This window comes from Eublepharis macularius, chromosome 2 (assembly GCF_028583425.1).
Source record: "Eublepharis macularius isolate TG4126 chromosome 2, MPM_Emac_v1.0, whole genome shotgun sequence".
Classification (NCBI taxonomy): domain Eukaryota; kingdom Metazoa; phylum Chordata; class Lepidosauria; order Squamata; family Eublepharidae; genus Eublepharis; species Eublepharis macularius.
In genome coordinates this window covers 138,703,236-138,814,088 of record NC_072791.1, presented here as the reverse complement: position 1 = coordinate 138,814,088, position 110,853 = coordinate 138,703,236, and the positions used below count along the sequence as shown (strand labels likewise).

The 110,853-nt window shown below is 42.4% G+C and overlaps 1 protein-coding gene across 10 annotated transcripts; it reads right to left on the bottom strand.

Annotated features, from left to right (window-relative positions):
- Nucleotides 1-21,730: 21,730 nt before the first annotated feature.
- Nucleotides 21,731-105,603, bottom strand: SLC25A22 (solute carrier family 25 member 22). 10 transcript variants are annotated; one of them, XM_054970391.1, is made up of 14 exons: nucleotides 100,735-101,120; nucleotides 99,576-99,634; nucleotides 98,714-98,775; nucleotides 67,831-67,924; nucleotides 66,981-67,059; nucleotides 65,302-65,412; nucleotides 61,885-62,010; nucleotides 59,559-59,614; nucleotides 48,115-48,205; nucleotides 32,837-32,955; nucleotides 29,985-30,156; nucleotides 28,295-28,449; nucleotides 26,863-26,938; nucleotides 21,731-25,354 (listed from the first exon to the last, which is right to left on the bottom strand). In XM_054970391.1, exons 6-14 carry the CDS (start codon nucleotides 65,319-65,321, stop codon nucleotides 25,201-25,203), a joined length of 969 nt encoding a protein of 322 aa, XP_054826366.1. In that variant the 5' UTR covers nucleotides 65,322-65,412; nucleotides 66,981-67,059; nucleotides 67,831-67,924; nucleotides 98,714-98,775; nucleotides 99,576-99,634; nucleotides 100,735-101,120; the 3' UTR covers nucleotides 21,731-25,200. The 10 variants fall into 10 exon arrangements, with proteins under 10 accessions (XP_054826366.1, XP_054826369.1, XP_054826370.1 ...); XM_054970394.1 differs by lacking the exon at nucleotides 66,981-67,059; XM_054970395.1 differs by lacking the exon at nucleotides 98,714-98,775.
- Nucleotides 105,604-110,853: the final 5,250 nt, after the last annotated feature.

Genomic DNA, 110,853 nt, shown 5'->3' with positions numbered 1-110,853 from the left:
TTTCTACAAAATGACTCCTGAATAATACTATTATATGTTTGAAACCAGCTCATGTTAGCTGTAGCTGCCTAGGTGATGAACAATTGTCAATACATGCCTATCTGACCAACTCTTTAAAGTATAGCCATTTTAAAAAGAATCCTTAACAGGCTTGTTTGGGCCATTAATTAGTTTTGAAAAGGAACTGGTTCAGCATCCGTTTCAGCAAACGTAGAAAATCACAGGCTTGAAGAAGACACAAAGTATCTATCTACCAAAGGACTCCCCAAATCCTTCAGCAATACATTTGCTGTAGTTTTGAACGTCCTACTCAACTTTTTTTTTCAATTCTTTAAGCGTTAGCTTAGCTAGTTGGTTGCTTATTTGAAACTGTACCACACCATTTTAGGTAAAAGCAAAATGAAGAGCATGAACATGTACAGAGTGCATATTCCTTGCCAATGTTTTATCTGAGCTGCATACAAGGCAAAAGGAAATTTTAAAAAGGCCTCTGATCTGCATCCCTACTGGTCTTGTCCGTGCAGATCAGCTTTCTCATTGCTTCAGAGAGACAGCACCCAGGCTGCCATTTTAGGAATTGTCTTTTTCTTCAATAGATACCACCACAGAATTTTAAAATGGAATGGAAATTGAAAGAGGAGCTTGGGAGTGGCTGAAGCAGCCCCCTCCTTACACACACATTACTATGAAAAAACTGTTCTCAGTCAAAGGTATATAGTCCCAACTCTCACAGCAGCAGCAAGCAAGCAAACAAACAAAACTATTTTAACAAGGAAACATAGTCCCTACCATTCCCCAGTGTTCCATTTCCAAAATACAACGTAATGATAACCTAATTGAAAAGTAAAATAAAGATACACTTTTTCCCTGTTAAAAGGAACAGAAACTGTTCCTTAACAGATTAGCATAGATTGCAGAGAAAACATGATGGGTAGTTGGAGCATGGTAATTGGTATGAGTGTGTGAGAGAAAGTAACAAATTTACACTTGCCTTAAGTTTAGAAAAGATGAAAGAATTCTTTATAGGAACTCCATACTTCAATAGGAAAGTGAAGAGATAGAATCCTATCTACTTGTCTAGTCTAAGGATGGATACAGATGGCAGGACCTGCATCCATGGTACAAGATGGAGAGAAAAGGCAGAAGTGTGACAAAGGGAGGAAGAGAAGGATGTTATGAGGAGGAAGTCCTGAGATTAGCAATCTACACATCAAAGGATAGGGCAGTAAAGGAGTAAGCAGATGCCCTAACCTTTCTACCTTTCTCTCTGGTTTGTTCCCCTCTGAAACCTGAGGAAAGTGACAGCATCAAGTCCTCCTCTTCTAACATCCCCCAAATGTAAATCAGAGCCAAGCAAGTATATTGGGCCTAACAGAGGCCTTGCAGTCCAAATCCGGTTCGGCTACATTGAAAGTCGGTGGAGCCAGTCAGGGTTAAGGGCTAAGCTACTTTGTGTGGGCCATTGCCACAGGTCCTTTAAGGCAGTATATAAATTCTTTTTTAAATATTTTTTAAAATAAATATAAACAGAACAGAAAAAAATAAAAGAAAAACAATATCACAATTATAATTACATCAAAAGAAAAGAAATAAATATATAATATAATAAACAATGATATTGTAAACATTAAAAATTATATAATAGCAACCATTTTTTACAGTCTTCTTGTAACAAAAGATTATCATTTCATGTCCATCTTCTCCTTCTGCCTTTGTTTTGTTCCCTAGTTACTCCTAACTGATTGCGATCTGCAAAGGTTTTGGGCTGTTTCTTTGCACTCTCTAGATTAATAATTAAAGTTTTTTATATCCAGCACATATCAATTCTTGAATGTTTGGTGTATGTCAGAAAAGAAAGTATAGTCTCTAGTATTCAGATTTTTGTTATATTTCTATATAATTAAACATGTTTTTGGGAAGTTTGCCTTCTTTGTTTTTTTTCCACCTACCTTTTTTTAGATCCATTACTCATTCATGTTTCTCCTTCTTGAAAATCTAAAATAGATTGGAAAACACTTTCATAATTTTTTCTCTTGCATTGTTTGAGGCATATTGTCACTAGTGTGTATATCTTGCTTTCTGGGAGCTTGATTTTCAAAGTCATATATCTTCCTTCAGAGTCTCTTAATTCTTCTGTAACATTTATTTGTAAATTATTTATCTAAACCGTGACTCCTTTTTTATTATAAATTCTTGATAAACACACAAATACATACTAGTAAACAGGAGCAAAGCCCCAAAGAATCATGGAAATTGCAATAGGATAAAACAGGAAGGGTGAGCAGTCTTGTGCTTCAGCTGCCATTGTAATTGAGTCTAGGGATGCCATCCCCCTGCCCGGGGCGGGGGATCCCCTGATCCCACCCTTCCCCCCTGCGCCCACTCACCTGAGTGGCGTGCTCCCATGCCATGAGAGCGGGTGGCGGCGGCAGAGAGAGAGCAGGCGGCGGTGGCAAGAGCAGGCCGTTCTCACCGCTGCAGCAGCTACAACCCGCTCCCTCGCCGCCACCGCCGCCGCCACCCCTGTGCAGCCCGCACCAGCAGGACAAAGGGCACGGTGGCCGCCGCCCCCTCTCTCGCCACGGCTGCCGCTGCCCCTGTGCAACCTGTGCCAGCAGGGACAAGGGGTGTGGCAGCGGCGAGAGAGCGAGCTGCCTGCTCTCTGTCCCTTCACGGCATGCGTGATATCGTCACACAGGGCGCCCTTTGACCCTGCATGATGACATCACTCCAGAAGTGATGTCGTTACACGCCGGGAGCGAGCGAGCGCGCTTTGCACGTGCATGAACAGACCCTCTGGAGCAGCCACAAGGTAAGAGCCAGCATCCCAGTCTCCTGCCAGGAGACTTGAGGGACCTGGCAACCCTTAATTGAGTCCCTCATGTGAGTTTGTCACTGGTTGCCTGGGGGGCGGGGCTTGAGCCCCTCATCCCCCCATAGTTTACACCTATTTCCAGAACTGCACACAGTACTCCAGGTAGGGCCTGGCCAATGCGGTATATAGTGGGACAATGACATCCTGTGATTTGGATGTTATGTCTTTGTTGATACACCCCAAGACTGTATTTGCTTTGCGCTCATGTTTAGCTTCCTATCCACCTGAATCCCGAGATCTTGTCCACACACACTGGAACCCAGAAGTGTATCCCTCATCCAGTATGCATGCTTTGCATTTTTGTTAACCAGGTGGAGAATCTGGCACTTATCCATGTTAAATTGCCTCTTATACAAATCTGCCTATTTTTCCAGAGTGTTCAAATCTTGTTGGATTCTAGACTAAATCAATATAATGCAGCAAGCTTCCATGGCAGAGTGGCAATTAAAACCTGTGTCTCTCAGATCCTAGTCAGGCAATGCACTGGCTATCCTATGGGCATATTGCTGTGTGGAGGGGCATAATTACAAGATAGATCCAACTGGTATGCAAGGATGAGAAAATCTGCACCTGCTGAAATTCCCTCTTACAACCTGTCCATCCTGATTTACTTTATTTCCTTTATATTCCACAGTGACTGTACCATTTGATGGAGGTTATATTTTAGAATCCCTCCTTAATTTAAAGATTTCCTGCAAATCGAAGAACAGAAGAATAAGCAAAGAGAGTGGTAGTCCTACTTGATACCAAATCACTCAAACAAAAGGGATTAATTTCTAAACTATACAACATCCTTTTATCTCTCAACCAAATTAAAACTCTAAAATGCCAAACAAATTGGCACTTAGATTGCAACATAGAGCTAACACCTGAACAATGGAGAGAAATATGGACTGCAAACATTCTAAAACCTAAGACAGTTACCTCCCAAATCCAAAATTGCAAAATCATTCACAGATGGCACATAACACCAAGAAAACTCTCACTAATAACTAAAACAAATCCTCTGCTCTGCTGGAAAGAGTGTGGAAATATAGGAACGTTTAAACATTGCTGGTGGGAATGCCCCCGAATAGAACCTTTTTGGAATGATATATTATGTTATATAAAAGAAATAACGGGCTACAAAATCCCCCTTGATCCAAAGATCATATTCTTGAATGTATGGGATACTTTCGAAATTCCACAAATAAGAAAAGATCTAATTAGCAACCTTTTGGTTGTAGCTAAGAACTTGCTAGCTTTACATTGGAAATCAAAGACGGTTCCCACAGCAGAAAAATGGTTAGAAAAAATATGGGACCACTATATACAAGAAAAAATACATGACGAATTATACAAGAGTGAACACTATTTGAAAGAAACTGATTTTATTGCAAAATGGTTACCATTCATTGAATTCATTTCCAATACAAATCACTCTCCACCTAAGCATTTACTTTTTGTTACTCAGATTTGAAGCAACGACTATCAAATAATTGAAAAAAAAATGCTAGTTGTCTTTGTTTTAACTATATTGGCATGACGTTTATTATCTAATTTCCTTATTCCTGTATAAAAACTAAAGCATTTCACAAATTTCACATCTATGCATATAATTGTATATAGTTCACTAAGACTTTGTTGTTGTTCTATTTTACTTCTGTACATTGTTTTTGTTTGTTTGTTTGTTTGTTTTGTTTTTTTAAAAATAAAAAAAATTGTAAAAAAAAAAAGAGAGTGGTAGAATCTTTCTTCTTCCCATGTTAGATTTCTATTTGCATGGAGGTGTTTTTTTTTAATTCAGAGACATCCAAAATTGGAGTCCACTATCTGCAGTCTAAAATGGTGCAGTCCGTTATTATTAAATATGAAGCTAGATGGGAAGATCTCTAAATAGAAGTGAAAAATTAAGAATATATATAAGCAAGTTCAATATATATGATTTACACTGCAATCCTAAACAGAGTTACTCCAGTCTAAGCCCATTGATAATTTATTCATTACATTTTTTCTTTATGATTTTATTTATTTTTATTTTATCGTATTTATATTCCGCCCTCCCTGCAAGCAGGCTCAGGGCGGATGTGTGAGATGTGTTTATATTTTATATTTAGATGATGTGTTTATATTTTAATGTAAGATCTAGATGATTATTGATGACTGTAATAGTGGATGTTTGTGAAGGTATGGCTTAGTTGACTATATGATTGTAGCTTATATCTTATGTGATTGAGTTTATTAATTGAAATTTTAAAAAATTAAATAAAAAATGGTGTAGTCCATTATACCACCTCAGAATCTATCATCTTCTGACCTCCATTTTTATGCATATATGAACCAACTCTTAACACTAATTTGTGTGTGTATGAGAGAGAGACATATATTGAGCATTTCAAACTGAAACTCAAACGTGTTTGAAAGCCACATCTGAAAATCATGCACTGTGGACCCAATTATGTGGGTGAATGAATCATACACTAAATGTTTTTGGTTATGAATATAACCACCACAGGGAAATGTGACCATTTTCAAGAGGTTCCGGAACTCCGTTCCCCTGCGTTCCCCCTGAAAAAAAGCCCTGGTCTTAGTACTGTTATCATAGTTACTTCAGAGATAACACGAAGGCTTTTTGTGTAGAAATAAACATCACTTTGCATCCACAGACAATAATAGCCAATGGTATTTTCAATCAAATACTGAAAGTTCAGGTTTTGTAGGATACTGACCTTTTCTCTTTCCAGGAGCAATCCTGAAATTTTTAGAGACCCCTTTTCCACCATTCAGTCAGCCCCTGGCTATAAGTTATTAATGAATAAGGAGATTTATTGCTGTGTGTAGCACAAAGTCCCTTCCCAGGTCAGATAGATTAGAACATGGGTCAAGACCTTGCGGCCCTATGGAATCAGTTACCGTTTCAAACTTGTCTTTGTAGGCCACATAGAAGCACCACAAACATTTTCTAAAAACATTTTGGCATGATCTTTCAAGTTATGCAAGATAAGTTTGAGTATCTGATACTACCTAATTGAAATCAATAAGAATAATGTTACTGAAGGACTTGTGGCTTCTTGTCTCTCAGAGCCAAGCAATCCAATCCAATCCAATCCAATTCAAATACCTTTAATGGCATACAGCCAAGCAATCCCTTGGAGCGAAAAGGAGCTACTTTAGTAAAACTCTGCCTGTGAATTCCAATTCTTAATACCCTAGAGTAATCTAATCATTTGTCTATCTGTGATCTAAAGGCACACATGGTTATACTGTTAAATGTTGAGACTCCCAGATAATTTATGGGCAAAAAGAGAGCACTATGGATTGAGCCTGTGGTGCTTTTCTTTTTTTAACTTCTCAACCGATACCATTTACCCAATAAGAAACCAACCCTACTGGGCTGCTTTAAGCTTAAGGAGGGAGGGGGACCAGGAGTCCAGATGTTTTTTCCCTCCTCCCAAGCTTAAAGTAATAATGAGTATAGATTTCTGAGCAGGGAAATGGTATGAGAGGGAAAGAAATGAAAAAAGTCATTCCTTAGTGCCCTCTGCCCTCCTGTGGCAGCCCTTTGCAGCTAAGTGTTTAAGTGGTTCGGCTGCGAATCCCACTACTGCCATGAGCTCAGTAGGTGGCCTTGGGTAAGTCACTCCTCTCAGCCCCAGCTCCCCAACTGCATTGTGGGGACAATAACAACACTAACTTGTTCACTGCTCTGGGTGAGGCACTAATCTGTCTAGAAGAGCAGTATGTAAGCGCAGTTGTAGTTGTTATTAAATTACACATCTACAGACACAGGTTGTGGATCTTGAGTCATGTATGGTTAGGTCTCAAGTTTCTCCGAGGAAGAAGAGAACATGGCTTCATTTTAAAAACATGTCAAAATGTGTCCATTTTTACTGTTATGTTCTGTGCTTGTCCAGCAAAATTTCCTAATGAATATAGCATGGCCAGCAAATTTTCAGCAGTCACTTTCTCCCTTTTTTGGTGCAGCAATAGTCCTTAATTCTTCCCATCCTCTTTTTCTCCTTTTTGACGTCTTTTTCACTGCATTTTCATGCAAAAATGTGTTTAGTCTAAAAATAACTGACAGCTTTTAGAATCAGATGATTCTCACCCCAAACATCTCAGTGATGGCAGTTCTCCCTTTCCATATGCCTCCTTAAATCCTATCTTTCCCTCAAAGCTGTTGGCTCAACCCCTTTGCCTCCACCTTCAAACCTTAAGCACTTGCTCTTGAAAAGAATGTATTGGTCTCTATACCTTCCTCCCCTCACTTTGTATTTCTTTTCTCAGTTATAGACTGCAGTCTTCTTGCAGCAGGGGCATGCAAACTGATGACATTATACAGCCTAGATATCTGCAGATGCATGGGAGGGAGGTGATTTTCACCAGTTCTTCCCACCTGAGCCGTAGAAGTCCAAAAACACACCTCAAAATTCTGCTTCTAGGGAGGGCAGGGGACCCCTAGGAATAGCTTGGGAGGGGGATTGGAGGTCTCCCATGGAAATCTAAGAGGGATTTAGTCTTTTGTAACCATGTTGCTTTTGCAAAAACAGTTCAGAGTTCCTTTCAGTATAGCGTAAAAACCCAGTATTATTCATATATACTGTAGAGATCTCTACAACTAGGACCCCATCACATTGCCTCTGCTGCATCCGTGTTCCAGCTGTATTGAGCAACTGTCTTCCAGACCCCTGCATCTAAAATCTTTCCCTTTCCCTGCTACAGCTTTTCAGGGCAGAATTAGGTATGTTTGAATTCCATACAAATGGTGTTTTGGCTTTTGGCTTATAGCATTTTATCACTGAAAATTTTGAATCACAGTAGCTGTGGACACCACAGAATTTGAAAAAAAATATTATTTTGTTTGCACCTGTAAAGATTTTATTGTTTTCTCTGAAGTAAAGTATACAAATTAGAGCAGGTGTTAAAAAATTTTTTCTTGTGATAAAAATGTACCTGACTTCCTCTAAATGTGCCAAAATGGCCAGCAGATGGCAGTCACCTGCTCTGAAAAAGCAGAAAGAAGAAGGCAGAAAAGGACCAAGGTGACCCTGAGAGTCCAGAGTTCCTTTCAACAGAGACTGAGAGTAGAGAATATTGGCATGAGGAAAACAAGTCATGTGCAGATAACCCAAGGGTGTCATTCAGCTATAATTCAAATGAAATCTATACAAGTGCTTCTGATTCAGCTATCAAAAGTAGTGGGAAGTCAAGATATAACACTGAAGAAAGGCTGTATGCATACTTTATTTTTCCACTTAAGTCTCACTAGGGAAGTGGGAGAATTTCAGAGCTATGAGTGCTTAACTTGTATGTGTACGTCTTCATCTTGGAACTGAACAATGAGCTAGATGCCCCTGGGAATATACAGACTCACTCTGCTCTGTCTTGCATACAGTTGTGTTTCCATGGAAGCAGAGTGGCCTTTAAAACACCTTTCATACGAGAGACATATTAGTAACATAAAAAGCAAGGTGAAAAAACAAAAGGAGCTAGTTCAACTTCACTGCAGCAAGAGGATCCTTGGCCGTTTCCAGATGGCTTACCTTCTGCCGCTCCACGCCGCAACGTCGTGGCTCGTCCTGGGGTGAACGTGAAATATCGCGCGAGTTTTGTGCAACATTGCACAAAACTCACGTGAGAAAACGCGATATTTCACGTTTTCCCCGGCATGAGCCGTGACGTTGCGGCATGGAGCGGCAGAAGGTAAGCCATCTGGAAACGGCCCTTGATCTTCTAGCCTAACTCCATACTTTAAAGGGAAGTTCATCTAAATGGAAAATATTTACCTAGCCTTTTAGTGTTATGCAAAAAACAATAACAAAAAAGCCCTACCTTTAAGTTCAGTGATAGACTGGAACCAGCTTGGCCACAGCTCTCAATAGAATGCAAATATTGAGCCTGTCTCTAGTTTGCTGTATCTGGAGAGTATCGCAAGAACTAAGGTTGCCAAGAAATCTCTGGTAATTAAGTTTTTAACATGCCATCCAGGATGTCAAATGTAGTCTACGTAGGGGAATCAACCAGGCACTGACCAAACCCACATCTGCCAAGGGTACTGTATCAAATCCCTTCCAACTAAGGTATTCAGACAACTGACGAAACCAAGACTGCAGTTCTGTTCACACACTTACCTGGGAGCAAAACTGATAGAAATATTGGGACTTGCTTCTGAGTAAGCTTAGGGATGTGTGGCTCGAAATGTATTAAGGGAATACAATGACTGTATATACATGTATTTTTCTACCATGAACAATGTTGTCAACAGCAGTGGCTATCGTGCCAGTTTTATTAAATATACTCATCACATATCACAGTCTAGAGGAGCATTTGAGGTACTTTTCAGCAGGGAGTGGGTGTTAGGCCATCATTTCTTGGTTGTGTTTGAGGTGAAATTTCTAACTCATGATCTTAAGACAAAATGGACCTTTGGACACTTATCATGAAGGGTCCTTCTTCTCTGAGGACAGGAGGACATCTTGGGTGATTCCCGCCATCCAATCAGGGAGGCAGGAATGAATTTTCTTCCTCTTCCTGTCTGACATGCGGGACACCATCTCTTCAGTTCTGTTCCTGCCTCCGGGAAGAGCAGTCTAGTAGCTCTACTACTTTCTCATGATGACTTCAGTTTTACTTTCACTTTCCCATTCCTACTCCAAATATTTATACTATACTCGTGATTTTAAATTGTGTAAAATTTTTAGAGTCTATGAATGTAATCTGCCCTGAGCCTGCCAGTGTGGGAAGGGCGGACTAGAAATGGAAAATAAATAAGCAAGCCAAAAATCATTGCAAAGTCAAATGCTGTTTCACTAGTTTGTAGACTGAACTGCTTCTCTTGGTCTTACTACTTTTGGGCTGCCTCTCCTAGTTTTTCAGTGCCTAATTTGTAAAATGGAATTAATACTTTCCTATTTCAGATAGTCATTGTGAAGTGCTGTTATATAAGAAAGTAAAAAGCAACCAAGCCCCACATCACTAAAGAAGCATGTGCAGTAGGATTCAGAATATTTATTTTACACAACAATACACAAAAAAGTTATCTTTAAAACTCTGCAAAAGGGAAAAAGTTTGCTCCCCTTTTTATACATATTTTAAGCAGCATTTTCAAAAAAACAGTACGATAATTGTCCAGGGTTCCTACAGCAGTAGGATACAGCATCATAATGTTGTTAGCTGGCACACAACAATCCGGGACTGTACGCTCACAAAGAAACACTGTGCACACGCACACACGATGGCCAGTGTTACAAATTCAAAACACTACTAGAAGCACCACATAACTGAACAAATGTGTTCAAAAAAGGACTGACAACAAAATCCTTTTGAATACTAGCAAATAAATAATAAACCTAAAATGAAAATTATCGTCAGATGCGCTGTCAACAGAGATTAGTACTGCTAAAAGAGACACATTATGATGGGATTTATTAGTCTGTTCTGCACTTTCTTAGATGTTACTTGCTGCTTAAGGAAATTAGAAAGAGAAGTTCTTTAGAAAAAGGGCTGTGTGAGCCCTCAAAGAACAAATGTCAGCATAGTGTGACAAACCCAGAGACTATCAAAAGTATGATGAACAATGATGAAATAATAAAGAGGGAGCTAGTTAAAGCAACAATGACAGCTGAATGCTCCTCTATGCAGTACTGCTTTGGCTGCTACAGAGACAGGAAAGTCACAAATGTGAACCAAACTAGGCCACTGAGGAAATAGCTGTGAGAACTAAGAAAGTAGAGCAAAGGGAAAAGAGAAAGCCAATGTAATAAAATAGTAAAGAGTCCATTAGCACCTTTAAGATTAACTAACTTTATTGTAGCATAAGCTTTCGAGAGCCACAGCTCTCTTCATCAGATGCATCTGGCAAAGACAGCTATGGCTCTTGAAAGCTTATGCTACAATAAAGTTGGTTAGTCTTAAAGGTACTTCTGGACTCTACTATTTTGCTACTACAGACTAACATGGCTAACTCCTCTGGACTGATGTAATAAGAAATGGATGATGGGAAAAAAGCTGCTAACCAGTGCTGCTGTCCTTCTAGGTTCCAATCAAGCTCTCTGAAGTAACTGGGCACCAATTACTTTAGTGGTTTTAAAGCAAGGCATAGCTTTAAGCTTTCTTTTAAAAGAGAAAGCAGTGTTAGACCTTTAAAACATATGTTCCCACAAGAACATTCAGTGACACACCCCTTATACAAACGTGCACTTTTCACAGAACAAATGCTTTGGATCCTTTGGTTTCCTCAAGGAAAACTATTTTCATTAGGATTTTTCAAAGTTTTAAGGTTAAATATTTAACCAAGGGAACTATTTGCACCTCATGTTCACTCACAGTATGTGTTCAACTATTAGGCTTTTGTGTCAATAGGAGAAACATTGCTCCATCCCAAAGAGCATTGTACACAAAAATAAATGGCCCCAATCCAGCAATCACCTGGCGATTGCTATGTGCACAGCAGGATTACTCTGGGAACTTCAGAGGCAGCTGGAAATCCCCGATATAAACACACATGCCTAAATATGTTCTCTGGGTTCCAGCCATTAGATTAAATGAAAGCCATTTCACAGTCCCCATTTATACTGCAAACACAAACCTGAGTGAATCTTTATTTGCTCAGGAACCAGATTTATGGCTTCTAAGACATCTATCCAGCTTTAAACGTGCAGGGGATTTTTTTCATATACAAGAACCAGAATTAAATTTAATAATCTGAGGTAGTGGAAACAATCCTTCCCGTTTTTGCAAAAGAAACCAGCAGAGAGGTTATGTGGCTTGACAAAAGATGGGGTTAAAGGAGGTTATACTTTGAGGGGCTTCTAGCTCATCTGCTTCAGCCATAGCTATTAACATTAATGGCAGTAGATGAATACCTGGCTTTTTTTCGTGGCGCATGTAGGCATGCATAGTTTAAGTGGTTGAATTGCTATTAAAAAATCACTCATGATGTTACAGACAGATACACTTTCCAGTCCAGGTCTAGGCTCCAGGAAAACCAGGGCCGATTCCAGACGGCCCTCTGCCTCCCGAAACGTTGCGCGTCGTCGCGCGTCGTCGCGCGGAAAACGCGAAATATCGCGTTTTCTCGCGCGAGTTTTGCGCGACCTCGCGCAAAACTCGCGCGAGAAAACGCGATATTTCGCGTTTTCCGCGCGACGACGCGCGACGACGCGCAACGTTTCGGGAGGCAGAGGGCCGTCTGGAATCGGCCCTGATCTGCCTGTTTGGGGCAGAATTAGGTTGTGCATAGTACTATTTACTGATACTTGTAACATCATAAACCCACACCTCCCACAGTCTCCAGATGAACTGTTGCAGGTCTTTGTAATAGATTTTCCTTTTCTATTTTAAAAATTAAAAAAAACTGTGACAAACTTTTAAGTAAGTGAATATTCATACCATACTTCAGTTGTCCTTGAGGCGAGACAGCTAGCAACCTGAGAAAAGGCTATCTTAGTTGTGATGCTGAAACTCTGGAACTCTCTCCAAGGACTTTCATCTGTATTCTTCTGTCAGTCTTCTGCCAGTGGGTGAAGACATTTTGTTTGGCATTCCCTCCATTAACTGTTATTAGCTCTCCTCCCTGGTAGTGTTATGCAGGTTTGTGTTTATATGCTTTATTAGTTCATTTTATATACACTTTAATTTAAATGCTGTTTTAATGTCTAAATGTTTTGATATTTGCTGCCACCATGGGGTCCCTATTTAGGTGGAAAGGCAGCATAGAAATGTTTTAAACAAATAAGATTGCTTTCTTTGTATAAGAAAGTCAAAACCCATGTGAAAACTGGCTGGAACTGACAGGCAACAGAGATCAGCATTTGAATAGCTAATACAAGGTTCGAGTCCAATTTCACCTTGAAGACCAATAAGATTTTCAGGGTATAAGCGTCAAAGGTCCCTTCCTTGGATACGAAGTATCTGGAGAAGGGACTTTGACTCTCAAAAGCTTGTACCCTGAAAATCCTGTTAGTCTTTAAGGTGCCACTGGACCTAAATCTTGCTGCTCTACTGGAGACCAACATGGCTACCCAACTGAATCTGAATAGCTGATAGTGTATCTACCAATGGATTGTGAAAGTGAGGGGGAAGCTGGGCTCAGTCTGAGAGAGAAAGAGGCACGATGAGTTCTGTTGAAAGATTTCTCCATATGGATCTTTAGAAGAAAAACCAAAAAGATGAGCAGATGTATTTATACAGAAGTGCCTCAGGCGGCCCAGTGGGGTTGCTCTTGTGCAGCAACAGATAGAGAAACCCAAATCAGGAAGAAACACGACCTTTAAAGATATTTAAAAATGTATGGCTTATATTCTCTCAATGAAGCTGCAACTCAGCAGTACGTCTGAAGGCAGGACTTCCAGCTGCCTTTCCAATCACGCTTCTTCTTCTGTGAAACATTATCTACGCTGTCCTGATCAAGTTAAATTTGCAACTCTGCATTGGCTGAGTTAAACAGGCCAGGGGAAAAAAATGTAAATTCAAAGAGGAAGCCATCTGGAAAAGACAATCCCAGGCATTTGAGGCCGATCCCTTCTACTTTAAGGTCTATTGAGCAGGGAAGGTAGAATATTCATGGCTAGAGTATTTTAAAAAGCAGGTGAAAGGAGAGAGGAATCCGGCAAGGCTATTTTAAGAACTGGGTTATCTTGGAGCAATAGGCTGAACTTTTTCAGCTCTGTTTTTATATTGGTCTACATATCACAATATTCAGCTTCTTCTCATCCACTCCCCAGGGCATCCAGAGAAATAATACAGGGAAAGGTCTATTTATTGTAAGTGCAGACTAGTTGCAAGTGTGAATCTATTGGGATATTTTTTTAAAAAATCAGTAAACTTAGGAACTGGGGAGGCAAATGCCCCCCTTCAGACACTCATCCTCCCAACTGTCACCAGTGACAGCATGAGTTCTAAAAACCTTGAAAATATCAGATGTGCATGCAATTTAACTGAAAACAACAGGGACTACAGCATGCAAACACAAGGCATCCATGAGAAGCGCTGATTGGTTGGTGGCTGGGCCCAACCGTCTGATTCCTCCAAACTAAGCAGCTGCCATTCTAAGAGATATTTATACCCCCCTTTTCTCCCCATGAGGACCCAAAGCAGCTTACAACATTGGTCTCCCTGCCTCCATTTGATCCAAACAACTACCCTGTGAGGTAAACTAAGCTGAGAGAGACTGATGGTGCAAAGTCACTCAGCTAGCTTCTGTAGCACAGTGGGGATTTTAACTGACATTCTAATCCCCACATCATACTGATGGGGGAGGGGAATCCAGGGGTGGCAAAGTCCACATGGGGGGAAAGTTATGCAAAATTCTGTTCAGTATGCCTTCCCCCACAAGTTCCAGTTTACAACTTTAGAACTTACATTTTAGAACTCAAGCACCAAGCTGGGCCAGAGCTTATCTCTAATCTACAGATAAAGAATTCTGGCTCAGGAAAGGATGAACATAGAATCTCAGTTACATGGAAATATTAAATATAAATATATAAATCTAATCTTAAAAGACTATCACTGTACAAAAGCTGAAATACACTTCTACTCTACTTGAGGCTGGCCATATAACTGTTATGCTAGCTACCCAGCTGTTCCCTCCCACAGAATCCTCCATTGCCCTAGTCACTTTGTCTGCAGAAAACTAGAGGCTTGAGAATGCATCAGCACTTTCACAATCCTGTCAACACTTTATGGTCTCCTTGCTCTGGTACGGTGTAGAGTGGAATTCAAATAGCGCCTCCCCCCCCCTTCTGAAGTTAATAGATTATGGGAAGCAACTGGAGTTAGCTTCCATGAAGGCACCTAACTCCATATGGTAAACTTCAGTGCACATTTCTGCATGTTTCTGGTTGTCATAAATACTTGATACTCTGCATGTAAAATTAGGACTGCTGATTCCACAAGCATATCCCATCTGCAGCCCCTTACCCCCCCCCCCAAACTGGGTCTCTGAGTTGGGAGACCTTCAAAGTAGCTTTTTGGGAATCATTAGAGAGCTGCAAATGGGGACAATTTGTAGCCCTCTTACAGGGATGGTAGTACATTCTGCTCACAAATTTGGGACTTTGGATCCAAGCCAAAGTCTGTTTCTTGTTAGACCACTTGTTAACCGCTTAGCCCCACTGAATAAAGGTGGCTGGGGGTAGGGGATTAACATCAGTAAATATTTACAGGAATTTACAGTAACATCAATAAAAAGCAGCATTGAACAGAAAATGTTCTAATAAACATCTGCCAGATCCTACAGCTAGCTAGACTTTTCCTACTGATTTCCATATGGGCTGACTGCAATGGAGAGCCAGGCTACAAATCTAGCTGTTGTGGTCCCAGTGTCACACCTGACCTGGTAAAATTTATGTATAAAAGCTATTCATAGCCTGAACACTGAAACCAGCATCTGTACGGAAACCTAAAGCTCTCAATGCTAGCCAACAGCTGTATCACTATAGTAAGATGAGAATAAGATCACACAACTCCTCTGAGGTAGGCTTGTATGATTTCCCGAATTTTAAAAAGACACAGTATGTTGTCTATATCAGAGTTCTTAGCATTCTCACTTATGTGCAGAGACATACTGGGTGCCAAAACAGGCACAAGGAGAGGACAAAAGGGGATCCTTGGTGATGGGTGTGTCTGAAGCACATGCCAGAACTACGGTTTTAAAAACAACATTGGTTTAAAAAGCCAAAACTGGGGGGGGGGGGGATCAAGTCTGTGCACGCATTCTTGGAAGATTCTGACAGCAAAAAAATGCAAAATGTTGCAGTGTGCAGACCCACATGACATCTGGTAAGGGGTTAACACAAAGCAGAATGGAATGCAAATGTGCTCAGCATGAATACACATGAGTGAGGGAAGGGAAACCCGATGTGTTGAAAAGCATTATTAAAATCAAAAGAAAAGAATGTCACCTTTCTATATTAATAAGGGATTGCACAATACACATACTGACTTTTTATTTATTCTAACTATTATAGCAATACATTACATTACAGTCTGTTTATTTTGCATTTGCACATCCATAGGGCAAGCAAAAGAGGGCAACGAAGTGTGACGGAGGAATAACCTCTGTGAGGTTGGATGCCCAGGCCTCATTTTAACCTTATCAGGGAAAGAGAACTCACCAATTCACATTACTATTTCACAGGTGAAAATTACTATGCTATAATATTTCACTTCACAAACTATCTTCTGAAAGTCACAAAGGATGACTGGGAAGGGTGCTTTCAGAAAGCCTTCATTTAACTATGTAGCAACAGAGAGGCAAAACTATTGTACAATTACTTTCCTTTCCTAAGGGTTAACTAGAGTAATAAGAGCCCCCTGCATGGCCAGAGCTGCTGATTCTTTCTTTGTGTACAATTTAAAGGCAAACAGATGAGATCTATGGCGTGCATCTCTCATCTTCAATCCTATTCTGTGACAGCTAGCCAGGTTGGTACAATGCACCAGATCAAGGAGAGCTTATTTTAATGAAGCAGTAATGCAAGATAGTGAGGACACAAAGGATCTTGCTCTGAGAGTTATGCAAGAGGAACAAACTCAGATGAAACACTTCTACCAGCATTTTCTTCAATTACACTTAACTGCCTCCCTTAACCCTGCTATCAAGAGAATAAAAGGAGCAATGCAACACACAATATGGGTAGGTCTACTGACAAGACAATCTGGATCAACAGCTACAGCATAAATATCTTCCAAGCAAAGGTCCTCCAAATCAGGGAGGTTCTGAACTGCAAAAGCAGTTGATGTGAGAGAAATCCGCATGAATCCTTCAGCTTACCAGTGTCTCAAGTGTTTGGTGGTTTCTTCCTGCTCCATGGATTTATGTTGCTCTGTAGCATCAATCCCTTTTCTCATGACTGCAACCTTGAGCCCATACATAGAAGAAAAAGTTCCATCTCACAATACATTTGCTAGCTTAAGAATTCTTAAAAAGGAAAATGTTCAGGATAGCAAGGTCCAAGATTTGACCTCTGCTTTCTAGGATTCTGAAACAAAGCACATGAAGCAAATGTATTATGAACTTACTATTTCTGTAGCAGAAATAAAAAGCCAGATACAATTTACTGCCTGCTTCTGTAAATCCAGAGTGTCACATCAAAATGGGGCTTCGGTTGTAAGAAAAGGCAATAAATATAGGCTGCAATGCTAAGAACATTAAGTAAGCCCCACTGGATAAAACTGGATCTCTTCCCAAGACTTGCTCAGGGTCACTCCCACAGTGTTCTTTTTAGTTCTGTAATACATATTTTACAAGGAAGACATATATATTTCACATCTTCAGAGGGAGTCGTCTCCAGAAAATATGAATTACAGACAAGAAATAGCTTTTGTGCAAAATAGGAATTTGCTTTTTAAAAGTGTTCTTTTTAGGAACAAAATATGTGTCAGAATACTACAAAGTTCAAAAATTGTCCATTCAGAGAAAACGATTTCTGTTAAACATTGCCTATTAAAAGCTCCAGGATTCATAAAATCTTTGAGATAATTTCTAATAAAACAAAAATAGTTTTAATTGGTTGCTTCCTCTAATAGTTTATCCTAGTGATAATTAGCTGATGACAATCAACTCTATACATAAAATGCAACACTTCTTTACGATATCTGGTTGCCACATTCAGAATTCAAGAGAACAAGCTATATATGACTGCTAAGAGGCAAGCCAGACACAGATGGGTTTTGAATACATTTATTAATTTGTTGTATTTACTACTGTATTAAAATTTTAATAATAAATTAAGATAAAAAATGTTCAACATACACACAAGAGGTAGAACTCAGCTCTGGGTGGCTGGATTTTTTTAACCTCACAAATTAACTTCTATACAAATCTCTTGCCTGGGACAAAACATTGTGCTGAAACATGGCTGGGTCAGAATTCTCAGTTTATGAGCATCAATACTATCATTTATGATAGGAAAATATTGCCACAGTGACATTTCCCCTGTCATTTTCATATAGCCAGATCTTTATTTAACCAAATTTTGAAGAATGATAAAAAATGAACTTTCTTTGCAATATGCTGCAACATGAATCTGAACATTGCAATATGACAACACTGGAAAGTCACATGACGACCTTTTCCTCTCATAAAATTATATACATTCCCTCTCAGTGGCACATATAAATCAGGCTTTGTGAAGATGTAAATCATGTGCTTAAACTGCAGCTCCAACTAAATTCAAACTACCATTTTTTAAATTAAAATTACTGAGATTCATTAATGTGCTTTTTGTGAAAAGTGTATCATTCAATATCTATAATTTGTTGAATTAAAAAACTATTAGTGCTGCCAGGGCTTTTTTTCTGGGAAAAGAGGTGGTGGAACTCAGTGGGTTCCACCCAAGTGGCCTGGCTGAGCATAGGATGCAGACTGTGGGGGCAAATCCACTCATGCCCCTGCAGCAGCCAAGCCCATGTCCCTGTGCCCAATCAGCTCGTGTCCAATCAGCCAGGGCACTCATGACCTCTGGTAAGTGGCCTCAGTGGCCAGAGGCTCTGATCGGAAGCCCCCTGCCGTGGGGACTTAGAGAGCGAGGCAGGAGAGGGTGCTTGCTGTGGTGGGGAAAGAGGGTGCAGGGGAGACTGAAATTTGGGGCATTCCTTGCACTCACATATGGGAGAAGTGCCTCATCCAGAGTGCCTGACTACCACCTGAGTTCCCCTGCAGGTTACTCATCTCCTGAGTCCTGGCTCAGGGAGGGCCACGGGGTTTCAAGCACTGACAGGTAAGGAGCTGTAGGGGCAGCTGTCCTGGCTTCCTCATTCACACCAGCCTCCTCTCCCCCCTTACCTGTTCCCCCCTACAAATGCCGGCCTCTGCGGTTGAGGCTTGCTGGGTGTGCATGGTCCCTGCCTGTCAGCTGGCATGGCTCATGCCTGCAACAGAGGCAGTTGCCCAGGGAACCATGCTCAACACAGCTGTTTTTTTGGCGGGGGGTTCCAGCAACTCATGTCGGGCCCCATTGAGACTGCCTTGGCTGGGCTCCCTCCTCAGGCAGAGAAGAGAGCACAGCTGTGTGTCAGGATGACTGGGTGTTTGCTCCCACAACCCCCCACCCGATGGCAGGCGCGCAACCCCAGGACTGTCTCCCTCACAATATCAGAGCTCCAAGCAGCCACGCAGCAGCAGAACATCCAGATGCAGACAAGGAGCATTTTCTTGCCAGAGGGCTTCCCCCATCTAGCTGCTGGCAGTATCTGCAATGATGGAGCAGCGGCTGTCCTTGGCCATGGACACTTTCCCAAGACATGGCTGACCCAGCTGTGGCTTGCACAATGCCAGACCTGTTGCCACACTTGTCTATGTTTCCTTTTCAGGCAGATCGCAACATGACTGCTCCAGCCCCCAGTAATCCCTCTTGACTGCTGTTCAAGCCACCCCAGGAGCGATTCCCCAGGCAGCCCATGAGTCAACCCTGCTCCTGAGAAAACAGCGTAAAGAATGGCTCTCCCAGTCCTGACTGCTGCATTAACAGGTGCAGCTCCCTGCCCAGGTTAGGGAAGTTGGCAACACATGTCCAGACATCTTCACTTTTGGCAGTTCAATAAAGTCTGTGCCAAACAACTTCCTCCCTGTCTGTTTGCTTGCCTGTGCGTGAGAGTAGCGCCCCCCCCCCCCGTAGGGCTGCCCTTTCACATATTCCAGCAAATGGTCTCTGGCTCTGGGCTCATATAGATGAAGTGGCCCCAGAGAGGCTCCAGGCACGTCCGTGCCTTTGTGTGGCTCTACTACCAAAAAAAGCAGGTGTCCAGTGGCACCTTGGAGGCTCCAGCCCTGCCCAGCTTTCCCTTCCTCCATCAAATTCACTGCAAGCAGCAGGGTGGGACTTGGAGTGTCGCCTGTGTGAGAGCCAAGCTACAAGTGACGCCTGACACAGGTTGGACACTTGTCAGCTTCCCTCAAGTTTTGATGGGAAATGTAGGCGTCCTGGTTTTACAGCTTGGCTCTCCATTACAGCTGCAAGACCAGGATGCCTACATTTCCCATCAAAACTTGAGGGAAGCTGACTAGCGTCCAACCTGTGCCAGGCGCCATTTGTAGCTTGACTCTGAGTGGGAGACCCCCAGAGGACTCATTCTCCGACAGTGCTCCTAGTGTCTGATAAGCCAGGCAGAAGACTGCTGAATGGGGGGGGGGGCAAGGCTGATGCTGGGATGTAGGGATGTGTGTGGAGTGACATCTTGGGACCTCCGGGGCTCCTCCCCTGCAAGGACTTATCACTCTCCCTTTTGCTGTTTGCGGAGGCAGGGATAGACTTTGGGAGTCTTGTGCTTGGGGATGGGATGACACCCCCCGGTGCAGTGTCTTTGGTCACAGAGACTGTCATCCCACTCTGGGAGCTGTCATCCCGACACCCGAGCTTGGCTCTCAAGGTCCACCCTGTGTTCCCCTCACATTTTTTCGATGCAGTGATGTATTTTGATGGAGCCACTGCAAGTTGATGGCCATTCATGGCTCCTATCATATCCAATGGGCCTTCCAGCCCCTCCCATTGTTTCCAATGGGAATTCTTGTCATTCGTTTCAAAACCCGCCCCCGCTTGCCTCCAAAGAACTGCATCTCCAAGACTTTGGGGGCTGATCCTGGGTGCCAAGGGCTGCGGGTGCAATCCTCATTGGGTCCCACTGCCTTTCTGGTCTTATTTTTCAAGGAGGGGGTGCATGTTTTTTGGAGCAGCAGCAGCAGCAGCAGCAGGGGAGTTTGCAAGCAAGTGGTGCTTCAGCTGCCAACCTGGCACTTGTCAGGAATGGGGGTTGGGCAAGTGGTTGGGCAGCTGCCCTTTCTGCATCTTCAGCTTACCCCCCACCCCCGACGGGGCAGGCCTCCTTTCGAGGCAGGCGCCTCTGTTGGGATGCAGCAAGCCTGACTGTGGGGAGGTCTTTCTGCCCTGTGAACCCACTCTCTGAAGGGTGGGGGGGACTAGTATTGGCAGCTAGTGACATCAAACATGGCCTGGCCGTGGTCTAGGTATGTGTTTCCCTGCCACTCACGACGCAGGCAACTGCAGCCACCCTGCAATTGGTGGATTCTGCTAGCATTGCCAGGACAACGAAAGGTGCATTCTCTCCTGGCTATGTCTTGCTGAGCTCAGTTGCCAGCGCAGCTCTTCTGCCAAAGTCCTTAGGGAGAGGTTTGGTGGTGCCGCAGTTACACAGGAGTGTGGGCACCACCAGCCCAGAGGGATTGCGCTGACAGTATCCTAAAACTACCACAGTTAGCATGGAATGATTATGATGTTTGTACATTTGGAGAGGCATGTTGCTCCCTTGACACAACTTAACTACATTTTTATACAATCAAGGTAATTAAAAAGAAGGAAATTTTATACAAAGAAATTATATAGGTTGTGACTAGGGGTTGTATCTTGCAAAGACAAAGTCGTAATAATAGGATGGGATCTTGCGCATAAAATCTGAGATGCTCAGAGCAGAACAGCAGGATAAGTACATGGCATAATTGTTGGAGATCGCAGTGCAAGGCGCCACGAGACTGAATGTAGGCATCAGTGTCAGGGGTGTCCAATTTAAATTAGTAGCTGAATTCACCGCGCAGATACCCTGGGGCCATGCCTATCATTTCCCACCAAAAATGCTAGTTCCACATCAGTTCAAATAACATCAGTTCCCCTTTTCCCAGTTATTACTCTCATTGCAGATAGGTTCACTACCCTTGTCTGGGAGCAAGCAGTTGTCTCTATGAGGAGGTGTCCCATCTATTGTTTTAAATGGCCAGACTCTACGCCCCCTCCATCCCAGCACATCTACTTGCAAATATGCAAGAGGCCGAGATATATTTCCTATGCTGCTTTTTTCATGTGAAGAGTGCAAAACATTCAAATAATAGCACTGGGTGGGATAGAGAGACAGAAACAAAACTGAAACAAGTAAAACATCAGGCTCTGTTGTAGTCAGTCTTAATTCTAGCTGCACATTTCTAGCCAAGCAATTTAGAACTCAGCAACACAAAGCAAAGTTAGAAGGAATGATGGGGTGATACCATGGAATGTAACAGTGGCATTTTGAAGTCATTATTTTTGCTCTATTAAAGGCAATCTTGAAAGCAGCTGCACTTGGTACCATGAGCCAAACTGGAGACCCCCTCAGGCCTAATAATGTCCCCTAAGGTCTGAGAAAAACTCCAATACTTATTATCACCTCTTTGATAGTGCACACCTCCAGCATTCACAGGTCATACATCTGACATAACTTCAGAATTAAAAAAAGAAGAAAACATTGATGTTTGTAAGTTATATAGTAGATCCTTTGGGGACTGGGTAACTTAGGAAGCTTCAATTTTAGAGCATCTCTATACTACTAATGTAAACCAATCACGGCCTCCTCACCTTGTGAACTGCAGGGATCTCTAACACAATACCTACACAAAACCGCATTCCCCATGACTTCTTGGGAGAAGCTGTCTGGCTATGAACCCTGTTGGAATTGTTAATCAAGCTCACGCAAAGCTAATGTCAGCAGTGCTGAAATAGCTTATTACTACAGCAGTGAAATCCTGTCAGCATTAAGTATTTCAACTGGCAGAGAGCATCAAGAAGTGAGAAATAATATTACCATATCTGACTAAAATTGGAATATTATTCTTTATGCCAAAAAGTTGTCCTTTCCCCCTTCACTGACAGCACTGCTGACCCATCTCTCAGCAGGAAACCATACCAGTAAATAAGCATTATGGCAACATAGTTAACTGGATCGTATTTTAGGTATTTCTCATAAACCTTTGATTTCATCCTGGCAAAGGTTCACATGTAATTAAAATAAAGCTTCAAACCATAAATATCAACATGTATGGTTCTGGTTATGTTTAGTGTTGCATTTGTATTTCATTTCCTTCCCCCACGCCCACCCCAAATAGTTTTAGAAGATTTCTGGCGAGGGCTTGCTTCAAAATGAGGTTTCAACTATTCTTATCTTTTTAAAGTGCATAAATTAACCCTGAAGATTGTGCTTCTTCACACACCGGATTCACTTGATTTCTGCTTCAGAAACACTAAACACATAATAGCAGCTGGTTCCTGGCCTAGGTAGGAAATTTGTGATTTCATGCTGAACTCAAAAAATATCATCCTATTGGATGGGGGTGGCAGCACGGGGGTAGTAAATCAAAGCTTTTCTACTCCAAAAATGGGTATTTGGCCATGTGGGTGAGATAGGAATTGCAAAACAAGCTGGAAACACTGATTGGACACTAGAGTGAACAAAGCCCCAACAGCGATGAAAACAGCAGCAAGGAATAAAGAAGTCAAATTGTTACCTTTTGTTCCTATAATAAACCAGTCCTAGTCATTTTTCTCAGTTCATTAGTGGGTCACTTCCTGAACAGTTCTAAAAATCAGCCTTCCAGAACATTTAAGAGTTTAACACTTAAACATCTGAAAGGCAAGGAGGGAAATAACCTCATATTTGTCAGGACATATTTACATACCATGGAAAAGCAAAGAGAGAGAGAGAGACACATTTAAAAAGATGTTTCCGATTGCTGTTCAGAGGATCAAAGAGAGCCATGGACACTACTAATATTTAAGACATCATCAATGGCAGTTGTGATTAGTCATCTCTGCACAAAAACTCCTTTTTATGGAATGGGATTCAGAGAATGTCACTTAAAACAGGTTGCAGAGGCAAAGCAACAAGGAAGTAACTTCCAAAATGGATACAAAACATGTCTTAAAGCATACTGTCCGAAAAATAGACTTGTTTTTCCAGAACAGAGGGTGTTGCAAAACTTTAAGTGAAAGATTTTTTTAAAAACAAAAACCAGTGCTGCTGGAAATTCAAGCAGCAAAATTCTAGCATGAGAGAAGCAGGAAGAAATAGTAATTGGAATCGGTTGGAGACAGCATAAAAAATGGAAATGGCCGTTTTATGCTACTACTTCTAAAAAAAATGAAAACCAAGTAAAAGGTGGCACTAATGGAAGTAACCTATATGCAAGATATGTCTGGCTGCCCATTTTAACCTGAATAAGAAAACTAACTAGCAACCCTGAAATCTAATTCACTTGACTAGAATAAAGAACTGGTAAGCTAGCTATGTGAAAAGGGCAGGCCTGAAGTTCCTGCGAGCAGATGTAGTTTGGGGTAACAGATCTTTCCAGCTTTCCCCTTCCTCCAGCAGCCCCTAAGCTCATGGAACGAGGGAAGGTGTTTTATCCAATTCCCCCTTCTTGCTGAAGCCCTTCCCCACCCCCTGCCACCTGGCTACATGTCATGTTTTTCTTGAGGTTCCTTGGCCTTTATCAGCAGTTTTACAGGGGTGTAAGGGGTTACCAGGTGAAAGGCAGAAAAGATTCACTTCCACAAATTTCCTCCAGTGGCTGGAGATGAATCCAAACTGTTGTTCTTTTGACCTCAAAACACCTGAACATCAAGAGATGTAAGATGACCAACCGTCACAATTCTGGCTGAGCTATGTTGCTCTGTGCCACCTAGCATTTTACGTTATTTACAGCCATCACAGAGATCAATTCTTTCTAAGTTACCCTTTGGGATATTTGTACTCCCAAAGAAAAGCAGGAGAAGAATACACATCTGAGGCACAAGTCAAAAGAAACTTACAATTGACACACTAGATACGACAGCAGCATTACCAACATCAGCCAGACCGGCTGAAAGGAATGTGTGAGGGGTTGGGATATTTACCCAGCATAAATTTTAAAAAATGATCCCGTTATTCATTTCTTCCTCACCCCAACAGCTTACACCTAGTCCATGGCATGCCTCTAGGACAATGAGTGCGTTCCCACAGAAATGCTCCTTTCAGAGACTGATAGCATAATTGCAAGGAATACACTTCTTACCCAGGCAGACACATTTAGGAAGTTTGTTAAAATCAAAACAGAAGATGAACTTTTCCCTTTCCCCCCTTCTTCAGCATCCAGAGTCCAGCACATTTTTAGGGCATGTTGGATGTAGATATTTAAGAGAGCTACGTAAAGATAAGCATTTTGATGTCAGCAATTACTTGCTTGACAATCAGTCCTCCCTTTTTACAAGTATGATCCCTGATCTTCCTTAGAGGCCTGATACCAAGACGGAAGGAAACAGGCAAATCCTTTTGCTCCATGGGTGGCTTACTTCCCCCTTGCCAAGAGAAGCAGCAGGCTTGCAAGACTGGACCCTGTATTTGAGGCTGATAACTGAAAAGGTGATACGCATAATTAAGTATTCTCCCTAGGGTAATGGTGAGGCCCATGTTGACCAAAGGAAAAAGAACTTTGTTGGGAGACAACATTCCTGCTGTTACTGCTGTAACCCTTTGTGCTGTTGCTCTGACCCAATGATGACAAAGAATACTACGATGAATTCCAACTAGATGAGGAGAGGTGTAGAGGGTTAATCTCGTCGTTTTGGGATCATATCTAGGATGAATTCAGCAATACCGATGAAATAGACAACTTGTGCAATACCAAACAATGGGGCGATGACCAGGGCTCTGCAATAAGCCCCCTTGAAAAAGGCTGTAGGACCTTCATTCCGCCAGATTTTCCTAGAGAGAGAGACAAAGAAAACATTAGAATCTGTGTATTTCTCTTCCTTCTTTTAGTTATGCCAGCTGGAGCATAAATTAATTCAAAAACTCTGTTCTATTCCCATCATGCTTTAGTGCACACAGTTCTCTCTAGAAAACAGGTTTTTACCCATGATCAAATTAAAACCAGCGGCTCGTCAGAGCCCATTTCTGACGAACCGCCACGAACTTTAGGCTGGTTCATTTTGTTTATTTTTTGGTTCATCACTGTAGACAGCCTGGCGCCAATCAATCAGTTTCCTAGGCAACAGGGGATGGACTTCCTGCAGACCTTACGCTGACCTGGAAGTGGCCTTCTGCTGGCCCCGAAGTGATGATCTGCTGACCTGGGTGTGATGTTTTCACGAACCAAACGAACTGGTTCGTGAATCGGGGCAGGTTTATTAAAGTTCCTGATTCGTGAAATGTGACGAACCATGAACCGCATGGTTTGTTTTTTTCTGGTTCGTGCCCATCTCTACCCAGGACCTTTCCCCCACTCTCTTCTAATCCCCTCTCTGTCCCTGTCTCCTCTCCAGCCATTTTCATTCTCACCCCCTTCAGCTATTTGTCTTGTTTATACTTCCCCTTGCTCTCTCTCTTCTTTGCTCTGTCAGAACTCCATTGAGAGTCTCCTCTTTCTCCCTCTGCCAGCAATATAGTTCCTTTTCTCTCTTGAGCTTTTTACTGCTCTCCCACCCCCATTCTAGCCTCACTCTAAAATCCCATTCTGTGCCTTTACATCTTTCCTCCCTCACTTCTTAAGCCCAAACTCTCTCTCCTTCCCTGCTAAGGAATTGCAATGACACGTTTCCCTCTCTCTTTTCCACATTGGATGTTTCTGCATGAACTAGCTGTGGCTGGATATATAGCTTAATGGGAATATTTGCACTAAGAACTCTTTTCTTGATTTTATTGCACTTCCCAATTGAAGTCACTTCTCCACTGCATTCCTTGATTTTGGTGTGTTCATGTATTGCATTGCCTTCCATTTCTCTTTTTGTATGTTCAATGAATGATCAAATGGAGTCAAATTAAAAGGTAGCTTCTCTTTCTGCTACATAACACCCCCCAAATATTGCCCCAAGATTGTGCCTGTGTATACTCTGACTTCAGATTGCATCTGGATATATCTCATAGAGGGTCAGGAGGTACACATGTAAAGGTCACACAAGTATATCCCCCCACCCCCATTTGCCTTGATTACATTACATTACTTGGCCTTCCCAAAGATGCCTTGTTGGCATTTAACAAAGGATGAGTTTCCATGCTTGCTAATCCTATGGTTTTGAGAAGAATGCAAAGTAAGGAATTGGGGTTGGATGAACAGGGGGAATATTCACTTCAGGATTAAATGGGCCTAGTTAGAGCTGCTTCAATACATTTTAATAAAGGCACACACAATTTTATTTTAAGTAGCTTTGAATAAGTTTTGAAGAAATGTGGTTAACATATTCATACTCATGATCACCAAAGAGATCATTTACCTGGCACAATCTGTGATCCCTGAGTATGAATCCTCATTGACTCCCCTCTGCAAGGACTGCAGTCTTGTCTTGATTACTGAGAAAAGAAGACAGCAAAGGTTCATAGAACATCCCAACAGGGTCACATTTCTCTAGTCAGAAGTGCTGATGTCTATACAAGAACTTTGCAGAAGAAGATTTCTTCTGTATCAGACCAGTAGGGATATCTAATCCAGAGGTCTGTTTCCCACAATGACCTCCTACCCACAAGAGCCACCCAGTCCCTACCTACCCCAGAAACTACCATTCAGAAGTAGACCAGATCAGAACATGAGGATTCCATGGAACCATCTTGACTAACAGCCTTTCCTCTATGAATTTGTTCAGCTAACAGACTATCGCGGATGCATAGCAATGCTTTATACTGAATCAGACCATTGGTCCATAGAGGAGAGTACTCGGCCTAGCAGCAGCTCTCCCGGATCTCAGGTGGAGGTCTTTCATATCACATCCTCTATGAATTTGTTCCATCATAGCTAGTGACTGTAGTTATCACCACTTCTTGTGGCTGTGAATGCCATAAAATAGTGCAAAAAATAATTTCTATCCTAAACAATTTCTTTAGATGACTCTGAATTCGTGTATTAGGGTGAAGAGAGAGTCTCTATCCATTTCTTTTTTTTCTTTTTAAAGTTTTATTTGAAGAAATAAGAAAAACAGTTGATAGTGCATAGAACCTTATACATAAAAATATTAAATACATTTGAAGGATTGTGCTTAAATAAGTTGATTAATATATCTGAAGTGAAATGAATACAAAATATAGTTAATATATATAAAAATATATAAAAACAAATACTAATTGTACTTTCCAGCTATTATTAGAAGCTAACAAAAGTAAAACTGTCCACTTTAAATTCTATGATATTAATCCCATTATTCAACTTAAATAAGTCAATATTGGTGTAATCTCGAATTAGTAGATTTGCCTCTTTTATATATAATCTGTTAATCCGTTGAAACCCTAAATTGGAAGAATTAATAAAAACATAATAATATGGAGTCTTATTTTTTTAAAAAAAAGGAATAAGAAATATAAAATTCAAATTGTTTTGAGTAACCAAATATATAACCTACTAAAGAAAATTTCCCCCCTACATCAACAGTAAATTAGTTCTTTTTAATTTGATAGATAAAAGAAAAGGTACTATATAATAACTGATAGACTGAGATTAGTCTAAACTTAAATAAGAAAATTAACCTATTATTTGATATGTTAAACCTTAATAAATAGGAGTAATAAGACAATAATAGAAATATAATAACTCAACAACAACAAAAAGAATAGTGAACTTCAGAAGAAAAATACTAATTATATAAGAAGATATATAATTGCCAACAATTCCCACACATCACACATAACCCCCCGAGCCAGCTTCACCACTATGCATACCATCACAAGGGTTGACTGCAACAGCTGCTGTGCTGCCTGCCAGGCACCCAGAGAGGAAGGACACGTAGAACGGAGCCTTGACATCAGGGTTCTTCTGCCCCAACTTGTTCAAGTTTGCAAACAATGGGAAATAAACAATGGAAAATGGTACATCCCTGCACAGGAAGAAACAAGATGCTGAGCAGCAACGAAAGAGCTGTTTGCTTCAGTCTTTTAACAGAAGACTGCTTGGCACCAAAGAAGATTACCCTCTCCCATATGGTACGGAATCATCAAGTACCCTCATTCTGTTTCCCTTCTCAGGCCCACATCCTCATTTGATATTTGAAGTATATGTGCAGTACTGCACCTTTAGCATCCATTGCAACAGAAATGAAGCATAAGAATATGAAGTTGAATTTGTTCATAAAAGTTGCTTGTTTCAGATACTTATACTCCTCTTTCCCCCCCCAAAGAGACTCCAGGAGCTAAACAACAATCCTTGAAGTAGGTTAGACTGAGAATGTGCAACTGGCCCAAGGCCAGCCTGCAAGTTTCTATGGAAAATTGAGGATTCAAACCCGTCTTCCAGATCCTAGTCTGACACTCTTAACCACTACACCACACTGGTGTGATCCTTGCCTTTCACTTTTCTTCCTTCATTGTCTTCCCTGCTTTAAATTTAGATGAGAACTCCTTGGACTTTAGAGCTATCTATTTTGCTTGTGTTACTCTGTAAAACTGTGAAGCACAGGTCTCTTAATGGGGCCTTTCCCCATCATATATTATTAAAGAATGGGGGACCCATAAGAAACTAACAGAGGAGGGGGGATCCTTGTGGTAGTGGCACCTGGCTGCTGCCCCTATTGCTCACTGACTTGCTCCCTCCCCCCGCCACTCTTCTGGCTGTCCATCGGATTGCTCTTGTGTCTGTTCACCTTAGCATCAGTGGGGGCGGCTCCTAAGTCTTCCAGCTATCCTCCCCTTCCTTCCTGCAGCTCTGCCCTGGTGGTAAACTGTGGCAGCTTAGGGGGTAGGGGAACTGCATCCTTCACTCCTCCCTTTGCTTGCTCATCTGTAACCCAAATCTCCAAAAATGTACTGAGATTACTTCCAGTTGCATGGAGATCAATGTCAGCGTGTCGCTGGCAATGTCATTACGACACTGGCAAAGCCCCTTCTCCAACCTGGAGAGTCACCCACCAGTTGCCAGTCTTGTGCTGGCAATCCTATCCAGGATACCTAAGCTTGTTTTTGCCCGGTTAAGCCCTATATCTGTAGCTTTTCATCTCTTTGCACACCAAGCCATATCGATGGTGCTGACAACCTTTCTCTGCCTCGAAAGCTCCTCTCCTTCCCCATCTTCCAGAGGTTCCACAGCCTCCATTGGTTCATGCCACCAGGAATTAGCATACTCCCCCTGTAGGAAGAGGTTTGCTGTGATGCCTAGAGGGTGGAACCATCACAAAAGCACAAGAAATCTTGATGGCATTATACTAACACCAAATATCATTTGTTGAAATATTTGTTGACAGACAGCAATACTAATTTACTTATAATAATGGGTATGGGAGGAGCCAAAAAGTAAAGTCAAACACTCTACTGCAAGGCAGAATCCTCCATGCATCAGCCCCCTGCAAATAGATACACAAATCATGTAATCAAGACTGTTTAGATTTTCAAAATTACCTTCTCTAGAGGACTACCCTACCTTAGTAATGTAGCCCCAAGTCCCTTATAAAGTCCGGCAATGCCTTTGTTCCGAAGCAACTCCCTTGTGATTTGCATAGCTGTTGTTCGTGCCTCCACTACAGACTCTGCTGCCCCAGCACCAGTGGACGGGCTTAACTGAGCTTGTGCTGCCATAAGTTTCTTCTGAGCCGCTGTAGAGGAATCAAGAGAACAGGAATCAGGAGGAATGAGGAGAACAGCCACTAGGCTGTTGCTGCAGTGTGAATATACGACGTCTGAATAAAGAGGACAGCCACAAAAGCAGGGAACAAAGTATTGTCTAAAGTCAGCTCTGACCAATATATTACATGACCTGAAAATAATCTTGTCCAGTTTACCTTTGTTGTTCTGTTTAAGCAAAATATTTTGAGGCCATTTGAAGGTTATAGTGTTTGAGCAACTCATAACATTAATATTCAGGGCACACAATTTATATCTTGTATGAAAAAGACACAGATGCTTTTCTTATATGACATAGAAAATAATTATTTGCTATACACCCAATGACTGACAAGTGAACTGGACATAACGTGGCAGGCCAGTTTTTTTTTTAAAAAACTCCCAGAAGACAGAGGGAGTGTGTATGTATGTATGTAAGAATAAAGAATAGGTGTCTGAATTTTAGAGCAAAAGGGGTTTGTCAAGAAACAGAGCCTACCTACCCACATTCTACTTTTCCCCCTGCAGTTTCCCCACCAAATTTAACCTTTCTAATAACTAAACTCACTTCCAGTTTCAGAGGTCAGCTCAGAAGAAAAGTGCCTTGGGAGGAGGACAGACTTTTGGGAAAGTGACCCAGACGTACCGTGTGTGGGGAGAATTTAACAACAAATGGGACATACAGATGGGAATACTGAAATCAGACCTATTTACATTATTGGGTCAGTTAAGATAACACATTAGTTTACACCACAGCATCTTGTATAAGAAGTGCGCTGAATTTGTTCCCACAATGCTGGACTTCTGTATCAGTTGCTGAAGCATTCACAAATGTCCAATGGCAGCCATTCTGGATGTAATCTTTCCCTTCTTCCCATACATGGCTTTCTCCTGTGTGCATTCCAGTTTGTTTCTTAATCAGAAGTGATGAAAAATAATACTAGCAAAATGGTGACCATAGCTCTCATACCATTCAGTATGGATCAGGTCACACAACCCAATAGTTGAAGAGCAAATATGACTCCTAAACTAGCCATGGTTATATTTCAAGGGTGTTTCTGAAACTCTGTACTCTCTAAAGCATCTTGGAGATCTACACATATTTTTCTTTCTCCCAAACTACTCCTAGTGCAGTTCTCTCAATCTATCAGGAGATGGCGTTCATGTCAATCCTCTGGGCTGACACATTTGCTATATACTGTTGCAACTGAGAACCTTTTCTCAACATCCTAATTTAACATATTTGCATTACAATTGGAAACAGGAGGGGCAGATAAAGAGGGGCAAAGGTGGTCACAGTTCTGCAGGCAAAAGCACAAGGAGATAGTAAGAAATCCCAGCAATGAACTGGCGCTTACTGACAACAATCTTGCCTGATATGCAATACCCTCACCTGTGTGTTTTATGTGCTTTCAAGTCACTTCAGACTTGTGGTGACCCTATGAATTAATGACCTCCAAAATAACCTATCATTAATAGCTTTGCTCAGATCTTGCAAACTAGAGGCTGTGGCTTCCTTTATTTAGCCAAGTCATGTCAGGTCTTCCTCTTTTCCTACTGTCTTCCACCTTTCCTAGCATTAGTCTTTTCCAGTGAGTTTTGACTTCTCATGATGTGACCAAAGTATGATAGCCTCTTGATAATCAGTCAAAGATTCAGATGGTAAGCAGAAGTCCTTTCCTGCATAGTTCCACTATGCTAAGCAATAAGACATCCTTACATCGTTATTTTTATTTATTTATGTCATTTATAGTCTGCCTTTCTCACTGAGATTCAAAGTGGATTACACAGTACGAGATTTGTACAGTCAATATCACGGACATTTCCATAAACAATCCCATGGGTAAATAAATACAAGTTTACAAAGACATAGCATTAGCAAGGATCCAATACAGAGGTAAAGAAATGCTGAAACAGAGCATAAGCAATTCTAGGACTGACATTAGACAACATGTAACTAACCAGTAGGATTATACTTGAAGCACAGGTAGTGCATACTTAAAGCAACAGGCTATTTCCCAGGGTAGTAGTCACCACAGAGAATGCCCATGGTTATAGTACAGCACTAAAATCATCCCCCGTCTTTTCTTGCCTGTACCCCACACCTGTCTAGAGCAGTGATCTAGTATTATGGATTTTTTTTTCTTGGCCAGGGAAAAATAATCAAGGCAGGAAAAGAGGAGACAGCATGACTATGGTAGGGAAAGATTGCCTAGAGCAAAAATGTTTGTGAAACGAATGACTTAATGAGGTGGGAGAGTAAGAAGACATCCCAGAAAAACAAAAAGGGGCAAGGAATCCTCCTTCCCTTCTGCATTATTTATCCAGTTATAATCATATGTAAGCTGAACACAGCTATTCTTTTACCTGCTTCCTCTCTCTTGCACAGATACCTACAGATCATTTTCAACCCCTCTCCCACATCAAAATAATGAAAAAGTGAGGGAAACATTTTTGACATACCTGAAAGTGGAGCCCATATCTGGTGATACAACTGATCAGGGGAAGAAAAGCTCAGCTGGAAAAAACCCTCTGGGCTGGCTCACTATCCCTCATCCTTATTTTTCTCCCAACAGTCTCTCACTACCCTTCCCCATTACTTGGGACACCACAGGAGGCCCTTCCTGTTACTGCACAAGTACTGTGAAGAGAGAAGAGAGATGAGCAAGGTACCAATTCGGCCTGCATCCTGCAGCTGGATTTTCAGCATCTCCATGGGAGTGGTGACAATCACCTGGCAGGTCCCAGCCCCACAGCCAGCAAGCATTTCCTTCAGCAGCGTCAGCTTCTTCCTGGCAAAAGACAGGAGAGGAACACACAGAAAAGGAAGTTAGCTGAATGACTCATCTGCATTAACCTGGCTTTGGGCAAAACAGCCAGACCTGGTATTCTTGTTGAGATGTTCTTCTCCATTGTTTACGGAGCACAGAAGGGGGAAAACCCTGTGCAGTGCTGGTCACTGATCATGTTTGAGCATGATGTTATTAGAACTGAGTACAATGCAGTTAATAGCACAGAGCTGACCAAAAGGCCTGGGGGAGGGGGAGGGATATGAAATCATGTTGGACATCCAGAAGTATAGGGCTTAATGTTAAAATACCAGAAAGGATGGAGCCTTGGGTTGGTGGAAAAAGCATCATTGGAAGTATAGAGACAGGAGCAACTCCAATCAGCATATGTGTGAGTTAGTCACTGTGCCCTAGAGAGTAACACAAAGAAACCTTAATGTGTACATAAGCAAAATGCAATTGTGAATGAAAGACAGAGTTCTAGAGAAACAGTAGCTGTGTTGAAGTCAAAGAGTTGACCTGGGACTCACCTTGGAACCCAAACCATTTTTGCCCCAGTTCTCCAGTAAATTGCAGTGAATATATAACTGCTTTCATTGCCATGTCATGTGTGAGCTAGATCAAAACTAACCACAGACACAGGGCCAAAAATAGCCATTGTGGGTTCCTAAAGACTCCCTTTGGACCCTCCTCAGGTCTAATCTAACCTTCTAATCACATGACTTATCAAGTTCTATGGACTCCCATTTTCTGCCTCCTTCCTGGCTTCCATGCACAGATACTGTCAAATTAAAAGCCATTGGGCAAGGGAAGATAGCAGGAATAGCATTTAGTCATTTTATTCAGGCAACTCTTTGGAGAAAAATGTGATTTACAGCAGGAAAATGGTATGAGCTATTATGGAGAAAAGCAGGAACGTAATTAAAGGCTGCAACTAGGCTATAACCAGGCTAACAACATAGCAGCTGTAAGAAACACAACCTTGAGGCAATGGCGGAAAATAGATAAGACTATGACAGACACAGCTTTGCCTATCTCTGAAAATTCAGCACCACATGGGTGGATTAGATGCAGGCTAAATGCAGGATTTTGGCTACAAGCTGCATGATGAATAGGCAAAAGGCAAGCACACAAAATCCAGAAAAGTTAGAGGGTGAAATTGCATTTCATCCAAATAATAATCTGGCTTGTGGGGAGGGAAGTATCAAGAAACTGTTTCACAGCCTTTAAAGCAGATTTTAACAGCAGATGTTACTGGCTAATAATATACTTCCCTTTCCCACACCTCCTAAAACCATTGCAATTTAAGGAATTTAAAATTATCTTCTAGAAATATCCAAGGTTTTCAGTTCTTTTTCAGAATCTCAATTTGAAATCGCAAGCTAAAAGGGTGCTGGAAAGATTAGGTCAATTCTCAGCACTTGCTATATATGTATATTCTGTTCCTCAAAGGAGCCTCAGATTGGGCAAACAAAATAATCAAGTATTTGCCCAAGTCCAATGGCCAACCTAATCAGAAAAACTGATATGAAATATCAGTGACACACTTTTAGTCCTTATTATACACTGCATGTTAAAAATCTAAGGGCTCAAAAATCCAGATTCATAGCACATGGTGGCAACAAAAATAATTACCTGTACCAATATACTTGTACCGAACAGAAAATGACTGAAATCCAGAAAACCATATTTGCACAGACCTCCCATTGCTGAGGTCAATGACAAACCACTTCTGTTAGTCTCTTGCCATGAAAACCCCACCAGGGGTTGCCGTAAGTCAACTCTGACTTGAGGGCCAGATTTCATTTCAAAGCCAAGGTTTATACAGATTTTAATAACTATTACCTGAGGCATGCTTTGTTGAGAATTTGGAACAAATACAAACCTAAATTCTATCCAAAAATACCTATGTGGCTATTACCATAAGAACCATATTATAGAAGGGAGATGGTAAGTCCTTTGAATTGGTTAACTTATGGAGATATGCTAGTATTTTCACAGGCTGATGTCAAAATAAAATAAAGAGAGGACTTTTTAACAGAGGGATATACTTGTCAATGGTTTAGTTATATGCAAATGGTGGAAAGAATTAAAGCAGGTAAGAGACAATAGGACTTTGAACAATTTAAGACTAAATTTGACACAGAATTATGTAGAAATGATGAACGTATTATTGTAAAAATGTATAAACTTGTGTTGAAAAACTGGAGATAGAAGAAGAGCAAGTCAAAGAATGTATGATTAAATGGGCTAAAAACTTTGGGTCTGATATATTAATGGGACAATGGGAAAATTTGTGGTTAAAAGGAATGAAATTTTCTAGTCTTTAGGAGAATTTTTATAAGATGGTGTATCGATGGTATATGACTCCTGAGAAATTGGCAAGAATGTATAAGGCTACACAGAATATATGTTGGAAATGTACTCAATATGAAGGATCTTTCTTTTATATGTGGTGGTCTTGTAAGTTAGCAAAAACCTTTTGGAAACAAATACAATTATTGATACAGAAGATTTTAAAGATTAAAGTACAATTGAAACCTGATACCTTTTTATTGGGAATGATGGACTTTCAGTTTGAAATAAGTGTCGGCACTCTCTTTTTATATATGATTACAGTGGAGAAACTACTATGTACTCAAAACTGAAAGAATGTCCTACGATGTAGGAATGGTTGACAAAGGCAATGGAACTGGCTGAGATGGCAATGCTTACTTCACTGATTAGGAAAAAGTCAGTAAGTTCATTTGCTGATGAATGGAAACCCTTCATAGACTATTAATATGAAATAGATAACAATGATTTGATGATTTCTGTATTTACGGATGAAGGGATTTTGACATTAGAAAAAAGAGAGCTGTTAACCATTACTTAGCAAAAGTGTAGATTTGACATTATACGAATATTTGTTTTGGAAAAAATCAGAAACCTTTTAGTTTAGATTGTTTTTCTGTATTGTTGCCAAGTAGGCCCCCTCTCCTGCTTTAAGGCCTGCCATGAACTGTGTTAAAGTTTCCTGCATTGCTGTTTCACTGCCGCTACACAAAGACTGCTTTGCACGTGTGTGCTCTAATACACGTGTCAGTTTCCTGCCTGCTTGTTAATTACCCTGCTGCTACAAGAGACTGTGTAGTTCCCTGACTCCATGTTCGGTTAAACTGCACAAAGGACTCTCTTCCTGGGCAGCCCTGCCCAGACCTGTATCTGGACTTCCCAGTGTGTGTTTGGACTTTATTACAAGTGTGCCTGCATTGCCATCTGCCACGGACCGTGCCTGTTCCCTGCTTTGGACTGTGTTTTACGTGCTGTTCCCCCTGCCTCCATGGAAGCCTGCCTCATATGGGCCCAAGCCACTGCTAGCAGCCGGGCGCGTGCCGGGGAAACCTCCAGCGAGCCTGGCTAGGTGCTCCCTGGTCAGTTCCCGCCTGGAGCCTCCCGCGGGTCGATCCCCGAGCTTGCCCTCGCTACCGGGCAGCCTGCTATCCAGCCCCAGCCATGCCCAGCCGGCATCCATGTTCTTAGGAAGCCAGAAGACCCTGGGAAGAAGACTGCTTTGGGAAGCCATTTCGGCAAAGCGGGCACACCACGTCCGCAGCGAGAGTACCTCGCCCCGCTCTGCATATCTTAGGAGCCGCCCCGGAGAAGGAACTAAGTGCCAACCATCCCAAGCACTTAGGGAATGCATCTCAAAGAAACCTCTGCATTCCAGAGCTGATGACATCAGGACAAGCCCTGTCCGCTGGAACATCCATTCGGCCCACTTGGATTTCCCCCTCCCTCTTTTGTCCCCTCTTCCTGAGGTGTCACTTATCACAATCAGATTACCAAAGTGGCCCATCCAAGCCATTCAGTAGCCCATTAGAACCTTTGTTCTAATCTGTGAGAACCACCAAGTACAGCACCAGCCCCAGGGTACGTTTTGGGGTATTTAAGCCGGTCCCTCAGACCGCATGGTGCGCGTGCCATCCTATCCAGAATCCCTTGCTGTCCGTCTGTGGTGTCAGTGCTGGCATTGGGCCACCTCGCTGTTGTGTCTCTGCTTCGCTCCAGGATTGTGAGTATTCCCCACCATCGTTGGGAACCAGCTAATGCGAAAGTCTCTGCATTTCCTACTCTGTATTTCTTAGATCTTGTGTGTTCTCTTGTATGCTTGTGCAAGTTTAGGCTTACGCCACATTGTTAGCAAATACACGTGATTGAACCTATTTTGTAGTCTGCCTCTTTTTCACTAGAGTGTCTGGGATCGGGACCTCCGTAAACATAGGTTAAGATCCGCGCTAATTTTAAGTTACAGACTGCTAAAGCTAACTTCCCCCATTAATAAAAGCAGTTCTGGTAACAGTATTATGTATGTTTTTGAATGTTGATTAGTTGTTTTTGTTTGTTTTATTAGTATATTGTAGTCGTTTTTGTAGGTTTGTTTTTAATTATATAAAACTTTTAACAAAAAAAGAAAAAAAGTTTTGTGTTTCTCCCTGTTAATTCCAAGCATTATGCCAGAAAGGAGTAATACCAAACACATACTATACGTCAAGGACTTAAAATTAAACTTGTGCTTAATTCGGTGAAATAAAGCAGTACAGCTACTTATCTAGGATTTTTTCACTCAGGCAATCAAGAAGTCAATAATTCCATCTAGTGATAACAGAAGCTGCTTTATACTGAATCAGTAAATTGACCAGCAATTTCAGCTTCCACAGGTCTCAACCCATTTCTTTCAGAGTCACTCAGGAAGAGCTGTATTTTCCGTCTTGCTAACTGAGATCTTAAGAGATCTAGGAATTGCCACAGCAAAGATTATCAAGTTGCTAAACATAGATTTATCTTTTGATAACACAGGAAGGCATTTTTACTGACTTCCCCTTTCAAAATTGCATTGCTATGAAAAGAAATAATTGAATTGGTGACTTGCTTCTCAATTCATCAATTACTGCAATTGACTAGCTTAGAACTTGGCTGAGAATTTGTTTTTCTAAGGCTTCTATTTTCTAGAATCTTTCTTCAAAAGTTCTGAGCTCTCACGAGCAAAAAATTTCAACATTTGCAGGTATGTTACTGCTTGAAGATACCAGTTACAAGGGGACATTGGTTGAGAGAGTTAAAACTAGACACATAAACACACACACTATTTGTTTAACTGGATATTTTGATACAATGTTTGCTCCTAGACCTCCAAGGACCAATTCACACATTACAAAGTCTACGTGTCCCCCACAAGGACTTTCAACAGATGTGTTCTTGGAGTTCCTCACTTGGGAACTTAATTCCTAGGCATGCAGGGATATGATTCGGATTGGGACCATGAGGCACAAGAAGAAGGGGATTAAGTGCCGCCACACTCTTTTTTCTGACCTGAAACAGACAGTTTTCTTTGGGAAGCCAATATTTACCTGTTGCGGAAACTACATGTACTGATTGCTACACATGGGTCTCTCCAACAAAGAGTACCTCCCTGAGTCCACAGAAAAATAGTGCATGGGAGAAGGCTGAATCCAAATGGAACCTGTGAGCACCTCAGAAATTATGTTCCTAGCAAAAGTCCTCATGACCATGTGGACTTTATCATGTGTGAACTGGTCCTAAATGTATCACTGTTGCTTTTTAAAAGGAGCATAACCCTATTTTTTTAAACCAGGGGCAGGCAGAAAGCAGACTGCTGCTCATCAGTGGTTCACTGGCTAGTTTCTGGAAAACACACTGAGTGCTGGTTGGTAGCAAAGATTCTTACAAATAATGTTGAACCAGATGGCTCTTAACCAGATCAGAAAAGTAGAATCACTTACCCATTCTTCCTTTGAACATTTAGCCAAATGCAGGGGCAGCGCCAGGGTTTCTGGCACCCGCAGCTGCCCCTACAAGCGCGTGCATCCCCGGACTGCATGATGATGTCACTGTGTGTGACGTCATCACACAGCAAGCTGGTCCCATTGGCTGGTGAGCGGCTGGGACAGCATGTAGAGGCAGTCAGGCACAGCAGGTGGCTGGAGAAGTTCTGCACGCCGCCCCAGACGCCTGCTGCCCCTGACCCGTGGCTGCTGCGCCAAGCCAGGGGCATATGTTGGCGGCAGCAGAGGCGGTGCAGGGCTGGCTGCAGTAACTGTGGGCCAGGTGCGCCAGCTCCGCGGCGCGTGCCCCTGCCCCCCAGCACCCCCTCCGGCTCCTCAGCGCTCGAGGCGGGGGCTGTACCTGCCTCAGTGGGTGTGCCAGCCCTGGCCAAATGGTGTTTTTTTAAAAATCATGTAAGACTTGACAACTTGTCAGCAGTGGAATTCCGGATCAGGTTCAAGGTTTGGGTTCTAACCTTTAAGGCCCTTTGTGGACTGGGACCAATGTACCTGCAGGACTGCCTCTCACCACATGTTCCCCGGAGGCTGCTTCATTCCGCAGACAAACGTCTACTAGTGATCGTCAGCCCTGCCTTAACCAGGGCCAAGGCTTTCTCAGCCCTGGCACCAATCTGATATAACTCTCCGTCTGCAGCAACCCGAGCTCACTCGGACTTGCTATTTTTCCCTGAACCTGCAAGACAGAGATGTTCCACCAGGCATATGGTGAATGATGAGGGTGAGCTGTCCAAACTGTCCACACCAGCCTCCTGCAGTGGGGGGCATGCATCCCCCCCCAACTCTGTATCCATCTGGAACTGACTACCCTGCCCCATGGGCTTGTTTAGATTGAATGGGTGGGTACACTATGTCCACGTCTGTTTTATATATTGTATGTAAATTGCTGATTTTATGTTTATGCTGCCAAGTTTTATTATTGTATATTTTATACTGATAGGATCTGCTCTGAGCCCACTTGTGGGGAGAGTGGAATAAAAATTTAATAAAATAAAATAAATAAATAATAGATTAAATAATCAGCTATTGACATACATTCTCAAACAAAATAATAAATTATATTCTTTAGCTTTCATACAAACATAAAAGGGTCCTGCTAATTCGGACTTATGGTCCATTTAGTTCAGTATTCCCCCCCCCCAAAAGGGATCTTCTAGACGCCCACCACACCACAGCACAGCACACAAAGGACGAAAGCTTCCCCACCCAGGTTGTTGCCCAGAGTTCCAGCTCCTGCAACACTGCCTCTGCATATGGAGGTTCTAACCATCATGACTGTTGATAGACCTATCCTCCATGGATTTGTTTAATCCTCTTTTAAAAGCCATCTAAGCTAGCTGCCACTGTCACAACTCATGGCAGCAGACTCGTTTAAATTATGCATAGTGTGAAGAAATAATTATTTTGGTCTGACTTAAATCTACTATTGCTGGTTGCAAAAGTCTTAGATTCCTCTTTCGACCTTTGTTCCTCAGGACAGATGACAAATTCAGAAACTTTGACAAACTGCAAACTACTGGGTAAAGAACACCTTCTGAAGCTAATCGTCTTTCAAGCAAGCTCCGAGGACTACTTTAAAACCTCCTGGATTCAGCACAAGACTCAAGTGTGAAAAGTCCTTAACAAAAGCCAGAGCTTGACCAAATGCTCTTGAGCATCTGGCACTGCTGCAGCCATAGGAGAGAGGACTTGAAGAGTAAAGTGTCTCTCATTTCTGCTCATGAAGCAAAGCACCACCACTTACACAAGGCATGTAAGGGAGGGGGTAAAGATATCCATTTTCCTAATGCTTCTGATTGCATCAGCAAAGAGACAGCTAATGCAATAATGCCTGGTGACTGGGAAGGGAGAGAGCAAAAGTCAGCACAGCTCTCCCGCCCCACTCCAGAACAACAAACAAAGCGAAGGTCAAGATAAAAGGGGGGGGAAGAAACAAGGCTATGCGGCACTATGGGGAGATAAAACACCTTGAGGCAAGAATATGATTTTTAAAAAACATATCCAGAACTTTGAGAACAGTTTGCCAGAAGGCATTTTTTTAAAACTAGTGATGCCTGAGACGTAGTGTAAAATCAACTGAGGCAAATGGGGCAAAAGTCAGGGTTATGTTTTAAAGTGGAGTACACTGCAGGATTGGAGGCATAAAGCTGTGCAATGCAATGAAAAACTGGAGAAGAAATAGTTTGCTTCTTTTAGTGCTGTGCCATTAAAAGTGCTCTACAGGTAAGAACACCCATGGGGAATTTTTTACAGTATTAAGAACCTGAAAATAGTTAGTTATTCCAGAGTTTTATACACATTCCTAAGTTCTAGTGAATCATATACTTACATGTATAATATTGAGAAGACTAAATAGTGGCTGCCTTATCTCCAGGTGGGCTTTGTGGACTTCCTTGACCCTGATAAAGGAAAGCAAGAGCGGCTACTGCAGAAATAAAGTTTATCTCCATGACCTGAGGTGGTTTGCAGAACATGAAAAATTAATGAAGGATGCCCAGGCTTACTGCCACACTGGAGAAAGCAGGAGGAGCTGTACATTTCATGTCACACTCAGTATTTAAGAATCCATTTGTTTATTTAACCGAAAATGGATTATGTACAATATTCAAGCCACAGCTCAGCAAAGCAACCATAGGAGAACAACAGTGCTAAATATATTTGCAGGACTCCTGTGAATTACTGGCACAATTTTATCCAGTGTTAATTACAGCTCTTAAGCCAATTAACTCTACCCCTTCAAAAGCTCACAAAAAATCCCCCAGCCTGTGCCACTCCCCCTAGTTCCTCAAAAAAACAAGGCACCAAGTGGACTCTGGAGGAACTAAAATGGGTTTTAGGAGCAATCATGTAAATTGCCTAGAATATCTTTGTATTTCAGAGTCAATTAGAAGCACCAGGAAACTCCCCCTAGGGCAGTTAGCAATCTAGCCAGATCTAACAACAACATTCGATTTATATACTGCTCTTCAGGACAACTTAACACCCACTCAGAGCGGTTTCCAAAATATGTTATTATTATCCCCACAACAATCACCCTGTGAGGTGGGTGGGGCTGAGAGAGCTCCTAGAAGCAGTGACTGACCCAAGGTCACCCAGCTGGCTTCAAGTGGAGGAGTGGGGAATCAAAGCCGCTTCTCCAGTTTAGCATCCCGTTGCTCTTAGCCACTACACCAAACTGGCCCTCAAACTATCAGGGTGAATAATTTGTTATAAATCCCCACCCCTGCAGAGATTACCTCAAGTCATCAAATAGAAATTCACCAAATAAGATACCCTTGGGGCATTGTCATGGCAAGAGCCTATCCTCCATTCCTGCCTTGGACTTAATGACACAGGGATTTGGAGGGGCACAGAATCCATCTCTAGGAATGCACTGTATTCCTCCTGGGTCCCTATAGCACATAAACCTGCATATACCCTGCCTTTTCTTGACAACAGATATTTGCTCATCCTATATATAAAAAAATCATATCTATAGGTTCGGCATGAACAAGAGACCAAAAGGAAAGGGCTACACTTGGCAGGGGCACTCATCATGCACCCTGCCTATGAAAATGATGCATGGTTAGCTACTTCCAAGATAAAAGGCCGCCACATTTATGATGTACAAGTGTGTCTAGACATACATGGCAAATACAAAACAATCAACATCTGGAGTCTCACAGATGCACATACTAAATCCAAGTCCTATCAACCTGTTCTATCCCATCTTAGCTCACAAGCGTTCTCCAGAGAACCCCTGCCATTTCTACGTCCTGTGGACACAGAGAGCTCTAAAAAGTAGAACTGTGGGAGCAGCAGCACTGTTTGTTTCTTACAAGCTGTGTTCCTGGTATTGCTGGGACTTGAAATCATGCTGAACATTTAAAAAAGAAAATAAAAACAACAGCAAGCATCAAAAAAGAACCCACCAGTTGCAATTTATTATTATTTTTCTTTTTTGAAATCACATCGTTTTTCAGGACTGTTATGTAATGCTTAATTGAGGCATTAACATTCAAATTGCCACAGTAGAGAGCTACTGTAGTCACTTCATTTTGCAAAAGCAGCAACAGCATTAACAGGTTGAGTGCTAAGGAATTCTCTCTCCTGCCAATTCTTTCTATACACCTATAATATACAAAAACAGGAAAAAAATAATAATGCAGTTCTACATTTTTCCAAGGCATATATCTACATAATGCGGCAAGGAGAATGGAGCCACCAGATGTCTGTACTAGGTAAAACCGGCTCCACAAAACTCATCTTGTGTTTAAAAACAAGCCACTTAATAGCCATAACACATTAATTGAGTTTACCAAGAAATAAACTTGAATTCATTCTGCCAGCAGTTTGATCCTGGGGCCTATCTTCAATGATCATATTTCTGTAAATAAACAAGCCGTGACACTTAAGAGCTTTGTGAAAGACCTGTGGATTAACTGCCACCAGAATTGCACACAAGTATCTACATTTGGGAAGCAGTTACAATACCAGAATTACTTAATGCAATCACTCCTGCCCAGGCAAATAACTGTGCCAGCAATGCACAACTACTGCATTCCTTTTTGGATACTTTCCCATGTTAATGCCAGAGGCTAAGAACGCAGGCTGCTTCTGGAAGCTGGGAAAGAATTCTGCAAGGACAATTTTTACTTTAATTCTTTGTACATTATGAGAAATGTAGGGAATGAGTCTACCCTCTGCTATATAAAGTAATGTGGAAAAGGTCTCTCTATTGGTTCAAGAAAGCAAATGGTAGGATTGTTATCTCTAGAAAGCTGAGTTCACAGTTCTATGGTTAACACATGCATATGATCCAAGGGAATCCACAAGAGGGTGGGATTCAGCGACCCCAACAAATAGGGAATCCCCTATTTGTACAGGTTAATGTTATTACTTTGGGATGATAAATCTCTATATTGTGACTATGAAAAATAAACTTTGTGATGTTGCGTTATTTCTGTTACAGCTGGTTCTAAAATACTTTAAACCTAAACCTCAAAGTCATAGCTCTGGGCTGGGCCACAGGAAATTTAGCTAAACAGGATTTAATCCTCGATGAGAGAGCATGGATCACTGAGACTTGGTTGAGGGAGGGCAGAAGGGTTAACCTCTCCCAACTGTGTCCCTGGGGTATTCGGTGATACATCAGCACAGGCCTGGCAGACAGAGCAGGCAGTATCACTGTAGTCCATCCCCCAAGCACAGTGTCCCACCCAAACACTTCTGGTTTTGTGGCTGTGTTGGGACTGAAAGACAGGACTGAGATTCTATTGGTGTACAGCCTACCCAACTAACAGTCGCCCTGCCTGAGCTGACATAGGTGGTCTTGGGGGTGAAGTTCAAGCAACCCTGGCGCCAGGGTTACTGGCGCCTGAGGCCATCCTTGTGCGCACGCTCTGTGCGTGCCCTCGGACTGCGTGACGATGTCATCACACGATGACGTCACGCAGTGATGCCAGGGCCATCGGCCAGCGGGTGGCTGGGGCAGTGTGAGCAGGCCGCCTGCGCTCCGCATGCCGCCCCAGCCACCTGCCGTCCCTGGCCCGCAGCTGCTGCGCCCACCCGGGGGCGTGTGGCGGCGGTGGCGCAGGGCTGGCCGGTGGCAGTGCGGCGCGTGCCTCCACCCCCAGCCCCACAGCACCTGCGGCCCCCGCCTCACCGCCTCAACGGTGGCACCGGCCCTGAGTTCAAGACTCCTAGGTTACTAGTCCTATGGGATTTCAACATGCATGCTGAGGCTGCCTTGTCAGAAATGACTCAGGATTTCAGACTTCATGACAACCGTAGCCCTGTCTCAGGTAATAACTGGTCCTACACATTGAGCAGGTTAAACTCTTGATTTGGTATTTTGTTCTGCCTGGATGAATGAGATTTGAAAGTGAAGGAATTGATGATTGTTTCTTGTTGTTGAGTTTTGCAAGTGTCATCCCTTCTGCCATGAAAGAGTTAAGCAGATGTTTGTGTTAGCTAATGATGGCAAGTTTAGCATAGGGCCAATTAGTTGTAGAGCAGACTGCCCTCCAGAGAAGGGGAGGTATTATTCTCAATGAAATAAACCTCGGATTGACTATTGGCTGATCAATATACTGGTGGGTAATTAAGTTATCCTGCATGTAAGCTAGGGACCAGTTACAAAGATGAAAGTGTAGAAAGAGAAAGTGAGACAAAGAGAAAGAACAAGAAACAAGATGGAGTTTAGATAGGCTTTTATTTTTTTCTATACATATTGTAGTAGTAAACCTTTTTATTAGAGTTAAACACACATGTATCTGTGGCTGCCTTTATTCTGCTGTGATTTACTCTGCTAAACCAATTTCCCCAATACTTGTTAAGGACAGACAGGGCTGGATCTAGGGTTGCTGGCACCCAGGGCAACCCTAGTCTGACCCTTCACATGCGCGCACAGTGTGCGCGCGCTCCCGGCACAACGTGATGATGTCACTTTTGCGACACCATCACGCAGGGTAGAGCGTGCCACCTGCGCGGTGTGCCGGCGGAGGCAACATGAGGGGCTGGGAAGCCGCCCGCACCATTCACCTCCCTGCAAGACAGGGGGTGGCCGCCTGCCCCCCATCCTGTGGGGCAGGTGAATGGCACGGGCGGCCTCGCAGCCCCCCGTGCTGCCTTTTGCCTGCCCTGCAGGACAAGGGCTGCGCGGCAAGCCAGCCGCCCCCTGTCCTGCTGGGCAGGCAAAAGGCACTGCGGGGGGCTGGGAGGCTGCCCGCGCTGCCGCCCACGCGCTCCCGGCAGCTGGCAGCTGCTCCTGGTGCCCCCTCCCTGGCGGTGCTGGGGCAGACTACCCCTGCCCCCCCTCGATTCAGCCCTGAGGACAGATTACTATTTGCTTGAGTTTAGACTTACAGAGATACCAAAATTTTGCAGAGGTGGAGGAATCTATTAAAATGATCTGCCCCGGGAACCAGATGGAGCCAAATGGCTTTCTGATAGCTCTAGGGGATTTTCCTGTTGATATGGTTGGTATTCCTGTTGATGTTTTGCTCAACCTCTAGAATGAGGGAATGATGCAGACGATGAACATGATTGCTCTCAGACACCCTCTCTCAGGTGCTGGGGCCCAGGGGCTGCAGGCAATGAAAAAACAAGAGAGGCAGCTAGAATGACAGTCAAGGAAGACTCAGGATGAATCTGATAAGACACAGGTGAAAGTTTATTTTGAAGTATATTCCATGGCAGTGATGGTGTCAAAGAAACAACACTTTCCCACCACTGTCTGCAGAGTACAGGACAGCGGTGTTGTTCTGGGTAGTCAGAGATCTGTTGGGATCTGGCCTGCAGGAGGAGATGGACTGCTCAGTGGCTACCTGTGACCATTTTGCTCAACTCTCTGCAGATATAATCTCTCGCTTTCAAATTGTGCTAGAGTGCCAACCTGTCCAGCTGTTTGGGATACTGTTCAGTTTATTCAGTCTAAGGAAGTGGACAGGGAGGTTTGGGAACTACCACCTGTTTGTATGACCCTGGCTAATTAAATCTGGGAGGGGGCTGGTTGACTGGGTTGGAGAGATAGTTAAAGCCTACTTGAAGGAAGGGGTGGTCACCTCAGCCTTGAAACAGGCTGCAGTGCATCTACTATTAAAGATGTCTATCTTGCATCCAGGAGATTTTAATAACTATCCACCAGTCTCAAATGTTCCATTCTTGAGCAAAGTGATTGAACAGGTGATAGCTGAACAACTTCACACCATCCTGATTGAAGCGGATTGTTTGCAACCTTTTCAGTATGGTTTCTGGCCTGGTTGTGGGACAGCCGTGGTCCCCCTAGCAGATGACTTGCACCAGGAGATGGACAGAGGGAGTGGAACCCTATTAATTCTCCTGGACCTCTCAGTGGCTTTTGATACCATCAGTCATGGTATCCTTCTAAACTACCTTTCTGAACTAGGACTGAGAGGTGCCTTTTTGTAGGGGTTCTGGTCATCCAGAGATCTGGGCTGGGTTGTCACCAATATGTAGATGACATTCAGCTCTATCTTGCACTTCCAGCTGATCCTGGAGAAGCTGCAGAAACCCTGAATTGGTGCCCTGGAGGCAGTTTTAAAATGTATACAGGCTAATAAACCAAAACTTAATGCTGATAAGATGTAAAGGCTACTGGTGAGCAAAAGGTTTGACTGAGGAATGCAACTCATTCTGGATGTGGTTACACTTCCTTTGAAGGACCAAGTCCATCATTTAGGGATGTTCTTTTGGGGCCCAGGTCTACTGCTGGATAAGCAGGTGGTTGCTATGGCCAGGAGTGCCTTTTATCAGCTTCAACTTGTTAGTCAACCATGGCTTTTCGTAGGCAGAAAAGATCTGGCTTCTCTGGTGCACACCATGGTTACATCTAGATTAAAGTAGTACTCGTGTGGGACTGCACTTGAAAAGTGTTTGGAAACTTCCAACTGTGCAGAATGCTGCAGCCTGGATGTTGACTAAAGTGAGTCATAACGTCCATATCACTCCAGACTTGGCCCATCTACACTGGCTCCCAATCTGTTTCTGGACACAATTCGAGGAGCTGGAGTTGGTATTTAAAGCCCTATGAGGCTTAGGAATCAGCATAACTAAAAGACTGCATAATCCCTGATGAAGTTACCCGACTACTACAGTCATCTTCCAAGGCCCTGCTTTGGGTGCCCCCACCTGCTGAGATTAGGCAGGCAGCAAACCAGAAAAGGGCCTTCTCTGCCATGGCACTGAAACTGTGGAACTCTCTCCCCAGAAAGACTCGACTTTCCTCTTCTATTGTTATCTTCCACCAGTGGGTGAAGACTTAAAATTTTTTTTAATCTGCCATTCCTTCAGTGATCCCTCCTTCCTGTCCTGTTTTGTAACTGTTTTAATATGTATGTATTTTACTGTATTAAATGTACATTTTAACTTATTTTTAGTTGTTTGAATGATGTTTGTTTGGTTTAAATGGTTTTTAAGGTGCGTTTTTCTTATTTATGTTTTTTAATTTGTTAGCTGCCTTGTGGCCCTGATGTGGGCAGAAAGGCAGGGTATAATTTTTTTAAAATAAATACAAAATAATAAACATAGCAACCAATCCAGACATTCTACTGATTTTCAAAGAACTAAACTGAACAACAGCTATCCTCTCAAGGGGACACAGGGAAAAAAGAGTAACTCTTAATCACCTCCTCCCTCACCAAATATGGAAAAGTCACTTCATAATCTGCAATTCTGTTCATTTGCCGCCCTCCAAAGGTATAACTAGACGAATCAATGCAGATACCAAGCACACCATTCAGTTGTCCCACTGCATATCTCAAGACAAATACCACACTGATTCTAGCCATTTTGCCCAACTCCACTCTACTCCACTCACCCATCCTTAGAAAGATGATGACGGAAGAAATCATTAGCTGCTAGCTTGATGGCTTTTTCTGGAGTCACTAGCGTCAGATTCACTGCAGCCCCTGGGCAAGAAACATGAAGAATAAATTATACATTCTTTGGCATTCATACTTGCCCCAAAATTTGAGCCTGGAAGAGAAGATGCACTACAGATCATCTGTGAGAATTATATACCTTTATTCTCAGAGATTTGCCACAAGCAAAAAGTAGTGCCATGAAAGCAGCTGGTGCTTAAACCCACTTCTATTGACACTAGTATTAGTGGCTGTTACATCGGTGCATTTTCCCTGCCTTGTTACATGTAGAAGCACCGATTTTGTGGTTGAGATGAGTAAACCATGGAAGAACCCCATTATGATCAAAGCAAATGCAATTTTGTACTAACAAGTTTGGGGGAGAAGTTTTGTTTCAGACAGGGCAGAGCCAGCCAACTGCGTGCGATCATGTGCTGCTTTAGATGCAGAGGCTCAAACCTCAACTTGACGCATCAACTAAAGCATTCCCATGGGGTCAGACTAAGAAAGACAAATATTGTCATAAGAGCAATGGATTTCAGGGTCATTTTCAGAAAGTGCTTTCTGAAACCTCCATTCGAATTATCTTTATGGACTTCTCACATGTCACACAGCAAAACTGATCCGAATTCCAGAAAGGTTGAATGATCAGTTTCTACAGTATACTTGAATACTTAAGTTTGCTAGCCCATTCTATCTATCACAAAAAGTTAAAAGGGGCTCATTGTTTCTTTTAACAATGGGGATTTTAACAAAGGCAGATTAATGGGGAGCTCCTCCATCTTAATTCAGAGCAAGGGCTGGAAATCCCTGATTCTCATCTCTGCCACAAACTCACAGAGTGGCCATAGGCCAACACTTCTTTTACTCATTCCTTCTTCCCAGTCTGTGAGATTGAAATGTTATGTGACCAGATCACAAATCATATATGTGAAGCCATTTGCTAAGCATTTATTATCTTTATGAAACTCTGGATAAGCATTTCCAAGGAGCAGTAAAACTTTCCATCCACCATTGACCTTATTGAGAGCTCAAGTTCTGTTTGCTCTGAGTGACATCTTGCTCAACCACCCCAAAACATCAGGCCCAATTCCACCCAGTTCCATCCTCTGGAATGTAAACAGCACTTGACATGCACATGGTGAATGTAAGTACTCTATTATTGAAAGCAACTATCAGCAAATCCCTATACTGCAGAGACCATTATGAACTGTGCTGCACTGGAGAACAAAAGAAAACAGTATTAGTGTCACAAGGGTGCCAGCACTGTTATTTAGGGAAGGGAGGGCAGCACTGCCACTGTCTTTTCCCATAATAAACTCCATTCTGGACTTGTGGGGCCCTCTGCATCAGAATGAGCCATCCAGCTCTGATGTACTGGAGTAGAGTAAGAGCTATATTCTGAACAACTCCTTTGAGGGCTTCTTTACAGATAGCCTTTGTCTACCTAAGCAAAGAATTCCTGGATTTTTTCTGCCTCCATACTTGCCAGCCCCCTCTGGGTCATTTACAAGTCACTGAGTTTCTCTCCGGACCTGTGAACTCTACCCAGCAAGAATAGCATCTCTGCTGCTAATTTGCAATTAATTTACAAATTAAGATACTTCAGAAACTATTAGTAGGAGAAGACTAGAGGAAGAGCACAAAAGCTTGGAGAGGGTCAGGTACATTGTCCAGCCCCTTAAACCTTCTGTTTGAGTCTTCAGGCACTACCAATGTTTTGCTGCAGCCGCTTCTTCTCCTGATGCTGTGGTCTCCTTCCTTCTCCCCACTGCCCTGGCTGACTAAATGGAAGTCCTACTGGCTGGGAGAGCCAAGAACAGCAACTCTCTTAAAGCTCTGCGGCAATGCTCCTTGAGTTCCAAGGGGGCCATGGTACGGGAACAAAAGATAAGTGATTCATTAGCTTAGGATAGGGATTTGACCACAAGAAAGGTCAGGGGCTTTAGCAGGATTGATAAGCCCTTCAAAGCTGCACAATTGGGAGAACTGCAACATGAGCATGTAGATGGATGGGTTGGGATAGCTTTATCAGCTGAGATGCCTGCCATTCATACTGCTGTTAAAAGCAGATTCTGTGCTTATTCTGGGAGATCCCTCTGAAGGGTTATGAAAGGGCTCGCAGCTCCAGCACTAAACAGCACATGTCACCTCCTCCTGTCACAGCGCAGTTATCAGTCCTATGTTTTTTCTCTCGAATCCTGTCAGAAGAACAGAGACCCATTCAAAAAGAGGACCAGACCACTGTTTGCAACCATCTACATTTCAACACAAGACTTTGGGATGGCTCCACAGTGGGCACCACTTATTGTTTAGCCCTCTGCTCCCTTAAATGCTACACCTCTAGCGCCCTAGTTAAATTTTGCAAGCTGTGTATCTGAAAACATGCTGAAGCATTTCTACTTCTAAATGTTTCGATCTTATCCTATCAGACGATTGAAAGTTGACACTATGGGCTTGCAACCCCAACTGGGGACATAGCACTGGAAGAAATTAACCACAAACAATCCATTAGGAAATCTGCCCCAAACGGGCATAGATATGGAGAGGTCCCACAGCCCTGAAGCCACACGCACTATATAGCTCCTTAACATTCATTCCAGTAAGTTCAGTAGGGGATGTATGGATTTAAAGTATAATCCTAAAAGCACTTTCCAGGGAATAAACCCTATTGAATAAGCCTGAGTAGGATTCTGAGTAGATCTGCTTAGGCCTGCTCCCATAGTTCAACCATTTAGTATGTAAAATCAATACATCCCTAATATCTAATTTCTATCAATATATTCTTCCAATTTTGTTTTTAAATGTAGAAATCTGTCTTTCTGCCAATAATCCGAATGCAAAGGGTATAACAAAAACAATCACAAATTAAAACAAAAACAAAACAAACATCTAAAACGAACAAAAAGAATCAGTAAATCAGTTGGTAAAAACAAAATACAAAACAACATCCTTCCACCCATCTGCCCAACTGAGAATCAAAATCCATGTACGACTTCCAATCTTATACACTATTAAGAGGCGCCAAAGCCGTCCTAAAGAGCTCTCTTTTGCAGCCCCTTTGAACTTCCACTGAAGCAGAAACCACTATTGTCTCTTCCAGAAGGCTCTTCCACAGAACAAGGGGCAGCTTCCAAAACCACGCGCGAACAGGCAGCAGCTGACTGCACAGAGATGGGTTGCCACATGTGCCCATACTAGGAGAGAGAGTCCTGATACAGTGGACATTTCCAATTTCCCTGTTTAAGTCCTTTTGGAATCAAACCAGGAAGTCTGATGAATCACACAGCATAGGAAAGCTGAATATGCCTGACCTCGTACCAATTAGGAAGTTTTTGGCTCAGTTTTGTTTTAACTCAAATAAATTAAAGATAGGAAAAAAACATGCAGCAAAACAAAAAGTCAATCTTGTATTTCCCCTTCTAATCTGGTATTTTCAGAAAAACTGGTTGATAGAAAAAATACATAATCCTTGTCCCCAGTAACCCTCAATGGTTGCAAACCACTGAAGAAAGATTGAGAGGCTACCTCTATCTTGTAATACATGGCTTTTGGCATATAGTACCTAATGGGCTGGTGCTATAAGCAGTTTAATTTACTAGCATTCAAATGCAGAAGTGCTCTGTGGAATATAAATAAAATTCAAATGCCAACATAGGACAAGGAGGCAGAACCAACAGCGGCCATAAAATTAGGTTTTAACAAGGTTTTACTGAAGGCTCCATAAACCTTTGTGAGCTTGGCTACTGCTAAGATTAACCACCTGTTTGATTTGTTGCTCTATTAAATTATTGTCTGGTCTTTTCCATTTAATAATGTTGCTGGAGTTTCTCATTAAAATCTCTTGTTATAAGCTCTTGCTTTCTACACACCTATACTTCTACACACATACGTCCTATTGTATTTAATGTCATAATAATAATGACAACAACAACATTCGATTTATATACCGCCCTTCAGGACAACTTAATGCCCACTCAGAGCAGTTTACAAAGTGTGCTATTATTATCCCCAGAACAAAACACCCTGTGAGGTGGGTGGGGCTGAGAGAGCGCCAGTGAGCTGTGACTGACACAAGGTCACCCAGCTGGCTTCAAGTGGAGGAGAATTTGACATTACTTGGGAAAATTCTACTAGTCATCAAAATACTTGTCCAAGCCAAGCAGCAAAAGACTCTTATGCTAGCCAGGTCAGAATATTAAATGGGACAACGCAGTGGCTTCTATCACTAGAAAAGAAAAACATTGTCACAGCAAAAATGGGGGGGGGGGGAGGGCGGAATAAACCACACCATTTACTGATCTCAACCATGAAAGTATAAAATAAGAGAATGTGACTTTTTTGTTTGATTTCTGCTGCATCATCTTGACTTAGATTTTCCCCCTGATTTTTGAGTTATAGGATACACTAACAATACCATCCTAAGTCAAACTACACTGATCTAAGCACACTGAAATTAACGGACTCAGATCCTGCTTAGGATTGCACTGTAAAAAAGCCAATATAGTGAAGCATGTCATAGACAATTATTAGAGAACGCCTTTGCGATTACATTACACTTCATATAACTTACGCTTTTGGAGGCACTCCTTAACTCTTGGAGCACTGCATTATGAAGAGCTCTGCATAACCTGAAAATCTGCATGTTACTGAAGTCAGTCCAGAGGGCCTCTTCCTAAGAAGAAGCCATGGCTCACAATCTGAAGGTTCAGGTACAGTCTCTGCCATCTCCTTGATCCAATACCTGACAGGCAGCAGTGCAGTGATCAGAGTGTTGACTAGAATCTGGGATGCCCAGGTTTGAATCTCCGCTCTGTCATGGAAGCTGACTGGGTGACCTTGGGCCACTCCAACACTCTCAACCTAACCTACCTGACAGGAGTGTGGTGAGGATAAAATGGAGGAGAGGAGAATGATGTAATGGGAGGGAAAAGCAGGGTGTAAGCGCAGTAGCAACTGAAATAAATAAGGATCAGGGAGTAGGTGATGTGAAAAATCTCAGGAACAGCTGCCAGTCAGAGGAGATTTGAAAGATCAATGATATCATCCACCTATTTTATGTTTATTGTTTTGGAGCCAACTGGCAATAATTGGTTATAACAAAACATTGCTTGAATGCAAAAATGTACTAGCTCTCATCTCTCTTTTTTGGAGTGAACAGAGTCTTTCAGGGAGAGGAGCACAGATTGCTTGGAGTTTAATTTTAAGTTTTGGGCTTCCAGCTGGTGGCAACTTGCTTCATAATATAATGCCATGGCTGCCATGTTTCTTCCTTTGTCATAATAGGCAGCTAATATGAACGCTGTATTGGAAATCTGAGGTTACCAAGTATTTAGAGCCATCATGAAAAGAAAAGGAAGTGAGCCCCAGCTGGCCCGGATCAGGCACCTCACCAACTAAGTGCTATCTGACAAGCAGGGCATCTTGGTGATGTACTTTCCTTGCTTGTGAAGGTAGGCAATACTTTAGAAGCCCAACGTAAGATAAACCTAGGGCTTATAATACATTTTTGACCATTTATCTATATTAAATTGAACCTGGTGCAAAAATCATAGCCTGGTCCGGCTTTAAGGAAGGGGTGTGGAGGAGAGATGGATAAAAAATGAACAGGACAGGACAATTATGTTTCTAGGTCCCACTAAGACCATTCTAGCTAGAAGCTCAAAAATATGAGAGCTCTAGGGATGGCTTTCTTCCACTACATTCAGCCATCACAAAGCACTGTAGTATGAGTAAACCATGAATTGTACAACAAACTTTGGTTAGTATGCTACACCTAAGCAACAAATCTTGGTTTATGCAAAAAGCCTGATTTGTCTGCTTTCTGTCTCCTCTGTCAGCTTCCTGCCCAGCAGAGAGGATTGTAAGATCATTTGCATTCAGATATCACAACTAACCATTTGATCAAACAACAATTTATAATGATGCCAGAATGCAGCCCTACTGACCAAAACACAGGAGGCAGGCACATTGTCCCAACCCTTGACTGTGCCTCACTGTATGTCATGTATACCTTCTCTCCTCATTATGTTTCACGTACACCTTTTTTCAGTAACTAATTCCCCGCCATATGTTTTTAGATCCAACAAAATCTTCATTTATGCAATTAGAATTAACCAGATGCATTTGTGTAACTTCCTGATTCACATACTGTTCTAGTCACAAAATGTGGGAAGAGAACAGTGCAATTTTCTACTTGCATTTATCAAGCAAGCAGTGGGAAAAGAAATAAACCCCAGTAGACCCAATGTACAGTGGATCAACATCAAAGTACACCAATATGCTGCTGGAGGATACAACTGGAGAGGTTACAGAGCAGCCAGAAAAGTGTATAAATAAGCTCACACCGGAGTTAAATAAAGCTCCATTATGTTCTCAGGAGCCAGGAATAGTTTGCCTGTTACAGTGCAATTAAAGGGATGCTATTGAGGGTATTTTTAGTAAGAAGGCTGCCTGTGGTCTACACTGCTCTAATTCTGTGCTTAGAGACAGCTTGGCAAAAGTTTGGCAGGGGCACATTCAGAATGCAAAGTGAGGCAGAAATAAAGCATGCTAGAAGGGAAGCTTCGTGCCATCACTATTCAAGGGCTAATCTGAACATTAAGTCCCTGGAGCTGCCATCCAGGAATTGAGCTGGGATCCATAGAGGCCTGCAAAGAAATCCAGTTTTTCCATACTTACAACATCTCAGCCGTCAGATTTCTTCCTGTATAGCATAGTGGTTGGGTTGCAAATCATCACGCAGCTGGTTTGAATCCTACTACTGTCATGAGCAGGTGGCCTTGGGTGAGCCACTCCTCTCATCCCCAGCTGACTTTGTTTGCCGCTCTGACTGGGCACTAATTAGTTAAGAAGAGCGGTATATAAGCACACTGTTATTACAATCTCCTGTCCCTTGAGGCAGGTAAACAGACAACAATGAGTCTAGTGTCCAAATACATCTGAATGCATCACGTATATTACAATGGATTTGCAGAGGCTGAGACAACAACAAAACCAGAGAGTTGTATTTGCATAGTCTGTTTTAGTCATTTGCTTTACGGTACAGGGACTGCTCTCTGCCAAAGTGCTGAGCCAGCCACTCCCAATGCAGTATCTATTCATTGTGTCTCTCCTCCTCAGCAGTAAACTAGCAACAACAGTTTGCCCCTAACAGCCAAGCAGCTATTCCCATGGCCACAAACCATCATGGGTTCCTGGGCAACAACAACATGTGCTGGTAGGATACTGTTTACTTGGGAGCAGCAAGCTTCATCAAAGACCATTGTACTAGAACTTGGATTTATAAAACTGGTCTCAATTATCAGTAGTAAGTTTTTTCTGGGGTGCCAAAAGATACGAACACACATGCTTCTAAGAAATAGATTAATAAATGCACACCGTTGTATATTACTATAAATGAATGAGGTTCCAATTGCCAACTACACCCTTCTAATCATATGAGTAATTTCATTGTTTACAACTGTTTGAAAACAAAACATGTGCTTCTGGTTTTTGACCACACACAATAAAACCCAGTTTCCTAAAACAGATAAACCAAAAGGTGAGTTAACTAATTTCAAACACAATTTTTGAACTAATTTCAAACATGACTTTTCCAGTCTACTAAGGTTACCAGGTCCCCCAGGGGTGAAAGCAGGGGTTGTGGGGGTGAGTAGCATGGGGGCACTCACCTTGCACATGCACAGTAGGCTGTGGAGCGCCACTGCATGACATTGGGAATTATGTCATTCCCAGTGTGATGCAGAAGTGATGTGTCACACTGGGGATCAAATTGACCCCAAATACTAAATTGGAGGGCAATTTTTAAAAATCGCGTCATTCCTGACATGACATTGGGGCACTCTGGAGTGTGCGAGAGCATTATTTGCCTCTCCATTGCTATTTTCCCACACCTTTTCTCCTCACTAACCATGTGAGAGGTGGCTCCTGTCCCATCAGGGGACTGGCAAGCCTAGGTTATCAATTTTATTCCTGATAAGGCCCTTGTGCCTTTAACAGCTACAATAGAAGCACACACAGCAAATGAAAAAGGTTTTTATAATGGGGAATGCTTCATACACTGGATCTCCATTTCGTAGGCAAGTGTTTAAAAACACAGGAGTCCTGCCAGGAAAAAAACAGCAATCCGAGCACCAAAAGTTAACCAGGGGACCTGACTGCTACAATAAAATCACTGATGAATTCTGCAGGACTTATAAGGAAATTTAGGCACATAAAAAACTGCAGTGTTAAAAACACAGCTGCTGAATATTCCCATTCTGAATTTTAAAAATCTGTCTTTGATTTCTTTCCCCTTCTCCCTCTACTCAAAAATGGAATAAAGATTCATAGCAGTAACATTTTTCAGAGAAAGAAATTCCAAACCAAATTGACCCATAAAAGTTATTCAGATATAAAGAGTGTGAGTTCATTAGGTAAACACAGCCAAATATTTGCCAATGTGAAACGTTAGTGCAAGCAGTCTTGTGTCAAAGAAATATCTGCTTTTGATGCATTGTCTTCCTCCATACAGGGACAGGAGTTCGTGGTTTGCCCATTGCTGGTGTGGCTTCAGATTAGGCACAGCAGCAATGGGGCTTCCCCATGGCAGCTTTCCTCATAGTTTCCCTGCCCCAATCCCCTGGGCCACCAAGGGGATTTTTAAAAATTTTTTTAAAAAAATCAGCACTAGAATATCTTATATTGATAAACTATACGTCTCTATGCTTTGTGGAGATATGCCTTTTCCTTATATATCTGCAAAGTATGGGGCTAGAAACTTACTTTTTTAAAAAGAATGAAAGCTGAGAATTCAAAGGAACTGCTGCACCTATTGGTACAATGGTATATTAATACAATAATATTCTAGTACCAAAAAAGCTCCTCTGCAATCTTTCCCAAAACTTCAGAGCAAAGCAGGTTTGAGAAAGATCAGATAAAAGCCAGAGGACCTCCTTAGAGGTGCATAAATGCACCCCAATGCTGTGAGGAAACAGGGAAAAAACCCTCTTCCCAAAAGCATTGAACTCAGGGTAAATAACTCATCTGGAAGAAACTACTATCTTTTCTCCCTCCAGAATCTGGCTGATTGAGGCCCAGAATAAAAAGAATCTCTCATCCAGGGCAGAATTCAAAAGGAGAAACAAAACAGTGTACTAGCCAGCAGGTACTTCTGTCAAAATAGACTGGGAGGAGTCCATGCACTGTGAGCTGCGAAATGCACACAGACCACAAAATCTGCATGAGAAATCCAGGTTTGCAAAAACCTACACATGTGGAAGAATTTTAACAGTATGCCACATATGCACCTGTAAGAACAGCTACATGTCTAAAGTCCTGCCCAAATTATTTAGAGTGGGGAGGAACTATCCTAGGCTATTTCTGGAGGACCATGAAAGAGATGCTGCCAAAGATATTATCCAGTTCCCTCACTTTTTTTACTCTTTTTGTATCAGCAAGTGTAACAAAATTTATTTGCAGTAGAGGAGTTCCACAATGCATTTCTAGACTGTTGCCCAGTTAAACAAAACTAACTGTTACCAGTTTTAGCTATTTAGTCAATTGAGCTTAGTCAACTGAGCTACCATGAGCCAGGTTGGCACTGTGATTACAATACTGAACTCTGAGTGAGAAGACTTAGGTTAAGATGTTCACTCAGCAACAAACCTTATGACGTGATCTTGGGCCAGTCACTCTCTCTCAGTCAAACCCATTTTACCGGGTTGTTGAAAGGATAAGATGGGATGGGGGGATCACACTGTCCTGAGAGCCAAGCTACAAGAGACAAATTACATGAGGAGGAGCATGTGAAGGAGTTGCAATGTTAGCCGGGAAGCTGAGTTTTAAAAGAGATCGGAAGGCTCTGTTAATTTCCCCTCTCTACAGAGCCAGGGAGATCTTGCTCAGACAGTTTGTTAATTTCCTCTTTGCCTCCAGAAGGCTCTGTCAGTTTCACCTCCCCTTATAAGAGGCAAAGAGGAAATAAACAAACCTTCTGAGCAGAGATCTCCCTGGCTCTCTAGAGAGGGGAAATTAACAGAGCCTTCTGATCTCTTTTAAAACTCAGCTTCCCGGCGAACGTTGCAACTCCTTCGCATGCTCCTCCTCATGTAATTTGTCTCTTGTAGCTTAACTCGAGTCTCATGGAAGAAGGCCAGGATAAAAATGGGATATATTGACTAAATCTGTATCAGAAATAAAAACAGAATAGGAAAGAAGTACTTTTTTTCCTATAATGAATATATATGCTACAGCCAGCATATATATATTCATCATAGAAGAGGCATTCCCTCATGAACAAGACAGAAAATATCAAGCCTATTCTAAGATGGTACCAAGCAGACACAGCCTGGTTTTGTAAGTACGCTTACTGCCAGTGTATTTTTAAATTTGGTTTATTGATAAAAGAGTCTGAAGTGATTAATCTAGCCAATTACCTGTATATTACTAAGCAATCTAAGCAATACAGTAAAATCCATATCTTCTTACCAAAGGTTAGCAACCATCTTCTCCACACCACCTCCATGTCACCACAACACTCTCTTCAAACCCACTCCATAATGCTTTAAGCCATTTAGAAAAATGTATTTGTACTTGTATTGCACTTGTATTGCACTTCATGAAGAATAATGTGTGTTGTATTGTCGAAGGCTTTCACGGCCGGAGAACGATGGTTGTTGTGGGTTTTCCGGGCTGTATTGCCGTGGTCTTGGTATTGTAGTTCCTGACGTTTCGCCAGCAGCTGTGGCTGGCATCTTCAGAGATGTAGCACCAAATTCAATTCAATTTTGGTGCTACACCTCTGAAGATGCCCGCCACAGCTGCTGGCGAAACGTCAGGAACTACAATGCCAAGACCACGGCAATACAGCCCGGAAAACCCACAACGACCATCAATAATGTGTGTGTTGATCACACTCAGATCCTCAGAGCCACAACAGGATCCCCAACCTTTTTTTTTTTAAGGTAGGGCACCTGCATCTTTTAATAGCACTCAACAAGAATAAATCCCACAGATAAAGCTATCCCCATTACTCTATGCTAGGGCTGCCGACTCTGGGTTAGGAAATTACAGATCTGGGCGGGGTTGAGGCTAGAGAAGGCAGGGGTTGGGAAAGGGAGGGACCTCAGAGAGGTATAGGGCCATAACGTCCACCCTCCAAAGCAGCCATTTTCTCCTGAAGAATGGATCTCTCTCATCTGGAGATCAGCTGTAATTCTGGAAGGTCTCCACCTAGTAGTTAGTAACCCCCACCTGGTAGTTAGTAACTCTACTCTATGAGGAGAAAAGTTTCAAGGCACAACAGCTCTACACCAGAAAAGTTGGCATTGTTGATCAAAATATAACAACCTTACTTCTTTCTCCAATAAGGTTTTCTACTACAACTTACAAATTCATAGGAACATAGCCCAACACTTACCCCTATACATGCCAAAATAACCTTCAGAACGGATTGTCTTAATGAGGCAGTCAGACCTACAATCAAGAGACAGATACAAGAATTGAAAAGATGGGTGGAGGGAGAAGGAAGTGAAAAGAGCAGCAGTAACTATTATTGAAAGTCAATAATACTTCCATCTCCAATAAATGGACAACTCTTCAGGTCGAACAGAATTTACCGGGGGGGGGGGGGGATGGAGACACTGCAGTGATGGCACCATGCAGGTTGTCTCATAGGAGACAATCAAAGGAAATTTCAAGGAGTGCTTGGTCTGGCCATACTGTTCAGATAACTCATTTTTTATTTCTTATTCTTTATTTCTCATCTTGTTGCAGATGAGAAAACCAGCAATTCACACACCTTGCCAGTCTTCATAAGGAAAGCAGTCATAAGAAAAGAACCTATCCAGATTTATACTGGTGGGGAAAAGCCATCTCTCTCTCTCTCTTTTTAAGAAAGGGCTCCCACACACCCATGGAAACAGTTCCCTTAGGAAAACTAGGAAGAATTTTTCATAAGCAATTTTTTTATAAATGAGAAATAAAAACCAGGTGCAGCACAAAATAGCAGCACAGCCCTACTGCCTACAGCATGTATCTGAATACCCAGGGCTGATTAAAACAAAACAAATCCAGAAGCCCATCCAGTTGGTGTTATGCATTTTGGTCCTTAATATTTTCTGCTTGTGCCAACTGGACAAACAATAGCCAAGAAAACCCCATAAATTAAGTGTGATTATTTTTAATTTTTTTCTTTTAAAAAGTAGATTTAATTCTAAAACAACAGGCTCCATCCACACTCCAACTTGAGAACTCTTCTCCCTAATCCCAAAAGAGTAAGAGTTTATTGGGGTTCATCAGTGGCAAGGGAAAGCAGTGTACGCAAACAGAAAAGAATTCTCTTCTTAAGTACTATGTGATATGCTCAAGGCTAATCCTGAAACTGAAAGAAACCTCCAGGCAAGACCAAGTGAAAAGCCAAAACTATACCGGCTAGACACCCAAACCACTAGGGGGGGGGAGGGGTTTGACAAAGGAAAGGCAAAACAGAACTGGAAGACAGGGAAGAAAGGGGCCTCTTCCTCAAGTTCTTGGGGATCACTCAAACAACTGGGATATCCGCAAATTAGTATTACTTTTTTTATCCTGCCTTTCATGGTTTCCCATCCCACCTCCTTTTATCTCCACAGCAACTATGTGAGGCAGGTTAGTGAGCGTTAATAACTAACCCAAGGTCACATAATAAACTTCATACTTCAGTTGATAAGAACCTGAGTCACCCTAGACCAAATCAGAGCAAAATTATGGCCAAATTAGATGTGATGGCATCCTCATGTCCACTGCAGGAATGTTGTTGCCATTTAAAAGAGATTTAAAAATTCAGTGCAGCTGGCTGCGGCCCTTGGGGGCCCCCCTCTGCACCTTTTCAAGGGCCAAAATTGCTGTCTCCTTCCCCCCTTGGTGCTTTGGCACTTGAAAAGGAAGTGGGGGGAGGGGCACAAGAGAGCCTCAGCCTACCATACTGTGGGGCCTTTGCAGCATTATTAAATCACTTTAAAATGGCAGCAGAATTCCTGTGGACACCATCACATCTAGTTTGCTCCTTAGATGTGAAGCAGGAGGCCTAACATTAGGATCTCCCTAGGTTTCCGCCCCAAACAAACTAATTAGCAGCCCCCAAGTAACTGCTTTGAAGATAAGGGACTAAGGTTTTCCTTTCGTGCCTGTTCCTTGATTTAAACATCCCTCCCCCTCGCCACATTTAGCTCTGCAGGAAGAAATAGATAAGTACTAGGGAGGAAAGAATCTTCAGTTCTTTCCTCAACAACTCCAATCTTCAAAGTGTAGCTACGTTAATTAGCTTTACCTAGTTTGGCCCTCATAGGCTCTATCCAATATTACCACCCTAGCTCACCAGAATGCAAGGAGAGTTACCTGGGCTAAATGATAACTAAAGTAATCACATGAGTAACATACATGTGAAAACAAATCTTTCAGTACATATCAGAACCCTGGTGCATTAAAGATACCTTTCATAAGAATTACAAGCACCACTGTGAGTCAGTGCAAAGCTTAAGCATTTCAAGTTCAAATCTTTATTCCCATTATAGATATACTGATTGGCCTTCGGCAAATCATTAAAACTTGGCTTTTGCAGCTAATAGGGACCCACCTCACAGGGCTGTTGTGAGGAGAGTCAAGATAAAGATGCAAAACAGTTCACACAAACATGCTATGCAGAATGATAACCAATAATAATCAGTCATTTTAGTTAAGACTTTTTCAAATAGCAGGACAGTACTTACATGCTGGAGTACATCCTCTGGCCATTCTGCTGGTTCTGGAGGCGAGTTTTTGCCAGGTCAATAGGAAATACGCAGGTAACCCCAATAAGCCCAGCTATCCCTCCATTGATCAGCTTGGCAGGTAAACTGTGTGGGGAAAAAAAACACAGAAGCAGAGCGTCAACAGGACATCAGAGGAAAAAGAAAACACACAGCAAGACCATAAAGCAACATAACCTGAAAGAGTCCTGTGGCACCTTAAAGACAAGTAGATTTATTATGGCATAAGCTTTTTATTGACTAGAGCCTGTTCCTTCAGATGTATGAAGTGACAAAGTGAGCTCTAGTCTGCAAAGGCTCTGGCTGCAATAAATCCATTACTCTTCCAAATGCTACAACACACTGCTGTTACAGCTGCATCAGCTGTAAGCCTGATTTTTATGTGATGCTGGTGCAACAAAAGTGTTTCCCAGAGCTACACTATGCAACAAGAGCCCGAGCTACATCACACAGAGAAGTTCTTTGCCTCACATTTAAACTGGGCCTAACACAGCTATCCTGCTAGAATTTGTCAGCCCAACCCAAAGGCCCTGGGTAAATCTTTTGTTATTCTGTGTACACTAGATCATTTCCCTTAATATTTTTCAGACATGTGGAAGGGTAAGCTTTCAAGTCTCTCCTTTTGCAAATGAAAACAAAGCCCCGGCTCTCACATTCATTTTCATAAACCTGAACAGTGATCCACTGTCAAGGTTTTGTGAGGTTTGCAGCCCAATCCATGTATGTGTCTGTTTGGAAATCAGTGCTGCAGAGTTCCCCAGTACTTACTCAAGTAAGCATATGGGGACTGCACTGTTCAAATACTACAGAATTCCATGGTTACAAGAAATCAGAGAAAAATTATTCATGAAAAATGGTACAGAAACAGACGTGTGGAACAGATTGGGCTATCCCTACTCTATACATCACTGTTGACTTCTTGCTACAAAGGTGGTCTAGAAAGGCTTTCTGAAGAGGAGGGAGCAAAAAAAACCCCAACCCACACATTTACTTTGGTACTGAGGGCCAAGCTACAAGTGATGAATGACACTTGAACGGCAAGTGAACAGACTCTCATGCATTCCTCCCTATTCACTTGTGCTCCACTTGCACTCCACTCGATCACAGGAGCGCAAGTGAACAGGGAGGAATGCATGAGAGTCTGTTCACTTGCCGTTCAAGCGTCATTCGTCACTTGTAGCTTGGCCCTCTGTCTTAGACAAAACAGCCCAAATGGTGCTCAGTGTTTAGCCTGCATCAGAACAGACAGCAAAGGGGTGGGCAGGAAGAATAAGCAGGGAGGAGGCTCTGTCAGTGGGCGAAAAGAAGGTTTTGAGAAGAAAGGGAAGCTGGGCACTTGGTCTGAGAAGTGGAAAAGAAATGGCAGGCAGACACTGTATGTCAAAGCTGGTATTCCTAATGCATTGTTATGATTTAGAAAGCAACAACTATTTACGATCCTTCAATCGTTCTAGGTCCAAAACTATACTAAATCAAGCTTTGGTCACCACAGAAATCCAGTGGATTAGGAATGCTTTGGATTGCAGCCTGTAATGGGAATTTCATTCTGTGGCTCAAGTTACGTCAAGTCAGATTCAGAAATCATTACTACAAACAAGTTTAAGCTACAAGTGTGTGCGTATGTGCGTGTGTGCTGTTACTATTATCAGCCAAGTGCAGCTGCCTAGCTATTCAAAACACAAATCCAGATGTTTTCGACAATAAAAAGAAACAAAACATTTTAAAACACTTCTGCATCTTTCAATGTGTCAATGTTATCATATAGCTAGCAAGCTCTCTGTTCAGTCCACCTGGCCTTCCTACGCTGCATTAAAAAGACCTCATCCCAAACCTAATGTGCCAGTAAGCAGATCTCTTTCCACTGCAAGCATTTCAATAATGAAATTACAAATGCTCTTTTATAAAGCAACATTCATTCAGGATCTTTCCTTAAAGTTTCTCTTGGGAGACAGTGACTATGGAAATCCCTTGTGATGAAGGAGATCACATGGCTTTGGACATAAGAAGAGCTGAAGAATCAGAAGGCTATTTAACAAAGGACACCAGCAAGTAGAAACATTCTCAGAAGCTATTAACTTAGACTTTAATTTTCAGAGTGTCTAGTTCTGTACCTACAAATGGTTCACAAGGAGCCAGCAGTAAAGCCGAAGCATCAAGCCACATGCTGACAACTCACTCAAATGTGACATACCACTGCTATAGCGCCCCATGTTAGAATGCTCACATACTCTTAGTAGATTTCATTCCAAACTTTTTAGAATGGACACATTTTAACATCATAGACTACTGTGATGAGATTAACATAATATTTAGCAAGCCATCACAATTCACTTTCTAACATCTCAAAGTTTATTACCTTTTTGTTAACTGTAAATTCACTAAACCCTAACTAAGGGTTAAACTTCATGTAACACTGTGGATTTGTTATTTGATCTCCTATTGTGCAATTTAGCAGGGTGGGAGAGAGGGTGGTATGAGATATGGATCAAGGTTACAGCACTGGGGAAGGAACAGTTAAATGCTTTCCCTATGTTGTTACCTCAATCAAAAATGGCCTCTCTGAGCCCTGGGAAGAGAAACATGACAGATTTGTGATATGTTTTGCCAAGGGGCATGACTTTTGTCAGAGGTTATAAGCCAACATGTGACACCATTCAAAAACAAACAGCCAAGTCACACACAATATTGGGAGAACCATGAATGGAACTAGTGTGGAAAGGAGGGCTGACTGTTCCGCTACGCCATTTTCCCAACCATTAATTCTCCCTCAGTTGCTCTTCATCTCACTGAGAACAGACGAAGGGAGCTTGACTCTCAAAAGTTTACACTCTGGAAATCTTGTTGATCTTTAAAAGGTGGCACTGTACTCAGATCTTACTGTTGTATTATAGACCAACATGGCTAGTCCTCTGAAACTATACGAGCAACCCATGTTTTCCCCAGCAAGGCAAGTAACATCTCTTGGAGATCAGGAATATAGCACTGGAGGAGGGTTAAAACCCACTCTCCCCTACCTTGGCCTGCTAAGAATGCAATCATGGATTTGTCAAAATCTGCTAGACAAATACACCCTTCCTGAGATATGTGATATGGAGCATGATTTTTGAATTTATTTATAAAATACTGGGGTACATTTTTATGCTTCCAATATTTTGCAATACACCATTTTAGTGGTGCTGTCATACAAAAATAACTTCTCTTTCTTCTTTTTTAAAAATATCTAGTGCAATAATCTCACAGTCTAACAAAAACAATGTGACTCTGCCTCTGGTTAAAACAGTCCTGTGCACAAATGCAAAGTCCGCCTGGGTGCTTACTGAGGTTGCCAGTTTCCCTCCTGAGTACAACAGCTAAGAGTGAATGAAGAACAGCCTTTACCTGATCTGTTTATCAGCCATTTAATTCAGATTTGAGCTTGTGGAAACTAGATTTGTTCTTCTCAAAATCTTTCAAATGTCTTTCATTCACCTTTTCCAAACAACTTGGTTCCTAGGAGGAGATAACAGAAACAACAGCAAAATTGTCATTCATAATTATTGCTACAAGCACTTTGCAGGCTGTGTCATGCTCAAAGGAATTCTGCAAATTAGACCACTCTAGAAATAACCATTTGACAGATGGAAGAGCCAAGGCTGATTGACTTGTCCAAGGATGCCTAAAACTGAGAAAAGTAAAAGTAAGCTCTCTTCAGCAGCCAGCAGTTAGTGATCAGTGTCAGACTAGGTTCAAATCCCTATTCTACCATGGAGGCTTGCCAAGTGACCTTGGGCCATTCACTCTCTCTCAGGCTAACTTATAAAACAGGGTCAGAGAGAAAAACGTGTAAACTGTTTTGGGTCCCCACTCCGGGGGGGGGGGGGGAAGCAGGGTAGAAATATTTAAAATTCTTTAAAAATGTGCCAAGTGCAATTTAATATCTGTGAAGTACTAAGTGACATCTTAAGAGAAAATCTTTCTCTGAATATCTTTTACTGAAATGCGGGGCTGGCTATGCATCTCTCAACAGTGAGGGAAAGGCATTCTTGCACAGGCTCATTTTGTTAAGATGTGATATGCGAACTGAGCCCTGCCACCTTCACATTTTCCCTTCTCTGAGTACTCTTGTGCATTCGCGTGAGAGTGCTGCTGTCCATTCACAAGGAAGACCAGAAGGGGCTGTCTACTCATCCAACAGGTTGACATGTAGGAAAGAGCATACATGGTTGAATACTTGTCATAAATTGGGCATGCCAGCTTACTGAACTCGTGCCAGTGATGCGATTAAATCCCATTACCATCTGTGCAGCCATTGTTCAAACACTGCACACACATTACAAATCATGTTCTTCACTCTTGCATTGCTTATATGAGCTATGAAGGAGCTCTTTCAATTTGTGCTTATCACTTCAAGTCCACAGAAATAACTTACCCAGATATCTGAATATATGTACAGAAGTGACAGAAGAACCCTCCATCCAAGAAAAAAGTGAATCACACTCACTGTTAAAGAGAAAAAATCTTTCCAATTCTGCCACTCACTGCAGCAAGTCAACAAGCTGAAAAGCTGTGAAGTCACACCCACCTACCCTCCACATTGCATCAAGGCGTTTGCCAAGTGAAGCAAGCCAGAATGCAAAAATACTGGGCAAAGTTTAAAGTAGAAGCAGCACTTTCTGCAGAGTATCTTCACAAACAGCACAGAGAAAGAAAAAAATGCAAGGAGAAAGAAATGGACATAAATACAGAGGGACAGGATTGTGTGGTTTCTCCACTGCTGATGCAGATGCAGATAAAGTACAGCAGCAAAGGGGCCTCCACAGGGCAAGCGTCCCCACAGTTTCCCTGCCCCAGTCCCCCAGAAGTGGCCCCAGCTCCCTCTCCTGAGTCACCAGAGGTTTTACAATAAAAAAAACAGCACTATTATTATATGAATATAACCATTGTAACAATAGGGACAGCAGGTTCTCTGAGTACCCAACTGAGAAATCAGAGACATTGCTGCACGTATTGTTACAACAGTATATACCTGAATATACAGATACCTGAGGAAACGAGCTTTGACTCCCAAAAACTTATACCTTGAAAATCTAGTTGGTCTCTAAGGCACCAATGTGTTTAAATCCTGCTGTTCTACTGCAGATCAACATGGCTCCCTATCTGAGACAGATACAAAGGTTCTCGTTAAAAAATCATGAGAGAAAAGCAAAGGATCTCTGTACTTTTTGATCAAAATAATACGCAACAGTTATGCTTGTTGTCATTGAGTTAAACAAGAGAGGGTAAATTCACACACAAAGATTGACGTTTGATAATTCTGCTATTAAGAGTATTTTATGCTGTGTGAAACAGGTATTGTACAACCACTGTAGACAGAGCTTTCATATCACCAGACATCCAGCCACCACAATAGTTCCCAGTGGAATTCATACAATTACCTGCAAGTTATCAGATGCCGAGAAAACAAGTGCACACATGTGTGAATCTTTTAATAAAGTACAGCTATACATACAAGAGTTCAAATGTGAAAACTTTCTACTGAAGAGCTTGAGAACGATTGGACTAAAAACATATAAAAACAAGCAAAAAGAACTTTCTCCATGCTGATACTTTTTAAAAAGAACCTTGAATATATGTGATTAGCTCTGAAGACTCTCTTCCATGGACGAAAGGCCTCTACGTGAACATGTGAAGTTGACTTACACTAATTCAGACCATTGGTTTATATAGCTCAGTATTGAGTGATTCCGCACACGTTGGATAATGCACTTCCAATCCTCTTTATAGATCATTTGGAACGGATTTTTTTGTGTGCGGAACAAATAATCCACCTCAAACGATTGATAAAGTGCATTGAAAGTGCATTATCCAACGTGTGCGGAATTAGCCATTGTCTACTTTGTCTCCAGAAGAGAACTGTCTTTTAAACACCTGCTATTTGAGATCCTTTAACTGGAGTTTCCTGGCCAGCAGCTTGTAGGGTCAGGGGACTCGTCAGGGCTCCTCGTTCTTCCTTGGAATCCACCTGCAAAGGAATTTTGTCTTTAGACACATTCTAATATGTTCATCTACTCACCTCTCATCTGCAGGGAGGAGAGGAGCGGCCGGACCTGCCGGACCTCCTCCTTCCATCCTCCTTGCTCCAATAAGAATTAGACAATTCTTTTTGGGCTTCATTTTGTCAACACTTCAATGTTTAGAGAATAACCTTCCATGCAGGAGTCTCCAGTGTTTGTTTAGAAAAACATATTACAAGACTGTTTAATTCTTTACTGAGAGACTCTCTTAAAGGGACACGGTCAACGACTTATCCCCTTTTGTATTGTTTGGATATATAGGTCTTGGCATATTCAATTGTTTAGTTAAGAGTGATATATTTTGCACTGAGCGCTTTAATAGGTGAGAAATTCTGTTTATGAAGTTATATTTCTTGTGTGATTATTTTCATTCCCAAGTGGTGGTGTTGTTCTGTCTTCTATTGTATCTTGGGTACGTCTCTGTTTTTGGTACTACATCATCAGGAAAGGGCTTTCTATGCAGTACTTACTGATTTCAACTAAGTTCTACTAAAAGGAGACTTGCAGCTGTCTGTACGTAGATATGTATATGTATTTCTATTCTTCCTTAGTTGAAAACCTCTGAGGTAGATTACAAACGTTAAAATGTAAAACACCTACTAAATCTATTGGAAACAATATAATTTCTCACAAAGAAAACAGCATTAAAATATGGAAGGATCAGAACAATACAATTATCAAGACTAAAATAATAGCAAAGAATGAATGAGAGGGCCTAGTATAAAAAGTCACACACACCCTACTCCTATAAATGGCTGAAAATATCACTGAATCTCTCTCTCTCTCTCTCGTCCGTCTTCTGATAACCTGCAAATGCCTTACGAAATAGAAATACCTTTGCTTCTCAGGAACCTGTGTGGCATAGGATACTATTTATTCACTAGGGAGGGGGGATTACTAGCACAGCCAGGCAACCACAAAACTTCTACTAGGGGGATTAGAGTGCTTGGCCAAAAACTCTTCCAGAGACCAGGGATTGCACATCAGACAACAGTATAAATACTTCTGTTTCTAAATTTCCCCCCTCTGAACACCACTGAATTTTATGCTAATATGTAACAGCATCAATGACTCCTTTACAAACTTCCTCTAGGCAAACCATGATTGCTTTTAATGCTTCATTGGAAATTACAGCTGATACTAGAAATGCTTCAGCGCAATGGGGAAGGAAAAGGTGAATTAAAAGCCAGCAGCCCATATCTGTCTGAAGCAAGACTACCATGGGCTCTTTTGAAAGTGTTTGGTTTCTGAGCTCCAGTTCCCCAACATAAAAGGACTTCTAGCTTCCAAAGGAAATCCAACATTTCTCACCTGCTTTTAGGCACATTTCATTTCTGAATGACAAACTAGAAAAGAAACAGTCAGGAAAGGCCTGCCTAAGAAGACTGCTGCGGGTCACCATGCCCATCAGAGATTGTTTCCACACAGCAGCTTTTCATCCAAACTGGAAGAGGGGGGGTTGAGGGGGAATATCTACACAACATGGTTCCCTAGTATCAAACCTGATTTGATACTATCCATTGGGAAAGGTCTTCTGTACACCATATGGACAGGGATATGCATACTTTTGAAGGGCCCACCGACATTAGTACCATTTTCCTTGTCTCAGCCTCTGCAGCTGTCATTCCCCCTCCATGCTACTGGAGAAGTTTTTGGACTTTTTAATAAATCCATAATTTTTAGATCACTATAGCTTCATAACACTGTAACTATCTACTGATAATGATCCACTAGTTCTGAATTTGCAGCTTTCACTAATGAAAAGTCTCCAGCCATTTTAAATGTGGAGACACACCTTTCCCTAATATCTCTACAATGAAAAGGGCTAGAGACTTAAATGAAATCTGGGTATTCAGAAGAACTAACAGATTGTGGCACTAAATTGTTAAAATACTGTCACTATCATATAGCAGCGGTTACCATTTTTTTAATAAAAACCCCTCTGGTGGCATGGGGGGGCAAGAACACAGGAAAAATGACAGCTGACAGAGGAATATTCACAAACCTCCAATATGAGTCTATTACCAGCACAAATGCTTTGCATTCGTGGCAGTGATGAATGAGAAGTAGAGAATTGCCAGAGCCTCCTCATTATGAGCCCCTCTGGAACTAGTTACACTAATGTGTTTAAGATCCAGAGGAGTTAGCTGTGTTAGTCTGTAGTAGCAAAATCAAAAAGAGTCCAGTAAGCTTTCGAGAATCAAGTTCTCTTTGTCAGATGCATGATACAAACTGGTCAAATACAGAAGAGGAGGGGGGAGAGGGGAGAGAAGGAGAGGAGGGACAAGATGCAATTAGGGGGGAGGCAACCAAAGCTAGCAAAGGAATGTTTTGGTTGCCTCCCCCCTAATTGCATCTTGTCCCTCCTCTCCTTCTCTCCCCTCTCCCCCTCCTCTTCTGTATTTGACCAGTTTGTATCATGCATCTGACAAAGAGAACTTGATTCTCGAAAGCTTATGCTGCAATAAAACTAATGTGTTTGTATTCTGCAAGGAAATTCAGTGGTGCTCTTATTGAATTAGTTCCAGAAGAGAATTTAACTGTTCAAATTTCCTCCAGAGTGTCAAATTTCAACAGCCAATGAAGCAGAAGTATTACAAAAAATAAAAAGGAAAAAAGAATAAAAGGAAACATCTACTAGAACACTTTCATCAGGCTGCATGCAACAATTCTCTGGCAGAAAAGAATCTCACCTGCCATTGGGGGTGGGGGAAGCAAGTTTAGAAATCCACTGGATGAGAAGATACAGAAATCTCAGGAGCCAAAAGCACATTTCTTTATCCTGCTTGTTTCTCAACACAACCCTGTCAGGAATGCCAATCTTATTGCAATCTTACAGATAAAGAACAGAAAATGAGAGTGAAATTTGCTGCATGGATCTGTAACAAAGCTGGGGCTCATCTCAAATTTCTATCAACTGGTGCTCATTTGTAACCTTTTGTGGTTGTAGATAGATGCCAGCCCAGAGAATATCACTAGACTTGTGAACAGCTGACTTTTTATGATGGCAGCACACACACTCTCTATTTTCACTGTGAATTTCCCCCTTCAACATGTTATTTTCTTCCACTAGATGCATCTGCCAAGTGCTTTTTAATTGGATTGCTACAGGAACCATCTGTGCGTGGCCATCTGCTTTAATTAGGCTGGTCCTCCTCCTCAGAGTCATCCTCAGCCAATTCAAATCTCACCTGCAGGTTTCAACCATTTCCCTTCAATATCATACAATTTATTATTATTTTTTAATGAAAGCAGATTTTTCAGTCCTCTTAGACTTCTAGAAAGGTGAACAACTAGAGACTGGGTGGCAGGTGCAATGCTTTTACATCCCAGTATAGCTTTCTTTTTGTAAGTCAGTGCAAATGGATTTGGTTCATGCTAAGGATCCAACTGACAGCTGTTTTGGGGACCAGCATGAATTCTTCTTCATGTCAGATTGTCTAGTGATCCTGGAGATCTTTGGCCTTCTTATGCAGAATGTGGTTTGCTGTACATGCTTAATCGTACAAGCCTATGCAGAGTTTCTTCAGTATAAGCCTACTGAAACCAATTGGCTTAGACTGGAGTAACTCCTCATTGGATTGGATTGTAAGTCACCTGGAGCAAAGGTTGCCAGTTGGCCAGGGGGAAGTGTCCTGTCTCTTAAATAGAGATTTAACACAGAAATGGGCAGCTGAAGCATGGTATGGAAATAAATAACCTGGTAACTGCTGCAGATCAAGCTGTTATTAAAGGAACAACTAGGAGGGAGCAGATTAAAAGTTGGCAACCCTACCTGGTGAAATATGCTCAATGTTCTTTCCACCAAACCTACTCTCAGTTTACAACATTTCAAGGCCTGTGTTACATAGCTTGATGAGTGGTGGTGGAGAGTGCCCTCAAGTCATAGTTGACTTATGGTGACTCCCGGTAGGTTTTTCATGGCAAGAGACCAAGAGAGGTGGTTTGCCATTGCCAGCCTATTAGCAACCCTGCTCTTCCCTGGAGGTCTCCCATCCACTTACTAACCAAGGCTTAGTTTCCAATAGCTTACCTGGGCTATCCAGGTCAGGGCATGAAATTCAGTACTCAAAGACTCAAACTTGCCCAGCAAATCAGACTGTTTTTGGCAACCCAACTGAAAAAACACAAATATCGTAGAAGTATTTGGGGTGGGAAAGAAAGAGAATGTGTTGATAATGCAGGATGGTTTCCAAAAGGATGATTTGCTCCACCCTGGCTTTGTTACAGCAGTGCTGTTTTCTACAGTATCTCCGTGATAGAGTTCTCTATCCGTCCTACTTCTGTGTTGCCCCCTGATTTGCTGCAATCTTTCCCAAACCTGGTGTGGCACTATCTTTTTCGAAAGATCACATTCAGATCACCTTTGGGTTTCCTGTGGAAATGAATGTGTGCCTTTTTGCAGTTCTGCCTACACTGACACTCTTTTTGCTGCGTCATTGACACTATTTTCCTTGTCTCAGCACCTACGGATGCTACTCTCTCCTCCCACCCAAACTGGATGACTTTTGTCAGGCTTTTTTAAAAAACTGGAATTGCTACATAGCCATGTGTTAAACATTATCCTATACCTAATTCTGAACATGGATTGTTAAGGCTATGAACACAGAAGGGAGACTTTTCTAAAAATTTAAGGTGGGGAGACCATGACTTGCAAAAATCTCTCAAACCATTCTTTAAAAAATAGAGGGTTACAAAAAAAATGCAGAGGAGGATCCAAATTGTCCCACTGAGAACAGTGTGGGGCCAGCCAATGATGAGTCAGTCACCCAGTATTGGGCAGCCCCCAGGGCAGCACCAAACTTCAGGCTTACAGATGGGGTAGAGACCCAACATCACCTCATTCACCCTCTTTACAGTGGAGGCAGCCCACACCAGGTGAGTGAATGTGGGAGATGGTAGGGTAGAGGGAAGCAGAAACTGCTGCTGCACCCTACCCACTCTGCTACCATGTCAGCCAGGCAGGCAGAGGCATACTGTTGGCAAGGGGAGGGGGAGCTAGTATAGGTGGTCAGCAAGGGAGGGGGTGCTGAAAAGGATGGAATTTCCTCAGCTTGTAAAATCCACTGCCCCAAGGTACTAGGCTTCCAGCTTTCATTTAAAAGAAAAGTCTCTAGCTCGTTCTGTTGCAGCATTATAAATGGAAAGCCTTTTCCCCTTGTGACTCTGCAACAGAAAGGGCTAGTGACTTACTTTTTTAAAAAGTTGCATACCAGTAGAGCATAGGAATAGATTGGTTCAAGCAGGGGTCGCTAGGACTTGTGGGAGGTGGCATCTCATTTTCCCCTCCTCTACTATTTCCTCCCTCTCCCTTCCTTGAAAGCTCCTATAGCCTCTCCCATTTTTCTCCTTCCTGCCCACCAGCCAGCCTACCCTTATGTACCACCTGTCTTCAGCTTTCACTTCTTCCTATCTTCTGGCACCTGTTCTGGGAAAACTGCATGGTTCCAGCCCCTGGGCTGAGCCGGACTCAACTGCTAGCCACTGGGCTGGGCCACACCCACAAAAACTTGCTGAAGGCACCTCCTCCCTCCACTATTTCTTCTGTTCCTTCTCCTGGCAACCGCTGTATCGCCATGTTTCTTTGCTTTCTTTTTTCCTTCCTAACCAACTTTCAATTCCCCCCTGATCTTCCACTATATTTATTTACTTCATTTATAACCTACTTTTCTCTACAATGCTCCACAAAGCAGCTTATAGCATTTTCCTCTCCTCCATTTTATCCTCAAAATTCTGTAAGTTAGATTAGGTTGATAATGCGTAATTGGTCCAAAGTCATCCCGATAGATCAGAGTTTGGTTCTAAGGAAGCCACAAAGGCTTCTGGGTAGAAGAAAGGCCTGAATAGGCCATAGCAAACAATGGGTTGTGGAAGCATAAGAGTGAATAAGGTAAGACAGGAAAACAGGACGTTTCGGTACAAGGAACTAGATGAAAGGGGTCTTAGATCTCTAGAGAAATTGTTTACTTTTGCTTATGTAAGAAATGCATCTGCCGCATCTGTGCTGGGTAGAAATCATAAAAATAAAGTTAATGTCTAAACTTTCTAAAGAAGGTCTGTAGTAGCTAGATTAGTACCTATGGACACAGTACACTGAGAATGGGAAGGTGAGAACTGTAGTTGTTTGATATGGAAATTAGGTGTGAAGAAAATGTAATCATTAATATTCCAATGGCATCAGAAAACTGTATAACCTCTGTAAACCAGCATTCTCCACACCTCCATTTTATCCTCAAAATTGCCCTCCCCATGCGTCACCTTCAAAATTCCCTCCAACACACAAAGAGGTGTTAATTTATATAAGTACTGGGTCCCCCTTCCCACTGGGAGGTTATAAGGACCTAGGAATCCTAAGCCCTAACCCCCCCCCCAATTTTTTTAATGTTTCAGATATTTCTGCAAGCCTGGAGCTTTTTTCAAGTTTGTAGAAACATAGAGTTGTAAGTGTTTCCAAGAGTCATCTAGTCCAACCCCCTACACAATGCAGGAAACTCACAACTACCTAACCCCACCCCCCAATAACCCCACCCCTACTCTATTCCCAGAGGAAGGCAAAAAAACCTCCAGGAACCCTTGCCAATCTGGCCTGGAGGAAAATTCCTTCCTAACCCCAAAGTGGTGATGAGCATTACCCGTGGTATAATGAGAAAGAGCCACAAGAGCCTAGCACCGGCTTCCCTCTCTTGATCTGCATATGTTCATAGAGACAGAGAATCATCATTGCTGTCAGGTGGCCATCTAGCCTCTTAAATACCTCCGAGGAAGGAGAGCCCATCACCTCCTGAGGAAGCCTGTTTCACTGAGAAACTGCTCTCTCATGTTGTTCTTGCTAATGCGTAGCCAAAACTATTTTGCTTTAATTTTAACCCATTGTTTGTGGTCTGACCCTCTGGGGCAACAGAAAACATGTTAGGAGATGCTATACTGTACATATTTCACCCTTGGAAGACATGGTTTGTTTAGTTAACAATTGAACTAATTCTCCTGATGAAGATCAGTAAGAACAATTGGATGCAAGGCTGTGCTGTGTTAATTTATATAAGGCCCTGTAAACTGAAAAAATCATTTATTCTTTTTTACATCACAGATAAAAATCACGGATCTTTGTCAGTGCATATAAAGAAGCTTTCCTTCACTCCAGAAAGGGAAGTCATTTCATTGAAAGGAGATAGCCATGCTACTGGCATCATCCTACAATATGGCCATTTTTACAAGCTGAGGAAAAATATTACAAAGTTCAAGGCTGCAAGTATGTCTGAAAGGAAAACATAGTGCAGTGGCAACTCCAAAAATGCTTCACTAAAATGACAGTTTTATTTGCATTTCTTTTTTTAAAAAAGTGTTACAACAGCAGTCTAATATTTAACTACAATGAGTCCACAGATAATCCAGCAGGATATTGGGATTGTCCATCTCAAGTGAAAACCTAGTTAGAATCCAGAATCCATCTTCTCTAGCTGCAATTTTACAGAGCAAACTCTCTGCATGGGATTGGATTGTTCAACATAAACCTTTCATTTTTGAGGTGATGGGAATGGGCTAATGAAGTTCTCTTTGTCAGATGCATCTGGCGGGGAGGGCTGTGGTTATCGAAGGCTTGTGCTGCAGTGGAATTGTATGGTCTTGGTGGTGCTGCTGGACTCTTTTTGATTTTGCTACTACAGACTAACATGGCAAACTCCTTTGAACCTTTACACAAGCAAACTGATCCCCACATCAAAAGGAGCTGTTTGCATCTCCATATCAAAGGAGTTGTTTACATCCCTCCTCTCCTCCTCCCCTCCCCTCCCCTCCTCGATATTTGACCAGTTTCTTTCTGCCCTCCATGCATCTGAGGAAGAGAACTGTGATTCTCGAAAGCTTATGCTACAATAAAGTTGGTTAGTCTTAAAGGTGCTACTGGACTCTTTTTGATTTTGCTACTACAGACTAACACAGCTAACTCCTCTGGATCTATCTTCATTCACAGTTAGTTAAATTTCTCTAGAAACACTCAATCGACAGACTTTGATCAACAATTTCCTAATCATCACTATAACTCTAGTGGTACAAATCTTTGTTCTAAACACACTTCCCACTTCCATATCAGAAGCTACTGTTTGCATCTACTCCTCCCTCCCCTCTCCACCTATATATCTGACCAGTTTCTTCTTGCCCTCCATGCATCTGACGAAGAGAACTGTGATTCTCGAAAGCTTATGCTACAATAAAGTTGGTTAGTCTTAAAGGTGCTACTGGACTCTTTTTGATTTTGCTACTACAGACTAACACCGCTAACTCCTCTGGATCTACTTCCCATTGTGATAAATCAGTTATTCTACCTAAATGGGGTGATGGATCCTTATACAGTGGTGCCATGACATCTTGTGACAATATCGCGTTTCAATAGTTAAAATCTCACTGTAAACAAAGCTTATGGCTCCTTTCACTTTTACAACACTTAAACATCAGAGAATGTATAAATTATCAATGATCTTCTGCCCCATCCCCCAAGCCCATTTCACAGCACATCCCCTCTGCAACATCATTCCAATGTCTACTGGAACACCGCACTTCGTCAGCAAGTACCACAACAATGGTGTAAAGTTCTCCTTATATACCCTTAACTATTTCTTAAGGAAATGTCATTCAGATTAAATAATCTACAGCCTCATCCACACATTTTCACATACGTGCACACATACCACTTTCTGAACTCTTCAATATTTTTTCAAGTTCTTCAGACTCCATGCATTAGAGGAATTCTCAGCAACAAGGATATCTCCAAGTGGTATGGGACAGTGATCAACCTTTGCTGTACTTTATTAAACGGAGCGTGCTTTATCAAAGAATCATAGTCCACTCTGTTACAAAGAGTATTCAGAAACATTACTGAAAATGCTGTGTGTGCAAAAAGCAATGATCTTTAGATAAAAAAATGTCTTTTCACAAAGCCAAAAGTTTTTCCTTTGCCCTTTGTCAATGTGGCCTCTTACCATCCTTTCAGTAGCCTGTATTTTTCTCTTATTCATTAAAACATTTATATCCTACCCTTTCAACTGGTACAATCTAGGTGAAGTAACAGGCAACCAACAAAATCAAAGGAAAAATCCCTCAAGAAAAATTAACCTTGCTAAAATGCATAAAAATTCAAAAGAAGCATCTAATTTTGAGCCACAGACGCTCAGGCACACAAGTTGTCCACAATGAAGTTCTACTACTTCGTCATATACTACTAACAACAGAAAAGCAGCTCTCATTGTGTAACTTTAGCTCTCCTCAATGGGTCTGAATTGAGGAGATCGGACCTTTGGACACTTACCGTGAAGGGTCCTTCTCCTCTGAGGAAAGGAGGACATCTTGGGTGATTCCCACCATCCAATCAGGGAGGCAGGAACTAACTTTCTTCCTCTTCCTGTCTAGCCTGTGGGACCACCCTCTCTTCAGTTCAGGTGACTCCACAAAGCAGTAACATTGAATTTATCATTCAGCAACTGTTAATACTGAGAGAAAAAACACCTGTTGCATTAACATGTACTGTAAATAAAGCATAACCTGGAGGAGGTATAAGAATGAGGCAGCAGGGTAGAGAAGGACGGAGACCCGGGGAGGGCAAGATGTCCTCCTTTCCTCAGAGGAGAAGGACCCTTCACGGTAAGTGTCCAAAGGTCCGTTCTCCCTCTGAGGCGGAGGACATCTTGGGTGCTCCCAAAGCAGTTTCCAGTTTCTGGGTGGGATGTGGTCTTCGTCCATGATCATGCACTGCAGTACTTTTCCACTACAGTCGGTGTCCGCTGAATCATATAGATTCGATTTGTAGCATCTTAATAAGGTCAAGACTGACAAACTTGTAGCCTTCTTCTACAAAAGTGTTCCCGTGTAACGCTGCACTGGTAGTAGCATTGCTCAAAGAGTGAGCTGGTATTCCACAAGGAACCTCTGCGAAAAGAGTTTTTAGGAGTTTCGATAGTGTATGTTTTGCTATTGGCACCTACTGCTGCTGAAGACATTTTCTTCCCTAAACTGAGATGAGATATATTTAAGAACAGTAAGACTGACTTTCTAATTTGCACTATTCGGAGCAGAGGCCTTAATCCTCCTTCTGACATCTAGGTTGTGTCAGAGCCTCTCCCTCGTCTATTTAGGGTACAGGTATAAATATGGTAGCCTTATCTCTTGCAAACTATGCAGTTTGGAATACGGTTTTGGAAGACAGCACGAGGCATCACCTTAATAATGGGAAAGATACAGAGTTCAGGTCTGACTAAATCTTCTGTCAGACGCAAACATAATAAGGAAGATAGTCTTCATTCTCGGCCTTCTCAGGGGAACATCCTTGACTGGTTCAAATGGATGCTTGGTCAGGGCTGTGTAAAATGTCTACTGAGTGAGGGCTTCCCAATAAGAGTTGTAAATTCTGAGCATAAACTGTTTTCTGAATGCTAGGAGAGTGTTGGTCACCTCTCAGAAATATTCCCATCTTAGGAAGGCGTTCCTTTCTATTTCCACACGGTTAAGCAGAGTAAGTCTAAATGAGGGAGCCAAATTGGTCCCTGCTGTAACTTCACCGGATAGGTCAGTAGGATGAGAGGTGGAAATATCACCATCTGTTGGAGGGTGGAAAGGCATGGTCTGTTACTGGTAAGGGTAGTAATACATAGAGGAGGCCTAATGGCCACTGCAATGTCAGGGCATCTGCTTGTGAGTAGAACAAATCTTGTCATGTACCCCGGTAGTTGATGGCTGTGTTGGGGCGCACACAGGTTCATGAGGTGTTGTGAAGTGCAATGTTATGAGATGTTTCTTAAGGGACTATTCCCGTTCTCCCCTCAGCCAGTCTGCCCGGGCATTGGATATGCCTTTGATGTGTACAGTTCTGATTGAAGCTAGATGACCATCCTCCCAGGTAAGTATCCTTGCTGCCACCTGTGTCACTTCAAGGTCTTGAATCCCCCCTGCTTGTTTATATATATTTTGTCTGCAACCTTGTCCATACAGAGCTCTGAACTGGAGCAGGGCCAGACAAATTGCTCCCCTTCCTACGTCATTGATAGGGAGACATGCCTAACCTGATTCTTACACCTGTAAATATTTGTTGTTCTCGAGGGATCATGAATCTTTTGCTTTGTATTGGGTTGGTGACCTTAGCTCAGATGGGTTTTGATCTGAAGTGGTATCTGAATGGGAAGATCTGTCTTCTCCATGATCTGTTGTTAATGAGATCTAAGAAAGGTCTGAAGTGGTCTTGCCTATAGACGACCCCAAAGGTATTGCATTGTAGGTAGCAACTAGCAAACCCATCAGTTTCAGTAGTGTTGTGAGAAGTGATTATGCACTCTGATGACAGTCTCAGTCAGCAGTTTGGTCTTCCTGACCTTTTCTTTGGTGAGGGATAGAAAAAACCCTTTTGGTGACTGTGATCTAACCCAGGTGTTCAAGCTTGTAGGGACTGAATGGTGAATTGAGTGTTGTGGTGAGATTTTCTCTTGAACCGATCAGGAGATCATCTGGGTACAAGTGAACATGAATACCCCCTGTCTCTGAAACATATGATGAGGTTGATCATGAATTTTGTAAATACTCTCGGTGTGACGGACAGGCCAAAACAGGATGGCTCAGAACTGCCAATTTTTATTTTTAATTTTTTTTTTTAAACATAAAATCTTAGATAATTTTGATGGGCTGTCAGAATTGGTACATGGAGGTATGTCTCTGTGAGATCTGTAGATGTCATGTGTTCTTCTGATTGATTAGTCACTGCGACTGAGCCCAGAGTCTCCACTCAGAAGTGATATAATTTGATAAACTTGTTCAAAAAACTTGAGGTCTAATAACACCCTCCAGTCCCTATTCTTTTTAGGGACTGAGAAGAAGATTGAGTAGACCCCTTTCTGGAGGGCAGCTTTCAAATTGTATGGAATAGCCTTGTGAGACTATGTGTAAGGCCTGCCTGCTTGTCAACCTAAGCTTGATGGTAAAGAGTAGTTGGCCTCTCACGGGACAGCTAGCAAGTTCTGTCTTAGAGATCTGGGTATTAAGGTTGATCTCTTTCCCCGTGTGGAGAACTGTCTGTTTGATCTTGGGAAAAGGTAAGCATTATCCCCACAATACAGCTGGAGAGCTGGGACTGAGAGGACTGGTTTATCCAGGACCATATGGAAAGTTCATGGCAGCAGTGAGAAGTAAACCTGCAGAGGACTGCATCACTGTTCAGTTATTTAACCGCTATACTACAAGTGTGGTCTTAAAAAGACCCCCCTTATTAAAGGGTTGCCTAGATTAACCTCAGGATGGCCATTTGGAATCTTGTCTGGACCTTAGTAGTGCGTGTTATGAATAAAAGGCTGAGGTCCAATGGATCTCCTCTCAGATTGTTTGAGTGTTTTTGGCAACACATTCTTCTGTCCTAGGTCTCAATCTAGATCTTTCCCAGGGCACCCCCAAATAGCTTGTCTCTCTGAAAGAGGTAAGCCAGGATGATATTTTTAGAGTGTGAATCTGCTGGCCATGCTCTTACTCAAGTGTGCCAGCTTGTCACTGCTGTCAAGACCATAATCCTAGAAGAAAAAGGTAAATGTATCCAGGATGATGTCTGCCTTGAAGGTATTGACCCTTACATTTCTGTTTGCCCCTTCAATGGGGGCAGCTATTGTTGTACAGGAGGAGTTGGATCAGTTTCCAGATCCATACTTCTGACACTCTTGAGGCAATAGAGACAATAGCTGTAGCCTTAATAGCCATGGTCATGGCCTCGTGAGCTCTTGTTAGCATGGCCTCTCTCTTCTTGTCTAAGTGGTCTCTGACTGATCCTTACCCATCTTCTGACCAGAGCCCAGATGACTGAAGAGTAGCCACTGGAGGTTCCATCGTAGGTACCTGCAACAACTCATAGCAAAGAAAGGTAGTAAGTACAGTTTTTTGGGGGGACCAAGTTTGAGGATTATTAATTGGCTTATGGTGTAGAACACTCAGCCTTGAACCTTCTCCACAAATATTCTGGAAATGGGAGGACCTTTTCTGAGGAACCTTCACGAGGAAGTGACTCGTTTCCCTGGGCTGGATTTGGTATTCCCAGTCTAAGGGTCCTACTCCCCCAAGGCTAATTTTTACAGCTCTAAGGCTGAGAATGTCTTAGGTGTAAATTCTGGTAGACCTCAGATTCTGACAGCTGGACTGACTGCTCTGGTAGGGATATTTCTTCCTTTGCCACATCTGAAGGAATTCATCCTTCTCCCTGTCATTACAAACTCTATCTGAGGGCGATCCCCCTGCTCCGTGGGGATCCCTGACTGATAAACGTTGCAAACTGCCTTATTCTGACTCAGACCATCGGTCAGTGTTATCTCCTCAGACTGGCAGCAGGTCATCAGGGTCTCAGAAAGAGGTTTTTCTCCTCATCTACCTAAACTCTTAAACTGGAGTTAATGGGGAACAAACCTGGATCTTTTGCATACAAAGCAGAAGCTCTTCCACAGAGCTACAGCCTTACTCATGGAGGGAGGAGGAGGTAGACACCACACCACTATTTCCTCTCTCCTGGTTAGTCTTAAGAGTTAAAAGGTTCAAAGACACCGGCAAAATTGCGCCCTTTATACATTACTCATCTGACAGGGAAAGGCAGGGCTAGATCCTGTTGTAAAAGCAGGGCTAAATCCAAAGGGGAAAGGCCTGCTGTAAAATCTCCAGCCAGGAGATTGGCATGGGCACATTCACATGGAGCCAGGGCTGAGGAGATTCCTGGAATCTTTATAGGGCCAAGGTGCATCTGACTGGTAAAGTAACAGGATTTCCTCCCTCACAGTCAGTCTAATTGCTGACAGGAATTCTGGAGATATAACACGCTCAGGGGAACACTTACGTGGCCCTCCTGGGCTTGTCGGCTGGAGCTCTGGGTGTCTGGATTATGTTTCAGCCATGTTTCTCCTGCCAGGAGATTGGCAAGTGCGTTGCGTTGTTTCCCGCCAAAATTGAGCTCCACCAGGTGGCGCTGTTCTCAGCTGGCTGGCTGAGGCACGCTGTTTGAACAAGCTCCCTCTGTGGAAGACGGGGCTGTTGAGAGGCCTGCGTCTCTTCCAAGGCCATTTCCTTGCCGGGGAACACATACAGCCTCAGAGGCATGTTGGTGCCGGCTGGGCCTGTTCCCGCCATCGGTAGGACGGCACTCCATGGGAACAGCCCATATTCTCCTTGCCAGGGAACCCATACAGCCTCAGAGGCATGCTGGTGCCGGCTGGGCCTGTTCCCGCCATCGGTAGGACGGCACTCCATGGGAACAGCCCATATTCTCCTTGCCAGGGAACCCATACAGCCTCAGAGGCATGCTGGTGCTGGCTGGGCCTGTTCCCGCCACCGGAAGGATGGCTCTCCATGGGAACAGCCCAAATTCTTCTCCATGAAGCTTTCCTCAGAGTCCGATGACTCTCTAGAGACCATCTCGTCCTCTTCTTTTCATTCTTTGGCAAGAGGAGTAAAAGAAGAGGAAATGGGAGGAGAGTAAGGTAATGAAGTAAGTAAGGAGTAAGGTAAAGAATGATTTGAGGAAGAAGAAAGATAAATAAGAGATAAAGAGAAAAAAGGGCAGCAGAGCTAGTCTGCTGCAGAACTGCTCTCCCTGGAGGCAGGAACAGAACTGAACTGAAGAGAGGGTGGTCCCACAGGCTAGACAGGAAGAGGAAGAAAGTTAGTTCCTGCCTCCCTGATTGGATGGTGGGAATCACCCAAGATGTCCTCCACCTCAGAGGGAGAACAGCTAGGAAACCCTCCAGTTTCTCTGGATATTCCTTCTTGGACCTATCTGCTAAACCTGACCCCGGGGGGTGGGGGGGAACTAAGCAAGAAGCTGAATTTTCCAAAAATCTAGGCGTAGTTCTTCTGAAGGAGGATTACAAGTTTCAGGTCCCACATTATCTACACAAAAAAGAACTAGTAGATCTTCACTATAAAAAGTAAGCATTCGCTACTTCAGCAACTATTCAGGCCTGTCCTGTGTTATCCTTGGGTACTTCACTCATATCTACACTGCAGCTTCCATTTTCACACATTCTGGAAAGGAAGGGGGGAAACACATCCCAGATGCTAAACAATGACAAGATCTTGGAATGACTTGCAAGGAATGTCACACATGCTCTCGTGGCAAAGCATGCCCATTAAAAATGGCTTCACTGGCACAGCCAGGAACTGTTTACCAGAACCTACACAGTATTATTCAGACTTGGCAGACAAAATGTTTACTCTACTTACATCATAGTAAAGTAGACATAGCAAAATTCTGGACACATTTTCTTAAACTTAGGAGTATGCAACACACATTTCACATTGAACTTTGGAATCCCGATTTGCTACAGGTACACTGTCTCAACTGTAGCAATGACATTTTGGGAATATAAACAAAGGGAACAAGGGAGAGATTGAGATTAGAAGCCATCACATCTTGCATTGTGGCTGCAGATCATAAAGTACATTCATGCAGCGTAACCTTAAGCGTGTATACTCAGAAGTAAACCTCACTGAGTTTAATGAGACATTCCTTAGTAAATGCATTTAGTACAATCTAAGAAATAAAACAAGGGATTCTATTTACAGAATAACCCACAAACAGGAGAGGAGGAAAAAGAGATGGCATTTTGTCAGAACTTCTCTATTAATTTTGGTGCTTTGGAACTATGTCTGTGTTGTGGATGGATTCCTTGTGTTTTACAGAAGTAACAGGCCAGTTCTATTCTGAGTTTGCAGTGAAGCACACAATTCTCTTACAGTGAAACAGATACAGCACCTCAGCATCCCAGTGGCAGCAATGGGCGGGGCGGGGGGAGAGAATCATCATACAGCTATCACTCCTTTGCCATTTGTCACATGGACCAACTGGGGGATCAATGGCACAAATTTTCCCAACCCTTCATTTTTGCATACCATTATAGGTCAGGCACAAAACACCCTAGGATCCTAAGGGGGAAAAAAACGTATTGGTCAAAGCCTCTTTTGGTGAAAATTTTAAATGGGAATTCCACCTTTTGATTGGCCCAGAAAGGGAAATCTCTGCCCCTGTGAACCCCTAGAAATATGGGCTCCAAAGAAGGAAGTGTTGGTCAGTCTGTCACCTTGCTCCCTTTTGTCAAGTGCAGGAAAGGAAGCTGACCCATCTTCTAAAGGAAGTAGGTATTCTGAAGATTGTGTAAGTGCTCAGCAAGCAACTGTGTTTTCCTTTATTCTGTAGTTACCTTTTGTAGATTCTCTCCATTATTTGTTGTGTGCGTGTGAGTGCGCGCGTGTGTGCACGCACGTACATATATGCATAAAAACAAACCTTTACAAATTGTGCTGCAAGCTTTGAGAGACTTGCTGGATTACCTTCCCCATGAGGAGCTGCTTTAAGATCTCTCTCTGATATCAATCTGAGAAGAGTGGGGTGGGAGAGCTTGTTCTCACACAAGTGCACAGCCTCATATTCAAGGGTGTAGTACTGACTGATCTGGAACAGTCTGAAAACTCCTAAGAATCACCTCAACGGTGATACACCTAAGGAGTATCTCTCGGGTCCAAGTGGGCTGGGAATGTACAGAACACAGAGAAATACAGGGATCTATAACAGGATTCATTACTGTCTGAATATCACATTACTGATGATTGAATAATATTGATTACTTCCCTTCCTCAAACAAAAACGTCTTTGATAACTAATTGTCTCTATACTTTTCCACATCATATGCATTTCCTTCAGCAAAATCAAAAAGAGTCTAGTAGCACCTTTAAGACTAACCAATTTTATCGTAGCATAAGCTTTCGAGAATCACAGTTCTCTTCGTCAGATGCATGAGAACTGTGATTCTCGAAAGCTTATGCTACAATAAAATTGGTTAGTCTTAAAGGTGCTACTGGACTCTTTTTGATTTTGCTACTACAGACTAACACGGCTAACTCCTCTGGATCTATTTCCTTCAGCATGGCCTTTGTAAAATACTTCATAAATTGAAAGTTTGTCAGCATTTGCCGTCTGCCAGTTGACCAAGTCATCTCTCTATAAAAAGTATAAAGCAGGCATGGAATGTCTCACTCTCCCTCACACACACAAGCACAGAATCCAGCAGAGTACCAAAAGCCAATAATGTGTCATATTGCTGCTCTAACTGGCTCCTCAGCAAGCAGAAACAAGCACTGGAATTGAAAGAAGTATGCTGCAAAGAGCTCCCTCTGGGATTTAAAAGTCTAAGGCAAGACCTGTTTGAAGATCCCCTTTGACTTCCTAGCCCAGAGTAGTCAACCATAAACCCCAGTAGCCTTATCAAGGTCTCCAAGTGCTGCCTATATATAAAATGCTGTAGGAGGCAAGAAGTTTGCTCAAGCATTTTCAGGACAAAGAAGCAGATGTACGTTGTAAAGCAAAGGCGCGACTCAGCATCGACCTCTCCTTCCATTCCACTTAAATTGGTACAGGTACCAAGGGTGAAGAGAACGGAGTACAGCACACTGAAGTGGAACAGAACAGATACTGAAAAACTGGAAATGTGTCTATTTGCAGCCAAGAAGGATGCTTGGTACACAGACAAGGACAGCTGGTATTATTTATTAGAAAATGTCTGTTACATCTCCAGAGAACCTGCTTGAACCTAGACATGGCAGAGTAGCACACTCTCACTGGATAGTTTCAGAAGCTGAATACCATTTCAGCAAGTGCACCCTCCCCTTAGAAAAACTGACATTTCCCCTCTGAAATTGTGGGGGTTGGCCCTAAGGCACTTGTTGAATGGGAATTTAGCCCTCTGGCCCATTTGATTTGGACACTTCTTATCCTTTATAAGTCAAATAAAGGAGAGCAAATGTATTAGAAACAACACCACATGCATTCTAATTTAAGACTGTGCCTATTTTGTCAAACATGTAAATGAGCCAGCAAACTGCTTCTTAATACCGTAAGCACAGTACTAGTCAGTGGAGCCAGTCCACCTATTCGGCAGTGAATGTTCAGTAATCAAGGAACAAGTTTATCACATATATCTAAGAGTCATATTTTTATGACACCTTTCCTTTGAAGAGCTTAGGACAGAGTACACGTTCCCTCTTTCATTATATCCTCATTAACCTGGGTAGATTAGACCGACGGCCAAACTATACAAGACGCCAGACACTTGTTCTTCATGTGTAGGATCTCGCAAGCTTACCTGGGAAGGGTAGTCTTAAAAAAAAGCCCAGCGGCTCAATGCAATTTTCAGCCAGGGAGAATCACAACTGGAGGGACTCTCTCTTTCAAACATCTTCCAGGAGCTTGGGATGGTTGGGGGGGCACAATGTAACAGGAGGCAGGAAAAAAGGCAAGGTGTTTTGCACACAAGAGAGAAACCTAGTCCCTCCCATTGTTCTTCTCCCAGCAGGGAATCACAGTGCGGATTTTCTCTCAGCTTTTTTCCTGCCTCCTGTTACATCCCGTCCCCGCCCCGTCTCTGAGCTCCTGAAGGAAAACTGAGCCGAGTGGATTTTTGGAAGAGAGAATCTCTCCAATTGAGTGGAGCTCAAGTGGAGTTGGGAAAGAAGTCATTGAAAGAAGTTTAAAAAACTTTGAATAAGCATCCATACTTCCTGCAGGCCTCATGTTTCTTACCTTTACTGCCCCTAAAAATTCTCATCATAGACCTCCCTAGATACTAGATTTGGCCAAGGCTGAATCTTGTTTCCAATCTACTGTTAGAAAAAACCACAGTGAAAAACATTATGCGACAACTTTTTTTAAAAAAAATTAAGATTTGGCTGAAAACCATCGACTTTCCCAATGTCCGCTGAGGCCATGTTTCCAAAGTATTTTTCTGTAGGGATGGCACTCCCAAAACCTTTATCTTTCACTGGTTTTAGATATTTAAGGATTGACTTCAACCCACTAAAGAATGCTGTTGCTTTGAAAAAGCTTCTTATTCCCTCTTCAGTGTCTATATACATTCTCATAGAAACTGATTGCTCACATTGTTCTCCCTCCACACCCTGCTTCCTAGCAGCATACCTAGCTTTACAACAGAAAATGTGATTGCATCTCATCAATTTACACCAGAAAGGTAGAAACTGCAACTGTGCCTAGAACAGCGTATGGTTGTGCATATGCCCCAGTGCCTGTGGGCATGCACATACCCACAGGCACTGATGGTACAGATAAGGACCTCACAGTTTGCACTGCAACCCCACCGAAAAATGTACTGATTCACTGAAGCATCTTAGTCTCCTTGGAAGCCATAATTTGGAAACGAAACTTTTCACTTAAATTCTAATCTTCCCACTGCTTCCCCCCCATATAAAAATTAGAATGTCTGTTTCTATTCACTTGGCCATATAAATTAGTTTCTCATGCAGCTAAGCAAATACTTCCTCCAGATTTCATACCTTGCCATGTGTTTATGGGGGCTTTACTGGAGTATGGGGATATATATCCATTAGATCCTGGTAGATACTCAGAATCTTGGCAATCTGAGGACTGCTGAGGACCACCTGGTGGGGAGGGCGGACTAAAAATCTAAATAATAAATAATGAAACAAACTGACATACAAAAATTTCTGGATCTCCTAGGCTAAAAGAATGCATAGCCAAAGTGATAAAAAGTTCTAACAATAGGTCTGTACAGGGTACTTCCCAAAGGCCTAGTTGCATTTACATTAGCACTGGTGTACATTTACTTGATTACATCTGGAGGATTAATTTACATTTGGGTACTCCCATTCAAAGCAGTGAAAGTTTGTGGCACTCCTAGAGAGGGACAGATGGGTTTGTGGGCCTGGCTATGACACAGGCCTAGACTGCTGCCAGACTTCTACCAATGCACTCCCTGTTGAGTAAACAAAATTACTTGTGGAGGGTGCTGTATTCAGGTCTTGAAGAGGGAGAGATTTAAGGGACATGTTTCCAACAAGATTGAAAGGGCCGCTCTTGGATGCATTTCGTGATTAAATTTCACAGCAAGCAATGCATGTTAATAGTATCCACCAGGGTTATTTTCAGAGATATATGAGCTCCTGCAGAATCATTACACAGAAACACCTGGAATCAGGGAAAGTGCTTCCACATATGGCACCCCTATGTACAACAGTGGCTATCTGTCATAGCTTGCATTTCACTAGCAGTATTTTCCCCATAAAGGTTGGCTCAAACCAGCAGCAGGGGTTGGGAATCTGACAAGGCTCAAACAACCCAGGAGGACCCCCTGAAGACCACTGGACTGCCACAATGCAACAGGAGCCACCAACACTTTTGCTAGGTAGTGGCAGCAGGTTGGGGGTCTTGCATGAGCCAGGCCTAACCAGAAAGCTGTTTGGTAATGGATCTACTGCCTGTGATGGGTACTTCTTCTCTTCCTCCTGAGACACAGAGGGACAGGCAAATAGCAGCCTCTTCCTCAGGGACAGGGCAGCTTGCCGCTTCTGAATGCTTACTCACTTGCTTGGGTGAACGACTGAGAGAAAATTAGAAGCAACTGCTGATCCTCAGGAGGAGGAGGAAGAGGCGGTGGCAGCTCTCCTTGCCGTTCCCAGCTCCTGATCCATCCTTCCTCAGCACTGCATTGCCACCTGTTGTGGGGCAGCAACACCTCTTCCACCTCCTGCAGATCAAGGAAGAAGCCTGGCAGGCCAGCCAGTAAATACCAACATTGTTAGGAGCTCTATTCACTGCCCACAGAGAAGCAGCAGACAGCGGCTGCTGCTCTTTGCTGTTGGCCGAGGCTGGATGAAGATAGGCTAAAACCTTAAACTGTCAGGTTTCAGAGGCTCCACAGCATCATTTTAAAAAATGGTAATTTGGTAATTTATTTATATCCAAAGGCTCCTCATAATCTGAGGCCCTAAACTGTAGTTTACTAAACTTGCACAACTTGCTTCAGTCTCTTGCCTAAGCAGCCAAATGAACAAGTGGGCATGACTGCTAGAAGGAGCAGCTTGCTCATCTGCCCCCACTGCTGTGTAAGGGGGCTGCTGCTGCTCCTAATAGCCATCATAGTCACTTGCTGGAAAAGCAATCTGTAGGAGTGAGAGGCAGTGGCTGCCACCGCCGCCTGCCTTCAGCCTCTGTCTGAATGAGAAGGTAGCCATGTTCCAACACTGAGCATCTTTCCCAAACCTAGAACTGGTGCTAAGAAATAACATTTGATTTATATACCGCCCTTCATGACAACTTAACGCCCACTCAGAGTGGTTTACAAAGTGTGTTATTATTATCCTTAGGACAATCACACTTCACACTGTGAGGTGGGTGGCGGCGAGAGAGCTCCGACTGACCCAAGGTCACCCAGCTGGCTGGCTTCAAGTGGAGGAGTGGGAAATCAAACCCAGTTCTCCAGATCAGAGTCCTGCCACTCTTAACCATTACATCAAACTCGCACCCACTTGCCTACTTTGGAAGAAGCTGGACTTGCAGGTTAAAAAGGTAAAGCACCGAGACTTTTTACAGGGTGGTTTGCCATTGCCTTTCCCAGTCATCTACACTTTACCCCCAGGAAATTGGGTACTCATTTTACCAACCTCGGAAGGATGGAAGGATGAGTCAACCAGTTACTTGAACCTGGCTTCCGCCAGGATCGAACAGGCTTTGGCCTGACTGTGATCTTCTTGGGGGCACCTGGGAAGTGGTGGTTCAAACCGCTGAGCAAGCTGGGCCATAACACGCATTACTTTTTCTGAAGGCACAGTCCACTTCTGGAATGAGGTCTCCTCTCTGGATTGGGCCCCTAGTGTTCATTCCACTTTCCTTGGGGGAAGCGGCTAGCAAAAATCTATCATGAAATGGTTGCCCTCCATTTGTCTCCCCCCGCCCCCATCAGACTAACAGCAGAACCACAAGTGACAAAAGGCACCGGTTGGACACTTGTCAGCTTCCCTCAAGTTTTGATGGGAAATGTAGGCAGCTTGGCGGAATGTTGGACAAGTGACAGTTGAAAAGTCCATTGGACAGCAGTCGGAGAGCAAAGCTGCGAGACCAGGATGCCTACATTTCCCATCAAAACTTGAGGGAAGCTGACAAGTGTCCAATCTGTGCCTTTTGTCACTTGTGGTTCTGCTCTATAGATCATCCAGTGTTTGGCTTTGATGGTTTCTTTTTCATGATTGATCCCTGGCTGGCAACTAGATGGAAGAAGCTGGACTTGCAGGTTAGCAGGGGATGTATTTAGCATATTTTAAAGGAGAAAACAAGAAATTTGTAATGTGAACGGGCATTCTCACTCAGAAATATCCAAAACATTTGGCAAAAGACGTATTACAATACTGTGACATATTCCCACAGTCAAGAGACCAGGCATGTCTAAAAATATGCCTATTGATTTCTAACAGAAGCGCTCTTCCAATATGCTGGGCTCTCTTTTCTTTTTAGGCTCATTAGATCTTAATTGTGTTTGCAGCTGTTTAAACTTCGGTACTGTAAGTTTGTATCTTATTAACTTTTATCTTAACAAGTATCTGAAGGCAGAAGAGAAAAGCTGGGATATTTTTTAGATGTTACCAAAATAAAAAACCCAGTACAAGTGCTGCCTTTTCTTGGAAAAAGTCTTACCAAGTCTTATAAGAAATGATTGGGAATCCAGAAGTCATATGGTGCAAAATTGTTGGTCGTGTTGATTTAAAGAAAAAACCAAAAACAAGAGCCACATAATATTTTTTATTAGGATCAACCACTGTGCATGCTGCAACCAACCTGATGCAGAGTTCTGGAGAACTTAAAATCTTGCACACTAGTTATTAAATATTATCACATGGATTTTGTTTTAGTATAGCATGATAGATAACACACAAGGAGCTTTGTGTCCCTATTCTATAGGAAAGCTATATTCTTGTCGTTTCTTCTCATATTGTCCATCCGCAAAGAGACAAACTTGTTTTTTTAAAAAAATAAATTCTTTCTGCACCTTATTTACACATAGATACTGCACTATAGCAATCCTTTGCAACTGGATTTTCTTGTATGAACAAGCCAACCCAGTTACAAACAACTGCTCTATTGTAATAATGCCCCAATACCCAATGACACATGGATGCTGCTTAAAGGAGAATGGAGAAAAAACATGGCCTTTGGAGTGGAACAGAAGGCAAACTAACCACTTAGGCCAACGAATGCACACTGGTATACAAAGGCAACTCAAATTGCTCACTCTTGTGTAATGTTTACAAGAGAAATGTGTAACCACGAGGTTACAAAGTGCCAATTGATCAAGAATGCATGACATGTAGTTTGCATTTCAAAATCTTGTCATAGTGTGGGGCAAAGTTGCAGTATTAGGATGAAACAAGAACCAGCACTTTGTTGAATTAATGTGAGAGTGGGAAGATAGGAGAATCCAGTGACCCTGTGTGTCGGATCAACAGATACTGTGCCAAGATAACCACCTCTTTTTCCTACTGTAAACAGACAGGGAATGAAGCTAAATGCCATGAGGAACTGCAGTAGTGGTGATACTTGGAATTGTGTTTCACTTCCTGTGATCATTCTGCATTCAAGGGAAGAGGTGAGGGGACCAGTAGACTGCAGGAAGTGAATTGGATACACAATCCAGCTAGTCTCCAGCAACAGGCAGCATATCCTGCAGTAGTATTCCACTTGCCCAACCCAAAGGTCTGCAAGTGCTACAGTGTGCATGTATAGTTTCCATAGTGCCCACTGGAAATGCCCACAAAAAGTGACTGGATGAGAAATATATGCTCGGAATAAACTTTAAGGGACACCTCTGCGAATAATTTATTTGCTCATATTTGTAAAGCATCATATCACACATTCTGGACATTTTGTATTTACTTAAAAGAAAGCTGCTGTTGTACTTGAAATATTGTTACTGGGTCTGTGAGCCAAATACATTTCCACATGGGATAACATTTTCTGGCTTATATTATTTCATAGACTGTAGGCTAGAGAATCCACGTGGCTGAACGTTCTTCCAGATATAAAAAAGCTTTCCAACACATACAAAAGTAACATGTCAAAAGGAGAATTCTAGCTTTGCTTTCTTCCTCAGACTAATGATAGATTTTTTAAAAATTATGAGAAGAGAGCATTCAAAATAGCACAGCAAAATCTGCACCACATAAATGTTTAGGACATGTTTTAGCTACGGTCACTCTATCAAGAGAAAAGGTGGTCTAATAAGGAAATAAATGCTTGCACAAACAGATTAGCAAGAAGCATAGCACCTCATAGCCTCTGGAACGAATCTGGCTCCCTATTTATCTAATAAGAAGTGAAAGAGAGGCATGGGGAAAGTAAGCAGGGCATCCCTCTTGCAAAAGTGCTTCTGCTCAAAAAATTCTTGACTAAGACATTACACTTCACTACTCTTCCTTGGGAACCAGTGTGTTGCACTGGTCAGAGTGATGGACTAGGTCTGATAGTTATGGGTTCAAATCCCACTGTGCCATGAAGTTTGCTAGGTGACCTTTGGCAGCCACTTGCTTTCAGCTGAACCTGTCTCATAGGGTTGTTGTGAGGATAAAATGGGGAAGAGAGAGCCATGTACATCACCTGAGCTCCCTGGAGGAAAGGAAGGATAAAACGTGATAGATGTTTGAGAGATTGGTTAATGTAGACAATGATACACAACTGAAAGACATCAGTAAAATTTGTTGGCTTTGCTTTTATCATAGTTGGGGAATGAGTCTGGACTGCTAAGGCACTTGAGAAAATAAGCAAGGCAATTGGAATGGATTTAATGAGTTACACCAACATGCAAAGTTTTGTTTTACACAGCACTGTTCTCCTAGCAGAATGCAAAACAACCATTCCCAGCAACAGAAAGAACATAAAACTGGCAGTTATAAACACAATATTTCACCATTTCAGAGAGTGATAAGAATCACACAAACACACACAAAAAAGCATATGGTTCTTGGCGAAGCATGTGATGGTTCACAAAATGTTATATGTTGGTTTCTGAGTTAGGAGTTTTAATTTATTTGAAGATCTTAAAAATATTTTGCTGTTATACAACAAGGACTGAGTTAGCTTGGGCAAACCGAACAACAAGTTTTTAAAAAAATAAACGAGGTACAGCTCTGTGTAATCAGTAGGGACCCTGGGAGCTGGCATAGCCATCTTAATACAGTTGAACAGTGTTAAAGGATCTTTAAAAATGGAACCACAAAAACCTCCTAGGGAGAAACAAACAGAAAAAAGAGGGTCATCGTGTCCCAGTTCATTATTTTGTGGGAATATGGTGAGGCAATGGCTGCCTTCTGCAGGCATGAAAGGCTCCTTTCATTCTCTGTTAGCAACAAAATACAGATCCTGCTCAAAACTGTTTCGTTTGAAAGAGAGAGTTTCAGAAGCCTTGCCTGGGAGAAAAATATTCAGTTCTGGCAGGCAACCTTGGATGACCTCACCAGAAACAGCTTCTAGCAGCCTTCGAGAATTGTTTCTTGGTATTACATGTACACATCTGAGTCTTTCCTGGGGCCATAAAAATGCCTAGGTCTAAACAAACCTGCATGCTACTTTTAGTGGTCAGTTCTGTTTTTCTCTGCCCTCGGTTGGTCCTCTTCTTACCTATCTGATCAACCAATGTTTGCACAGCAGGAAGCTCTTCCTCTGCTTTTCCTCCCTCTGCTGGAGCTTCCCAGGAATCTGTCCTTGGCTCTCTTCTATTTGTTATTTGCAAACTACCCTTGGATGACCCCACCAAAGCCCACGGCTTTCAGTACCAGCTCTATGCTGACGACTCTCTCAGTGCCACTCTGCGTCTGAACTTTCTCCCTGCCTCCAATCTCCAACTGCCACTTTTCTATTTCTGCTTGAATGTTTTATTTCTATCACAAACCCAGTATGTCCAAAACTGAATCTCTGATCTCCTGCAGACCCCTAAAAAAAAAAGCTTTGTTTTTGTACATCTTTCATATTTTTCGCCAATGTCATCATCCACGCTACAGAACAAGCATGGTGTCCATTTTGTTTTTGATCCTCTCTTTCATTTCCCATATTCAGGCTGTTGCCAAGTTGCATCACTTTTCCCTTCACAACACTGCAAAAATAAAGGCTCTTGACATCTCTAGTTTGTTCATGCTGTGGTCATCTCCCACCTTAACTCCCACCTCCTCCTCCTACCTGGCTGTGCTGTCACCCTGTGACCCCCCTCACCTGTATCTATCAGTCTGGCATCAAAATCATTCACCTCTCCCATCATTCTGTGTAACAACCACCCTTAAATCCCTACTCTGGATTCTTGACTACCCCTGCATCCATCACAAACTTATCCTTAATTTCAAGTCCTGAGTAGGGTTTTTGGGAGGTCACTCTCATATCCTGATGAATGCCTGGCTGTGGTCTTCATTCTTCCAACCAGCTCCAAAACTCAGAAAATAATTTACCTCCCTGCGCTTTCAAACAATGCCAACACCTTTACTTACAGCAAGTTATCTTCAAACCCCAATGGCTCTCCGTCTCTGTATATGTGGTGCCTCAGTTCCTGAGGATCTTCTACATTAAACTTTATTTTGTCCAATGTATGCAGAGGCTAGAGCTAAATTTCTTGCTAATGTGTTAGCGGGGTGCAACTTTACCTCTGATATTGACAAATTAGTTTTTTTGTTATCTGATACTGATTCATTTGTCACTAGCAGAGTATCCCTGTTTGCCTTAGCTGCAAAAAAGATTAGGGCCAAGATTGTTTCCTCAGAAAACTAACTTTTTTCATAACTATCTGGTATTTATTAAGGTTCCATTTTAATTGTATTTTATTTTTGTTATTTTAATAACTGTATTTTATGCTTGTATGATAAATTTCTATTTTTACTGTTTTTAACTCTGTATTGTGACGGCCTTTGGCCATATACAATTAAACCTACTACTACTACTACTACTACTACATCCAACAATAATATATGAATGTCCACTAGTTGCATGCATTTATACTACTAAAGTCTGATTATCTCCATCAGGATTACGCCTGGAACTGCAGAACATTTATAACCTAGTTGCAAAGGCAGAAAAATTAGTCCTGTGTTAATATGTATATGAGCAAAATGGGGAAGCAGGAGAGATAAGTCTACTACAGTATTCCATTAACTGAGGTGAGATAGCTTACCTTATTAAATTAGCAAACTTGAGACAAAGACCTGAAAATAAGCTACCTTTTCCATCTTTCTAATGAAGAGTCCTCTACATCATAAAAGTTTGCTGAAAACTACAAAAGCAAGATTTATTTCTGTTACTCTCTATCTTTCTTCCCAATGGGCCCCCAAAATGGCTTACATTATTCTTCCATTTTATCCTCACAACAACTTTATGAGGTAGGTTCAGCTGAGAGCATATGACTGGCTCAAGGTTGCTCAGCGAGCCTCCATGGCAGAGAGTAGGGATTAAATCTTAGCCTCCCAAATCTTAGTCTGACACGCTAAACACTGCACCACAGTGGTGTTCTTTATAAAACGAATATCCCATTCATTTGTATTTATACTCTGTTACCAAGCTGTTCTCAGTTTTATATGAAAAAAACCAGGCTGCATACTTGAATGATTTTGTTCCCAGAATGAGAACTGATGCAAGGCACATCCCCATATATTTAACCCACAGGCCTATCAACAAGTATATTACAAACAAAGAACAAACAAGGTTAGGCACCCCACCGTTGCCTCTGCTTGTTAAAATCTCCCTTTCCAGTATCTCAGCCAGGAATGTCTTAAATTTGATTCAGCTAAATCTCTGATCTCTACCAACAGATGATTTATATCAATACACTAAATGCAGGTGCATTATAATGCCACAGTACATTTAAAAAACCCTCGTGTCATCAGATACTTCTATTACAGCTATATGGGAGCATGAAAACTTTCCCCCTTTATGGCAGCGGTAGCAACAGCAAGCAGAGTGGGAAAATGCAGTCCACATTCTCACTCCACTTGCTGCTGCCGCCCCCCAACCCCCGTCCTTGTTCTGGCCCCTTTTCTCCATCATACATGTGCAACATTGCAGTGTGATAGCAATTGCCTTGACACTTCCTCCTGCGGCCCAGGGAAAAAAATCTATTTTTTCTCATTTTCCCTTTTTCAGCCCAGCCATACATAAGAAAGGAAAGGTGCCCTTTAAGGTTCTAAAAGTGTTTGTGTGTGTATGTACGCGTGTACATGGTGGGCGGCAAATAGCAGGTGCAGGTGGATGCTCTACCTGCAGCAATTCTCCCTTTGAATTGAAACAAAGAGGGGTATTTTTTTAAAAATCTGGTTTAAAGGTAAAACCTCAAGGAATCCAACAAGTCATGCTGTGAATGAGCATGACATCGTGTGGGCATTTCCTTTAATTTGGGAGCTTCCTGTTCTCTGTGCATGGGGGGGGGATTCCTGTGGATGCAACCCTGCTCTCTGATACACAGTGCATTATGCCATCCAGGCTCAGGCAAGTCAAGGAAGGAACAATAATTCTTCCTCCATTTTTTATGTTACAAAGCTAAAAGTGAAAGCTTTCCACAGAGAAGGCTGACATCTCTGGTTGTTTGCTAACCCAATCTTGAAGAAACTTGGTTCCACTCATGTGAAAATTGATTCTACTCATGAAACAATGGGAGGGGTGCCACTGAAGCCAATGAGTCTCTTCTTTCTTTTATCAGTGAAATATAGCATTTCCTCTCAGCTCATGGAATCCTGACAGAATAAATAATTTGATTCTTCCCTTGCCCTTTATTTGAAAATATCAAGGCCAAATCACATGGTACATTGGGGAACCATAATTAGATCAGAGAAGCTAGAGCTGAAGTTAGGAAAACATTCAGTGATATGATCAAGTGGCTTCACTGGTGTACAACCCACATCCAGAGGTGTAGCTATAACTCCATCTGAATCATATGCATTAACAGATAACACCAGCCACGGTATAATATCAGCAACAACTGTCTGATTATACATAAAGCAACATCAATGTACGTAGTGCCTCACAAAGTAACATAATGAAGAAGCAAGACTCTGTGCAATCTAAACTTAGATACTGGGGGAGAAAACAGAGGGAAGGAAGAAAGAGGCAAGGGGAACGGGGAAATATGAGCAATTTAAATTTATGTAAATATGGTCTTTCCTTACTACTACCAATGGTATGGCACAATCTTGGACAGTGAAAATGTTTTCATGTATTCGTAATAGGCAAAACTATTGCTAGCAACTACTGCAGTGAACCTTGATGTAAGATTCCTAACAAGGATATATCATCTCAACTCTTGTCAATAAATGCTTGTTTGCAAAACAAGGTCTCAGACAGCACCAACTGGTGTGCCAAATCCTAAGAAATGTGGTCACAATTGAGGGCTTTATAGCCTTCCTACTGGATTTGACTGTTACGTTGTTGAAAGAAGAAGGAAGGAGGGGCGCCAGGTCTCTTGTTTTGAAAGGAGACCTCCCATTCCACACCCCCAGGCGCCCACTGCTGATCCATGGACCAGCAGCTGCAAAATGAGGAGGGTGTATGTGTGGAATCAGCAAGCATTGTGCTGATGCTGCAAGTTTACTTCTAACATGGAACCAGAAGAGACATAGCCATGCTGGGAGTGTGGAAAAAAAACTTGCCTTAAGAAATATTTTACTTATTATAATGAAGAAAATATTTCATAGGGATTTTTTTCAGTGCTCCTCAAATCTTCCAATTTTTTGTCAGAAAAACTGAAAAAGCCCATTTCCTGTGCCCCTCCCCACAAGCCTTCACATGTCCCACCATGCCAAATGCGAACAAGCTCATAAAATAGGAAGTAAAGCACTACAGAATACTGGCATGAAATTGCGAGAACCCCTTGACACCATGGGCAGAAAACTACTACTCTTCTTCGGTCTTGCATCCTCACATACATTTAAGGTTATATGTATTCCATATGATAATTCCAATTACCATGCAAGTACAGAACCTGGTACCTGACAGAAATGCTGGCATCACAAAAGCCTCAGATTCCTTTGAAGGGGAGCTGTAAGTAACCTCCCCCCCCCCCCCCCGCACACAACCTCCCGAGTGATCCAGAAGACAAGATGCAGGAAAAAAGGCTTAGAAGAGCAAAGCCACATTCTGTTACATTGACTAAGAAAACTGATAAATTTTTTAAAAAATATTCAGCATCTGTTATGCAATGAAAATCAAAGGTAACAGCAATAGACAAAAAATAATACATGTGCTTCAGTGCTTTCTAGGCGAGAAACATGCACCAATCTACTAGCGCCCAGTGAGATGACACTACAGCCAGGATAATTTCAGCAGCCAAAATTGTATGTCTAAATTTTTGGCATCTAAGATTCTGAATATACAAAATTCTGCAGCCAACTGAATTGCAACTTTGTGACTTTATCATTAGCTTTTTTATACCAAGATTTTAGGCTATTTCTATAGTGATCTCTGCCAAAGCATTCCACTTGTATGACTTCCATCTTCCAGTTAACAGCCCCATATGGCAGGACTTCTTAAGTCTGTCTGACTGATTGACTGTCTAATTCTTTTTACAAGAAAATTGGCCCTTGTATGAAACTTCATCCCAGATCCAAAACATTTATACTTGTAAGTTGTTCTGCAAACTTTTTTTGTCTTTTGGTGTGCAACTGACTACATTTCCATATTTGAAGCAAGTCTCCTCCTGAAGTCTCCTTTTTTTTTTTTTTTACCGATATTAGAGGCAAGAAAACAGCTTTTAAAATCTGCTCTATGCTTCATCGGTAAACATGGCCTTGACCCTAAATCTCCACTACTAAATTGCAAATACAATTATCACACTACTCAACTTTATGGATGAAAAAGGGCCTTCAGTTTTAGAGGGGAAAGCTACATTAGTTCGCAGAAAGTATATACAAGGGGCACTTACATTTTGGATAGACTAATTGAGGAAATTTATAGGCCACGTCTCCAGAGATCTGCTTGAGGCAGCTAACAAAGTACAAAAAATAATTAAAACTTAAATGTAAAATAATAAAAATAATCAGTAAGAGACAATAAAATTGTTGATAAAACCCCTATGACACAGATATGCAGAAAACAACATCATTCCAAATATTATAAAAACACAGTTGGCTAGTGGCAACTGTGGAACTGACTCTGCCCTCCTTTTACACAGGTATTTAAGGCCTTGTGTACCCAGAGGAGTAAAGGGCTCTTGTCCTTTGGCTCTTAGCCTGAGGACTGCAGCTTCTAGGTGGTGGCAAAATCAGTCAGGAGAGAAGGAGACCTGCTCTATACGCACCACTAGAGAGAAAAATAGGATACGTTCCTGATTAGGGTGTTTTAAATAAAATTTAAATTAAATCAGCACTGATTACTTACTATGCATTTTAACCCAACATGGGATGCTCTTCATTCTAAAGTAACCTGTGAAGCGCCAAATGACACTGTTCCCAAATTTCAGAGAGGGCTACTGGGCAGTGAAAGAATTCTGCACATACTCAGATGTATTAATAATTATGTCATATTTTGAAGGGTTAAATTCTGGTACTGGGACTGAACTCTCATGCAAATGACACCCAGAGATTCCTACACCTAAGATAGGAAATGAAAATGGATTCCAGGAGGTACACGGTGCTTCTCCCTTGGTCTCTGGATAATAATAACCACTTCACAAACACTATGACATAAAGAGGGTTAGACTGCAGCATTCAGGATACATTCATTACAACTAGATTGACAGACAGTGATAGCAAAAGACAGACAGATATGGGCCTGGGGTGAATCACCATTTAGCAAGCTGGGTGTGTTTCCGGAGAGGCAGCAGCACCGAACAATAGTAGAATGACTAAAAAAAGAAAGCATGTCATGAAATTAAGAATTAGGGGCCTCTAATCTTCAATCCAATCTTCTTATACATGCATTTTGGAACAGTAACAACAAGTTTAGCATTTCAGGATTTTACATGCAGATGCTGTCCTGAGGAAAAACTAAGTCACCAGCAGGGACAGTTTTCATTTGAAAGAAAAATATTGACATCTACCATAGATTGTGTTATCCACTGCAAGCTAGATTAAAGCTGCAGTGTCCCTATTTTGTTACCTAATTTTGCCAAGCAATTACAATGGGTCTCTTTACTCAAACAACTCCAACAGATTTTCCAGCTGCAGAACAATTAAGTGACATATAGAAAAGCATGTATACTCAGTTATGTAGGGCACATTTACCTCCATGTGCTTGCTGTTCTTTTTCTTAAAAAGTGGGAGCTTGTATTAGTACTCACTTATCACAAGACTATACTGTGTTATCCATCTACTTCCAAATAATGTGTTTATTAAAAAATTATCCTGATTAATTTAACGCACAACTCCCCTCAAGGTAACATGGCCAACTGCATCTCCAGTCTCTGCCAACCTATCAAACCATTTGATCTGTTTTTGCCTCTTTCAAAACATGCCACAGGAACTGTGGAAATAAAGGCAGATTGCAGATAATATCCTTGTCTGTCTGTCCCAGTCATTCATAAGATAGTGATCTGAAAGACTAGTCCCTCTCCTGTGTCCCCTCAAGAGGTGTGAGAAAGAAAGAACAAGGCTGTTTTGGCACTAGCTTTCTTCATAACTACTCACCTGATCTTCCTCATCTCTCTTCCTCACTATGACTACTTTGCAGTGGTGATGCTCACCCACAATTTTCAACCTGACACAGTTTTTCTCTATTTTCATAAATTCTGATAACTACCAAAGCAATGGAACAAAATACTATTCTCAAAATGGATTATCTCCACCATTTCTGTCTCTTCCCTTTATGCCTTTACTTTTTTTAGCTCTCTTTTCTGCTTCCTTCATTTCAACATACATGGACCATCCAAGAACAAAACACGAAGACTGCTCAAAAACAATACCCTGGGAACGTAAGTGCACAGATTTTCTCAAACAGCACACTTACAGCTCTAGCATTATGGTAGTAGGACAGAACTCTCCCAGGCCAAAAGAGTTAAAGATATCAGTATCATCTTGGGTTTGTTCTCAAAATTCATTTTCAGCCTAAATACAAACAGGCATGCAAGAGGGGAAGGGGAAGCTTGCAGAGCAAATTGTGTCTCAGAAACCCTTTCCTGCAGCCTACACCACTATGCAAGGGATGGGTTCCAGTCTCAGTCTGTTTTGCATTCATTCCTGTCCCATCTTAGCTTCTCCTCTATCACCTTCAAAGGCAAACACCAGGGGGTGTACACATTCAGGCATCCATAATTTGGTGGTTAGCCATCTAGCTTATTACAGAAGAGCTTCAGAGGGACAAGCCTCATTACTTGCACTGCTCACGTGTGGAAATGTGATACAGCAGGGGCCCCAACATGGTGCCTGTAGGTGCCATGGCACCTACCACTGATACCTTTCGTGGTGCCTGCCAAGTAATTTTAGAAAGTAGGTGGGGTCAGATGGGGCTTTGATTGGCTGTGCAGATTTTTAAAAAAAAACATTGCAACAGCGGCCACCACAGCACAAGATATACACGGCATGAATATAAACTATGTGTGCACAAGAAAATATTTTAAAATATGTTCATCTTAAAAGGCACCCTGAAGCAGAGCTTCTGCCTGAAATGTCGAAGAGTTGCTATTAGAGTTATGTAGAACCTCACTCTTTGAAATGTTGTGGTTGGCTCCGCTTCCTGTGGCAGCCATTTTGTAGCTGTGCCCAGCACTCTACATCAGAATTCCAAAGGTGCTTGCAGGCTCAAAAGGGATGGGACCCCTTTGATACAGTGCCTGTCATGCTGGAGTTAGGCTGCAATTCCATGAACAGTTATCTGGGAGTAACGCAGTGGCACTTACTTCTGATTAAACATGCATGTGATTGAGCTATTAGACCAAGTTCCAACATCAAGTCCCTACCCAACCATGCAGCTCAATGGGTAGTCTTAGGCTGGCCAGTCTCGCACCCAGTCCCATGAAACAGGATTGTTACATGGGGCTGTAATGAATTACGTACCTGGAGGTCAAATGTTCATTGTCATTTCTCCCATTTTGTTCAGGTTTGTCCTAGTGTGGCCCTACTAGGTTTCAGGATGGATTTTTTTATTAGCTTAGAGAATTTTTCCCATTGAGGGATGACACTATTTGACTTACTTGTTTATTTAGAAAAATAAACATGGCATTTCTGTAAGACACACAATGAGTTGCGCTCCCACTGTGCTCATCTGCCTCCCTAACAAAAATGTTCTGGCTACAGGCTTGGAGAGAAGGAATGAGCCCCCCTCTTCCTACCCAGAACTTTAGGAGAATCAGGATGCCACTTGCAGTTTTGAAGAAAATGGCAACCAGTCCTTAATCAGTGTTGGGATCTGGGAGAAACAGATAAAACCCTCCCTCAACCCTGCGTACACTTTTCCTGGGACTAGTAAGCAGGGTAGCTGCTGCCATTGGGAGGTGTGCCCCCAAGCCAGGGCCAGGCCAGTTTGTTTTAGACAAGGACAATTAGGTTCAGATGTGTTAGGAAACTTATATTTCTTTATTTTTACTTGGTAACTTTAACCTTGTTAAGACTGTTTGGGGGGTACTCTTTTCTTTTAAAAATGTAATATGTTAATAAAAGGTTTTCAAGCTTTACTGGTGGTTTTCTGCAGACCTCATGCTTGGTGGCTAAGCCAGGCTGCTTGCCCTTGTAATAAAAAGTGGTTTGGCCAAAGGGAATCAAAGAGTGGAAGGGTAATCTGCCCCCTTCCTCAAAGCAAGCCCTCCAAGGCCAGGTGGGTGGCAGTGGCCTACCCAACCTGTCCAGTGGTTAAGCAGGGTAGAAGCGAAGAAGCAGAAAAGGCAGTGTGAGGGACAAGGCAGTCAACAGCCCAGGAAAGGGTCTCCGTCTGATTCCTCCCACTCCAGGGACGCTTGCCTCTGTGACAAGGGAGAAGACCCCCAGCCTCATATGCCATCGGAATTCTTAGGCAGATGGGTAGGGTTAGAAAAATATTTCCCACTCTGTTAGAAGCTTGCTGTATGTTTTATTTTCTAGGTCACCCAGAGAAGCTAGTAAGCAAAGCAGAAGTTCAAATAAATGAGCTCACGTCACCCCCTCTTAAAAAGAGATGCAGCTACTTATGCCTAATTTATCACTCCTCTGTAATGACTTGCCTATGGCTGGGATATCACCTTGTTTAAAGGCTTGTAACCAAGAATCCAGCCAGCTGCTTATAAAAAATTAAAGCATCCAGTTCAACACAGCTGCCCCGAGACTGAACCTTTTGTGCAACGTGCTGCATGATTACATATAATAGTTTTAGTAGATGATCCAAGGAGCTGCATGTCTAAACAGACCACAAATGAGTGGGAAGGGGGAAAGCAGAGGATTCAACTGACATGCCAGAGGCAATAAGTGGCAAGGCTGTGACAGCCTTAAAATTAAATGCTTAGCTCCTGCAGAGCAATCCAATGCTACAAAAGTGTAAGCAAATCAACACAAGCCAAAAGAAATATCCTTTGCAATCCAACAAAGCCTAATTCTTTTCTTTTATTGGAAAATCTTCCGTGAGAATGTGTTAAGAGTCTGTTTCAAAAATTTGGTTTCCGTTGGGAAGGGACCTTGATTTGATAGCAATGCAAAACTGCTGGTGAAGGCTTCCCAATCACGTGCAGGCTGGAAGATGCGACCTTGAGCAAGGCACACGATGCAGACAGCCAATGTCCTGAAGGGCCTGATCTACCTCTGTCTTACAGGGGAATCCTGAAGACCCTGCCCCCAAGACTGGCTGTTTAGTTTTATTCAGTCTATGATACCCAACCAAGTCTTTTGAGAGTGAGCCCCAAATCCAAAATCTCATCATGATCTACAGAGCTCTCCACTCACTCCTTTCTGCATGATTGGGAGATCCAGGCCTTAAACCAAGATAAGCGAGCAGTCTGAGGCAGCCTTCCAGGGATTCAGAGAGTTACAGACAGCCAGTCCCTGGATGACAGCATGGTACTGCCACATGTATGTTTGTATATCAACAAGAATATATAACGATGTATTGTCAAAGGCTTTCACGGCCGGAGAACGATGGTTGTTGGGGGTTTTCCGGGCTGTATTGCCGTGGTCTTGGCATTGTAGTTCCTGACGTTTCGCCAGCAGCTGATGCCAGCCACAGCTGCTGGCGAAACGTCAGGAACTACAATGCCAAGACCACGGCAATACAGCCCGGAAAACCCCCAACAACCAAGAATATATAACGTTTGTCCATCTTGCCCCATTTCCTTGTATTACATTTAAAAGACCTCCATGCATCTAGCAGTCTATGGCTGCCTTCTTACTGCAGGTGGGAGGAGAGTCTAGGCTGAGATCTGCCACTGGAGGAGGCTTAAGGGGGGGATATGGCATGAGGTCAGAGGGTGGGCATCACTGCTGTGGTAGTGAAGGCATTTAAAAAGCTTGCTTGGTTCAGTTTCTCTAAGGTGCTCCCACAGCAAATAATCGATTTGCTCTTGGGAGACAATGCTTCATAGGCAAGACTGTCACACAGATAGCATTTTTAAAAATGTATTGTTTGCGAGGGTTTTTTTGGAGGGAGGCTGCATAAATAACTGATTTACACAAGCAGAGTCTCAGACACACTAACAAAAAGGAGTATGTGCTGAAGAACTCTTTAGTGCTCTTTTCAGCATTCATCACTAACACTGGGGGAGGACACCATTTAATGCCAGCCTCCTCTTCCCCCAAATGACAAACACCTAAAACAAAAGCCCAGGTAATCAACAAGGCTAACCTAACATGTTTAGGATTGAATCTAAGAAGCGAAAGGTCACGAGTAACTAGAGCTGCGATCCTGTGCACGCTGGCTGGGGAGTAAGCCTCACTAAACTCAGTGGAACTTACTTCGGAATCAACGCACATCGGATCAGTCACACGCAGTGACAGGCACGCCAAAGGTCTGGACACCCTCTTCTTCATGCTCCAGACTTACTACACATCCTTCTGCTGACATCTATCTCCCTTCTCAGCAGGCACCGCTCCCCAAAATTAAAAACATGCCGCACCACAGAAAAAATCAATTACAAGAAATTAGTCGTGGGAGGATGACAGTTGGGGTACAAACCCACGCCGCAATTTTCAAAACTCCAGGAGCCCCATTTGCTTTAGACCTGAGCGCCATTCAAAACTTTTCGTTTGATCCAAGGAGGCGACATTTTTTTTTAAGGTAAACGATGTAGTAAAGATAATGCAACTCTTCAGCTCGAGATTCTCCCTCCAGGGAAAGGTGCAAGATGCAACAGATCCCTGACGAAAGGAGGATCTCCCGGGTGGAGTTAAGAGGAAATACCCCCTCCTCGCCCCGTTTCGCGTTAACCGAGGAGCTCATTGCAGGCACCCAGTTATTAAGCCTGCCGTTTCGTTCTTGCATTTCAGGAGGAGAAAGGACACACGCACACCATGTAGCAAGCAGGCTAATCCCTGCCGGGTTGCAACTGCAAGCTAAAGCAAAGGGGGAGAGGGAACGAGGGAGGGACGAGACAAGCAGAGAGCTTGCAGCCCCGAACGGCTCTTGCAAACCACGACTAGCAAGCATCAGGGAAACCATTCCGGGCGCTCATCCATCCGCCCCGTCCTTGGGCTGCGACAGGAGAGCCTGCAAAAAGCATTCGAGAGATGAGCCTCCTCGCACCTCAACAGCCCATCTGGCATCACAGACCGGAGGCCAACGGGGATTCAAGGAAATGAAGAGCACTCACCGAGCGATCAGCCGCCTGGAGACCGTTGGGATGCCTGCCTTTGCTCCGCCTCTACCGAGAAACAGCCGGGAAAGCACCAATCTCCCTGGGTGTGCGTCTCACGCTTTCCCTCCCGCTCGCTCTAGCCTTTCCTTTAAGTGGTACAAACCAGGATGTCCGTACAGTTGCCTTCCCAGCTCCAGCTCGGCACCGCCCCCTCTGGCTACTGTGAGGACCTGCAACCGGCCCTCGTTTTCTCTACAACACCCCCCCCCCTCAACACACACACACACACACGCCTCAGGAGGGTCACGTAAAATCCCTCGCGTCAAAATTCTCCGTGACGCATGCCGACCATCGCCGCTGCAGGAAACAGCAAAGCTCCTAACCTCGCCGCACTCTTGTTTTCGGAGACGATCAGAGGAAACAGAGAAAAAAGAAGGGAAAAGGCCATCTGCTCTTACTTGCCAGGCAGGAGAATCCGAGTTAAGCAATAATAACTTTTGCCTTCATCATCACAAAGTGTGCTTTGTAAAAAGAGCAGGATATTTGAGGCGTGCAAATTCTGTGATACGATCCTATGCACGGTTACTGGGGAACAAGTCCCACAGAAAGAAAAGGAAAAGGGCAGTCAGTCCTTCCTAGTTAAAATGCATAAAACCCAGCTGTGCATGACAACCAATTTCATTAGATATTAGCCCTGTTCACAAGTTAAACAATGAATGCAGGTACAATCCAGCTACAGCACACATTTGATGGTTCTTTGTAAGTGCATTGAGTAGTTCTCATGTTCTAATCAATGCATGAACGTGAAAATAAATTTTAATTTAAAAAAATTAAAGGTCCTTAGTTTCATTTCTAAAGTGAATGTATATTAGCTCTTTCTCACAAACAGGTGTACACACGCACATGCATTGATTGTAATATATGAACATCAACCAACTATCTCCGTTTTGGTAGTCTGGCTATTATTTCCTGAGTAATTTTTTTCCCATGCTGACTGAAATTATCCTGTTTTCAGTTTTTCATTGTATTGAAAATACCTGTATTAGCTGTAGGACATTGTTAGAGGTGAGAATTGACATTATCTGCCAAGATCAGGGTTTAAAACCGATTTTCTGCTTCCCATAACAGCACTCCAGGGCTGAAATTAGAGAAGTTTGTCATATCAAGATCAGTGATGATGATTTGGAGCCAGTTGGTTATGGGTTTTAAAAGCAACCACTGTGCAACACAGTTTTTTAGGATTAACCCAAAGATTACAAAACAGCAAATATTTGAGTTCTCCAAATTGTGTGTTCAGAACAAAGTTATAAAAATATACAGATCCAGAGGAGTTAGCCATGTTAGTCTGCAGTAGCAAAATAGTAAAGAGTCCAGTAGCACCTTTAAGACTAACCAACTTTACTGTAGCATAAGCTTTCAAGAACCAAAGTTCTCTTCGTCAGATGCAAAATATACAGAGGTAGGCAAATTTATCACATGCTAAAATGGACACAATAAAACTAACATTTGCACCATCTTTCCTCATCCCTTTCTTACTCCTTCTTGAAGAACAAGTTCGGTGTGAGTTTTAAAAACTCAATATTCTGTTGTATGCAGTCCAATAGAAAGAGCCATCTGAATCATTCTGTATCTTTCTTGGGACCACTGTTTGATAAGAAACTCTATTAATATGCTCAAATATCCCTAAATGTTGACAGTACAGATGTTACTGTTCATACATGACCATTTTTAATAGGAATTAGATCATAACAGGTCACATTTTAATTTGATTCCAGTATGAACTTAGTTCTTTCAGCGACAGCAGATAGGGCCAAACCCTCAGGATGCTTTTTCATGGTGCTCCCATTGAAGCCAAGTCATGTTGTGGCCATGTTGAGGCTAGTCAGACCACAAGCATGACCTTTGGTGTGACATAAGGATGGAAAAGGAGATTACAGTTTCAGAGTAGCATGCAGTAGGATGAGGGAATGGGGAAGGATTCCCCCATGCATCGACTAACTTGCCATTCAGTATGTTCCTGTGGTCCCAGGTGTAACCATTTCCCATAATGTCACTTGCAGCGACAAGAACTGTTAGTGCCAGTAAACAATTGTTTCCCCATAACAGAAGCATTGGCTGCAGCTTTGCTCTCTTAAGTGGTTCAAAGAGAGCTGTGTTGCCTTCCTTGGTAAACCACAGCATCTGCAAGGTCAGATCCAACTCTGAGTAACAGAAGCCCTGACCACACATTACAGTAAACACATGTACATTCAGTTTGTACATGCATTCTGTTTGAAGAAAGATCCATTAGGTATTCACAAATGAAACCAGGGTCCAATACCTAGATAAATGTAGAGCAGAAATGTTTAAAGGCTTGGTTTTGCATAAAGTCACTTTCCCAAACCCTACAATCCAATTTGATGTTTTTGTAAAACTTACTTTTTTAGTTTAAAGAGGCAAATAGTCATAATATTCTCAGACCCCCACCTTTCTCAGTGTTGCTGATCCAAATCCATCAGAATTTGAGGATGAGGACATAGTGAGGCAGGTGAGAGAGGAAAAATAGTGATTTCTAAGAATTCATCCAGGAACCATTCCTGAAAAGAGCATTCTTAACAGGCCCCTCCCACCTTTTGACTCATGCACAGGCAAGCTGACCCCTGCCAGAAAGTTGCCTTTTTGTTTCCTCTCAAAGGAAGCCACACAAAGCGGCCCACTTCCTCTCTCACACATATGCATGGCATCTTATGTGACAATGACTTAGAGACACAGGCTGGCTGGTGCAGCAGGTGTGTGAAAGAGAGACAGACACAGACACAGACATGCTTCGGCTGCATTCAGATTCAAGGAGAGGGAGGGAGGGGCTTATACATGTGATTATTTTAAATATCAGCAACAAAGCTAGCATTCTTTTCCAATGAGTCATCTTCCACGCCCACTATAAAACATCCCTCTTCGTAGCAGAAGTGGGTGGAAACTAGACATGGAGGGTGGCCATTTGGCGGTTGTTACCTATGGGAGGGGAGAGGGTCTGTCAGCCATCTATCCCAGGGGTTAGGATTGCCAGGTATTTTGCTTAGGGCAGGACAGAAATATATGTGAATCTAGGAATCAAGTGCTAGAAGACTTTCTCCAACAACAAACTGCTCAGACTGGCACAACATTAAAAAGAAGAGGAAGGAGAGCTATTGATTTAAACATTTGTACCCAGCATTTTCCCCCAATGGAGACCCGGGGGCTACAATCCTAAGAACCCATTTCTAGGAATAAGCCTCACTGAATAAAATGAGACTCGCTGCTGAGTAGACTTGCTTAGGCTCGCTTACCCTGTTCTCCATTTTATCCTCAAAACAACCACGTGAAGTAGGTTAGGCTGACTGGTCCAAGGTCAGCCATCAAGTCAGGATTTGATCTTAGGTCTCCCAGATGCTAGCCAACACTTTAGTCGCCAGAAGGTTAGCTGTTATTTGTTGTTACAAAAAAATACTGACTCTTGTGGCATTTAAAAACTAACACATTTATTTTGTCTGGGTAGTAGTGCAAAATAGCAGGAGCTAGGCTACGTAATGAACTGTGATTCCAATTCAAATGTCACCTTTGCCACAAACTTACTAGGCAGCCAGAGACAAGTCACTCTCAGCCTCAGTTCCACCCCAATCTGGGCTGTAGGGATAATAATAATACTGACTTAACTTACATGGCTAAATGACAGAATAATGTGTATGAAATTCTTAGAATACTGAAAGGGCTGTATAAGTGATATTATTATTATTAGGCTTTTATCTGTTAAATCAGATGGTATAATCAATTGATTAGTCTTTTGCATGAAGATTTTTGTACGACTATTGGTGATGTACTGGTATGGACTTACCCTGTAAGCTAAATAAGCTTGAGAGAAGCCAGAATCAGCCTGCATTGCCAAAGGAGAGGAAATGATGCGTGAACAGGGACAGCACCGCGCTATGATTGAGATATGTCAAATTATTTCTTTTTCCACTCAGGTTGTTCTGAAGCATTAAATGAAGATGGGGCTGTGACTAGGTTGAAAAGAATTCAGGCTACCAAACAAGGTTTGCAACATGTGACTACAGTAAGAATTGTCCTAGTCAAATGAAAATAAAGAAACATAAGGAGGTTAAAGCTTATCAGTATCCTGATTTAAAAAAAATACCTTCCAGAGGGGAGATCTCAAGCCACTGCTCACTGCCTATCACTGTGCAAGAAATCAACGAACTGGAAAAATTTCTTTCCTCCTAATGTTTGGACAGCTATTATTGCCAACCAATAATATGTTTTGGAATTAAATGGCACAGTAAACTGAAGGCTTATCAACAGGTTGTAAAGGAGTGAAATATGTCTGTAAACTGGCAAAGAAGAATACTGAGAAGAGTCAGAGAACTAACAGAAGCAGCTAAGATTAAATGTTCACATAGTGTTATCATTAAACACGTTTATTAGACGCCTTTTTTCTTGGCAGGAAATCAAGGCAGCTTACAATATAAATTGTTGGTTTCATGCTTCCTTGTGCTTACTCTCAGGGAAATGCCTTTAGAATAGCAGCCTATGATTGCAGTCTTCCACAGTTTTTATCAAGTTTGATTTAATAGACCACTTGCACTCACCCTCTGTGGTGCTTTTCTCACAACGACCATCCGTGCCATGATGGGGTGAGAAAGACCAATTCCTGTGTAGTACTGCAAAAGAAACCAAAATGCACCCCTCTAAATAGCTTTACTCAGATGCAATCCCATGTTATTCAATAGCGCTTACTCATAGAATCATAGAGTTGGATGGGGTCTTACAGACCATTTAGTCTCACCCCCTGCCCAATGCAGGAACAACCTAAAGCAGCCCTGACAAGTATTTGTCCACTCCTTGAAGACTGCCAATGAGGGGGAACCAACCACATCCCTAGGCAATTGATTCTATTGCTGAGTTACTCATAATGTAAAGTTTTTCCTAAGATCCAGCAAGTACCTTTACTCCTATAGTTTAAACCCATTGTTTTTAAGTCCTAGCCTCTTTTGCCAACAGGAACAGCTTCCTTTCCTCCTCTTAGAGCCAAGCTACAAGTGACGCCTTACACAGGTTGGACACTTGTCAGCTTCCCTCAAGTTTTGATGGGAAATGTAGGCGTCCTGGTTTTATAGCTTGGCTCTCCATTATAGCTGCAAGACCAGGATGCCTACATTTTCCATCAACAATCATGTCTCTCCTCAACCTCCTCTTCTCCAAACTGAACATTCCCAGGCCCCTCAGTCTTTCATCATATGGCTTGGTCTCCAGGCCCTGATCATACATTGCTCTCCTCTGCACCCATTCTAATTTTTCCACATCTTTTTTGAAATGAGGCCTCCAGAACTGCACACAGTACTTCAGGTGGGGCCTGACCAATGTGG

What these genes read in the sequence shown, in the direction of transcription:
- SLC25A22 (XM_054970398.1), bottom strand. Translation starts at nt 65,321, where the DNA reads ATGGCTGATAAACAGATCAG. An exon ending in CAGAGGATGTACTCCAGCAT is followed by an intron (nt 59,615 to 61,884) that starts GTAAGTACTGTC and finishes TCTTGATTGTAG; the next exon opens with GTCTGACTGCCTCATTAAGA. An exon ending in GCAGGATGCAGGCCGAATTG is followed by an intron (nt 30,157 to 32,836) that starts GTACCTTGCTCA and finishes ATTCCTCTACAG; the next exon opens with CGGCTCAGAAGAAACTTATG.